Below are 111,812 nucleotides of genomic sequence, written 5' to 3'. Positions count from 1 at the left end.
ACCAGGACAAAGGCAAGCAAAAATGCTTATAAAGGTGTCGCCTAGTGCAACAAACCGCCTTCGCGAAATGAGTAAAAAAGATATAAAAATGGTCACTGCCCTCTGAGATATCATCTAAAAAAAATGGGCAAATCCGGTAGTGAGAACTGTCGTTTCTGTGACAACGGAAAAGAAACGGCAGAACACATTCTATGCAATTGCGTAGCGCTGTTCTGCAAACGACTAAAATTCCTAGAAGAGGTCACCTTCACGCCCTCTGACATAGGAAACAAGTCACCTAGGATGCTAATCAATTACATCAGAAGTATTGGCATCCCAGAGTTTAACTAGATTAAGGTATGCACAAAAGATCTTTATAGGTCGAAGTGCTGAGAGGCTCCATAGCCTTAACGACCTCACATAATCTAATCTAATCTTATCTAAGAGCTCTGAGATGCTATTTGTTTTCGATACTGCAATATGGATTTGAACGCTAGACATTGGAGCAAGAACACATAAATAAGCTAGTCGTTTGAAATATGGTGTTACAGAAGGATGATTAGAATACGAAATAATAAACACAAAAGAAAATAAGAAAGTTACAATATCTGGAACACGTAATGAGGGGACAGCGATATGAAATGCTAAGGCTGATAATAGAGGGAAAGATAAGAGGAGGAAGAAGTATAGGCAGAAGGAGAGTGTCATGTTTGAAAAATTTAAGGGACTAGTTTACAGGCACTTCCATGGCTTCAGAAGAGTAGTAGAGAGAGTAAAGATAGTTATGATGATAGATATCCAAACTCCGATTGGGTGACAGCACATAAAGAAGAAGAAGTAACTTAATCAAGAAAAATAAATGAATGACAAAAGATATCTTGAAATTGAAGGAACGACATCGACTTATTAAATCAAATGAAACAGAGTATAGACATCTACACTGGAGAATTAAAAGGGAGATAATATTAGCCAAAATGGGAAATAAGCCAAAATTTAACTAAAAAATTATTTTATTAACATTTTGACGTCGCATTTGGACGTCGCAACTTTAATAAAATCATTTTTTAGTTAAATTGTGGCTTATTTCCCATTTATAATAGTTAATTACATTCAATAGAAAATTCCACAAGGAAATAGCTGCAGAACAACATTAGCCAAAAAAATCGATTAGTGAAAAGCGCAACGAAATGGAGGATGTGATATCTAGATACGAGTTATTTGATGGACACAAAAAATCAAAAGAAGTAAGCAGCGTATTCAAAAAACGAGTTCCCTCCAAGTACCAAAATACTCCGGTCAACTTACACATCCGAGGTTACAAAAATTACCAGCAAGCTGACAATTGGTAGGATTGTTCTATATACCATTATAAATGAAATCGAAAAAGTCCTCATAAATCCGACTCAAGCTAAAAAATTTACGCGGGGTCAAAGGTCACCAAATATAGTTTTTAGCGATTTTCAGCGAAACGGTAAGCTTTATTATAAAATTATTCCCAACAAACAATGTAGATTAGATAATTATCTATAAAAAATGTCTTATTACTTTTTTTTTCTAATACCCTCCGTTTTTGAGATACAACGACTCAAAAAGTTGTAATCGTCATAATGCGCACACGTTTCCACACCCCCTTTGAAGTAGTGTACTTAGCGCGTTTTTTTAACGTGGTTTCCCCAGTAGGCCTATTCCACGGATCTGTTATGATTCTGTTTAATTTGAAGCTATTGAATAAATGGATATTGGCAAGGGTTAAAAATGATAAAAGTTATAAAAAGCGGTATAAGTTAAAAAAAAAAGGGAAATTTATCCAACTGGTTCATAATTTTCTAATACTTCTGCTTCCTCTTATCCTTGTTCTTCTTCTTCTTCTTCTTCATCTTTTAGTTCTTCTTCTTGTTGTTGTTCTTCTTCTTCTTGTTCATCCTGGGTGCAAGTAAATTGCCCTAATAATGACACATCGCATGGCTCCTCTACAGAATCAAATCAATCCTCAATTGCGGGTGATTCAACATTGGAGCACGACAGTTCGACATTGGAACAAAACAATCCAACCCAGTTCCATCCCGAGTCTTTTGGATCTAGCTGATAACCAAGCCACACTTGAACTTGGTAATATACCCGAAAAAGATGTTGATCAGCAGCCACTGAGGTTGGAGGAAGACAAGATAACTGCACTTGTTTTTTATTTCGAGTATTTTTAAAAAAAATATGCATATCGAAACTTATCTAAGCACGTAGTTTTTTTAGGCGCTCCATACATTCCAAATTGAATAAGACGCATGAGTATTGAGTAAGAAGAATTATTATAAGTTAATACTTTGTCATATCAATTTACTATTTATGTTGGGAATAAGCCGTAAAATTGAAATAATAATTCTTATTATTTTCGCGTTACATTCACTTTGTAAAGATGTTTTTGTTGGTACTGTAATATACATTGCATTCCTCGGTAGACCGCCAGCTGTATAGTAGAAACATTATCATATTTATAATATCTTATATTATTATGTGCAATATGAGTTAGTTGACCGATAGAATATTATGTTTACTTGCATTACAGCTTCAGTGATGTATATAATATACGTGGTGTACTAATACATATTATGACGATTAGAACTCTTTTAACTCTTTGAATCGTTGTATCTCAAAAACGGTGGCTCTTAGGAAAAAAGGTATTCAGACATTTTTTTAGATAATAATTTAATCTACATTTTTTGTTAGGACTAATTTTATGATAAAACTTACCGTTTCGCTGAAAATCGCTAAAGACTATATTTGGTGATCTTTGAACCCGCGTAAATTTTTTAGCTCGGGTCGGATTTATGAGGACATTTTAGATTTAATTTATGATGGTATTTTAAACAATCCTGCCAATTTTCAGCTTGATGGTAATTACTGTAACCTCACTCCTATTTTTGAGTCTAACTAGACCGGTCTAAAATTGTACTGACGCGACGGTCCAGAAATAATGAAACCAGAGCAAGAACACTCTATAAAAATGCTAAAATGAGAACATTTTCGTAGTTTAGAGGATGTATCGACTGAATTCTTGTTCTTCTTCTTCTTTTGGCACCATAACCCTGGATGGGTATTTGCCTGTCTGGCTATATCCTTCTATTCAGATCTCTCATGTGCCCTTCTCCTCCATTGTCATATATTCATGGTTTTCAGGCCGTCTTCCATGTCATCCAACCATCTTGTTCTGGGCCTTCCTTTTTTTCGCCTTCCTATCGGCTTCCATTGTAATATTTTCTGTGTTGTTTTTGTATCTTGTCTCTGAACATGTCCTAGCCATGACAGTCCGTGACTTTTCACAAATCTTACAATACATACCAATACATACATACCTTCATTCAATTAATTTCATTAATTCATTTATCGACTAAATTGCTGAAACTTCCATAAGTTTCAGCCGTTATCCATATGAAGAAATCAAAAGGTAGTGTAAAACTTTATAATGCAATAGATAATACTGCATCGATAAAGTACAGTAGGTATGTAAAGTTATTGCAGATGTTAAAATATAGGAATAGATGATACAGATTGACGAGTCAGTAAGAGTCTGTATTGGAATCAAAATCCATCGTAAAAATTGGAGGTAGCTACACCGACCAAATCTCCATACAACGAGGAGTCAGACGAAGTTGCATTTTGACTTGTAACGGTTTCGAAGACAGCCACGTATCACCCTACTTGTGTGAACTCACCGTTCCCAGTATTAAGCAAGTGTAATGTTTTTTCGTTAAAGAACTGTTGAATTTTACCATCTATGATTGTAATTCTTACGAAATCGAATGTATAACGGTCTGTTTTTCTGCAGAATATGATGTAATTTGTTTTTGAGTGTCGGAGTATCTTGTAAGTTGTAAGTGTCTCAATGTTGTTTACTTGGAGGTTCGCCGAAAAGAGCTTAATTACTTTGGCGACAGTAAAACTATAGAGCAACGGTTCTCAATCTGTGGTACATGTATCACTGGTAGTACATGTACCACCAGTGCCGGATTAACCATTAGGCAAAGTAGGCAGTTGCCTAGGGGCCTCGGCCCAAAAGGGGGCCTCGCGGGGGCCAAACCGAAAAAATGTTGAAAGATTCAAATATCTGGCAATACCATAAAAGTTATGGTGGACGTATAAAGTTACATTACAATGTATACTTTTGTTCACATAGGTATAAAGTATATGCTGTAGGAATACACCGCTAATGAATGCCCTTTGGTAGAAGGAGAAGGACCAGTACTACAGGTGGAAACAAGAATCGAAAGTGAGCAAAAAAACACAAAAAAAATCAAGAGAAAGTAAAGATCCTTAATCAAAATCCAAAACGGAAGCAAAACTAATTTAAACTCAGTTTCACACGGAAATCCATAGCTAGTGAAGCAGCAACCAATGAAAATGCACGTGATGGAATAGAAAAAGCTGAGGGAAACATAGCTTCCCTAACTGAAAAAGATGAAAAAACATGTAACGAGTAACGACAGTTCTATTCCAGTTCAAGAAGTTAAAGAACCAGAAACCGAAACTAAGTTAAAAATTTAAGTTAAAAATAAATTGGGTCCTAAATTCGGAAAACGGCATAGGATTACGGAATACAAAATACAGTAACTAAAGAAGTAAGGACATTTTGAATTGAGATAGGACTTCAGAATGTAAAAACCTTGATGGAAGTGTTTCAGCGCCAAAAAGAAATTTTGAAGGCATTACAAGCTTTTTATAAAATCGTTTTTCATCAGAGGAACAAAAATTAAAAGAAATTGGCTGACGTATTTTCCCTCAAATGGAATATCGTATTTTGGGTTTGTTCAGTCTGTGTACAACTTTTTTTCATCCTCTACTCACCGTTGGGAAGATATGATCAAATGCTTAAATGAAACTCCACTAAGCGATCTCATTCGCCACTTTCTAGCCCTTATAACAACAAGCAGCACATGCCATAAGACCTTTGCCTAAAGGTTAAAACGCTTTCAAATCTGCTCTTCATACTCTTGTTGAAGACCCTAATCAGCAAGCTGAAACAGTTCATGAGACTAAGTATTTGTTGAAAGAAATGTCAGAAAAAGAAACATTCATAATGAATGAGTTTTGGGTAACAATTTTAGAACGCATCAACGCTGTCAGTAAATCATTGCAGAGAGAAGAGATTGAACTTCAAACTGCAGTTCAGCTTCTAAATTCACTTTTGGAGTTCTTAAAATTCCAAAAAGTTAATTTTGCTTATTACGAGCCGAGGGCCTGCGACCTACAATACTCTGAATATTCTCTACTATACTCTAATTACTGAGCTGAGTCGTCGGTTGGCAGTGTACGGGTCAATCAACTCAGCATTTGGTCTTTTGTGTTTTTCAAAAATTGATTGATACTCAAATAAAGGAGTGTGCTTCAAAACTACATGAAAATCAAAACTACATGAAAACTATCCTGATGATATTAAATCTGAACTTGAAAATGAACTAGAACAGTTCAAATATTTTATAGCCCAGCTTTAAACTTGCAGGAAAAATAATTTATTCCTGCTTCACAGTCATTTTGGGTTATTTCACAACAGGCGAACAGATATTTTCAAAAATAAAAATTAATAAAAACGGAGAAACCTAGGTTTCTTAAGGGGCCTCATAGCTTGGGTTACCTAGGGGCCTCAGAATAATCCGGCACTGTGTACCACTGGTGGTACATTTCATTATTTGAGGTGGTACACAAAACGCAAAACAGCCAAAATCAGCACCACTATTTAGTTAATTAGATTACCTAGCTTGATAGGTATTTCAGTTAGGTGGTACCAAAAATAATAAAAAATATTTGGTGGTACATGACTCAAAAATATTGAGAATCGCTGCTATAGAGTATAGAGTGTTTATTTTATAACCGATAAAAGAGATACGAGGTTCTGAGTTTGGTCAACAAGTCGCAGCTGCGATAGTGATGACGTTATGTGCCGTGACAAGGACAGTTGTTTAACACCTTAGCTGCCGCATGGACTTATGGACCATCCACGAATAAGGAAAAGAACAAGGTACTTGCTATATTTTTTTTGAACTTTTACGAAATTTGAATTACGAACTTTTATTTTTTGAAGTCCTTTCAGGACTTTTTTAATAACAACTTTGCTAAAATTTTTATTTGTTTTCAATAAAGGAAGAATTATGTTTAATTATTAGATTTTCTTTACCAATCTCTATCCTTCTTAGAAAGTAACCATGCATGAGAGTAGCTACGGTAAGTACAAATATTTCGAATAGCCGACATTTTTAGTTTTATACTTTTACAGGTAAACATATAATATATTCTCTATTTTATTATGGCGCCCACCGTGCATTTGAGTTTCTATTATATTTAAAGTCTATTAAGAACCCACCTCTTAGGTCTCTGAAACTGAGAGGTACCGAGGCACTCCGAAAAATTACGTAGCACAAAGTACATTTTTATGATAGTTTAATTTGTCGTGCTACAGACTTGCACACATTGGAATAAAATACAGAATAGCAATGACTACGCACAAGGACAATGACTTTCTGAAACTGAAGAAATTTCTTTGTAATAACCATCTCAGTTTAAAATCAGAACAAAAAATAATTCAGTGCTAAATATATGTGCTAACAATATAGTGCTAACTATAAAGTGTTCTATATTTAGTACGTACTGTCGTTAGGACAGAAGTGTGGACAGTAAAAGTATTAAGCATGAACCGAAAGATGGTAGATAAATATAGAGAATTACTAAAAACTGTTAAACACTGGAAAATGTCTTATTTGGGACATATTATTGAAAAGAAATCGATATAGAATGCTACAACAACTAACTCTTAAAGGCAGAATAGAGGATCGGAGAGGCGTAAGAAGAAAACAGGTTTCTTAGTTAAGAAACATTTAGGAATAGACTCAGATACCAAATGCAGGACAAATTATTCTATATGGAGGAATATTCCTTCACAATGGTGATCGTCAACGTCGGATAATTCTGATATGGCACCTGAAGAACATATAATAGGCCAGGGTAATATACCCTGTTCGGGACACTTCAGCAGCCAGGATACTGAAGCGTTTTTTCGACAGGCAATAACTATAGGAACAAATTATAACTATTTCCTGCGTAGGATCTGGCGACCATTTTTATCTATAAACAATTAACTGTCAAAAAATGGCATTTTCCTCTTTTTTTTTCAAATCAACGGAAAACAGTTAAACTTATGATTTTTTTTGTACAAATACCTTCGAGATTATGGAAAAAGTTTTAAAATGACGTATTACAAAGTTTGATATCCTCATTTATTGTTAATATAATTGCGAAAAAAGGTCGGAATTGCAAAAAAAATATTTTCTCAATAACTGTTGTAAAAATTAGTGTACAGCTTTGAAATTTTTGTCAAATGAGGGTTCTTTGGGGCTTAATATGTGATAAAAATTTCAAAGCGATTCATTTAATTGTTTAAATTTTATTCAAATTGTTTATCCCAGGGAACATTTTTTTGCAATAACATAAGTCAGAAAAAATGACCTAGAACCATTCCACAGGTGTCAAATGAAAGAGCATGAGCTACATTTTCAACATGGTTTAAAAAAGTGAATAAAATATGCATTTTTTAGTAATAAATAATTATGCAAAAGTATCGTCAACTTTTCTTTATAAACTTTTTGAATAACTTTTTTCAAAAAAATTTACTTTTTTACCCTGATTTATGTGCACAACTACCAAGTAATGTTATCTATATCATAATTGATAAAAACTTGTAATAAATATGTATAATTTCTTATATAACAAAATAAAAAGTTTATAAGGAAAGACTTACGATATTTTTGCATAATTATTTATTACTAATAAATGAATTTTTTATATACTTTTTTTAAACCAAGTTGAAAATCTATGGCGTTATGGCAAAAGTTGATATGTCCAAATTGCTATTTGTTGGCAAATGATAAAAACAACTTGTCCTGTTAATATTAAATCATTGCAATCGAATATGTGAACCAAATGGTATTAGACAAAAATATATGGACAGCATTATATAAGTTTATACTTTCAAAAAAAAATATCATAGGAGGGGGAAAATCGGAGGTGGAAAAACATATCAACTTTTGCCATCTTTTCTTTTTAATTTGAAAAAACAAGTTTCCTGTTAATATAAAATCGTTACACTCGAATATGTGAACCAAATAGTATTAGACAAAAATATATGAACGGTATTATGTAAATTTTTTACTTTCAAATACAATTTATTACATAGGAGGGGGAAAATCAGAGGGGGAAAACATATCAACTTTTGCCATCTTTTTTTTAATCTTGGTAGGACATATCAAAATAAGGAGATTAATAACAATTACAAAATTATTTGCAAACTTAAGAAAACAAATATGTATTGTATTGGTACATAGTAAGTAAATAGTATAAAAGATAACACTAATTAGTATCAATATTTACAAATTATTCATTTTACTATCACTTGATATCTAACATATCATGTTCTGGCTACTTAAACTTTTCTTAATTTTGACATATCACCTTATGCCACTGCATATAACACCTTAATTTTTCACGTAGGCACATATTTTCTTATGCCACCTTGTTAAACATCCTTTTTAGAGTACATATCAATTGAAAACCAAAAACACGATTTTTTGGACATATTAACTTCTGCCATAACACCACAGAAATATAGCTCATGCTCTCTCATTTGACACCTGTGGAATGGTTCTAACGTCATTTTCTTCTGACTTATGTTATTGCAAAAAAATGCTCTCTGGGATAAACAATTTGAATAAAATTTAAACAATTGAATGAATCGCTTTGGAATTTTTAACACATATTAAGCACCAAATAACCCTTATTTGACAAAAATTTCAAAGCTGTACACCAATTTTTACAACAGTTATTGCGAAAATATTTTTTTTACAATTCCGACCTTTTTCGCAATTATATTAACAATAAATGAGTATATCAAATTTTGTAATACGTCATTTTAAAGCTTTTTCCATAATCTCGAAGATACTTGCACTAAAAAAACCATACGTTTCCCTGTTTTCCATTGATTTGAAAAAAAAACTGAAAAATGCCATTTTTTGACACTTAATTGTTTATAAATAAAAATGGCCGCCAGATCCTAGTCAGAAAATAGTTACAATTTGCTCTCATAGGTATTACCTGTAGAAAAAACGCTTCAGTACCCAACCCTGGCTGTTAAAGTGTCATGGAAAAAACCCTATTACCCTGGACTATAAATATATTTGTTCATTTTTGATTTCCCCATATATTAGTAATATATATACAAGGTAGCTCAACTTCAGTGAGTTATTTATGTTTATTTAGGTAATACTCATCGGCGTTATCGAAATGCCTCCCACTTTTTCAGGTAAATATTTTCATACATTAAATGCCTCCCAGGTACAATCGAAATGCCTCCGGTTTGTTAAACATTTAGGCTGATATTTTGTCTACTTAATCTCTGTATAATGAGACAATGTTGCCAAGCCATAATTTAAATAGGTACTAAAATGTACATAAAATATGGTAACATAAATATTTCACAATATGACATATGTCTTTTTAGAAAAGAAACTTGTTCCGACAATCTAATAGCCAGGCTTTTCTGGGTAATTCCAATTCCGATTCTTATCTCTTCTTAACGATTTTATGAATAGGTACTTTTACCTTAATCTTTTTGTTTGTTTATATTGTACTAAATATGTACTAAATATGTACTAAATATGTACTAATGTAGTAAAAAAACCTGCAAAGTATTTGTGGAAACATAGGGATGTGAAAATACGATAAATGAATCAATATTAGATCATAACCACAAGAAGTTGTCTGCTGAAGTTTACAATAGAAAAGCCGTAAGCAATCCAATAAAAAGAGCAGCCGTGGAAAATCTCAGCGAAAAACCAATAAAGCTCATCTGTAAAGAACTTAAGAAGACAAATATAGAGACATTTACTATCAATGATATCAATAAGGTGAGACAAAATTGATATTATGCTAGAACCACTAATTCTTTAATTAAACTTCACAAAAATATATCTGAATTTCATCAAGCTCTTGATTTATCTTCTATTATTAAAAATAGAAATGAAAATTTTATAATTAAAAATGACAAACATAATCATATTGTGATATTAACATGCTTTTCAAATCTTCGTTGTCTTTCGACTGTTTCCAATTGGTATGTTGACGGAACTTTTGAATACTGTCCTTGTTCTTTCACTCAATTGTTTAGTATACACGGCTTGAAAAATGGACATTATATTCCTCTTGTCTTTTGTTTACTTCAAGATAAAAAGTCGTCTTCATATTATCTCGCCTTTAAATATATCATAGAAGAATGTTTTACAATTAATTGTCCTCTATCCTCTAAAATAACAACTTCAGACTTTGAAATTTCCATTTATAATGGTATTCGTATGGCATTTCCTGAAGCAAATCTTCATGGATGTCGTTTTCATTTGGGACGGGCATGGTATAGAAAGGTTCAAGCACTGGGATTAGCTCCAGAATACCAGAAAAAAGGTGTTAACTCAACCGAAATTACGCATTTTCTTATTTATATTTTTGGTCTTTCATTCTTATATCCTGAAGTTCTTAGCGATTTTTTTGCTATAAATTTGGCAGAAATTAAACCAGTCGATGAAAGAGTCACCCAATTTTGTGATTATCTTGTTGATAATTACTAATTACATATCTGAAAATTCAACATTTCCTCCACATTTTTGGGCTGAGCACTCTTCATCCTTACAAAGAATCACAAACCCATGCGAAAGTGTTCATTCCAAGTATAATTCTTCTTTCTACTGCCCTCTAATTTTATTGATATAATTTTACAATTTCAAATAAATACCTATATTAAAATGAATTCTGTTTCGACACCAAAAAAAATGTTGCCGAAAGTAAAGCAAAAATAAATTTTCTAAATGAAAAAATTTTAGAATTAAGAGAATGTAAAATAAATAGATTAGAATTTGTCAAAGTAGTAGGTATCATATAAATTTATGAAAAATATTTTGTATTTTATATTTCTATACACATTTTGTAATATTTTCCAAATAAGTTTTTTGTGATGTTATTTTTAATAAATCTATAAAATATGTACTTTTTATGTTTTTGTGTTTTCTGTTATAGTTATTAAGGTACCAAGGGTATTATAAGGATAATAACGCTTGAGGTCAATGGTGTATATACCGAGGGCCTTTGGTCCGAGGGATATACGTTGACCGAAAGCGTTATTATCTATAATACCCGCGGTGCCTTCAACGTTTAATGTCCGACTAAATTATTTTTTATATGCAAAAAATTTGAGTGAATTTTGAATTAATTAGTTTTAAAATAAGTACATTTACCAACAATAGTCGTAACGTAATTGTGGTAACCATAGTTTTACTTGGGTTGTTATTTGTCAACTTGACAGTATTTAACTGGCCATTTAAATTTAATGCCCTAGGGCGTTAGGGCGTTGTTTTTAAAAATAACGCCCTAGAGCATTATATCATACTTAACTGACTTCAAAATCATGTCATTATTTGTAAAATAATATACCAGTCGGACATTAAATTATTAATGTCCGACTGGTATATTATTTGACAAATAATGACATTATTGCGAAGTCTATTACGTACGATATAACGCCCAAGGGCGTGTTATTGAAAAATAACGCACTAAGGCCTATTAAATTTAAATAACGAGTTAAATACTGTCAAGTTGACAAATAAAACTCTAAGTAAAACTATAGTTACCACAATTACGTTACGACTATTTCTGGTAAATGTACTTATTTGAAAACTAATTAATTCAAAATGCATGCAAATTTTTTGCATCTAAAGAATAATTTAGTCGGACATTAAACGTTGAAGGCACCACGGGTATTATAACAATAACGCTTTCGGTCAACGTATATACCTCGGGCCGAAGGCCCTCGGTCTATACACCATTGACCTCAAGCGTTATTATCCTTATACTACCCTTGGTACCTTAATAACTACAATAACAAAAAATAATGGTTATTATAAAATATATTATAATGCTTATAAAACTAATTGTATAGTATGTATAAGTAGTTAGTTGAAATTTATAAATATTGCCTAGTGTGAATAATGTTTAATACATAAAGGTGGAAAATTTAATAACAAAATACCAATTTTGCCAAAAATTTAAAAAGGGACGAAGATGTGGCAACGTTTCACCTTCACATAAAGATTAGAAGCAGGTAATTTATTTAAAGCTTAGGAGGCAATTCATATGTGACCATTTTAGCGACAGGTAAGAAACCCTTTTTCGGGAGGCATTTCATATGCGGCCATACTCATTATGCTTTTTATTTTTTTGTAAATCTTTATTGTTATTCCTAAATAAACATTATTATTATTATTATTATTTATTTTCGACGATAATTAATATTTTTCAACGTTTTTTATTTCTATAATTCTTTTTTGTGGTCCAATCTTCCGTATCTATTTAATTTTTCCCTTATTTGCAGCTTCTGTTGGAAGGATTTAGTCATCCCATCTTTTAGCACTATTTTAGATCCGATTAAAATCAAAACCAGTGATTAAACCAGATTATACTCAATTATTTCATCCTCTGTTATGGTTGTAGCTCATTGTTTTAATGTTTTATTTATAGCAATATATTATTTACATTTTATTTTAATATTATAAAATATATTTAATATTCAAGTCAAACTATAAAGAATTTTATACAAAAATATTCGAAACTATTTCCTCTGGAAACTAATGGTTCAGTTTGAAAAAAAGTTAGTGGAGATAATAAATAATAATGAATTCTGGCGTTCAACAAGACTGACTACGGTAGATCCATACTCGAATCCTAGTGGTGCCTTAGGGAAACTCTTGTTAAATTTCTTCCGGAGGAACGAGTGGTGTGGCTAAAACAAAATATTATGTAAATGTTAAGCAAGTTTAGCACAAAACACTGTAGATGTAGATATTTATTTATCTAGTTTATATGATATATTATTCTTCAAATCACATTTTGTTCTCCTAATTCAATAACTACTCAAACTAATGGACAATGAATAAATAGCAATAATCTCAAAGATACTCAGCAACATTATACCATACAACTCTGGAGAAATACCAGCAGAACGGCTTAAGTCTGAGGTTATTTCAATTAAAAAAAAAAATAGGAGCCAAATTGCTAAGAACACCGTACCCGTACGATAAGCCTTAAGAGTCATTTCCTGAAAGTGTTCCTAAAGATAATCCATAAGAGAATTTACAAGCTGTGTGAAAGTCAAATTTCTCCCAACCAGTTCGGGTTCATAAATGCTCTTGATACGAGAAAGGCTTTGTTCTCTATAATTATTCCAGAGATACAGAGACGTCAATTGCGACGTATATGCATATCTGGTTGTTGATTACAAGAAAGCGTTTGAACCAGTAGAGCCCGCCAAAATGATGCAAATAATAAAAAAAGCAGAAATTAGGGGAGAATGGGGGAATGGGAGCCATCGGGTAATGAGAGTCACCCAGTTTTATTTAAATTACGCGCTTTTAAATACTTGCTGACACTGGCGACACGTTACCGACAATGCAGAGATGCAGCGACATCGTTGCAGATGTTTATTCAGTGTTGTTTGAATGTTGTGTGAGCATAGTAGACTTTTTGCAGTAATCGTTATAATACACGTGGTTTACAAAATTCACGGTAAGTTAGTCCCAACATGTTTTTCTTAAAAACTATTTTATGCAAACTAAACTTAACTACCTAAAGAATAATTGCATGTGATTTGTTTTTTTAATCACCTGGTTTTGGTAATTTTTTTCATAGGTTAAAATTTTCTAAACAAAACGGGTAATGGGAACCATTATGAAGACTCATCATATGGGACTCATCGGATTAAGAAAATGTCAGTGATAAAGACCTTTGTGATGATAACTCGGATAATGAAGATGAAACAGATTTATGTTTGATCTGCTATGATTCTGGGAAAAGTGGCAGAACTGTGGTATCGCTGTACAGCTTGTGGTCGATGGGTACATGCAGATTGTTCGGGGGTTGACACAGCTAAAGATTATCTCTGTAACTTTTGTTTAAACAAAATGAGTTAAAAATAATGTATTACTATTTTTGTTACGAAAATTAAAAATTTAATACAGATAAAACTTAAAATAAATTGTGGTTCTTATTACCCGACCTATTGGGGCAATTGGGGCCATTCACTATATTTAGTAATTTCATAATAACTTTAACATAACTAAATAAATTTACGCAATAATAATAGCGAAGGATAATTAACATTTTAAAGTAGCTCTTAGCCTGGATCGATTTTTTATATACCCTAAAATTTATTTTTTATTAAAGAATATAGTTAAGTGGTTCCCATTCCCCCATTCTCCCCTACCAATCAAGGTCAGAAAATATTAAACCTTTTCTGGAATCAGATCGCAAACCTCAGAGTTGAAGCTGAACACACCTAATATATGTGAAAATCATGCGTGGAGTGAGGCAAAGCTATATTTTGTCTCCCCTAATCTTCAATCTCTACTCTGAAAGAATATTTATGGAAGCTTTGCATGAACCTGAAAAACGTATTCTACTGAACGGGTACCAGCTAAACAACATGAGGTACGATCCACTAAAAATTTGGTCATTTTTGATGTTTTGAATTTCCTAAACCTGTTGTCCGATTTAAGTGATTTTCTACCACGCTATAGCCTTATTCATTGACAATATCCCTGTAATAATATTGTTGCTAGACAGTCAAACTATCATTGTATACCGGGTATACGAATCAAACTGTGTTTTTTCTCAAAGTTCGCATCACCATGTGGACTATTCTGGTATTTATAAAATACTGAAATTAAAACCCAACTTTAGCCTCAGGTTTTTTAACATTTTGTCTTTCGATTCATTCGCTTATCTTGGATAATAAAAAAGTTAGGTACTTTAATAACTTGCCATGTTCGTCATCATTCTAAAATATGTGCACAAAACTTTAAGGGGTTATTGTACATGAGAAAATAATGACAATTTTCTTTATAATCATATGTCAGCAAACGCTTCGTTTCCAAGATACGGGATGTTCAATTATTTTACAAACTGATGATTTACTTATTGCTTTAAAACCAGTTGAGATGTGCAAATCAAATTTGGTGGGTTTTAAGATGTAGTTATTGCACATTTTTTGACATACAATTAAGAATTTAATATTCACCAGTGGCGCGCAAACGGGTATTATGACCGATAATATTACCCGTACGCACGCCAATGGTGAATATAAAATTCTTAATTGTATGTCAAAAAATGTGTAATAACTTCGTTTTAAAACCCACCGAATTTTATCTGCATATTTCAACTGGTTTTAAAGCAATAAATAAATCGTCAGTTTGTAAAAAAAAATTGAACATCCCGTATCTCGGAAACGAAGCGTTTGCGGACATATGATTATAAAACAAATTGTCATTATTTTCTTGTCATGTTAAATTACCCCTTAAAGTTTGTCGCACTTATTTAGAAACACCCTGTATTGATAAAGAACATGGCTAGTTGTTAAAGTCCCTAACTTTTTTATTATCCAACATAAGCGAAAGAATCGAAAGACAAAATGTTAAGAAAACCTGAGGCTATAGTTGGGTTTTAATGTCAGTATTTTATAAATGCTAGAATAGTCCACAGGGTGATGCGAACTTTGAGAAAAAAACACAGTTTGATTCGTACACCCGGTATACAATGACAATTTAACTGTGTAGCAACAATATTATTACATAGTAGTGATGTTGATTATAGTTACTTTCGAGTATTCAATACAAATCGTTACTTCTGTATAAAGTAATCATTTACAGTATTCGTTACTTTGATTACTATGATTACTTTTGTTACTTTTGTATTTGAGTACCGGTAATCATATCGAGAACCGTATTTCTCAGTAGTAGGGCAGTCAATGAGGGATTTAGCTCCGAATTCCATCTTACTACATCGATTTACTTGATATTTTCACAGTAAGTAGGGAATAGTTCAAGAAACAAAGTCTACCCTATGCCGATATGCGCTTTTATCTTCGGGGTGGTTCCCACCCCTTCTCGGGGGTGAAAAATGGTTTGGTTAAAATAGCCACGGAAGAGGCTAGATAACCTAATTTGAAGCAAAAACTGTTCTATAATTATTTTTTGAAAACTCAATACTTTTTGAGTTATTCATGGTTGAAAATTGGCCATTTTCATTGAAAAATGACACCTTTTCGGACGGATTTTTGCGAATACCTTAAAAACTATGCATCTTACAAAAAAACTATAAAAATGTTTCTGTAGGTTATAAAAAAACAAAGAGATTCGTTCCTTCACAAATCTTCTAGTTAAAATACAAAGAGGGTTATGGTAGGTAAGAAGTGTTTGTTTTTTTGCTGCATGCTCAAATCGGTGTATTCAACTTGAAATAACAGAGAAATTGTCAATTTTAGATGTATAATGATACTATTAACTTTTGTAGTGCTTGAAAAAACCTTTAAAACGAGAAATACTAAATGTCGAGTACATTCAAACTAAGCGAGATATTCTGCAAACAAGTTGATGACTAATGTATTTTAAGAAGAAATGAGAAGTATATTTAACCCCTCATCCATCAGAATTTAAATACATCGCTTTCCTTCTACAATACTTTTTATTATAGTGTTATTTCTATGTTCAAAAAGTTGGACTGGATTAAAATGAATGGTTTTTGAAAAAAAAATAAGATCAAATTATAGAGCGCATTTTTAAATTTTCTAAAAAATCTTACTTTTCCTCCATGTAACTCGAAAAAGATAAGAGATACGAAAAAAAGATACACAAAAATGTAGGGCTTTTTCATATAAAAATTTCCTTTTTATTTTTCATTACTGTATCTCTTATCATTTTGAAGTTACATGGAGAAAAAGAAGAATTTTACGAAAATTTAAAAATGCTCTCTATAATTTGATCTTTTTTTTTCAAAAACCATTCATTTTAAACCCGTCCAACTTTTTGAACAAAGAAATAACACTATAATAAAAGGTATTGTGGAAGGAAAACGATGCATTTACATTTTGATGGATAGGGGTTAAAATTACTTCTCATTTTTTCTTAAAATACATTAGTTATTAATTTTTTTTTGTAGCATATCTCGCTTAGTTTTAATGTAATGGACCTTTAATATAGCTCATTTTAAAGGTCTTTTCAAGAACTACAAAAGATATAAGTAGCATTATACACCTAAAATCGACCGTTTCTCTGTTATTTCAAGTTGAATACACCAATTTGAGAATGTACCAAAACACAAACTACTTTTAACTACCATATTTTATCTCTTTTTGTATTATAACTAGAAGATTTATGAAGGCAAGTGTCTCTTTGTTTTTTTTATAACCTACAAAAATGTAGAAGACCTACAAATCCTTACGAACAAAATCACGAATCACAGTCAACAATATGGACTCAATGTAAACGTAAATAAGACAAAGCTTATGATCATTAGAAAAAGAAAGGATAAAAAAAGTCAACTCTACATCAACCAAACCCCTGTAGAAAGAGTGACGCAATACAACTATTTAGGCACTATAATAAATGAAAAATTGCCCAAAAACCAAGAGATTAGAGCACACATCGGAAAAGCTAGATCCACCTTCAACAGGATGGGGATCTTCTTTAAGAGCCACAGCCTCTCTCTTGGCAAAAAAATAATGATGCTGCGGTGCTACTTCTTCTCTGTCCTTTTTTATGGTATTTTTACCGTGGAAATCCCGTGAATTGACCGGGTAACAAATGAGGAGGTCCTCAGAAGAATGAAGAAGAAACGAGAGGTACTGATCACCATCAAGTCTCGAAAGTTAGAATACTTCGGACACAATATGTGGAATAAATCCAGATATACTCTCCTACAAGCCATACTGTAAAGAAAAACATTTGGAAAGCGATGTCCAGGAGAAAGAAGAACATCGTGGTTAAAGAACTTCAGAACTTCATTTTAACACCACATCTCTTCGGCTTTTCGCGCTACTTCAAAATAAGATACAGATTGCCATGAGCATCGCTAACATTCGTCACAGATAGACACATCGAGAAGAAGAAGAATTAAATAGCTGCAAATAAAAAGAGACATTAAAAAAAGGAATAAAGGATCGGTTCTGAAACTGTTTTCTTGTGGCATGTTTAAATTTAATATTCAGTAATTTTAACCTGGATATGTTTCTTAATTGACACTTTGTTTTACCAATTTGACAGGTGACTTACTTGGCCCGGATCTTGTAGGCAAATAGTTATGTTTTAACAGGACCGTGCCGTACTATGATGCGGTGACGCAGTCGCATCAGACGGCATCATAAGGGGGCGGCATAATAAGTAAAATCAGAATATATCAAAATAATCGTAAGAATAAGAAAGAGTGTGCAAAACAGAATACCTACTTCGCATGCCAATCTTTAAACTTAGTTTTAAAAGTGAAGAAAGCGTCTGCTTCTTTTCTCTGGTTCTGCAATGCGTTGGGAAGTTCTGAAAAAACATTTTTCACAACTAACTCTAAAACCGTTAAGTGATACTAGATGGTCAATCCGAATAGATGCATTGGGACCTTTAAGATTTCAATTTTGTGAAATATATGATGCCTTATTCGAAATAATAAAAGAAGTCAACAAAAATTTAGAAACTAATGTCAAAACACGAGGATTGCCAAAAAATATTAAAAATTATAAATTTATTAGCGGTGTAGTTCTTTGGTATGATATTTTATTTCATATAAATTCAGTCTCGAAGATGTTGCAATATGTAACTATAAATTTTTCAGATTGTGTAAAAATGTTGTCAGAAACTGTAGAAAAAATAAACAGTTACAGACAATCTGGCTATGACCAAACGAAAATTACTGCTATTGAAATTGCAGAAAATCTTGATGAGTTCCGAATTTGCAACTGAAAATGAAATTCGAACCAGGAGAAAAAAGCGTCAATTTGATTACGAAAAATCTGTGGATGAGCTCTTTCCAGAGGCAATTTAAATTTTTTTTTTCTTCAACCATGTTAAAAATGCAGTTTTTAGCACTCCATACGAGCGTTAAAAATGCTACTTTAAGGCACTAGTGCTTTAAAAAAAAATTTAAGGCACTGCAGTTCGTATTGACCGTATATGCAATTTTGATGTAATGTCAAAAAAATATAAAATTGGAATGTCAGTCAAGTTCAAGTAAAAGTTTTTGTAGATATTGACCTGTAATTACGTTTGTAAAAAAAATATTGTATGATATGCGTGTTAAAAAGTAAATTTTTAAGGCACTCATGTGAATTGCAGAACTCGCTTTCGCTCATTCTGCAAACTTTCACATGCGTACCTTACGGCCGGTTTCACAAGTCGAAGTTAAGTTGTGGTTAAGAGATAACCAGAAGTTACCCCGAAATATGTGTTTCACAATATCAGGTCAACGGCGAAGTTGTGGTTAACCGACAGAATTTTTAATTAGAGCTTGGAGTGATGGTTAAGCTCTTAACCAGAGGTTATCCTAACCTAATTTCGTTTTATTGACAGGACAGAGTGTATACACGTAAATTATTAATTACACATATGAATTTATATGATGTACTTAAATGCGTTTAGCATTTCAGCGGCCAATAATTGATCGATTTTTAAATGATTTGCTTCCTGGGGTAATTATTAATACATACTATAGTCTCTTGCTTGCGACATGTTTTTATATTAACAATTTAATTTTAACAATATTGGCGAAAGACCTTAAAACAAATATTATTCTTAAACAAAACTTAAAATGTATAATGTGCATGTAATATACAGTGTGTGTACTTTAGTTGGCCACGTATGGGAAGCATTTTTAATATTAATTTTACGAAAAAAAGATACTTCAAAAAAGTTTTGCATAGTAATTTTTATGGTCCAAAATCTAAGATGCAACCATCATGTATCAAATTTTATTAATCCCATAGGAGGTATGTTAAAATATATGAATTTTTAAAGCAAGCAAGGTAGCAAGAATCAACATCAAAAATATGATTATGCAAATCAACCACAAGTCTGACTGAATATCCTAACCACACATATACACACATTTATTTTTCCTTAATCTGCAAAATAAACTCCACAACTAAATATAAAATCCTTAAAAAATATATACAACAAATTAATAGTCATAAAGAAATATAACAATTTATTGAATTTACCCTAATAGAAATCAATGGAAACTCATCTGAATGATCAGCTGATTTGATAATTGATAATTCTTCCATAAAAATGTTATTTCTGGTGATCATTGTCCATAATTTCCTACCAACATAAGAAAAATAAAACAAAACTTACGGTCAACTAACCATGATTGAATCTGTGGTTGTGAAACAGCAACTGTCAGTTAGACCAGAGAACAGTTAGACTGTGGGTAAAGGTTAGTTGACCGCTAGGGTTAACCACAGATTGTGAAACCGGCCGTTAAACGTGTACTTTTAACACTTATATCATAAATAACTATTAATCTATATTTTAGTTAGACAGTTCCATTAATTCTTTGATTGATCGATTTTCGCTTCTAGAAATTCATAAATAAAATTTATTAAATTATTTAATAATTTTTTGATGATATTTTTAAATTGAGGGAAATAGATGATAAAAAGAATAAGAATCGGATATAAGTAGAGGCAAATGATCTTCTAGAATAATTGTGTGATATATCCCAAATGATACCATACCCCATGAAATCTTTAGAGGTTTTGAACTATTTGTGCCAAAATAACCTAATTTCTTTATGCCCAAATGTAGTGTCACCAAAGCCGGCGATAAAGAGCCTGGAAGTGAAACACTGCAGGCGGGTGCCTCTGTTTGGGGGACGCCAAAATGAGTTTTTTTTCTGATGTTACACAAAATACTAATTGAAAAAAACCGAATGGCGCCGCTAGTTTTATAGGCGGGCACCTTATACTCTAGAGCCGGTAATGTGTCTTACTAAGAATTTTTCCACCTACCTCTACCGAAAGTATACTTTTCCGGACATGATTGTAGGGAGCAAAGTTGTACTTTTCCTCCCTAGGGAGGAAAATATTTTTGCTCCCTAGGGAGGAAAAGTAAAAGTGACGTCATGGTATTTCATTCATGAAATGTAACTTATTGACGCCCTGTACAATATCTATTTTCTATTACGTAAGTTTCTATACATTTTAACGTTTATTTATAAAACACTCTGTATTTTGCAGAATGGTAAAAAACAGTAAATTGTTATTTTGATTTAACAATGTTTACATTATTAATTTGACTTATATTTGACAGTTGACAGTTATATTGTACGTACTTGTTAGTTTTAGTTCTAATAAATTTTGTTGGTTAGTTACATAAATAAATTAAGTAAAAATGAAAACATGACTTGTTATTTGAGGTAGGTGGAAAAACCATATGTATAACATGGGAGTAAAGTGCCTTTTCCTCCCTTGTTATACAAATAGCTATTATCAACACTCCCAGTCTCGGTAGCTAGTGGGAAAGAAGTTTTTCAAATTAAAAAAGAACTATTTACGAAGCTCCATAAGGCAAACAAAACTAAAAAAATTAGCACTCATTTAAATATAGTCCTCACTAACGGCTCCTTTGGACTACACTACACTACAAAATTAAAGTCAGAAGGGCAAAATTATAATTTTTGTAAATGTTATTTAATGTTAATACATATTTCATTAATTTAAAGTATGTTTTGTTTTTAAAATAAAAGTTTTCGTTCATTGTGTACAGTCGCATTTAATAAAAATAAAAGGTAAGTTTCAATAATATTTAGGAGCGGAATTTCGAAGAATTGCATCATATTGAGAAAATGTACCGCACGGCTCTGTGTTTTAACTCTGTTCAACTCTTTTTTGAAAACGATTTCTAGAGTAAATGTAAGCTGAAACGCCAAAAACAAAATATAAACAGTAAATTATACTACAATAATTTGTGGTTTAATCCCATATAACATATTTAAGCGTAAGACTATCTGATCAACAAACAAATAAATTCTGTATACAGCGAGGAGTATGGCAAGGAGACACCATCTCACCAAAGCTGTTCACAACCCTTTTAGAACACAGTTTTAAGAAGGCAGATCTGAACGAATATGGTATCAACATAAATGGAGAGAAGCTCAGTCATTTGAGATTCGCAGATGACATCGTCCTTATAGCCGATCGTATGGATGATGCAATAATAATGTTGAACAAGTTATATCACGCTTCCTTAGAGGTCGGACTAAAGATTAACATCAACAAGACGCAAATAATGACTAATCTGGTGCTAAATCGTAATATTGTCCTTGATGGAATGAATATTGAGCAGACTGCATCTTATAAGTACTTGGGACATGAAATTCGATTGGGAAGAGATAACCAGACGTGCGAGCTCCCACGTCGCATAGGATTAGCCTGGGCAGCGTTTGGTAAACTGAGCTATGTATTTAAATCGGACTTACCCATATGCCTGAAAAGGAAAATTTTTGACCAGTGTGTATTGCCTGTACTCACTTATGGAGCGGAAACATTAACACTCACAAAAAAGGTAGTGAACAAGATTCGCATAACTCAAAGGGCTATGGAGCGCCAGATGTTGGGTGTCTCCCTGAGGGACCGAATCCCAAACGAAGAAATACGTCGTAGAACAAAAACAGCGGACGCCGTCGAAAGAATCGCGTCGCTCAAGTGGAATTGGGCAGGACACGTCGTCAGATTGTCAGACAACCGATGGACAAAACGTATTGTCGAGTGGAGGCCACGAGAAGAAGCACTACGGAGCAGAGGACGACCACCAACCAGATGGGCTGACGATCTGAAACGTATTGTCGGCAACTGGATGCAAGCCGCACAAAACAGAGAAAGATGGAAAGAGCTGAGGGAGACCTATGTCCAGCAGCCTACGGGTTGATGATGATGATGATGAACATATTTAATGTAAAGGATAAGCTAGTGAGTACGGTATATATCCAAATTAAATATTCAAGACAAATGTAAGTATAGCTTTTATTTTGCACGAAGTGCACTACAAAAAAATGATTACCGCAATCTCTACTAAGGGAACGAGGACATCTGTAGCAGTGGCGCACCTAGGATTTTCCTCTAGGGGGGTTTTACACCTAGAATTTTCCTGTGGGGGGGGGGGTTTACTTGGACACAGAAATTTTTTTGTATAGTTTGTTAAAGACCAGTTACGTTTTCCTACTCTTCTTTATATGCCCTGGGAGGGTTTTAACCCCCAAAACCCCCCCTGGGTGCGCCACTGATCTGTAGAGATGTAAGCAATTAAAGAACAGGCTGCTAATATAAGAACTTATTTTCAGAAGCAGCTAAGATATATATTTTACATCCTACAATTTGCCCAACAATGACACAGCGCCGCTTATAATGAGGGAATAAGAAAATAAAGCATCTTTCAAACAAAAGAAAATCTACATCCGGAGGGATAAACGACAGCGTAAGTAACAGATCAATGAAATTGGCCAGTGCTATGTCAAGATACAACGTCGAAGTATTGGTTGCGTCAGTAGGTAATTATGTTGCCTGAAACACTAATTCCCACCAAAAATATATTGTCAAAATTCCTAGATATCATACTCATACACAAGAAACCATCCCACATCTTATCAGAGATTGCCAGACATTTGTCGTAACTGGTTATAAAGAACGGTACAAATGTCGATATGGATGTCAAGCACAAGGAACCATTAAACATCTTACCGAGAGCTGCCAGGCATTTGTAGTAACTGATTATAAAGAACGGCATAACCAAGTAGAAAAGATTCTCCATTAATAACTAGCTAGCAAACAGGGGCTTCTCCAAACCAACCATCTCCCAAAAACTGCAAGCTTTACTGGAACGGCACTGAGCTCATATAGTAATCAGTGACTCGTACTAAACGGGACCTTACAGTAGCTAACAAATTAACAACAAAAGACTAAGAGAAGGTTCACATTGTTGTTGTATTATGGTTGGGTCAGAAAGACCAGCATATGTGCCTCCTGATGAGAGACTAATAAGTTTCGAACCAGTAGAGGTGCTTGCAGCACTCTCTGATTGAACTAGAATATGATGCGGCTGTAGTTTCGTGTTGCAACGAAATTGAAAATGGTTAGTCATTTTTAAATTAACAACACTTAAATTGATGTGGCTAACAGCATGTGATCTAACAGCAATAATTTACATGTTAAATAGAATGAGGAGATCGCCACGTACAGAGATCTAGAAATGGAAATAAGAAGACAATGGAGAATTGAAAGTGTTCAAACGGTACCAATTATTCTTTCTACTACTGGAGTCATTCCGAAAAACTTCCTAGAGAACATAAAACAACTAGGATTTAAAAAAACCTAATATAGCATACAAAATAACAACAGAGTAACAAAAAATATAGTTTAAATACCTAGATATATAAACTTTAACGAAAAGTATTGATCTTGTTCTTGTATGGACAAATAAAAAGCGCGGTACTATAAAGAATAACAAGAGTCTGTGAGATATTAAGCTATAAAATAATTATATCATCAATCAGCCAATCGCGTCGACTGCTGGACATAGGCCTCCCTCAGTCCTTTTCAGTGTTCTCTACACTGGGCCGCTTCTAGCCAGTTTCCTGCCACTCTTTTTTTATGTCGTCGATCCATCTAGTCGTGGTCATCCTCGTCTTCTTTTTTAGTTTCTAGGCTTCCATTCTATGATTCGTCGTGTCAAAAATAATTATATATCATAAAAGAAAAAGAAAGGAAAAAGGAAAAGAAAAGAATCATCATAGTCCCAAACTACCTCATAAAAAACTCTTAAAAAGTTACAAAGAATTGATAAGGAAAATAATATTTTTTCTTCAAAATTATTATAAAGCTTATAAAGATTTAACACACGATTATGATTTTTTAAATAGATATTAATTTTTATATCTAGTGAATAGAAGCCCTATTGTATGCGGATGACATAGTCCTTATAGCAGATTCCGTGACAAAAATGCAAAAACTCATAAATATATGGACAGAAGAAATAGAGAAATTAAAAATGGAAATAAACATCGAGAAAGGTAAAATAATGGTCATCGGCGAAAAGGAAGAAAATGAAGTAATTATAAAATGCAAAAATACTCAACTGGAAATAGTTACAGCATATGATTATCTTGGAAGTATTATTACCAATGATGGGAAAATAGACCTCGAAATAACAAACAGAACTAAAAAATCAAATAAACTGTACTACGCACTAGCGCCAATTCTGAGGAAAAAAGAATTGTCCCACGAAACAAAAATTAAAATATATAATACGATTGTGATACCGACGATACTGTATACAAGCGAAAATTGGACTTTACAGAAAAAGCATAATAGTAGGATAAATGCAATTGAGATGAGACATTTACGTGCTATAGCCGGAAAGACCAAATGGGATAGAATAAGAAATGAGACAATAAGAGGGATAACTAAACAGGAACCAATAATGAATAAAATAATAAAGAGGCAATTAAACTGGTATGGACATCTGATGAGAATGAAATCTAGTAGACTAGCAAGGAAAATTCACGAAACAAGGAATATTACAAAAAAGAAAAAAGGCAGGCCGAAGAAAAAATGGATACAGCAAATAGTAGAAGCAGGAAAAATCAAACAGAAAACGCTAGAAGAAATGAAACTAATAGCACAGGACCGAAAAGAATGGAAGAGATGGGTGAATATGTAGCTAAATTAAACCCAAATCCGACACCTGAAAGGGTATAAGGAAGGGGAGAAAGAAAGAAAGATATCTAGTGGAGTCAATGTAGATCGAAAACATGCATTGTTTCGGAAAAAATAAAACAAACTTATATTTTTCTAAAATGTTAAAGTTCTACTCACATATTTGGCGGCTAATTGTTTATTAATTATTTAAACAAGAAAAGCTGTTTCGTATAAATAATTTTAAAAATATCGGTGAATTTATCATTTTACTTTGATCGAAAATGTTTCCATTTTGTTTTTGAGTATGCTGAATCCTTATCTGACAATACAGTTTAAAAATGCAAAATGGTGATTCCAAAATGGCCGATTTTTTCTATAACAGCTTAAAAAACAGGTTGCAAAATCCAAATTTTTTTACAAGATATACTATATTTTATATTGACTAATATTGACAATTTAAACTTTAAAATAAATCTGAATCTGAATTATATATTAAAAATTTAAAATTCAATGTGAAAATTGCGAATTCAATGCGAATTTTGAAATGAAAAAAAGTAGAATCTAGTAGAAGTAGAAGTAGAAAAATCGAAGTTTATTCTTAAAAAAAACAAATAAATAATTTTTACAATGGGTAATATTAAAAATTAAAATATAAAATTTTTATGTTGGGCTCATACAAATCATACAGTACCTATGTCTGCGTAACTTGGAACCATATGGGAAGTTTTTCATTAATAATTTTACGAAAAATAGTTATTCTTCATAAAATTCTCTGCTTGATCTAAAACCTAAATTCCATTTGATATCTGATGGTCAGAGCCGTCATATTACCCATATGCGCGGCAATGGTGAATATTAAATTCTTAATTGTACGTCAAAAAATGTGCAATAACTGAGTACGTCTTAAAACCCACCAAATTTCATTAGCATTATCTTAACCGGTTTTAAACCGGAAACGAAGCATTTGCAGACATACGTTTATAAAGCAAACTGTCATTATTTTTTCATGCAGAATTACCCCTCAAAGTTTGCCATACTTATTTAAAAACACCTTATATTGATGACAAACATGACTAGTTGTTAAATTACCTAACTTTTTTATTATCCAACATAAGCGAATGAATTAAACAACAGAATGTTGATAAAACATGAGGCTATAGTTGTATTTTAATTTCAATATTTTACAAATGCTAGGATATTCGACAGGGTGATGCGAACTTTGAGAAAAATACACAGTTTTATTCGTACACCCGGTATGCAATTAAAATTTGCCTGTTCAGCAACAATATTATCACAGCTATATTGTTAAAGAATAAGGCTATAACATATTAAAGAATCAACTAAATCGGACAATAGGTTTAGGAAATTCGAGCCATCAAAAATGACCATTTTTAAGGTGGGCGATTAATTTTGGCCTAGAGTGCTCAGGGGTATGGCCATTAAAAGAACAACAAAAACACTAAAATGGTGGAAATAGTTACAAATCTCAGTATGTGTGAAATTATGAAGTTAAAAATATAATGGGCAAACAGCTTATACGGTTTATTAACTCATTTACTACAATATCAGGAAACAACTATTCATAAAAAAATATCAAAAAAATAAGAATCATAAAAAGTAGAAACAAACTAATCTACAAAATTTCATATGCAAAACCTTATGTAAAAAGTACGTATAAATACCTAAGTGGAAGTGTAGTTACTCACTGTAACCTGTAACAATAATTTCAGATTCCTCACAACCTCTATTTATACTCCAAACTTGTGCGCACATAGACCTGGAGCGATCTGTACAGAATATTTATCACAGTTTTGGTGTGTCCTTATAATATTTCCACCTACTATATCGCGTGTTTTTCTAATTGCTTTAAAAAATCCTTCGTAGGTCATCCATTGTCCCATTACACACCCGAAAAATAATAGAAATATAAGAAGGGTTTTAATTTTTATCATTGTTATCGGGTCTGAACGAGAAACATGACTGTATATGGTTATCTGCAAGTATTATCTAGTCTGACAACGAAATAAAAGCTAAATATTTACTTAAATTGTTCAATATCCTCTTATAGTATATTTACATCTACAGGTACGTATCCGGCCAAAATATAGAAAAATCAATGAACTAAAAATTTATCCATATATAAAAGACTCGTACATACAAAAAGTCCAATGTAAAAACAGATAACAACCTAATAGAAGGACAGGCAGCGCTGAAAAATTTCTTTGAATTTACTAGAGCTAGATTTTTCACAGTTGATTACTGTGAGTGTGTAGAGAAACATACTGCGGTCGGTCAAGCGAAACGTAGAACAGGGGTTACTAAGAGGGTATCAAAGTTGCTTTCCTACGAAGGTAATTATTTCCATTTACTAAGGCTGAAAATCAGTACACACATTCTAAATTAAACAGAAATAAAAGTTATTATAGTCGGTCAGGTGTATGACGGGACAGAGCCGGTCGGTCGGCCCCAATAGTCGATTGAGGAAATGAAGCATTTTGGCTCACAATTTTTTCGTCCAGCATGGATTTACTTGAAATTTTCATAGAAGGTAGGGAATAGTCCAAGAATCATTTTCTATATCATGCTGCTATCATACGCTAAAACCTAGGGGGTGGTTGCCACCCCATCTCGGGGTGGGAATTTTTTATTACATTTTAACCATATAATTCGATGGAAAAAGTGATTCTAAGAAAAAAATGTTTTTTACATTTTCTTCGTAAAACTAATATTTTTCGAGTTATTCGCGCTTGAAAATAACAGTTTTTCGACGAAAAAATCGACTATTTTAGAGGGTTTTTTGAGAATACCTCGAAAAATATGCATTTAATGAAAAAACTGTAGATATCAAAATTGTATCTTTTGGGGACGGGAGCGGTCTCACCACATGGACTAATAAAAAGTTTATTATTTTGGTATAATCAGAACGGAAAGTTTAATAAAACTAACCTACAACAAGGAAACAATATCAGAATTTTTAAAACTGTTATACAATAAGCACACAATAGCAGAAATTTATGTAAGTACTAGGTACTGCATTTTTCATAACTTTTAATAAATACGGTCCTGCTAATGATCGGAAATTGAGTAATATTTTTGAGAATCTCGGGCTATCAGGCGACAGTCAATATAATACCTAATTAGTCATTTTTACAAATTTACAAAAACCCAATAGGTGCTTTATAAAAAAAAATTCAGTCTGAAAATGAACAATCCTGAGTAATAAAGTCAAAGGTACATTTTTCCCCTGTCTTTCTTAAACGATGCTCACTCTCAGAAGTTCTTCTTCTTCTTTTTATATAGACATGTCTGTTTTTTCAATGTGCCTCTAGTAAGTTGTCTTTCCATTGTTTTCGTGGTCTTACCACTGATCGTCTTCTATTATGTAACCGTCTCTCGTTGTATTTACTACTCTATTTGTTGTCATTCGGCTTATGTGGATATTCCATCCTACTCTTCTGTTTCTTACCCAGTTATTAGACCAGGGTATTTAGCACTAAAAACACCCGAATAAATAAATTTTTAAATACAGCACCTAGAGACTTGCAGTTTTTTGCATTATGTTCAGAATGACGTCAGGAAAAAAGTCTACTATTCAAAAATGGGTGGAAATGCATAATTGCTCGGTAAAGTGCATAAAATGCATCCAAAATTGCATAAAGATAAAAATAAAGTCAAAATCAGTATACTAAGGAACAAAATTTATTATTTGGGGTGTTTTTGGGGTCACTGAATATGATTACGCCATCAGAACTGATCCCCGGATCACCTGGTGCCCAAGGTCACGGCAAGAGACGTCATCTTCTGGAGTTTCGATGGTTTTCGGCATTAAATCGATGCAAACGGATAACCCACGAGTTTTAGGGTTCACTAAGTACTAATATACCGTCAGAATTGACCTCCGGAGTACCTGGTGCCCAGGGTCGCTATACTAAGGCACGCCATCTTCTGGAGTTTCGAGGTATTTCGGCACTAAATTGATGTAACTGGACTACTCGGGGGATTTTTGAGGTGGTTAAACACGAAGATGCCATCAGGACAGACCTTAGGATCACCTGGTGCCCAAGGCCACTGTAAGGGACGTCATCTTCTGGAGTTTCGAGGGCTCTCGCTATCAAATTGATGCAAACGGATTACTTACGGATTTTTGAGGTCGCTAAACACGAATATGCCATCAACACCGACTCCCTGTGCACCTGGAGCCCAAGCTCACTGCAAGCGGCGTCCTCTTCTGGAGTTTGAGAGATTTCGGCATTAAATTGATAAAAATGGATTACTCGAGGGGTTTTTGAGTCGTTAAACACGAATAATACGAAGTAAAATTACGAAGACATAAAGTCTTCTTCTTCTAAAGGTGCCTATCTTCTGGAGATGTTGGCGACCACATTGACCCATCTTATTCTATTTACAGCAGCTCGAAATAGATCAGTTGACGTTAGACCAGCCCATTTTCTAAGATTGGCCAGCCAGGATATACGTCTACGTCCAGGGTCTCTCTTGCCCTCATTCTTGCCTTGTAGAATCAACTGTAGTAGTCGGTATTTATCAATACGCATAATGTGACCGAAGTAAGCCAATTTTCTGTTCTTTACGGTGTTAATTATTTATTTGTCTTTTCTTAGCCTCTGGAGAATAGTTATGTAATTTGTGTGGTGTATATATGAGACCCTCAAAATAAGTCGGTAGCACCACATTTCAGACGCCTCTACTCTAACCGTTTTATGGCATCTTGTGTCAGACTCCAGCTTTCAACTCCGTAGAAGAGGACACTATAAAGTCTTACCATCGATTTTTCGAAGGGTTTTCATCTCCGCTGTTTCGAGCAATCTTTTTATGTCAATATTTTTGTGCTTTCTGTGTCAGGTCGTGTTTCTGCTGCAAATGTCATTATTGGTCTGATAACTGTTTGTAAATTCTGCCTTTCATTTCTTTTCCGATATTTTTATTTTTCCACATTGTGTCATTCAGGCACCTGCGGCTCTTTGCTCTATTCACTTTATCTTCCACTTCTGTTCCGAGCTTTCCGTAGCTAGATAGTGTGATGCCTAGATTTTTAAACTCCATCACTTTCTATTATCTGACCTATTATCTATTATATTATCTATCTACCATCTATCTATCTATTATCTGATTCTCAGAAGTTGTTTTATATATATTTCAGAAGCATTTATTTCGAGTATCGGATTAAAAATAAAATTTGTGTTACCCAAAGAGCCATGGAACGCTCAATGTTAGACATTTCTCGTAGGGATTGAATTACAAACAGGGAAATAAGACGAAGGATAGGAGTGACAGATGACACAGAAACAATTATGACCCTAAAGTGGAACTGGGCAGGGCACATAGCTAGAATGTCGGATAACAGATGGACACAGCAAATAATACACTGGAGACCAAGACAAGAAGCATATTGAAGTAGAGGTCGTCCGCCAACCAGATGGTCTGATGACATAAAACGGATCGTCAAAAATTGGATGCAAAAAGCACAAAATAGAAATACATGAAAATACTGAGGGAGACCTATAGCCAGCTGTGGATAGATCCGGGTTGGATGATGATATTTCGGGTTAGAGCTGAATAGGAAAGAGAAAAAGAGGCAGATCCCGAAGATCATGGAGTGATGAAGTGGACGACGCCATGGAAAGACGAGACCTTAGAGAAGGAGATTGGCAAGATACAAAGGACTGGTGATCTTGGCTGTAATAACTTATGAGTCTTCCCATCTTTTTCTACTTGTGGTCTCTAGCACATAACTGGTTTGTGAATGCGCCTTCCCACTCTCGTTTTTCATAAACATCACTTATATTTCATCAACAGAATGTATAATCTACCTACAAGATATTATGATATTATGTTCCCACTTGATAGAAAGAGATAAAAATTATATTTTCTCCTACTCTGTCGATTGAAATCCGAAGTGTACGTAATTTATTTCAAATTTATCTTATCGTGTTCATGTTTTAATGAAATTAGCGCGATTATTTCATTCATATGAGATTATGACCTGTGAAAATACACAAATTAATTCTTTGACAAGTTTGTCAAAACCAAACTTTCAACATAATGGGTTACCACGATGACGATATTGGTTTCCATGACGACGATTCAAAACCATTGTAATGTCTACTGATCTGACTTTGAAATATTATGTCAAAATAATTTTATTGCATCGAATTATCAGTAGTAATTGCACAAGAGCTCTAAAATTCTATATTAATTTCAGAGGTCGAGTGCAATTTGTTGCGATTATTTCATGAATAAAACTGTTCAAAACCAAAATTTTATTGTAATTTATTTATGTAAGTACCATTAAACACACAGTTTTTATAAATATTTGACGATTGAAAGTCATCACTTTTATAATTTTTAAAACATTAATTGTCATTAATGTCACTGAATGTATTTTTTCGTAGCAACGAAGGGCATCTGACGTAATATACTTAACGACGGGAGATTATCAAAAATTATCGATTTAATTCAGATTTCTGTAGCTTTCTATTGGTCAGAATATCCTATGAATGAAATAATCAGTAGTAATTGCACAAGAGCTCTAAAATTATATATTAATTTTAGAGATCGAGTGTAATTTGTTGCGATTATTTCATGAATAAAACTGTTCAAAACCAAAATTTTATTGTAATTTATTTATGTAAGTACAAATTAATACTGTTGATATAAAACACACAGTTGATATAAAATATTTTACGGTTGAAAGTCATCACTCTTATAACTTTTAAAACATTAATGGTTATTAATGTCACTGAATGTATTTTTTCGTAGCAACGAAGGGCATCTGACGTAATATACTTGACGACGGGATATTATCAAAAATTATCACCTTAATTTGCATTTCTTTAGCTTTCTATTGGTCAGAATCTTCTATGAATGAAATAATGGCGCTAATTAAAACATGAACATAATAAAATAAACTTGAAATAAATTAGTAAATAACATCTAAATATTAGTTTATTGCATGTAGTATAATATATTACAATGCCATATTACAAGGTATTTTACTTTCCCGCACGCCGTGCTGGAAAATTTACTTTCACGCACGCCGTGCGGGAAAGTGCAACTTTCGGAAACAAAATGCTTGCGTGAAAGTGGCTCTTTTGGCACGGCCTTAGAAAATAACTATTTCCAAAGCGATAAAGTAATTGCCACAAATTTGCACAGCGAAATGATCACAATGTATTGGGACCGTGCAAGTTCGGCACGCTTCTGGTTTCTACGCTCAGCAACATTATTCGCACTTTTAATTATATTGGCCAATTATATTAATCCTGGTCACTGGATAATTGTCAAGGCCATAGTCCAAAAAAATAATAAGAAGGAAAAATAAGATTCAGGTTATGTTATTAAAACGTAAACAATTGTATGTAGTAAATAAAATTAGTTAAAAATGCAGTACTGCAAGCAAAATACAATTAATTAAATTTATTTACCTTTATATAATAATTGCATATCATATCAATATTGTGGAGCAATATATAATTTTTCTTCTTCAATGACAGTAAGTATAAAATATACGTCAATTGGACAATTTCAATTGACAATATGAATTATTTAAGAAAGTTGCAATATTTCTCCGCTATTCTCGCACGACCGTTTCCCGTATCCACTCCAAGTACTTGCACACCGTGAATAAAGATCTATTGCTTATATGGACCCACAATTAAGTGAGACAAACTAATGTCGAAACAATTGATTCTCAACATATTACAAAATATATCAACATGTATCTCGGAATTGGGGTGACGTAAAATATTATAGATTTAGACGATGAATGCTGATGTTTCTTGATTACAGCTTGTATGGAAGTAAAAAAAGAAATGATTTTGCAGATCCAGTTATGTGAATTATCACCTTCTAAATAAAAATAGTTTTAACAGTTACCAAAATCTTTTACCGCTAATATCAAAATTGACCCCAATTTGTAGGTAATCCTCAAGACCTACAAGCAATGAAATTCTATTTTAAAGTGGGTCAAATAAAATATTTTGACGGCGATCCTCTAATTTGAGTGACTTTGAATTTGAGTGAACAAAAGGGTTGTGTCAATTTTACACCGTCGCGTCGCGCGTCGGTCGGAACCGGAAGTAGTGTTGCCAGGTCCGATTTGTTTTTAATCTAGTCCAGAAAGCCACTGCGCATCCGCTAGGAAAAATATTCTGATTCGGATATTTTGCACAATATTACTCAAAAAGGACTCCTTTTAACAAATTTGCATGTTGCCAGGACCAAAAGGTGGTCAAAAATTTTTTAAATGTTTTTTTTGTTTTTTTCCTAAAATTATTTTTTTTGCATGGAAAAAAGTTTTTTTAAGTTTTTTGGATCATTCCAAACAGAAAAGGTCTTTAGTGACTTTTCTCTAAAAACGATAGTTTTTGACATATAAGCGATTAAAAATTGAAAAATTGCGAAATCGGCCATTTTTAACCCTCAAAAACTATATGAAAAACTGAAAATTTGAATGTTGCCAAGATAGGTAGATATTCTTTAAACATCGATTGATGAAATCCCGAAGAGTTTTTTGGCAATACAATATTCAAAACTCCTTTGTTTTTTAATTGCTAATCAAGCGTGCGCGACACTATTTTCCATCGACGACAGTATGGTGCAAATGAAAGGAATAAATTAGTTATTTCGTAAACCGGCGACTTTAAGAAAAAATCCCGAAACAGGTCGATTTTTATTTTTAAGTTATGATATTGTGGCATATATGGTATACTAGTGACATCATCCATCTGGACGTGATGACGTAATCGATGATTTTTTAAATGAGAATAGGGGTCGTGTGCTAGCTCATTTGAAAGTTATTCAATTCTCTATTCAGTAATATAAATATTTACATAATTATTTATACAGGGTGTCCAAAAAATTTTTATTAAATTAAATTATTTGACAAAAAAAGAAGTAGAAGGACACCCTGTATAAATAATTATGTAAATGTTTACATTACTGAATAGAGAATTGAAGAACCTTTCAAATGAGCTACCACACGACCCCTATTCTCATTTAAAAAAATTATCGATTACGTCATCACCCCCAGACCGATGACGTCACTAGTATACCATATGCCACAATATCATAACTTAAAAATAAAAATCGACCTGTTTCGGGATTTTTCCTTAAAGTCCTCTCGGTGGAAAATAGTGTGGCGCACGCTTGATTAGCAATTAAAAAACAAAGGAGTTTTGAATATTGTATTGCAAAAAACTCTTCGGGATTTCATCAATCGATGTTTAAAGAATATCTACTTACCTTGGCAACATTCAAATTTTTAGTTTTTCACATAGTTTTTGAGGGTTAAAAATGGCCGATTTCGCAATTTTTTAATTTTTAATCGCTTATATGTCAAAAACTATCAATTTTAGAGAAAAGTCACTAAAGACCTTTTCTGTTTGGAATGATCCAAAAAACCTAAAAAAAACTTTTTTCCATGCAAAAAAAAATAATTTTAGGATAAAAACAAAAAAACGTTTAAAAAATGTTTGACCACCTTTTGGTCCTGGCAACATGCATCCTATTTTTTTTATCAAATACTTACTTTTTGAGTTATTTGTAAAAATCGCCTAAAAACATAATTTTTTTTTTGTCGAAAAATAAACATTTTCAATCGTAAATAACTCGAAAAGTATTAACTAAGTTAAAATTCTATAGAACTAAAATTGCTTAGAATTAGTCAATTTATCCATCTCTGGACTTATTTTAAACGCGCAGTTTTTCACCCTCAACTAGGGGTGAGTGTCTCCCCCCAAGTAAAAGCAACCAACGGCACAAGCCGTCCAAATTTTCATGCAATTCGGAGTTGATCCTGAAAATTACACGGTATCAAGGTGTTTCTATAATCTGTATAATTTAATCCTACATAATAATAATAATCAGACGAAATTACAAAAAAAATCGTAGAAAATTATTTATTTTTTATTAAAATTATATTTTTCATTCGATTTTGCCGCTTTTAGGAGTGTCTTGTTTTTATAACATAGTTATAAAATTCACCGCAAGTCATCCTGAAATTGGTTTTAGTGGGTGGAAATCGGGACATTTAGTGTCCCGGTCGCACATACGTAAACTGCAGACGCACAAGGCATGGGCGAACGATTCGGCTTTTTCCGATTAGCGGGTAGTAGAGTGCGCTACACTCTAATACCCGAAAGTTAAGTTAGGACCGAAGGGTTGGGTCTTCCTCCTTTCCGAATTCGTAAAATTCGATATTTGTACATAAAGATAATTAAAAACGTTGATAATACGAATATATACTGTGTTTTATTTACATTTTTTAAACAGGCTTAAATAATTGTAGACGTACATTGGCATCACGATCAATCGTAGTAAACAGCAGACGTATAAAGGCTAAGTACGTCTGCACTCTACTACCCGCTAATCGGAAAAAGCCGAATCGTTCGCCCATGCCTTGTGCATCTGCAGTTTACGTATATGCGTCCCGGTCAGGTACAAATCGGTACGAGTCCATAGATCCTTAAAATCGGGACGCCCCGCGCAAATCGGGACACCTGGTAAGGCTAGTCGGCAGTAATGATTAAAACTATGAATGCAACAAATTTATATTGTTTATTATATTTGTTTGTATGTTTGTCTTCGTTTGTTTCTTTTACAAAAAATTAATTCCCTTATTTTTTCTATTTTATTAATTTTTTATTTAATATTGATTAACAATTTCCGATTTTCTGACTTCGACAAGGTTTGGTTACTATTCCTTAGTAGTAGGTATCGCTACATCGTTTTAAATAAGTTTATCTCACTTTCTATCGTTTAACCTTCGGAGTACGGAGATTATTTGACTTACTTAGATTACGATGATGGGTCAAGCGTGACCCATTCTCATTTTTTTTTTATAAGGATGTTTTAAATAGTCAGTATTATTAAACAGTATCTTTAATTCAACAAAAAACAAACAAAATCCTAAATTATTGTATTTAAATTTTTTAAGATGGTTACCCATGGGCATATACTAGTTCGCTCCAGCGGCCAGATTTTAATACCTTACAGAAAACGGGCATAGGTAAATTAGCTCCGGCTATATATTTGAATACAGTGGAACCTCGATAAGTCGGATTAATCGAGACTGCGGCCGATCCGAGTTATCGAAAATCCGAGTTAGCCGGAGAATATGGTAAAAATTAATAAAACAGGGTATACTTACAGATAAACTCCATTATAATTGCAAAAACATGAAATACATAAAATATGCACAATACATCTAAATTACGTACAGTTGTATACAGTATTGTTTATTTCTTGGTAAAAAACTTAGTCAAAGTGAAAAAATGTTTGTTTTGACTGATGAAAATCGGTTCGGGTTAGCCGGACTTCCGGGTTATCGGAGGCCGACTTATCGGGGTTCCACTGTACGTATACCCGTAAACAGAGACGGCTCCGATTTACGTGTACCTACAAACATATTGAAAATATTCTTCAAAATCCGAAGACCGGGTCAGGACTGACCCGGCATAATAGATGTTACGTAGAGGAAAAACTGCAATTTGCATGTTCACGAATTATATACGAAAAAATATATTGAAACAAATAAGGAGAACTTACGATCAATCGGATTTGTAAAAAAATTATTTCATAAAATATTCAGAATTAACTCAATTTCGGGTCACGCTTGACCCAGTCTTCGTACTCCGAAGGTTAAAATGCATACCCACGTTAAATTATTTCCTATACTTTATAATCTTCATAATATTCTTTTTGTTGACTTCATATTTTACGAAATTTTGACTTTCCCGCTAAACTCTGACACTGGTTCACTCGTTCTAATGCGTCTTTGTAATGTAACCTCTAATGTTTATCGTTACATAAGGCTTACTTGCATTTTGTGATTGTATCATAAATAATATAAACTAATATGACAAGACAAATTATATGTCTGTCTTCTTTAAATATTTGTTTAAAGTAAACTATTTTTGTTTTCACAAGCACGACGACATCGACGAAAATAATTAGGTAGGTACATATTATTATATATTTGAGCTAATAAATAGTACCATCTAATCGCCGGTATTACCAGTAACATCACATAGAATTTATGAAACCTAAGAAACCCACATCTACAAAAACTTTTTAAACACTTAAAAACAAATACACCATATTTTAAACGTATGTTTCAATGCCGTTATTTTACTAATCTACGCATTTAAATGGACATATTGGCTTATTGCATGACATTATTAATGCTTAATGCTTAATTTGCGTACCTAATTAAACTTCATTTTACGGTTTTTTTTTCTAGAAGCCGTCTGTTGTGAACCGGTCATACTGCAGCCACTTGACTATCTATTTGTTTATGAAACCCATTCCAGAATCCTGGAACCCTGTACCAGCTTGTACAGATCCAGTGGGTGGGTGCCATATATATTTGGAGTCACTTCGATGTCTCCTAAAAGGGTTTGCCGCATCCGATCCAATGCCTCACTGTCTCCTGGGGTATACTCTCCCAGTGTAAGTTGTGTTGGCTTCGGATCCAGGCTTTTTTCGTTCGCGGACGGTGCTTTTTGGCACTCCCCCGGCCGGTTCTGGACCCAGGTATTTTGTAGCTGATGCTCTCCTGGCGAGTGCATCAGCTCTTTCATTGCCGTATATGAACTGATGACCTGGAACCCATACCAGTATAACACTGTTATGTTGTGTCAATCTGTCAAGTTCTTGTCGATATTCCCACACCAAACTAGAGTTCACCTTAGGGCTTATAAGAGCCCCAATGGCTGCGTGGCTATCTGTGCATATGTTAAACCGCTGTAGTTCGAAGGCCCTCAGGTCGTTTTCTCTTGCACACTGCAAGATTGCAAAAATCTCTGCCTGAAATAGGGAGGTATACCATATTTTAAACGTATGTTTCAATGCCGTTATTTTACTAATCTACGCATTTAAATGGACATATTGGCTTATTGCATGACATTCTTAATGCTTAATGCTTAATTTGCGTACCTAATTAAACTTCATTTTACGGTTTTTTTTTCTAGAAGCCGTCTGTTGTGAACCGGTCATACTGCAGCCACTTGACTATCTATTTGTTTATGAAACCCATTCCAGAATCCTGGAACCCTGTACCAGCTTGTACAGATCCAGTGGGTGGGTGCCGTATATATTTGGAGTCACTTCGATGTCTCCTAAAAGGGTTTGCCGCATCCGATCCAATGCCTCACTGCCTCCTGGGGTATACTCTCCCAGTGTAAGTTGTGTTGGCTTCGGATCCAGGCTTTTTTCGTTCGCGGACGGTGCTTTTTGGCACTCCCACGGCCGGTTCTGGACCCAGGTATTTTGTAGCTGATGCTCTCCTGGCGAGTGCATCAGCTCTTTCATTGCCGTATATGAACTGATGACCTGGAACCCATACCAGTATAACACTGTTATGTTGTGTCAATCTGTCAAGTTCTTGTCGACATTCCCACACCAAACTAGAGTTCACCTTAGGGCTTATAAGAGCCCCAATGGCTGCGTGGCTATCTGTGAATATGTTAAACCGCTGTAGTTCGAAGGCCCTCAGGTCGTTTTCTCTTGCACACTGCAAGATTGCAAAAATCTCTGCCTGAAATAGGGAGGTATACTCTCCCATTGGAATAGAAATGTTGAAATTTCCACCACTACAGAATATTCCTGCGCCCAAACCTTCTGCAGTTTTAGACCCGTCCGTATACTAGGTGTAACTCTGCAGTCTGGGTCGAGAGTTTCCTCTGTCCCATTCGTCCCGTGGACAAATGTCCACTTGAAAAGGTACCTCTGGCTTGTATATGGATGTCATATAGTCATAAATCATCCATTCGGCATCATTAGTTTCATTTGTTATTCTATAATGTCCTGATTTAACTGGTACGTTGCATAGGTTTTGTCGCAGTCTATAATATCTCATTCTCGCCTCACCTCTTATTGTTATATGTAAAGGAGGGAGATCCAGTAGTGTCTCCATAGCTGCTGTAGGTGTGCCCCTCATAGCCCCGTGATCCCGAGACAAGCAAGTATCTGCACCTTGCTTAATTTGATGATGCATAATGTAATTGTGCGTTTTACCACCATGTTATAAATCCAATGTACCATTTATGGTCTCAAACCCCATATTTCCATGAGTACGTCTGGCTACCATTAACGTAGTTACCGCTCTCTTCGTTATTCTTTCTATCTGCTGCTTCCAAGTAAGTTTAGAGTCTAATATTATCCCGAGATACTTTACTTCACTCACCAGATTTAAATGTAGACCATTTAGACTTAGAGGACCCAATTCCTTCCTCTAAATTCCTCCTTTTAGTAAAGGACATCGCACACATCTTATGGAAAATATAATGTCACTCAAATTCAATAAAATTTATACCAATAGATTCGTTTTAAATTAACGATCAAATCTTATCATTGCGCCAACTCTCTATTTTCAAAAATAAGAGCAGAAATTGATATAAATAAATCTGAAATCAAATGGGTAGGTACATAAGTTAGAGAGAGAAAAAATAATTTAAAATACCCAGATTTTCGGTACTCCATAAATAAGCGGATTAGTTTCACTAATCCGCTTAGGCCCAGCGGGATTTAAGCTGTTATGAATAGCACTCAGAACAATAATGATTGTAAACTAACATTTTATGGACTCCAAAAATGTGATTTCGATAAACTTTAATTACAATTTGCGCCGTAATTAATCATAATTAAGAGTTGGCGCAATGATAAGAATTGATCGTTATATTAAAACGAATCTAATCGTATAAATTTTATTGAATTTGAGTGACATTATATTTTCTATAAGATGTGTGCGATGTCCTTTCATAATTTTTGACATTAGAGGACTGATGTTAAGCCCTACATTTGAAGTCCATTCTGTAACTACGGTCAGAGCCTGTTGCATTCGATCTCTGACTGTACCATTTAATTTTCCGTGGGCTAAGATGACTAGGTCATCCGCATAGCCCAAGACATGATGCCCATGTCGAATCTAGCTATCAGGCCATTCATGACCAGATTTCACGATAGAGGAGATAAAACTCCCCCTGTGGGCAGCCTCTGGCTACCTTCAGTAGCCAGAAGCTGCCCACAAGGCTGCATAGCATGCTGTCTATCCATCTACAGCTTGTTTAGTATATTCCTTTTAGACGGATCGCCCTTGTGATTGCTTCGTAGGAGGTGTTGTCAAATGCTCTCTCAATATCGAGAAACCCAACACCACCTCTTGGTTTTCTAGAACGTATTCCACCCTCTGTACGAGATGGTGCAGTGCCGTTTCTGTGCCTATGGAGCAGTTTTTCTAAAGTCTTCAGTACGAATGACATCAGACTTATTGGCCGCAGAGACTTGGCCCTTTCCTGTCCGATTTTGCCAGCTTTGGGTATAAAAGCCACCCTTATCAGCCTCCATGCTTTTGGTATGTACTCCAGCCCTAAACTAGCCTGCAGTATCTTACACAAATTTTTGAAAAGAAGGTCGTTTCCCTTCTGTAGAAATATTGGGATAAATCCCGTCCGGACGCGGTGAATTATATGACCCGAATGAGTTTACTACCCATTTGATTTTGTTCTAGTTTATAACTTCTTTTGCCACATGCCAGTTTTCCCTAGAACCATAAGTCATGCTATCCAGTCCGGTTTGCCATGTGTCTAGTGGTATAAGTTTTGTTTCAGACTCAGGAAAGTGTACCCTGAAAAGCTCAGGGTGTCTTCGCCATTCTGAGTGTATTCATCTGACTCCTTTTGGAGCGAGGGAATACTTATCTGAGGGTCGTTTGAGAGAACTTTATGGAGCCTTGACATTTCTGAAGTCCCTTCTATCTCTTCACAATGCCTTCTCCACGATACTCTTTTTGCCCTTCTCAGTTCCTTATTGTAGTCAATCAAAGTTTTGCGATAATCCCCCCACTCACCTGACCTATTGGCGAAATTAAATTTTCGTCTAACCTCTGTCCTTTGATTTGCAAGATTATGATTCCACCAGGAAACTTTCCTGTTTGAATTCCTCACTATCTCCGGACAGTTGTCTTCGAACGCTGACATGACAATCTCTTTAAATTGTTCGGCAGCCATGTCTAGTTCCAATGTATGCCTTATCTTCCCGTTAATCCTGACTAAGCAATATTCTAGGTCTCCTTGATATGATTCCCAGTTTGTTTTACGAGGATTACGATAAGTTTCCTTGATAAGCTCATTGCCTGTCATTTCAAAACAAATGTGTCGATGGTCTAAACAGGACACCTCATCTGACACATGCCAGTTTTTCACAGTTCTAGCTCGTTAGTCGTAGCAACTGTTATATCAATCACCTCCTTCCGTCGTGAATTCTCGAAGGTTGGTCTGTTTCCTACGTTTTATATGTCAAATTATGTTGCATTATAAAATGTAGTACTGACTCACTTTTTGTATTGGTGTTTGTACTTCCCTAAGTCAGATGGTGTGCATTCGCATCACAGGCAATGATTAATTGCAGTCCATTTTTCCTGCAATCTCTCACTAGCTGCTCCAATTCCCTTGATGGTGATTGTTCTGGATCATCATATGGAAGGTATGCTGATCCGAAGACTATCTAATTTACACCTCCTCCATCTATGATCTTCAACTTTACCGTTGTTAAATCCCTAGAACCTGGAACAGTGATTCATCAACGGCAGTGTTTTGATGTTTCGTTTAACTATTATGCAAGTCCTCGGGACATCGGCAGATCGGGTATATATAAGCGCTCCACCAATACCCGAAAGACCTCTTATTTTGCCCTTGTAAACCAAGGGCTCTTGTATTAAGGCTACATCGAACCTTTTCATGGTGACAGCATGCTGGAGATTCGCTTGCAGGATTATGATTGGAGCCATCAATGCCTCTGATGGCTTTGAAGGATACCTTTTTAAGTCTGTAATACGCCTATAGGAGACCTCGTCGATCGTGTATACGAGGATTTGCATGTCCTCTCCGACCTTCTGATTTTTCAACAACCAGTCTTCCGTCTTAAGGTCTTTATTTTGCCTCTCTAAACGGGTTCTGACTATTGATTCTTCAGCCTCTTTCTCGGGGATGCGGGCGAGCGATGGTTTAGATAGGATATTTATGTACGGAAAGATACTGCGAATACTGGTGAATCATTTGGATATTAGTCTCATCCATCTCGCACATTACTTAAGGTCGGTACACATATGCGAGCCGAACTGTTTGCGAACGCTATATTCGTATAATTTGTACGGCAGCGGCAGGGCGAACCGCTTGCGAGCTGTTCGTTGATTCTGCTTATGAAATTTGTTTACTTAATTCATTAGAATGTATTCCATCAAGTGGAGAAAATTATGTCGACCAAGTCACCGCCGCCAAAGTTGATTACCATACGAACCATGTTTTATATTATTTTACATCACTCTCACCAGAACTTCTCGCATTATTGGGAATATTCTCCTTAATTACTTCAATAATCTGAGAATTCTTGATGTAAATCCGCGACTTCAAAAAATCCCATTAAAAATATCGGGAACGGTTAAATCGGGTGATCTGGTCGACCAGTGTAAATCACCAAATCGACAGATTAAGTGACAAGCGACCTAGAAATGCTTTCTTTAGAATAACGGTTGACGCTCAATCTGTGTGCGCTGTTGCACCGTCATGTTGGAATCACTCGTTCTCCAGTCCCGATTAATTCAATTAAGAAAGAAAAAATTCAGTAATCTTGGCTCTGTACTTGAGAATTTTATAAAAATTTTCTGTGATAGTTTGACTACGATACGTGTAAAGGTGTGAAACTATCAATAGGTTTCTATTAATTATTTCCTACCTCCACTAGTTTCATTTCTTTTATATCACAACGTATTATGTTTTCCGACTTTTTCGTTATTTTTCCGATTATTAGCGCACTCATCACTGTATTTAGTATACATGAATAGCCTTGCAAACATTATTCACGAAGACGTTCCCGATAAAACAGATGTTAAAGATGCCCTCTGGCACGAAAAAATCTTTAAGTCTAGTTCGCAATTTCGGAATGTCAGACGGTGGATCTGTCTTCCTCCTTCAGCATTCCCCATATGTACGCATTAGATGGCGTTATGGCTGCTGAGTGGCGTTCTCCTAAAATAATCTTGCAGTATTGGAAGAGGCTCCCTGGCCATGTGATAGGTTGCCCCGTCCTGCTAAAACCATTGTTGATTTCAAGCTTAGACCGTTTTCGCGACCTTTTCCGTATGACCGATAAAAATGTTTTCTGCAAAAATGAGAACCATCCTGAAGCACCTAACATTAACACGACATTCACATACGTTATACCGACGATCGGAAACCACTCAACCACTCGACACATACAAATTTGAGGCATACGCATTTCAGTACTGTTTATTTTGCCATATACCGTATATTATTTTGGAAAAAAGACCCTAATCATAAATATGGAATAGCAGTCCTTGTAGATAAAGAAATAAGTAAGTCAATTATCAACTTTATCCTTTACTCACAAAGAACTGTAATGGTCCAGCCGAAGACTAATGCAAAGAAGATGAATATAATTTAAGTTTTTATAAACCCACGAGGAAAAAATTTTCTGTAGTTGGTTGTATACCATTTGTTACAAAAAACCATGAAATCCTTTATAAAAGGTATATTTGTTAAAATCCCTGTACAGGGCTACATCACAAAACAAACATAACTAGTTTTCAATCGGTTGACCGATCATCATCAGTGTTTTCTTGAATTGAACATGCTAACCACCAAAGTAAAAAATATTTAGGTAAAAACCCTTTAAAATTAATCCGTCATAGGAACATACAGGGTGGGGCATTAGTATGACAAAGTCCAATTACTCGTTTGTCGTAAGAGATACGAAAAAAGTTATTTAGGTGAAAGTTGGGGCACTGATAGGACCATAATTTAAAAATATTTTCAAATATACAGGGGCTTGCGTATTAACAGGGTGACACAAACTTATGTTTTTTTAAATGGAACACCCTGTATATTTTTACATTTTTGGATTCTCCTCAATATTTCCATTCTTAAAATATATGGTTTTGTAATATTATACGAGGTAGTTTAAAAGATAATTACGTTTTTTTGTAGCAACATTTACATCCGGTAGAATTGTAGTGATTTGACATCAAATTTTTATTTTACGTTCAAACGATTTTTAATATAGTCTACTATTGTTAAACATTAACAGTGTAGCGAAATGTTAAATTTTAGTATACAGGGTTGGTCGAAACTCGGAATGAGTATTTTCTTAGTTTTCTTAAATGGAACTCCCTGTATTTTAGTATTGTGATGAAATGATATTTTATGGTACTTTTTTATTTCTTAAGCATTCCCTATACCTAAGTGCTTTAATTTGTAAGTTATTCGTGATTCTTTAAGCCAAACATTAATTGCAAGAAAAATTACGTGAAATTTTATTAGGTGGCCGTGAAAATATTCAATCAAAAATAATTTTTCGAAAAAAAATACATCATAATCTGGCCTGATCCTTAATTTATTAATATTGGATGAGATATCCAAATAAATTCGTAGTTAAGATTGTTGGTGCGCAACAATAAAAATATACAATATTCTACCTAGTCGGCTATGACACTAAATTTCCTTAAACATTTGATATTATACTATTTTTATAGTTCCAGTTGCTTTGTTACCATTACTAATATGAATTTTTGTAACGACGCGACGAACTGATTAATAAGATTTTTGTGTTAGTGGAATATAACAAAAATGTGCTACTAGCAATAAGAATTTTTCATCAGAAATTCCCTGATAGACGACAACTAAGAAAACAAACGTTTAAAAATATACTAGAACGGTTTCAACAGACTGGACACTTAGATTATGATACATCTGATCGAACAAAAACTATTGTAAGTGAAGAAAACAGGAATTAAATGTAATCCTTAGTGTCACTGAGGATCTGCATATTAGTACGTACAACCGTTCTTACAATCCAAGTATCTAGTCTGTTGAAACCGTTTTAGTATACTTTCAAAATATTCTCTTTTTGGTTGTCGTCTATAAAGGAATTACTGATGATAAATTTTTATTACAAGTAGCTCATTTTTGTTATACTCTCCTAGCACAAAGCCATTTTAATCAGTTCCTCATTAGAAAAATTAATATTAGTAATGGTTTAAGCAAATTTTGTGTCATAGCCAACTAGGGAGAATTTTGTATGTTTGATTAATATTTTAAGCACCAACAACCTTAACTACGAATGTATTTGGATATCTAATCCAACAGTAATCAATTAAGGATCAGACTAGATTATGTATCTTTTTTCGAAAATTTTTTTTGATTGGATATTTTCACGGCCTCCTAATAAAATTTCATGTAATTTTTGTTGCAATTAATGTTTGGCTTAAAAAATCACGAATAACTTACAAATTAAAGCACTTAGGTATAGGGAATGGTTAAGAAATAAAAAAGTACCATAAAATATCATTTCATTACAATACTAAAATACAGGGTGTTCCATTTAAGAAAACTCAGAAAATACTCATTCCGAGTTTCGACCCACCCTGTATACTAAAATTAAACATTTCGCTATACTGTTAATGATTAACAGTAGTAGACTATATTAAAAATCGTTTGAATATAAATAGAGAATTTGATGTCAAATCACTACAATTCTACAGGGTGTAGATGTTGCTACGAAATTAACAAAAAACGTAATTAACTTTTAAACTACCTCGTATAATATTACAAAACCATACATTTTAAGAAAGGAAACATTGAGGAAAATCAAAAAATGTAAAAATATACAGGGTGTTCCATTTAAAAAAACATAAGTTTGTGTCACCCTGTCAACACGGACACCCCTGTATGTTTGAAAATATTTTTAAATTATGGTACTATGTGTGCCCCAACTTTTACCTAAATAACGTTTTTTCGTATCTCTTACGATAAACGAGTAATTGGACTTTGTCACACTAATGCCCCACCCTGTATATAAATTATGTGAATTTACATATTATGGATGTTTAAAATATCCAATGTTTCACGCTCGAGATACCATTGAGCTAGATTTGACTTGTTTACATCATGGCTGTGTAGAAGCAAGTCTTGCCTCTAAACCAACAACTGCATTAGGCATCCAAATTTAATGGAGGACTTTAATGCTAGGATTGGGAAAGAAAAATTCGATGGATGTATGGAGAATTCGAACTATGCGAGAAAAATAAAAGAGGAGTTGACTTGCAGATTTATATCAAAGTGAACAGCTTATAATAATTCATACATCGATCGTTTAATTATCAGATAGCAGACTTTACATGTGGAAGTAACCTGCATATAGAAAAGATTAAAGAGATGAAGTCAGTGAAGGTATACCCCGGAGTAGTTGTTCTTAGGTCATAGTCTTTAGATAGCAAAAATATAGGTGAATTTTAACAATATAAAAAAGGAAAATAAAATATAAACCAAAGCAACAGGTTAAATAATCTAACCTGTTGGATATAATCTGTAAAATATTAAGGAAATACTACTCACATCAGAATATACCAACAAAAAGTATAGTAACAACAAAAAAAATGCATACATAGTAATAAATGACGTCTAGTGAAGACTGCATTCAGCGCAGAGAGGTTTTTTAGTACTGCAGTAGTTCTGTAGTAGTAGTCAGTAAAGAAGTATATAGTACTACAAAAATTTAATGCACAATTCTTACAAAATATTACAAATTAAACTTAAAACAATCTAACAGATTAAGGGATTCGGCTATTTTTTTATTATTCTAGATTTTTCTTTGGTATTTACATACTTGGGCAAAGTTTTACTCAACCTTTTTGTATACTTATACCGGGTGGAAGAAAAGAAATGTTTCTCTTATGTTAAGTTTGAAACACCCTATAAGGACGACAGGGTACAAATGTGAGTATACATCGAAATAATATTGTAGTATTATGTTATGTGTTGAACATTTTCTTTTGTGAATGTCCCTGATATATTTAGACACAAAGAAAATAGACCCATTTTATTCTTTAACGTGTGTTTTAACTGAAACAAAAGTTTGAGACACCCTATAGGGAGGAAATGATACAAAGGTACATCAAAATTATTTTGTAGTCTCATATGTTGTGAACATTTTTTAGTTTATTGATATCATTAATAAGAACGAAACTAGACGGTTTTACTCTTTAATATGTGTTTTAACTGACGACATGCGATACGTGAGGAGGATATGTCTTATTATACACTAAGATGAAAATATTTCCTATATAGAGTGCGAAATGAACAAAGTGTTCGAAGAAAGAAAATCTGTGCAACGTGCCTTTCGCTATTTAAAGAGCCTCCACGTAGACACCATATCCGTACTTACTCTCAAGGAAATTTCCACCCCAAAACATCACAGAGCCTCCGTTAAACAATCTCGTCTATCTTATGTTGCGCTGTGCATACCACTTACTTAGTCGATAAAAAACTCTTATGTTTCGACCAAAATTATTGTTAACGTTAGCTGCCTTTCTGTTTTTAGAGTTTTGTTAACTGTTTTTTTATTGTTGATTTAGTTTTGTTTCAGTTAAAACACATAATTTTAAAGAATAAAACCGTCTTTTTTCTGTGTTTCTAAAGATAGATATGACGGACATTTAAAAAACAAAATATTCACAAAATATACGCAAAAAAATATCACAAAGACTACAATATGATTTCGACGTATAAACACACGTCCCACACTTATACCTTGTCCTCCTTACAGGGTGTCTCAAACTTAACATAAGATAACTTAACATAAGAAAAACATTTATTTTCCTCCATCCTGTATAAGTTCAAAAAATAAGTTTTATTAAACCTATACCCAACTGTGTAAATACCAAAGAAAAATTTAAAATAATAAAGAAAAATTAGCGGAATCCGTTAACTTGTTCACGAAAAAATCAACTATGAAAATGAGCATAATAATTTTTCCACCTACCTCTACGGAAAGTATACTTTTCCGGACCTGACTGTAGGGAGCAAAGTTGTACTTTTCCTCCCTAGGGAGGAAAATATTTTTACTCACAATCGGTTAGTAATTTATGGATTTCTAACCTTTGAAGTAATCAGGAAGCGACTTATTACTTACTTTAATTTCCCAGCTAGCCGGGAAAGTAATTTCCCGGCTAGCATCTATCACTTTTCTACCTGCAAATGTACATATATGTACCATTTACTGTATAGTTCATAGGTGTTTTCATACCTCTCCCTGCTTTTTTCAGGAATTATTCCTTCAGTAGCTCTCTCTGCAGCTACCCGCAGGCATATACGTAAACTGCAGACGCACAAGGCATGGGCGAACGATTCGGCTTTTTCCGATTAGCGGGTAGTAGAGTGCATACGTACTTAGCCTTTATACGTCTGCTGTTTACTACGATTGATCGTGATGCCAATATACGTCTACAATTATTTAAGCCTGTTTAAAAAATGTAAATAAAACACAGTATATATTCGTATTATCAACGTTTTTAATTACTTATCTTTATGTACAAATATCGAATTTTACGAATTCGGAAATTCGGAAAGGAGGAAGACCCAACACTTCGGTCCTAACTTAACTTTCGGGTATTAGAGTGTAGCGCACTCTACTACCCGCTAATCGGAAAAAGCCGAATCGTTCGCCCATGCCTTGGTAGTTTATTATTGGTAGATTGTGAGTATTAGAAATCCATAAACTACTAACCGATTGTGAGTAAAATAGTATAAAAACCTCGCGGGAACTCATTCTAGCCTCGCGTCTGTAGTTTACCTCGGTGCTTCGCACCTCGGTAAACTACCTTGCCGCTCGGCTGAAATAGAGTACTTTCCCGCTAGGTATGTAATATACTATTCCTCCCTAGGGCGGAAAAGTAAAAGTGACGTCATGGTATTTCATTCATGAAATATAACTTATTGACGCCCTGTACAATACCTATTTTCTATTACGTAAGTATCTATACATTTTAACGTTTATTTAAAAACACTATGTATTTTGCAGAATGGTAAAAAAACAGTAAATTGTTATTCTGATTTAACAATGTTTACATTAATAATTTGACTTATATTTGACAGTTGACACTTATATTGTACCTACTTGTTAATTTTAGTTCTAATAAATTTTGTTGGTTAGTTAGATAAATAAATTAAGTAAAAATGAAAAAATGACTTGTTATTTGAGGAAGGTGGAAAAACCATATGTATAACATGGGAGTAAAGTGCCTTTTCCTCCCTTGAATGATTACTGCCCTCCGCTACGCGTCGGGCAGTAAACTTCATTCTCGGGAGGAAAAGTAGCACTTTCCTCCCTTGTTATACAAATAGCTATTAAGTGATGCATAACTTTTGAAACTATAGGGTGATTGATTAGTGGAGTAAAGCTCAATAGATCCGCTATAGTAATAGATAGCAATAAAAGTTAGTAACAAAAATTGTAGCCAACTTTAAGCTTTAAATTTTAAAATTAATTAGAATGTTACATGGGGTTCGATAACATCGTGGCAGACCAAACTTTTAAATTAAACACCCTATATTTTATCTTATATTCGAAATCTTCTTAACTGCCTTATTACAAAAATATAAAGGTATGTTATGTTATACAGGGTATTTACAAAGTTATAGCCAATTTTCTATGAAAATCATAACAAGGTCAGCTCCCTGTATAAATAAAAAATAAGCACAACGGCAATGATTTAGTGACGCCATATTTTTTTATTTAATGTTAAAATTTTTAAAAATGATTAACATTGCTAATTTTCTTTATATCGAATACAGGGTGAGTCCAAAAGCAAGTACATTATTTTCTCAGTAATTTTAAATTGAACACCCTGTATTTTATATCACTATTGAAAAGTACCATTATCGTGCTTTAATTTGTATACAACATTCCCTATGTCTAAATTTATTAGTTTTCGAGATATCCAGATCACCAAAATTTAATAAACTGGACTGAATTTTTTGGGGTTACGTTAAGAATGAGGGTTATGAAATGCCTCCAACAACAAAGTATGAGATGAAAATAGAATACAAAGTGTATTTCGAAGTGTTAATTTACATGCTTCGTAATGTAAGTAACTCATTCACTCAACTCATTTTGAATACCTGTAGTTAAATATATAAAATATTTTACTAAAATTAGCTTTTTAATTTTTTCAAAAATGTTATATTTTGTGTTCATGTTTTTTTTGTAAAATTTTTTACTGATAAATTTTTTCGTTCTTTATTTGTTACATTGTTACATTTACATACAAAAGTAGTTTTTAATTGTGTTCACAAAATGTTGTATTTCGTGTTTGTGTGTGTTTTTTTTTGTAAAAGTTATAACTAATAAATTATTTTTCTTGCTCTATTTGTTACATTTACATACCAAAGTAGTTTTTAATTGTTTCAAAAATGTTATATGTTGTGGTTGTGTTTTATTTTGTAAAATTTATTACTAATAAATTATTTTTTCTTTAACTTTTCTTTAACTTTTTTAACTTTCTTTATTTGCTACATTGTTACATTGATTAGCGGATTGATAATCAGTAATCTTAATTTATCAGTTTTAAAAAATTCAGTCATGGATTACTTAAAATTTGGAAAGATTTAGACCCCTAATTTATAATTGCTCTAAAAAATGAAAATATCTCGAAAACTAATAAATTTAGACACAGGGAATAATTTACAAAAATTAAAGTACTGTAACGGTACTTTTTGATAATGACATAACATACAGGTTGTTCCATTTAAAATTACTGAGAAAATAATGTACTTGTGTTTTGACTCACCCTGTATTCGATATAAAGAAAATTAGCAATATCAACCATTCATAAAAAATTTCACAATCAACAAAAAAATGTGGCACCAATAAACCATTGCTGTTGTGCTTATTTTTATTTATACAGGGAGCTGAACTTGTTATGACTTTCATCGAAAATTGGTTATAACTTTGTAAATACCCTGTATATCATAACACACTTTTATATTTTTGTAATGGGGAAGTTAAGAATATTTCGAATATAAGATAAAATATAGGGTGTTCCATTTAAAAAAACATAAGTTTGGTCTGCCACGATGTTATAGAATACCCTGTAATATTCTAATTAATTTTAAAATATGAAGGTCAAAGTTGGCTACAATTCTCGTTATTAACTTTTATTGCTATCTTTTACTATAGCGGATCTATTGAGCTTTACCCCACTAATCAATCACCCTGTATGTGTATTAATGATAATATAGTAGTAGGTAATTACGAAGAGAGAAGTAAGAGAGAAATAATAAAACATAATAAATGTCCTACTTACATAAATTAAGGTTCAAATATTTCGTAGCATCTCCCATTTTTGTAAACATAACCTTTTTTACATGACTTAGGGTCTATAATACTCCTTCCTCTTTTAGCGAGGTCAGAATCTACAATTTTATTACTTGAATTGACTTTCTTCTCTGCTAAATTAGCGTTTAGCAGAACTACATTCAAGATTATAAACAATAGAAAAACAGTAGTTAGTTTCGACATGGTAACAGTTTTCTCATGTGGCTACCAATTAACTTAACGAATGTGAATCAAACGGTATTAATAAAAGATAAATTTTATCAGATTAGAGAGTATATTATTGTGTAAAGTAAACATCAGACACATCGTATTAATCTCTTAAGTTAAAAAACAAAAAACACCTTTTAGGGGAGTCAATGGAGTTTTTGCTTACGGAAAAAATCAAACAGAATATATTTTTTTGTAATTTTATTACGAAATGTTTATTAAACAACATTAAAAAGTTTTAATAACATAATTTAATATAATTTTTTAACTAATAATTGATCAAATTAAATAGAGTATCTCAGGCGGTAGGATGTCTGACTTCCATGCAGGTAGGCCGGGGTTCGAATCCCAACGCCGCGCCGACAAGAACAGCTAGACATTTTTAAAATGTCTATTCGCTCCGTGCGTGACCATGGTGGGGATACAGGAAACTATGCCAGCGTCCGTAGCGGCGAAACATGACAATTTTTGCGAATAATGATTGAATAATAATTTTTTTTTCAATAGATATTTCGCGTACCTTATTATTGCCGTTTTAATTTTTATTATTTATATTTATATTTTCATACTGACTTTCTTTACTTCCCCGATCTGGTGGTATATTCATATCGTCATCTATTTCCATTTTGTGTTACACACACACAAAACTAATAGTTCAATAGACCCAGGAATCTTTCCTTGCATAATGAGTTGGAGCAACTTGTATCTCTCTCTACGTGTAATATGTCCGAGATATTCCAATTTTCTGGTTTTGATTGTATTTAAGACTTTCCATTTATTTATTCCTCTTTCTCATATTCATTTTTCTCATTTGTGGCGTGTTCTGTCCATGATACTTTCAGAATTCTTCTATATACCTGAATCTCGAATGATTCCAGTTTTTTCATTGATGCCGCATTCAAGGTCCAAGCTTCCATTCCGTTAAACAGAGTCGATAAAACGTAGGACCTAGCCAAACTTACTCTTAGCTCTAACCTTAGATCTCTTGTGCAGAGCACTTTTCTCATTTTGTTAAAATTCGCTTTAGCCTTTTCTATTCTAATTTTAATCTTCTGGAATTAATCATTTGTGGAGTTGATCATTGTTAGAAGATATGCATATTGGTCTAATCGTTCGACATTGGTTTCGTTTATGAAGAGATTCTCGTTGTTTCTTTGAGTTTTAGATATTCTCATAAATTTTGTCTTCTTGATGTTCATTGTTAGACCATATTCTTGGCTATATACCGCTATTCTGTTAACCATTCTCTGCAGATCTTCAACATTTTCGGCTAAGACGACAGTGTCATCCGCAGATCTAATGTTGTTAACGGGAACTCTGTTAACCTTTATTCCAGCTGTTTCACCCTAAAGTACTTGATCTCTTTCGAGTAGGCATTAAAGAGAACTCACCCCACGTCTAATTTCAATTTCCTCTGACAACTGTTCGTTAACAGGTACTTTTGCTCGCTGCTTATAGTAAAAATTAGATATGATCCTGATGTCATTGTAGTCTATCTTTTTTAATTTTAGGACATTTATTAATTGTTCATGTTGTACTTTATCGAAAGCTTTATTATAGTCAATAAAACAGACATATATATCGTGATTGACATCCAGGCACCTTTGTATTAGGATATTATGAGAAAAGAGCTTGACGCGTTCCTACTTCAGCATACTGGAACTTCAGCACATGGAACATCAAGCTGATGGTGCGGTAATCGGCGCATTCTCTTGCGTTTTTCTTTTTGGGGAGACAAGCAAAGATCGACGTTAACCATTCTTTGGGTAATACGAATACGCCTGAGATATAAATTTGGTCCAATAGTACTTTTGCTTGGCACGAAGGCAATTCCAATAAGCGGGTATCATATCAATGATACTACACATCACATACGTTTCACTTTAGGGACAACTTACAGTTTACATAGGGCAACCAAACATAACCAATTTGTATTGAGAACATCAATATAATTTTTATTAATTCTATAGAAAGCATGTCAGGCCCAGGGCTTTTCCGTTTTTCATTGTGTTTAATGCGTGTGCTATTTCTTCTTTTGTGATAACTGGACCTATTTCTTCTGAAGTAAGCTAACCTTAACAAAATCAACAAAAAGTAACAAAACAAACTACCTACCTATTCATATAACAAAACTAAAGCATGTTTGGGATTTGATAATGCGTTATTTAGGTGGCTCTACTCGAGTTACTTCGAATTCAAAAAAATGAAAAAAATTGCTCGATTGGAAGCCGAGCAAATGCATTTTTTTACTTATACCGATTTTGAACTTTGAGGTTTAACTTTCTTTATATTATATACACCGGTATTTTAGGCGTCAACGCCCTTCCGGTAGGGATCTATGGGGGAGTATCACCGAGCCGCAAGCCCTTATCCCTTGCCGTACTGCTCCCTCATAGGCCGATCAGACACCCGCATATTCCAGTCTAAGCGCCAGATTCATATTTAGAATTTTATACTGACGCGTTAGCCTTTTTTGTTTTTCCGATGACCTGGCTGGGCTTGAACTAGCATACCTCACGGCGAAGTGAAGGTGCTGTCAGTCGCTATAGTCCAGGGAAATAAGGTTTTTTCCATGACACTCGAGCAGCCAGGGTACTGAAGCGTTTTTTCGACAGATAATACCTATAAGAGCAAATTGTAACTGTTTCCTGCGTAGGATCTGGCGGCCATTTTTATTTATAAACAATTAAGTGTCAAAAAATGGCATTTTTCCCTTTTTTTTCAAATCAATGGAAAACAGTGAAAGTTATGGTTTTTTTAGTACAAATATCTTTGAGATTATGAAAAAAGCTTTAAAATGACGTATTACAAAGTTTGATATACTCATTTATTGTTAATATAATTGCGAAAAAAGATCGGAATTGCAAAAAAAATTAATTTCGCAATATCTATTGTAAAAATTAGTGTACAGCTTTGAAATTTTTGTCATATAAGGGTTCTTTGGTGCTTAATATGTGATAAAAATTTCAAAGCGATTCATTCAATTGTTTAAATTTTATTCAAATTGTTTATACCAGAGAGCATTTTTTTACAATAACATAAGTCAGAAAAAAATGACGTTAGAACCATTCCACAGGTGTCAAATGAAAGAGCATGAGCCATATTTTCAACTTGGTTTAAAAAAGCGAATAAAAAATGCATTTATTAGTAATAAATAATTATGCAAAAGTATCGTAAATCTTTCCTTATAAACTTTTTATTTTGTTATATAAGAAATTATATATATTTATTACAATTTTTTATCAATTATGATATAAATAACATTACTTGGTAGTTGTGCACTTAAAACAGGGTAAAAAAGTTAATTTTTTTGAAAAAGTTATTCAAAAAGTTTATAAGGAAAGATTTACGATACTTTTGCACAATTATTTATTACTAATAAATGCATTTTTTATTCGCTTTTTTTAAACCAAGTTGAAAATATAATTCATGCTCTTCCATTTGACACCTGTGGAATGGTTCTAACGTCATTTTTTTCTGACTTATGTTAGTACAAAAAAATGCTCACTGAGATAAACAATTCGAATAAAATTTAAACAATTCAATGAATCGCTTTGAAATTGTTATCACATATTAAGCACCAAAGAACCCTCATTTGACAAAAATTTCAAATCTGTACACTAATTTTTACATCAGTTATTGCGAAAATATTTTTTTTTGCCATTCCGACCTTTTTTCGCAATTATATTAACAATAAATGAGTATATCAAACTTTGTAATATGTCATTTTAACGCTTTTTCCATAATCTCAAAGATATTTGTACTAAAAAAATCATAAGTTTCACTGTTTTCCATTGATTTGAAAAAAAAAGGGAAAAATGCCATTTTTTGACAGTTAATTGTTTATAAATAAAAATGGCCGCCAGATCCTACGCAGGAAATAGTTACAATTTGTTCCTATATGTATTACTTGTCGAAAAAACGCTTCAGTACCCTGGCTGCTCGAGTGTCACGAACAGGGTATATTTTTGTCTTATTACCCTGGCCTATAGTCGCACTGAGCTATCCGATCGACTCAACTTTCTTTAACCTAGTTCTTTCTATATTTTTATACCAAATAATCCCACAATACCGACCATTTTTATTATAATATATGTTATGAATAACTTAAACATATGAAAATTTTTATGGAGAACGAGGACCGAAATAATAAGGTACAATAAGGGTTCACAGATTATCATCATATCGTTTATAACTTCGTCGCAAATACCGATCAACTTTGACCGGTGTATCTCACGAACTACTCTTCGCAATTCAACTTTTTTTCTTTTAAAGAAGCGACCTGCCGAGTATTTAATAAAATAGTTACGGAGATATTATACTTGTTTATCAGCCAAAAAATTCTTTATAACTTTAAAACATTGCTGAAGCCTCCTGAATAATCCGATTTCAATTATGTAAAGTGTATTAAATAGGTAGAGTACCTCTTTATATGTAAAAAAATTGGCACACTTCTAAACGGTCCACTTTTCGTTCTGAAAGTTTTTAAAAATTTCAATTTTTTTAAAAAATTTAGGTTGCAAAATTATTATGCAAAATCTATTAAGAATTTTAATGAAATTTGGTGGACGTTTTAAGTACGTACATTATAAATATTTTCTAAGCGAATTACGAAGGTATTAAGTTGAAAATAAGTGGTTGAAAAATAATGAATAAAAGAAGCTTTACTTTCCCCACTTTTTTTGTATTTATTGCTATTTTGCAGCAAGAGTAATAAATTAAGATATTCTTAACTAGTCGTATATTATAGGAATAGTAGTATATATTATAGTAGTAGTAGTATATAATAGGAAGTATATATAGGAAGTAGTATATAATACTAGTAGTAGTAGTATATAATAGGAATATTGTACAACAAGTGAGAAAAAAGACATATTTCTCACGAGCGCAGAACCCCTCATTTATCAGAATTTAAATACATCGTTTTCCTTCTACAGTACTTTTTATTATAGTGGTATTTCTATGTTCAAAAAGTTGGACTGGTTTAAATTAAATGGTTTTTGGAAAAACCATTCACTACAAAAAAACCACTACAAAAAACTTTTGAAAGATCAAACTATAGAGCGCATTTTTAAATGTTCTTAAAAATCTTCCTTTTTCTCCATGTAACTCGAAAATGATAAGAACCCGAAAAAGAGACCACTCAAAAATGTAGGGTTTTTTAAATAAAAATTTCGTTTTTATTTTTCATTACTGTATCTCTTATCATTTTCAAGTTACATGGAGGAAAAGGAAGTTTTTAAGAAAATTTAAATCGATATAAAAAATCGATATTTGAGAGGGAGCATAAGTCTATTAATATTGTGGAAGTTATCACCTAACTTTTTCTGCAAAAATCCTAATTCCACCTCTCACATCCACCTCAAAACATATCGGCCTGGTCTATTTGTGAAACCGGTTAATATATAATTTTTTTAAAAATGTATAGTAAGTAGTACATTTAATCACGGTTTTTGATCCAAATTTTAAAGGACCGCTTGGATTGATATGAGATTAGGCAGACACATAGCTAACATGTCAAAGAAAAAAAGTGATATTGTGCCGATGTGTACTTTTTACAAGAGTTTAACCCTTCTAAGGGGTGAAAAACATACGTTCAAAATAAGTCCGAAATTCGATAAACTGACTAATTCTAAGCAACTTTTATTCTATAGTTTTTTCACTCAAAAAACATAAGAATACTTTTCGAGTTATTTGCGAATCAGTATATTCATTTTTCAACAAAAAAAAATACGTTTTTAGACACTTTTTCACAAATAACTCAAAAAGTAAGTATTTTATCGAAAAAAACATTCATAGCAAAAATATAACCTGTAAAAAGGTGGAAAAAAACTGTGTAGGTATAAGCTCCCCAGACCTAGTAGAAGCAAAGTTATAGCTAATTAAAAATAGGGTCATATTCGTCAAACTCCAAATAGAATATTTCAACATGAAATAACCAAAAAATAAAACTTAATTTCTGTTTTTTTTTAGTGTCTAGCATCAAATGTAAGTAAGTTACGCTCAAAATAAAATTTGTCCCTTTTGTTTAGGCAAATATGTAGGCTGAAAAGTAAGATATATGCGCATATATTGTATGCATATTATTTCTGTCAAAAATGCATGCATATGCATTTATTTATGTCAAATATGCATGTACATGCATTTATTTAAACAAAATGTGCACTTCATAAACCGTTTAAATATAATAACTTTATAAAATATTAGTTGTAAGCTTGGTATTATAAAATAAAATAAAACTTTTAAGCAATTATTTTAACTAGATCAATATATATATATATATATATATATATATATATATATATATAAAACAAATTATATTATTATATATCTATATATATACATGATTATTTATTTAAAAAACAATATGTGAAGATATGTTTTTCAAAAATTTTCTAACAAAAAGTTATGTCGTCTATCTGTATACATTATGTTTGTATATTATAAAAAAGCACCGAAGTTATAGGAGCGTATTAAAAATTATTTAAAACTTCAGCCTCTACATTTAGTGTTTTATCAAACACCAGACCTAAAACATTTGCAACCTTAGATAGAAATATAAAACCAGTATTTTTATTAATGACTGAATTAAATTTTTTTAAAATGTCTTTGCCAATTTGGCCCACAACAATTTTGCAAGATAGTTCAATTTTTTATTAGTTTAACTGCTTCAATTTTATGTAAGAAAGTTGTGGAACTATTTTATTTTTCAGCAATTCTTTGGAAACTGTTAAGTGGTTCGGAAGAATCGTCAGCTTATTCCATTATTACTGGCTTTTCTTTTAAGGGGGAACTTTCTTACTGGGAACTTAAGTTCTCCATTAACAACAGGTTTTGGTGGAAGGGGAAGATTCGGTAATAATTATTTATGATATAAGCGTTGGTACACGTTTAAGGCACGCATGTGAAAGTTTACACGCAAATGCATATGCACTCTTGCATATTTGCCTGACTCTGCTTATTAGTTTTCTCAGGATTCGAAAAAAAAATGAATACATTTAAAACACATTGAAAATTTTGGCAGGCGCCATTTTGCGCCTTTCCTCTTAAATAAAATTAATCATTGCCCCTTCGTAAGCTGCTTTACTTATGTTAAGTTTATATTATGATCTGTAAGTTTCAACGGTTCAAGGTGCTTACTTTTGAAAAAAATTGGATTTAAAGTAAAATTTTACAAATTTTTAATTTTGAAGAAATGCGTTTTTTCAAAATAACTTATTATTATAAATTATTAATTATACCAAAAATCTCAAAGAGTAAAAAAAGTCGGAGACCTAATACATACACCATTTTTTCACTTTTTTACACCCTATATTTTTGGTAAGAACGTTTTTTCGACAAAATACTTCCAAAGATTTCCGAAAAAAACGTCTAACAACGTGGTCCTTCTGTTGAAAAATATATTCACTCGCAAATAACTGGAAAAGTGAACTCGACTTTTCTAAACTCGATAAAACAAAAGTTGCTTAAAATTAGTCAGGTTATCCACTTCCGGTCGTATTTTGGACGTGTATTTTTCACCCCCAAAAGGGGTGAAATTCACCCCATAGACAAAAGCACACATCGGCACAATATCACTTTTCTTTTTTGACTTGTTAGCTATCTGTATGCCAAATTTCATATAAATCCAAGTAAAGAGGTTTTTTTAAATTTAGAAGTTTTGCAATATTTTACTGTCAACGACGGACTATAGTTAAATTGTTTATGAATAATTACATACATTATAAATGTTATTATTAATTTTCTAATTTAAATAGTCGCAAAATATATATACTTAAGAGTTTTTAAGAAATATTTGTATCTAGGTACCTAGGAACTTTTGTAGATTTAGAAATATTATAGTTCGGTTCGGTCACAGCCAGTTTGAAGGACTCAAAACATCCTCCTGTAGCAGAAAATTGCATCCCCTCTTGACATCCTCCAGGTACGTCCATAAATCGTTTTCCAAATTTTTGTTGTGGAGCTGGTGTTGTGTTGTTAATCTGACAAAGAAAAATGAACACGATTAAACTCCATACAATGCACTTCATTTTCTATAAAAACAAGTCACACAAACACGATGAAGTAAGTTTGATTTTAAAGCAAATGGGGTCAATGTCATAGAGTTATCTCCTTTACAGCAGATTAAAGTTCTTATACGCGGTGTTTATAGGTCGAGAACTACGAGTATGTATGTATTTTGTTGTTTTAGATGGAGGCTTAGACAAAGATAGAAATTGTAGCTAAATAAAAATAAGTTTTAAATAGATTATTATTGGTTCGCTCAACTTGACGGATTTTAACAGATGCAGGCAGGGCCCCCGTAACCGGGCGTGCAACGCGTGCGACGCACTCGGGCGCAACCCCGAAAGTGCGCCAAACCGAATGTTTGGTAAATAATAAATATTATTTCATCGGCAACCGCCACTAAAGTCATTCATTATTGTACTCATTTGCCCTCATTTGCGGCAGTAAAGTAACACTTTATTGTACTGAAAGAAAAATTTTACTTTACCTGCCGCGATTAATCGAGATTGAATGTAAGTGTTCGATGGCAGTAATCGATTATTTATTTGAGTGAAATTAAAATTTATTTACTTTAATTATTAAAAATATTGTACAAAATTTACGACATTGTTAATTAAATTTATGTCAAAAAGTGAAACTGTGTAGTATTTTGTAATTAGGTATATTCATATAAAATAAATCAAAACTTTACCGATTTAGTAATAATTATTCAATATTGATAATTATCGGTTAAAAATCGAAAGTGGCCATCATGCAAAAGTCATCTGTCATTACTGTCATGCAATTTTTATTACGTCTAAAATTTAAAAACGTTCTTAGATTGTAAATTGTAAGTAAGTGTTTAACCTAATATCAAATTGTTAGCGATACAATTTTGTATGCACCACGTCAGTAAAGACTCTTTATCGAACTCGTCTGTTATTCTCCTCGCTCGCTAATATCAGACTCGTTCGATAAAGAGTAACTTTACTGACTTGGTACATAAATAACTGTTAAATGAGATCATTTTTTTTATACAATTTTAATTTTTTTCATGGACTCCTACAGAAATCTCAAAAATCATATATTGTGTTATTACTGAAAAAATAAATAATATCTTATTTTATATTTGGTGTTAATCAATAATTATTACTACTATTATTGTATTTAGAAAAACAGTATAATATCCGAATATCTGCTTTTCAGTAATAATGTTTGCTAAAGTAAAAATAGTTATTTATGAAACAGTTCGTGAAGTATGCTTTTGACGAACGCACGCGATGTTTAGAGCATCGCGACAGCGGTGCGAGTGCTATACATCGCGTAAGTTCGCAAAAAGTACTTCACGCACAGTTTCATACAATATTTTATCTACGACAAACAAATAAAAAAAACTGTAACTCGTCGTCACTGGAAATTATGTCTATTCTAAAATTTTTAGAACTTTGACATTTAAAAATTCTAACTTCTTTCAAACCACAAGACTGTCAAAACTTTTGTTGTAATTTATTGCTCACATGTCATCACCATGACAACGCGAAAGTTAAGGATATGAAAGGGTGCCAAAAACAGTGCGAAAAAGTAAATCCCATTTAAAATACATTGTTAGTTCACTCACACTTTAAATCCTTCACGCACTGCTAGCTATAATGACAGTTTTCAAAAACTAAAAACTGATATATATAATATGAGATAGAGTAGATAAATAATATTTAGGGTATGGTGCATAATTTCCAAATATTATTTAATAATTATGGACTGTACCCCACATTCAAGTCATACAAAGCAAATAAGCCTAATTTTGCGTTATGTTGTATTAAACAATAATTCTAAAAAAAGTTCAAATATAAAAGAGTCTTTAGCTTCTCACCTAATATTTGACACTACAAGGGAAGGGTTATTTAATTTGGTAGTTGAACTATTACAAAATTTAAATATAAAAGACATGAGAGGTCAAGGGTATGATAACGGTGCCAATGTGCGTGTATAATATGGGTAGGAGAATCCTCGAGTTTTTTTGTCCCACGGGCTGCACATATAGTTTGAAAGTAGTGAATGGTGCTGCTATAGTGTCAAATAAAATAGTAAACTTATTTAATATAGTACATACAAGAACTTTACGTATTTTTTTCTTTCTCCACAAAAAGATGGGATATGATAAAACTACATGTTTCTGAGTAAAATCTAAAATCCCTAAATGATCAAAGATGGTCTAGTAGGGTAGAAGCTATAAAGCGATTCAAATTTCATATAATTAAAATTGGTGAGAATCTTACAAATATAGCAAATAATGATATCTTTAACATGGAAATTAGACAGTATTAGAACAGTCCTAAAGTCATAAGTACGTTAAATAGCAGATTTGACATGATGTTTGGTTATGATCATGTTTTTGGTTTTTAGTGATATTTTTACATTAAGTGACGATGATATAATGTGCAGTAGAAGTCTGTCATTGACCACACATCTAAGAGTATTGGAGTGCTATGTTTGGTCCGTTTTGTTCTATGGATGTGAAACTTGGACAACAAAAGTGAAGAATCTCAACAAATTGGAAGCGTTCGAGTTGTGCTGTTACCGTCGCATGCTCAGAATCCAGTGGACAGAACACATGTCCAACGAACGTGTGCTGGAGACCATGTACAAAGAGCAAGAATTGATCAACGTCATAAAAATGAGAAAGTTTCAATACTTCGGTCATATAATGAGAGGACCTAAATATCTCTTACTCCGGCTGATCATTCAGTGCAAAATCGAAGGAAAACGCTGGGTTGGAAGAAAACAACTGTCCTGGCTGCGTAACATTAGACAATGGACAGGTCGAACCGTTTCATATAAGGAAATGTCTCATATAACTGCCGACCGAGAAACATTTCATCAGCTTGTTAATACAGTCGAACCCGTTTATTAGAGTACCGGTTATAGGAATATCCCGGTTTATGGAATATAAATTCGAGGTCCCGAAACGTTTCCATTTACTCCTTAATAAATTTATCCGTTTATTGGAATACGTATTCATAAAACAATACCGCTTATTAGAATAATATTTCAGGTCAACGAATAAATTTTTACCTATAATTTCGAACTTCCTAAAAATTTAAATTATGTCTTGTATTATAATTTCTCGCCAAGGGTTTCGAAGGCCTGTAGTGTTCTTTTATTTGTATTATTTGGGTTTCTCAGGTAGGTAATAAATATTTTATTGCGTTGTAATGAGTACCAATTCAATCGTTTAGCGACAAATTCAGTCGTAAAATAATTTTCTTTTTCTAGAAACTATACATATTGCTACCCAGTTGCCTGTAATAAAAATTTTAAGAAACAGTCCGCCTATCCTAATAGCTTGTAAAGTTATAACACGTTTTCGGGATGGCCAAACCATTGAATATTTTTCTAATTTTTATAATTCGGAGCAACAAATGTGACTAGTATTTTATGTAACAAAAAAACAAGCTACAATTATAATAATAATAATAATAATGTTTATTAATTTCACAGTACAAGAATTAAATACATACATTTTAACTTTATATTCTACGTTTTACATTATTACATTCTCTTTTTAATTTTACATGTTAATCCTGGAAAATAAAGAAACATTTACTCACTACCGTTAAAACCTATTGGTCGAACACGGGGATAGTGTGTGACAATGTTTAGTTATTGAATATAGTATGTGTATACTAAATGCCAAGGTACAAACATTATATTATCTTACATGTATTTATTTATTTTCTTTTATTTTTTTATATTATAAATAAAGGAACTGGGTAAATTTAACAAACCACTGTATTGCAAACATTCTTTTTTTTATCATTTTTTTTATCATTTTTTTTTTATTTTTTTTAATTTCATTCACTTGTTAAGTCAATCAAATAACTTATGTACAATATTACGATCAAGGTTCAATACATACTTTTTGAATATAGATTTTACCATACTTAATGAATTAAGAGTATTAATATATATCTTGTATATGTTCGGCAAGTGACTAAATACTTTTGGAGCAAGATACATGGCAGATATCTGTCCTATGGATTTTTTAATATTTCCCAATTGTACGTGTTGGTTGGTTTTAGTGCGAGTCTCATAGTGATGAGGTAATGTATGCAGGATATGTTTATGGTTGTATGTGTATAATACCAGGGAATACATATAAAGTTGCCTCGTATCCATTACGTTAGTATCACAGAATAATAAATGAGACGGGTATGTCATTTTTGTGTTAATTATTATTTTCAATATTTTTTTTTGTAAGATGTCAACTTTCTTTAACTAAGTTTTTTGTACACCGCCCCACCCAAGTATTCCATATCTAATTCTAGATTCAACTAGTGCATAATATAATATTTTTAAATATTTTACATCTATTTTAGATTTGAGAAATTTGAACTTTGGAACCAAGGCTCTCAAACACTTTGTTATTTGATCTATGTGGGCATCCCACCTTAAATGAGAGTCGATTTTTACTCCAAGATATTTTATATTGTTACTTGATTTTATAATTATATTTCCTTTCGTGTTTTTAATTGTTATAGCACTATAAGGAGGTAGTGATACTTTGTAACTGCAAAACGGAACAAAAAAGGTTTTTTCATAATTAATTGTTAAACCTTTATAATTAAACCATTTTATTAGTTTGTGCATATCTACTTTAATTTTATCCCTTAAATGTTCCCAACTGTCTGCGCTATATAAAATTGCAGTGTCATCGGCAAAACTGATTATCTTTCCCTCAGTATTAAGGTTATATAAATCGTTGACGTGGATATTGAATAATAGTGGCCCTAATACTGTACCTTGAGGCACCCCGCATCTTAGGTGAAGTTTGTTACTATTGATATTATTTATCCTAACAATTTGTTGTCTATGGTCCAAGTAAGATTTCAGTAGATTATAAGCAGTGCCGCGTATTCCACTATTTTCTAGTGCCTCTAGTAGTTTTGGATGGTTTACAGTATCGAAAGCTTTTGCGAGATCTAGAAACACACAAGCAGTAGGTTGGCTATTGTCAATTCGATTATATATTTCATTGGTGAGTTCTATAATTGCGTCGTTTGTTGAAAAACCTTCACGGAATCCAAACTGAGAAGACGATAATATGTTGTGTTTATCAAGAAAAGATGTTAATCTGATTTTAAGACATTTTTCAAAGATTTTTGTTAAAGTAGTGATTAATGAAATTGGTCTGTAGTTTGACAAACTTAGTTTATCTCCTTTCTTGTGTATAGGAATTACTACCGTTTCTTTAAATTTGTCTGGGCATTCACCATTTTTAAATATTAAATTTATTAGATCCATCAACGGATTGGTGATTTGTTTATCTATAGTTCTTATTGTTTCTGTTCTAATGTTGTCAATACCGGGTGATTTGTTCGTTTTAAGTGTTTTAATAATTCCCTCAATTTCGCTTTCCGAGACCGGTCTTAAATACATAGAATGCATCACGTTGTTATATTTAGGGAGATACGATGTCGGTGGTATTATTTTTTTAGCATAAGATTCTCCAATTTCTGTAAAATAACGAGCAAAAGAATTAGAGATAGCTCCACCATCTGTTAAAGTAGTTCCTTCTTGTGTAATTATTTCTGTAATATTTTTTTCAGTTTCTTTACCTGTCAAATTTTTAACAATATTCCACAAGTTTTTGGAAACATTCTTGTTTTTTTCAATTTCATTTCTAAAGTAATTTTTCTTAGCATTTTTTATTAATATTATCAATTTATTCAATTATCTTTCAAGACTAAATAAGTAATTTCCTTATTAAGTCTATTATGTATTTTAATGCGAAAATATTTATATAATCTATATATTGCCTACATTTTATATTAATTTCTGTATACATCCACATAATACATTCACCGGCAGAGAAAACGGGCACCCCAAAAAATGGGTCATTTTTAATGTCTTGTATTTCCTAAACCTGATGTCCGATTTAAGTAATTTTTTTAATATGTTATAGCCTTATTCTTTATCAATATCGCTGTAATAATACTGTTGCTAGACAGGTACATTGTCATTGTATACAGGGTGTACGAATCAAACTGTTTTTTTCTCAAACTTTGGAACACCCTGTGGAATGTTCTAGCTTTTATAAAATACTAAAATTAAAACCCAACTATAGCCACAGATTTTCTTAACATTCTGTTTTTTTATTCATTCGCTTATGTTGGATAATAAAAAAGTTAGGCACTTTAACAACTACCCCTGTTTTTCGTCAATACAGGGTGTTTTTCAATAAGTACGGCAAGCTTTAAGGGGTAATTCAGCATGATAAAATAATGACAGTTTGCTTTATAAACTTATGCCCGCAAATACTTCGTTTCTGAGATAGGGGGTGTTGAAATTGTTCTTACAAACTGACGATTTATTTATTGCTCTAAAACGGTTTGTGATATGCAAATGAAATTTGGTAGATTTTAAGAGCTAGTTATTGCGCATTTTTTTGGCATACAATTGAGAATTTTATATTCACCATTGGCGTGCATACGGGATATATCTAAAATATTTATACACGTATGCACGCCAATGGTGAATATAAAATTCTTAATTGTATGCCAAAAAAATGCGCAATAACTACCTCTTAAAATCTAACAAATTTCATTTGCATATCACAAACCGTTTTAGAGAAATAAGTAAATCGTCAGTTTGTAAGAACAATTTCAACACCCCCTATCTCGGAAACGAAGCATTTGCGGGCATACGTTTATAAAGCAAACTGTCATTATTTTATCATGCAGAATTACCCCTTAAAGTTTACCGTACTTATTTAAAAACACCCTGTATTAACGAAAAACAGGTATAGTTGTTAAAGTGCTTAACTTTTTTATTATCCAACATAAGCGAATTAATCAAAAAACAGGATGTTAAGAAAACCTGAGGCTATAGTTTGGTTATAATTTCAGTATTTTATAAAAGCTAGAACATTCCACAGGGTGTTCCAAAGTTTGAGAAAAAAACACAGTTTGATTCGTACACCCTGTATACAATGACAATGTACCTGTCTAGCAACAATATTATTACAGCGATATTGATAAAGAATAAGGCTATAACATATTAAAAAATTACTTAAATCGGACATCAGGTTTAGGAAATACAAGACATTAAAAATGACCCATTTTTTGGGGTGCCCGTTTTCTCTGCCGGTGAGTGTATAATGTAATTTGGTTTTTTAATAAATACGTTACGCTATTGTATTATAAATAAAAAGACCTAAAACCATATACATAATATACATATTAACATAGTATGTACTATTATTACGTATATTCGGTACACCTATTACGGCTAGCCACCAATGATCGGTTATTAGAATATCCCGGTTATCAGAATATTTTTGCTTGGCACGAAGGCTATTCCAATAAGCGGGTTCGACTGTACGACGATAGCCAACGTTTGAAAACAAGCACGGCACAGGCACACAAAGAAGAAGAAGAAGAAGACGACGATGATATTATTTTAAAATAACTGTCTTGCTCTTCAATTAAAGCTAACTGATCAAGAAGTAAAATCTGTACTTACTATAGAAAACTCTTAATAATCAATATATATTTGAAAATATTTAATTACATCTCTACCAAATATCGCTATTTCATTAAGAATCCTCCTCACTTCGTCACCAACTGTGTCACCAACTGTGTCACCAACTGTGTCACCAACTGTGTCCCTTGCTTCTGGTGGTGAGAGATCATTTTCAAAATTAAAGTTATTAAAAATTATTTCTAATAGGTATAGGAAAGATTATCTGGTTTGGCAATATTAGCTATATAGCAAGAGCTCGTCAATAAAATTGACTTTGAAGATAATATAAAGGAAGGTGCTCCAGTCAAATCTAGAAAAACACACATTTGATTAAATTTAGATTTAACGTATCTCTTTCTAGATTTAAGAGCGTAGGCGCAAAATTTCGGACCAATGGTTTTAAATGTCGTCATTTTTTCGAATCCTGAGAAAACTAATAAATATTTTTGAATTTGAAAGTGCATTAGAATCAACAAAAAGTTTTTTAATGAGATATTTAAAATTAAAATTAACACTAAATTTTCTCTTTTTTTACCCCTGTAACTTATTACATTAAACATTAGAGAAGTTTTCAGGGACTTTTTGCCCACAGTAATATATTTAATATCTTTTATATAATGTAATCATAATCTTTATAGGCTATTGATTATGCTCAAAATACGAGAGCTAAAAGGAACTACAACGTTAACGGGGTCTCTGAGACTCGATGTATTTTGTATGAGTATGTTTTATGTCGGTCTCTGAGACTGGATGTTAGCTTTAATCTTCAGAAAACCTATGTTAGTTGAGGAAGATTAAATAATTTTTGAACCACTGCTTTTTAGGAAAAGCCAAAAAATACATCAAATAATAATTAAAGGGGGAGACATTATGCCATATTTAAGCTTGCTGGGAAATGCACCCCTCACCCCCCGTACCATCCCTTAAATTTTTTTAAAATACTACCACCTTTTTTTATTTGATATTTAGATTTTACTCGTGATACTGATTTCAAAAATGTATAACACATGATACTTATAGTGACTGGTTTATGAGAAAAATAAATACAAAAGCAAGAAAACTGGATAGAAAAAAAATTATTTTTTTAACAATTTTATTATTACAAGCATTTAGAATGAACATTTCACTCCCAAAAATCTATAGGTACAATAATATATTGTTCAAAATTCCTGCCATTTATTCTTTATATATAGTATTGTATGAAGGTGAATGGCAGTCATCTTGAACAATTTTATTGTAAAAATTTTTGGTAGTGAAATGTTAATTCTAAATGTTCGTGTTATAATTATTAAAAAAATATTCTTTTAAATCCAGTGTTCTTGCTTTTGTATTTTTTTTTCATAAACTAATCACTATAAGCATCATGTGTTATACATTTTTGAAATCAGTACAACGAGGATAATCCAAATATCAAATAAAAAAGGTGGTAGTCATTTAAAAAAAAAATTTAAGGGACGGTACGGGGTGTGAGCAGCTTTCGCTGCTCATTTGATTAATAACTATGTTATTAGATGATGCTAATTCAGAGTAATGAGGTATATTCACATCACATACAACAAAGTGAACAAAGTAATCGAGCTCTACCTTTGTTTGTGGTTGTAGGGTCACGTTTCTTAATGCTTCACAAATAGGAGGAGAGTTCTTATGTATCCAAAAAGGCTTAGTTATGTCGTATTCGTTTAACTTGTATATGCTACTAATGAATGGTGAATTTTTTTTTAGTGATTTAATAATCATTTTTTCAGCTAAAAATGATCTTCTCAGTTCTAATGGAGGTTCGATTGCTTCAGATCATAATGGTTCAACTGGTGTAGATTTCATTGCTCCCAGACATATTCTAAGTGCTTTGTTTTGTATAATGTCCAGCTTACGTAGATTGGTTTTATTGGCCGTTCCATAAAGTGTACAACCATAATCAATTATTGACCTTATGTAAGCTCTATAGAAAATTAGTGCTGTTTGAGGTTCTGCTCCCCACCAAGTTCGCATGATGGATTTTAGGAAGTTTAGTCCTTTGTTACATTTTATCTCTATTTGTTTAATGTATGGTTTCCAGGTCAGTTTTCTGTCTAATATAATTCCTAAGTATTTGGCATTGGTATCCACTGAAAATTCTATTTTATTTATTTTAATTTTCTGCATTGGTTTCACATTATGCCTGGTGAAGATAACGACTTTGGATTTTTCAGCGGAGATTTGTAGTCCTAAATCATTTATGGATCTTAAAAAGAGTTCTGTGCTGGAGTTTAAACGATTGATGCATTCATCGAGGTGTTTGCTACGTGTATAAATAACAAAATCATCGGCATATTGTATCATAGTTGCTGTAGATATGGAGGAGTGTAAATTAGTGGTATATATATTGAAGAGTAGTGGCGCAAGAACAGATCCTTGTGGCAACCCTAAATTTGCCGTTTGGTATTTCACTGGACAGCCATCACATCCTCTGAGTCCTACTTGCCTGTTTATATACAATTTGCATATGGTGTTAGCAACTTCTTGAGGTATTTGTAATTGTATCATTTTTTCCCGTAGAATGAACCAGTTGACATTGTCATACGCACCTTTAACATCTAGAAATATCGTGCCATTGTAATCATTTTCAGTTAAACATATTTGTATGTCTGTAGGTCTGTATGTCAGTAGGTTTTTAATTATTCTTTCAAAAATCTTGAGTATACATGCATGGCATAAGTGCAATAGGTCTATATGAATCGCATAAGTGGGGGTTTTTGTTTGGTTTTTGTATGGGTATTACAATAGTCTTTTTCCATTCTTCTTTACATTCCCCATTAATCCAGATGTCATTTAGGATTTTGATTAGGAACATCTTGGCATTGTTTGGTAGTTGGAATATCATAGGATATCTAATATCATCATAACCAGGTGATGTATTCTTTCTATTTTTTATGTTGTAGTTTAATTCTGGCAGACTGATAGGTTCACAGAAGATTTTATGATTGGTATTATTTTGTTCTTGTTTTGTAAAAATGTGTGATGTATCATTCAAGGCATTAGCTGGCGAAATTTTATCTGGAAATTGTTCTTGCCATTCATAATTCCCCGATGTATTATCTTCCCCAGATCTTCTATTCATTTTTCTGGCCTGTGTCCATATATTTGTCAATTGTGTATTTTTATTTAAGTTTTCACACCAGTGCTGCCAATATAATTTGGCTTTATATTTTAAAAACTTCTTGGTTTTTGAATTTTCGTTTTTACATTTCATATAGTTTTCCATGGTGCTTTGTTGCTTATATGTTTTGAGCATTTGTTTTCTTTTTTTAATAGCATCTTCGCAGCTTTGATCCCACCATGGTGGAAGAGAGGTTTTTTTGCTCATTTTAAAAGGTTGGTAGATGGGTATGGAGGCATTGGCTGCCTTATTTATCTCTTCAACTAATAAGTTATACTTATGTTCTACGTTGTTGTTATTTTTAGTATGTTGTGAGAAGTATGTATCCGCAATTTCTTGATATAAGCTCCAATCTGCTTTATTTAGGTTCCATTTTGTTTTAGGTTGTATTATGATGTCTTTACTTTCCATTCCTTTATTAATGTCTATAATAATTGGAAAATGGTCTGAGCCCAGTACATCAGGAAAAGTTTCCCATGCACAATTAATTGCTATATCTGGAGTTACAAAAGTTAAATCCACGACTGAATTATTCCCATTATTTGTAAACCTTGTGGTGGCTCCGGTATTTAAAAGTACTAATTCTGTGTTGTCCTAAGCGGTTATTATTTGCGTGCCTTTGCTGTTATTTTTGTAAGATCCCCATGTTTGATGATGCGTATTAAAATATCCTCCAAAAATGCTATTAGACGTGGTACAGTTAAGAATTGCCTCCCAGTTTGCAACTGTTGTTCGTATATCTGGTGGGCAATATATCGAGAAACATGTTAGTGCTATTTCACTGTTGTCCAATATCTGTATTCCACACATCAAAATATTGTTATTAAAATTTTTTGTAATTGAAATTTCTTCAAAAAAAAATACATTTCTGACAAGACTTGCCACACCAGCATAACCATCATGGCGATCTTTACGTATAATTTTATAGCCTTTGAAATTATATTGTTTATTAAGTTTAAACCATGTCTCTGAAATTAAGGCAATATCAATGAAATTTTCATTTAAGCATTTAACTAAACTCAATTTATTAGCTGCAGCCGATTGCGCATTCCATTGTAAAATCTTTGTCTTATTTTTTATTTTATTGGCCATTATTTAAATTTATTATATTTATAGTATATTATTCAACGAGCATGTAATGATGGCTATTACTCACGATGATGAAGTTTGCGACACGAGCCGTAGGCGAGTGTCGTAATTCATCAGAGTGAGTAATAGCCATTACATGCGAGTAGAATACTATACTTTTTCTACGACCTTTTTTTTCATTTTAATTGGTAAAAAATGTAATTATCAACTACTCGAGATTTAAATTAGAATAATTTACTAGAATACCTACATGCTATTTTCCCCTAGTACGTGACTGAATAATTGGTTGCCTACTATTACCAAATTATTATTTATTGTAAAAATACAACTAGAAATAGTCAATACTTATAAGTTCTATTCGTTTCCGAAAAATTATAAGCTTAAATTTGTACCTACTGTCAATTAATCTAATAAATAGGAAGTGGCTGTTGTCGGTGGACGTATTTCAATAGTTATAAATGTATATTTACATTTAACTATATATAGTATAATAATATAACTATACATAATATGTTATAACATATTTAACACAATATAACTTGAAAAATAAACATAATATTAGATATAAATTCCAATTAACATAAACAAATTGAGCTAATGTCACTGTCACTAAAATAAATGATAAACGTCAAAATTTTTAGTAAACAAGATATAAACAAAAAAATATACTGACATTGTTACAGTTAAAATTCCTTTAAAAGTATTTGAAGTTAATTATTGATATAAATTATAATAATTATTGTATTAAATAAACAACTTTAAGTAATTTTATTTGCAGTTTATATACGATTAATATTAAAAGTGGCATGCGTCACTTGAATCTAACTTCAGCCCGTGAGTAGGTAATGACCCGTGAGTAACTTCAGCCCGTGAGTAATGAATTATTACTCACGGGTACAGTAATGGGTGCTATTATCTATGAAAAAATAGCGAATAATGAGCATGTTATTAAACGATCGTATAGTATTTTTACTACAAAAGCGATATTACGTAGGTCAAAATTTTTGACGTAAGAGAACTGTCAAAACATGAGAATGTGACTTTTCATTATTGCCATGTTTATTATAAACATGCCATGGCAATAATGAAAAGTCACATTCTAATGTTTTGACAGTTCTCTTACGTCAAAAATGTTGACCTACGTAATATCGCTTTTGTAGTAAAAACACTATAGAAAAATAATTTTATCATATATGTATGCTCTATCTAATCTTTCTAAATCGTTAAAAGAATCAAACTCTTTGAGTACACTTTTTAAAAAATTGAAAAACATATTAATAAATTCATCTGTGTTAGGATCAGGATCGGAACTGTGTAAAACATTTGGTGGCAGAGGGTTTTTTGGACCAAACTAAAAAGGGAACATTTCTTCAGCTAAAGGAGATTGGGCTTTCCTCTTTTTATATTGAGAAGAAGTTTCAGGTTGACTTGGTATTACTTTTTGTGTTTGTTGTTGGATACTGGATGTGAATGGTTTGGAAATATTATGTATGACATTGTTTTGCCTTGGAAGAGGTGGAAAACTTTCATTATTTATCGTACCTAATGCTTCAAACATATTCGCTGTAGTAACAGCAGATGTATAAGATCTTTTAAGACTGTCCTTTGCTTCCAAAAAAGTTAAACTGTTTTCTGCCATGTGTCTTTTAATTTCGTTTTGTTCTTTAAATTTTGGACACTGTTTGGATATGGATTTGTGCTCAAAGTTTTTACAGTGTATACAATAACTGTCTTGCGGGTCTCTACAGTTATGATCATCGTTTTTCTCTTGTGAGCAGTTAATACATCTCGTTTTTGTACTGTTGCAATTACGAGAAATGTGTCCATGATGCAAGCACCGGAAGCATTGGACAACTCTATGCACATACGGTTCTACGGAACAGGCCACGCTGTTTATATATACATATCTAGGTAAAACGTTGCCTTCAAAAGTAAGTAATACCATTTTTGTAGGTACATATGCTTTTTCTTCGTTTATATCAACTTTCCTTTTGAGTCGAGTGACTTGTGTTACTGATATATTGGATATTATATTTTCGAAAAGATATTCATCACTGAAAGCAGTATCTACGTTTCTTATAATTGTTTTTTTTTGTAGCAGGTTATTTGGAATGTATGCTTTTAGTTGTTCCTCTTTTAAATTCCCATTATTAACTAGACAATTTGCATCTTTGGGGCTTTTAAGTTGTACTCTTACCCTATTTTTCCCTACTCGGTCAATGCTAAGAATATTTTTAATTCCTAATTTTTTATGAAAAAGGTGACCTACATGCATGGGGTGAATTTTTCCAATCTGCTCCGCATTTATTTTCTCAATGAATACATATACCATTATCTGTATAGAGATACCCTTTTTGTAGATTGAACAGCTTGATTTCTTTTTCTGGATCTTTGGTCTTTTCGCGTTCTTCCTCCTGGTCCATGTTTTGGGTTCCTCCTTTATCAGGGGGAGAGTTTTCACCTATTATTGTAAACTCCCACCATAAAAACACAAAACAAAAACAATAAACACTTCACAACACTGGGTTTTTTATTAATTTAGCCCGGTATGAAATTAGTTTGTTATTAATTGTCACAAAAAACTTGTCTTTATCACTATTTAAGCACCTGTAATTATACGTGTACTCGGTATGAATGATCGTACGAGACTGGATATAAGTGTTAAAAGTATAAATTTAAGGCACGCATGTGAAGGTTTTCAGAATGAGCGAAGCGAATTCTGCAATTCACATGAGACTTTTTCAAATTGCGCAAATTTTACTATTAATATTAATGTTAATGAATGAAATATAAATATTTTGACGTTTGCTTTCAAAATTTGACATTTTACTTTTAACTGCAGTGCCTTAAAAATTTTAAAGCACCCAGTGCTTTAACATGACATTTTTAAGGCTCCTATGGAGTGCTAAAAATTGCATTTTTAACACGTTGGTAGAAAAAATGATTTATGTAATTTATTTAACTCAAAATACATTTTACTGATACATATAATATAAAATAGAAAAAAATGTTTATTTAACACATAAACATTGCTTTTTGCTTAAATTAAATGTTGAAATTACCAAGAGGCAGGTGGGAGACTTTTTGACATTTAATTTAAGCGGACGGCAATTATTTATGAAATAAACTTTTTTTTTATATTTCCTGACAGTACTAAAATGTATGAGTTAAGTAAATTACATACATTCTTAAAGTAAAAGATGGTTTTGCTTGTTTTCGATTCAGAGAGATGCACAATCGCTGGACAGCTGTTTCCACCATTTCAGGCTTTATCAATAGCGATAGCGTGCACTCCTCTGAATCGAAAAACAGCTCGACCATCAATTTAAGGGGAATTTCAAAGATCATTGAAATTCCCATTGGGATGCGGTCCAGCGACATCTCTTAACAAATTGAAAATTCTCAGATGCAGAATCCACTACTTTAATAAAATTAAAATGGTAAATAGTTATTTAACTCTGAAACTTTTTGTGTTGAAAGTTCTTTCTGGTACATCCTTAATCTGCGACTTTCACAATTTATAAGACCGCAGACGACGAATATAGAAAACAAAAAGGATTCCTTGCAATCACATTCCGTTTTCATTCGTCTAGGAAAAGAACAGAAAGAAACTTCAGACAGAATGCACACTCTGTTAATAAAGCCTGAAATGGTGGAAACAGATGTTTGGCGATTGTGCATCCCTCTGAATCGAAAACAAGAAAAACCATCTTTTTCTTTTCTATCTTTACTCAGATTTGAGTACTAGGAAGTTTATTTCTGTCCTTTTCCTAGACGAATGAAAACGGAATATGATTGCAAGGAGTCCTTTTTGTTTCCATATTCGTCGTCTGCGGTCTTATAAATTGTAAATGTCGCTGATTAAGGATGTACCAGAAAGAACTTTCAACACAAAAAGTTTCAGATTTAAATAACTATTTACCATTTTAATTTTATTAAAGTTATGAATTCTGCATCTGAGACTTTTCCATTTGTACATACATTCTTCTTTTTGCTCAATTAATTTAATTCAAAAATAATTTTTTTGTAAACTCCGTATAAAAAATGGTATTAATGTTTATATTACTGAATAGCGAATTGAATAATCTTTCAAATGAGCTACCACATGACCCCTATTCCTATTTACAAAAATAATCAATTACGTCATTACGCCCAGATGGATGACGTCACTATTATGTCATATAATATGTCAAAAAATCATAAATTAAAAATAAAAATCGAGTTATCTCGGAATTTTTTTCCAAAGTGACCAATTCTCGAAAAAATGAATTTATTCCACATTTTTTAACCTCTCTATATATCCTGTAGTAAATTATTAAACAACCAAGGATCACTTGATGAGAGATTTTTATCAATATTCTTGATTATTTTTTAGTCTGGATTTGGGTTCTGTGTTGAGTTCTGTGAAGATTAGTTCTGGTGTCATCATAGCTGAGTTCATCATAAAGATATATTCCTTAAGTAGATATAGTCCCAGTAGTGTTTGTGTGGCTATCCAATACATAATACGGCCTCCAAGAATTGTTTGCTTTGTTCTAATGCTGGTCATAAAGGCTACCGCCGAAATGTATAATTCCAGCAGAGCTGGAGGCCTCTATCGAAGCCGTTCCTGTACTATTCAATGCTCCTGTTATATTTAGAAGTGCTTGTCTTTGTAGGTTGGTAGGACAGGTCTTACAAGATTGCAAAGCCGTATTTTTCCACCAAATACTGAACCATAAGTAATTGTCAGTCGTATCACTGATGTATATAACCAACAACTTACCTTAGGTTTCAACCCCCAGATCTTAGCTACAACCGATCTGCAGTTCCAGAAGAGTCGCTTAGCCCTGTTGGTTATATTGTTAATATGAGTGTTCCAATAAGGTTTGGAATCCAGGTTACTCCTAGATAATTGACCTCATTGGTCCTTTCCAGTTCCTCTCCGTACAACAGCTTAAAAACCTACGCCAATGGTTTGGAAAAATTAGCACTGAACTATTTCGTGCGGCTGTAAATAAAACAATGATTGATGCTGGGCAACATGAGAGGCAACGATCGACAAGCGGTGTCGGCACCTTAAGAAGAAGAAGAAGTTCCTCCCCAAATAATTTCAGCTCATTCAGTCCAGCAAGCGTCCTCTTGTTCGTGAAGGCTACTAATTTAGTTTTGGAAGGGTTTACGGAGAGGTTCTCTTTCAAACACCAGTTCTCTATGTAATGAACCCTGGACCCAGGCCAAAAAACGATCGACTATCGACGTCTATATACAGAAGATGGCAAGGAGTACCCATACATTTAAGTATCTTAACAGCGAATAGTAGATAATTACAGGGTAATTGAAAGAAATAATCTTATCCCAGAGACTATACATTACATTATTGGAAGCGAATGAAGTATCATAATCAAGAGGTAGTTTTAGATCAAGTCTCTAATAAAATACTTGCGCAGATTCCTGTGATTACCATACAAGAAACTCAACCTGGCAATATCCAGCAAGACAAGTAGCCTAGTAAGTAAAATGTCATGCTGTACAAGAGTTTAATGGAACAAATCCACTCAGCAGACCACCTCTACCAGAAATAAACACTTCTAAGTGTCTAAGTGCGCCTTTACATATTGTGAACACTGCAGTTCTTTCCAATTATGTCGTAGAAGCACATACATTAAAATATTTACATATTTTGAAGTACTGAGCAGCAACAGCAGTTAATAATGTTATGTAGATCTTGGAAAAATGACCACTAAGGAGAATTAAATTATTTCGTAGGGATCTTGGACACATTACGGAATAGATTCAAGGCGTGAAAAGTAGGAAAGTAATCAAGAGAGCTAAATAACCAAAGCTGAGTACCTACTAGAAGACATTTACAACATGATTCAGAAAACAACATAGACGAACAATGCCTGAATAAATTAATACAAAAATTTTCCATTTATTCAGATCTCCTAAGGAGATACACAGTTAGTAACAAACCGAAAATGCAACAATACACTTTTTAAGCATTATATGAAGGCGTTTTATATGAAACTAAATTCCACTACAGAAAGTGAAAACAAATCGTACCCAATCCAAAAACAAATTTATGAATTTTGGAGAAATCCACTTTCAACGCCAGCTGCTCTTTTAACGACGCACAACTTTACATAATAAAATAATACTCCCTACAAACCCTTCACCACTGAAGAAGTCTCAAATATAACCAAATAGATTCATAAATGAAAATCTCTTGGACCACATGAAGTTCAGAACATTTTGCTAAAGAAGTTTTGGAGTGTTCATGAGTTTTATCAATATTACTTGTGAGGGCGAATTAAAGATGAAATCAGTGGTCCAATACCATCGGTCGAACATTTCAACGATAAAGTGACGGGTGAACGTTTCCCTAGATGTATAACAACAAGAAGACACCAGGACAAAGAAGTTCATGGCTGAAGAACTTACGTGATTGTTAAGGTTTTGATATAAGCAGGTTCTTTTGGGTGACAATGAATAAAATTAAGATAGCTATGATGGTAACCAACATTTTAATATTTACACATTTAGAAGAAGAAGACACTTAAAGAATTAGATTGTAATTATAATGTGATGATCATATTAAAATATCAAACAATATTTAACAAAACATTCATTTATATTATTTTTAAATTGTGTACAATAGTTTCGATCATAAATATAAGAAGTATTTTATTTTAGTAACATTGTTATCAAGACTGTTTTATACTTGTTTAAAGAGAGTATCTAAAACCACTTATTAATAGGATCCGGATTTTCACTTTCTGTAGTAGTAGTTGGGGCTTCTGTGGTCCCTATAGTAGTAGTCTCAGATTCATCTGATTCGGGACTATCAGAAACTTGCTCCCCGTTTACAAAATGTAAGTTGACAACCTTTTGACCATCGGTAGGATGTAAAACAAAAGTTTTATTAAATGAGTATACCTTGGATGTCGTTTTGTAAGTTTCGATCGACTTTGGGACGTCAGTTTCATTGGTCTGCTTAGAATTTGTCGTCACGGTATAATGAGGACGTCCTGATCCACTTCCTACCACACGTCTTTCATACGATACAATTATGGGTCTAGCATTTAGTCGTTGCATCACTCTTCTAAAATCTTGAGGATTAAGATCAATGATTTCCGTTTTAACATTGGCAAATGAATTAGGTTGTTCTGTCTTTACGGCCACAGGCTGTGGTTCAGTGTTATTTTTTGCATTCCCTATTTGCTGAGGTAAAACCAGAGATTGTGGTAACTGTTGTAATGCAATTTGTTGTAATTGTTCTGAAGTAAATTGTGGTTGATCAGGAACTGAAAAATTCGTAGGAATAGTTATAATATATAAATTAACGAAATATTTTAGAAATAATGAATAAAGTGAAGAAAGTATATTAAAGTGTGTAAATATATTTAATTTCCAGCTAAGCGCTTTCGACATATATGTCATCTTCAGAACTAATGGTCAACGTATAAAAAAAGTACCACTACTTCGAGTTGTATGCGTGTGCATCGTATTAAGAGAGTTGGTCTGTTGCGCAACTCCGAATGATGAAAGATTATTTGAGTTATAAGTAAAAAGTGTAAAACAGTAAAAACAACCACTTAGACGTTACAAACCTATAAAATTTGGTCATGGTAAGGTATCACCCAACCATTTTTAAGTGATGCGAGCAGTTGACTCAAAGAGTCATCTCAAAGAGTCACTTAAAAATGGTTGGGAGATACCTTACCATGACCAAATTTTATATGTTTGTAACATCTAAGTGGTTGTTTTTATTGTTTTACAATTTTTAATTTAACTCAAATAATCTTTCATCATTCGGAGTTGCACAATAGACCAACTTTCTTAATACGATGTACACACATACAACTCAACGTAGTGGTACTTTTTTATATGTTGACCATTAGCTCTGAAGATGACATTATATATGTCGAAATTAAATATATTTACACACTTTATTATACTTTTTTCACGTTCTTCATTCATTCAAGTGTATACAAAATTTATCAGTCTTTCAATTACTTTAGAAATATAAAATATATAGGGTGGAAGGCATTTATGGAATAAAATGATTTCTGTCCTTGTTTTAAAAAATTGTAAAAAACCTCGATTTTTATATATAAATGTGCGTTTTTAAGATATAAATTTGAATGTACAGGGTGATGCATGCAAGTCTAGCATAGTTAATTTGAACTTGAACTTTGAGATTCCATTATCTCCAACTTGATTTTTGATTGAAATTTTGGTTTTTGGCATTTCTCACTCGTAATATCGATAGTTTATATTACTATAATATATGTTATGAGTCTTTCAAAGATATGAAAATTTGTGTGGAGAAAGAGGGCGGAAATAAAAAGGTGATGGTTCAAAAATTACCATCCTACTGTTTATATTTTCGCCGTACATGCCTGTTAAGTTTGACCGGTTTTATCTCAGGAACCACTCATCGTAATTAAACGTTTTTTCTTTTAAAAGGAGCGTCCTTCCGCGTTATTTTCAATAGCATTTTCATAATTTAATTTAATTTAAATAAAGCATAGCTATTCTTATGCATCATAATTATTGTGGTTGTTATAGCGACCGTAAATTTTTAATTAACAATTTAATTGTTACTAAACTTTTCATTCAATTTCCATCTTCTTTTGGAAATATAATGTATATCAAAAGAGCTTTTATATCACCAAGATATTTAATTATTGATAAATAATTACTTAGGTACTCAAAATTTTAGATGAAAATTAAAGATTTTGTTGGAAAAACCCGCATTTTCCGAGGAAAATTTTCGTCTAAATAAATCGGAAAAAACATGTCTTTATGTAGAATTTAATTATGGTGAATTTTTATTTGAGTGTTTTTGGTGTAAAGTTAAAATCTTTAGAGCTATAGAGCAAAAATTGAAAAAAAATACAATTTTCGGGCGCCATCTTGTTTATAAAAAAGTAGCACACTATCTGCGGACTTTGCATAGAATATAGAATCAGAAGATTCGATTCCAGCAATAAAATTGCTGGTAAATAACTTTTCCCAAAAATAGCCTATTCTCCGATAATCTGCCCAGACATCCCTACTCTACATGACCCATCACATTTGTATGGCGTAGACATTCTCGTTGATAACAAAATTAATCTAACAGTTAGTAATAAACTTTACTCCAATTCCAGACACTCTCGCAATTCTGAAACTTAATTCGAAGACTGTTCCAATAAACAAAATACAGGTCTATGAGCCAACAGCCGATCAAGATGAGGAGGAAATTGAAATATTCTATAATCACCTTAATAGCTCTCTAAAATTAACAAAAAACGTGAGATAACATTCATCCTAGGATAATCCTAGATAATTTTAACGCCAAAATAGGCAAAGGTGGTGTGGCACCATGGATTGGTGAGTTTGGATTGGGCATTAGAAATGAACGTAAAGATAGACTCTCAGAATATCGCCAAAGTGAAGATCTGGTTATTGTAAATACCTCATTTAATCTACCAAAACGTACATGGAAATCGCCAGCAGGTCGAGAATCACACATCGTTAGTAACAAATAGACTTTGTTTTGATAAGAAATAGGTTTAAAAATTCAATAAACTATTATAGTCGAAATGGAAACAAAAGTTAAAAGCAGAAAGCTTAGAAAAGAATTCGCTGTAACAATATTAAAAGATACTCAGATAGAACAAGGAATTAAACAGAAAATCAATGACAATCTTAAACCAGTCAAATAAAAAAATACAAAGTCTAAAAACGTTAATGCAAATTAGAGAGATATTTAACAAGCTCTAACAGAAGCGGGAGAAGAATTACGGTGACCAACACCAAAGAAAAGGCATATGTGGATGACAGAAGAAATACTCATGAATGGAAGAAGAAAATATAAGACCAAAAACATTACAAAATTCAAATCCTTAAACAGCAGGATTTTAAAAGACATAATAACGGCAAAAGAAAGATCGTTAACTGAACAGTATCACGAAATAGAGGAATTAGTCCAGAGAAATAAGATTTTTCTCGTGACACATCCCCCTCCAGGCCGAAACCAAATTTTTTGAGTAGTATGGACATCTATAATAATAGCCTATATGTTTCCTGCAACCGATTTTGATGATATACATAGTTATAAATAAATAAAAATCAAAAAAAGGTAAATTTTCGCTTTTTTCGTCTATTACCAAAAAGTTAAGCATTTTAAACAACTTTGAGCGTAAGAAACTCATAAATCGTATAAAATACTTCAATATGGCGTTCGCTGAATATGTCTATCCTTATTGGTTGCTTAGAAAATTGCAAAATAAATCATAAATTTTGAGTTTTTATAAATATTCATAAAATATTATGTAGGTGCTTATTATCATGTATATTATGTATGTTGTGGTGCTTAAATCATGCCCTAAATTTGAAAGCAATTGGTCAAATATTTTAAAAGTTATTTAATTTGTTTATCCCAAATTCATTTTTTTGCAACACTATAAGTCAGAAAATTATGAGGTTACAGTAATGCTTTGGACAGTTTATGAAAGAAGAACATTCATACTATTAACTTAATTAAAAAAAAATGACAAAAAGTAATTTTAAACAGTGTAAAATTATTTTGCAAAAACATGTCCATTTTTGGCTTACTTAAAAACAATTAGAATAACTTTTTAACCGTTACCCGTAGAAAAATTATTTTTTATATTTAGTAAGACTGAATTTTTTTACACATTTAGAAACAAAACAATTGTCCTAGGAGAATTAGGGACGAAGTTAGCCCCCCTTTTTTTAATTCGCATGTTCTTATAAAATAATTATTGTTTGTCATTTTTTTTAATAAATTAATAGTGTACATTTTCTTCTTTCATAAACTGTCCAAAGCATTACTGAAACTTCATCATTTTCTGGCTTATAGTGTTGCAAAAAATATTAATTTGGGATAAACAAATTAAATAACTTTTAAAACATTTGACCAATTGCTTTAAAATTTAGGGTATGCTTTAAGCACCAGAAGTCTCAGCATTATGTGTAATAAGAAGGTTCTAAGTTAATTTTTACATAAGTTATGAATATTTATACAAACTCAAAATTTATGATTTATTTGGCAATTTTCTAAGCAACCAATAAGGATAGACATATTCAGCGAACGCCATATATTTATGAGTTTCTTATTCTTAAAGTTGTTTAGAATGCTTAACTTTTTGGTAATAGAGGAAAAAGCGAAAATTTACCGTTTTTGATTTTCATTTGTTTATAACTATGTATATCATCAAAATCGGCTGCAGAAAACATATAGGTTATTATTATAGATATCCATACTACTCAAAAAATTTAGTTTCGGCCTGGAGGGGATTGTGTCACCAACAGGATATTTTTTCCTTATTTTTCTGAACTAAATATGAAAAGAAATGTGATAGTTTCAATATGTATCGCAAAGTGTAGGGAATGACGTCACTAATGGATGTTAGCGATCACATTTTCCATTAACTCGCTGTTTCTTGCAATGTGTATCAGAGATTGTATATCGTTAATCCATGTCCATTGCCTTATGTTTCGGAGCCAGTGCATTTTCTTGCGTCCTATTCCTCTCTTGCCTTCAATTTTACCCTCGATTATAAGTTGAAGGAACCGGTATTTTTCGTTTCGCATGATGTGACGCAGATACGCCGTTTTCCTTTTCTTGATGTTTTCGAGTTCGCGTTCTTGGTTGATTCTTTTAAGGCCATCTATTGTGACTTTCGTCGTCCATGGTATCTTTAGGATACGGCGATAAAGCCACATTTCGAAGCCTTCTAGTCTGTTTATAGCCCTCGTTTAGAGTGTCCAGCCCTCTATGTCACGTAGTATTTAGTAAACCTTAGTCTCAATGTAAGATCGAACTGTGAACAGGTCAGTACTTTCCTGAATTTTACGAAAGCTTGTCGAGCTTGCTCAATGAGACATTGTACTTCCCTGTCCGATGCCCAGTCTTCAATAAGCCAAGTTCCCAGGTATTTAAATTTGTTAACTCTTTCAATGGACTTGGTATTCAGTGTTATGGTGGAGTTTTCAAATGCATCCAAGTTTCTGGAGATGATCATGAATTTGGTCTTTTTGGTATTAATCTCTAATCCCATTCGCTTACTGTATTCTCCGATTATAGTGACAAGTTGTTGATGATCAGCTATGTTGTCACAAATTAAGACAGCATCTTCAGCATATCTTATGTTGTTGATCAATACTCCATTCACTTTGATTCCCATCTCTGCATCTTCCAAAGACTCTTGAAATATGGCTTCCGAATAAATGTTAAATAAAAGAGGGGAAAGCACACATCCCTGTCGAACACCCCTTCTGATGACGTCGGAAAACAAAATAATATACATGTTATAAAAGACTAGAACGGTAACATTCTCACTGAAGTATGTACCCTTTCAGACTAAGACACTGGCAGTGGCGTACTGAGCATGGTTCCGCAGGTTCCGCGGAACCAGGGCCCGGGCACCGCAGGGGTCCGCTCTAAGGCGCTTTTTGCTTCTTTTGTTTATAATTTGATGGGGACATTTATAATTATTTAATTTGTATTTATTTATAACTGTATCATATATTATGTAATTTAAAAATCTATTTTGTTGATATAAATTATTTCATTCCAATGTTCATTTTTTAAAAGCTGTTTTAGTTTTCCGATATTAAGGTTTTTAATCATGACTGGAGATTTAGATGTAGAACATTTTTGAGTTACATTATTTATTTATAAAAATGGCTGGCGCAAATTGATTAGTTATGTCAGTATGAAAAACGATAGGATTAATATTAACTTACTGTTTTAATAGTCAATTGTTTTTTAAAAAAGTTTCTAACATCAAAAGTAAGTAAGTTACGATCAAAATAATGTTGGTATCTTTCTTAGTTGGTAAATAAAATCGTGAAAATCACCTTCTAATTAGCATCCGAAATTAAATTAATCGTTACCGCTTCACAAATTACTTTCCTTATGTATTCTTATAAGATATGTAAAATTAATTGATTCAAAGTGCTTATTTTTGAAAAGACTGTAGTTAAATGGGCTTAAACGAGTCACCAATCACGATTGTATGCAAATTTTAAACAGCCATATCTTATATAATCAATGTTTGTCTTCAGGAAAACAAAAAGTCTAAAATATTCACAATAGTAAAAACTATATTTTTTTACTAGTTGAGATTTTTGGTATCACCAATACTTTTTAAGTTATTTTGAAAAAAAAATTTTAAATTTAAAAAAAAATTAAATTTAATATCATTTTTTTTTCAAAAATGAACACTTTGAACCGATAAAACTTACAGATCATATAAACAATACGTACCTAAGTCAAGTAACTTGTGAAGCGGTAACGATTAATTTCATTTGAGATGCTAATTATGGGGTGATTTTTACCTCATTTTTTTTTCAAAAAGAAAAAGATCAACTTTATTTTGAGCGTTACATAATTAATATTGATGATACATACCTACAAAAATAAAGCTTTTTTAAAAACTGTAAAGAAGCTGTGATGGGTTTTTCGAACAGAGCTTATTCATTTTTTTTGGTTATTTGACGTTGAAATATTCAAATTTGAATTTGACGAATAAGAACTTACAACTCCTCCTGGAACTACAGACTTCTTATGTACACAATTTTTTCACGTTTTTATAAGATATATTTTTACTAAGAACATTTTTTTTTTTCGATAAAACACTTACTTTTTGAGTTATTTGCGAAAAACCGTCTCAAAACGTGTTTTTTTTGTTGTTGAAAAATGAAGATATTCACTCACAAATAACTCGAAAAGTATTAACTTGGTGAAAAAACTCTATGGAACTAAAGTTGCTTAGAATTAGTCAGTTTATCCAATTCTGAACTTATCTTGAAGGTATGTTTTTCACTCCCGAGAAGTGGTGAAACTCACCCTAGGGCAAAAGCACACATCGGCACAATAGGTATCACTTTTTTTTGTTTGACATGTATGTGTATGTGTACGTGTATATCAACTTTCATCTTAATCCGAGCCGTTCTTTAAAATTTACTGCAAAAACCGTGAGTAAATGGACAATAAATTAGCTTGAGTTTGTATAAAATGATATATTTTATGATATAGGATAAGTAATTTATATTTAATGTTTATTAAACACTCTTGATATACAATGTGTGTTTTTATTGGGCGGGCGGGCCCGCATCCCAACTGGAACCAGGGCCCGCTGATCTATCGGTACGCCACTGGACACTGGTGTCTGACACCATACATGATATAGTTCGTTGAAATCAGGTGGTTAAGTAGCTTTTAAGAATATAAAAATATGTAGGGTGTTCCATTAACAATAAAGCTTATGGACTATGCTAGGCTTGCGTGAATCATCCTGTACATTCAAATTTATGTTTAAGAAGCGCACATTTATATATAAAAATATACGGGTCTCAGCGTTTTTGAAACATATTTTAAACAAGGACTTTGTTTGATTTGCGTGTATAGATATAATGCTATGTGGAAATGCGATCAATGATTGTCCCCGTTTAGGATTTAGTCCTCTTCAGGGTTTGTAGTGAATGTATAGTGTTGGCAGCAAAAGCAAACAGTCCGAAAAACACACTGGGGCAAGCGCCGTGTCCTGGTGTTTTTGGATCCTGGGTTATGCCGGACGGTGGTGTCCAGAAGGCTAAGAAGTCAACAGAGAAGAAAGTTTGATGGATTGTTCATTCCATAGGTGCCTTCCGCCCTATAGCGAAGCCGTCTTCCAAGAAACTTTAGGAGAGTGTAAGGATGGGATGATCATAAATGGTGATAATCTAAATAATATAATATAAGGTAAAAGCTCTAAATAATATAAGATTTGTCGATGACACTGCCATATTCACTTCAACTCTACAAAGTCTGAAAAATATACGGGAACAGCTTGACGAAAAGTATACTAAATATGGTATTAAATTGAACTTAAAGAAAACAATGTTCATAGTCATTACAAAACATTCAAAAGACAACGAAACACTCAAAATTAATAATATCCAGATAGAAAGTGTAGATAAATACAAATATCTAGGAACATTGGTTAGTCAAAAGACAGAACAACACAAGAGATTAAAGGTTGTATAGAAATAGCAAGGGCAAAATTTGTGAAAATTGAATAAAAGGGTTTGCTCACTAAGGAGAGCAATGGGTTGTATCCTCGCTCCAATCCTTGCTCCCTGGTATCTATATTCGTGAATTCTCGCATTTAAAATAAATACATTATTTTAAATGCGAGAATTCACGAATATAACGAATATAAATACCAGGGAGCAAGGATCGGAGCGAGGATACAATACATTGCTCTCCGTAGTGAGCACAACTTTTTAGTCTTTGATCTCAGTAGAGAAAAATAAATCTAGCTACAGCGTAGTGGACACACCATTTCTAATATGTTGCTAGAGACACTTTAAACTATTTGATCGACTAATTAGAGTGACCTTCTCTATAGAGAGAGAGAGTGATATTTCGCAGAACGAAACTGCGTAGGTACCATATATGAAAAAATTAAATGGGATAAAAATATGACATTATTAATAGAATTGACTGAAATGCATCCCGAATTGTAGAATGTTTCATTGAAGGACTACAGAAATAGAGATTTAAAAGCAAAATTTACAAAAGAAATTGCTCGGTACTTTTGAGATTAAAATTGGAAGGAAATGGCACATTTTAAGGTGTCAATTCATTTCTGAAATTCGAAAAATAAACAGATACATACATCCACTTCCTACACTACACTTTATACAGTGTACATGTTACAGTTCAAGTTGATTATCCAGTTGGAGTTGACTCCAACTCGTTGGAGTCAACTCTAACGGCTGGTTTCAGTAAAAGTTGATTATAAATATAAAATGAAGATTTATATTCAACATTTACTAGTAAAAGTAGACTCCAACTAGGAAAAGTATACTCTTCCCAATGCCATTTAGTAAAAGTTGATTCTGATTCACACAAACAGCCGATTCTAGAAATTAAATGTTACTGAATATGTTCAAATTAGTCTAGGCTGTATCGTGGCCCCCGTTAGGTAAATTACTCCGATTCGAATTTTTTACTCAAACTTACTCAAAAAGAGGTCCTTATAACAAATCTACTGGGTGCCAGGCAGTATCTTGATCGATAAATTGTTTAAACAATTTTTTTTTGACAAATTCAAAAAAATACTTTTTTCACTTCGAACAATTTTTTTTAGATCATTTTTGCCTTTCGGACAGTTCCGGCGCCAATTACATCTTTAATCCTGTTTCAAGTAACTAGTGTCGATGCACACTAGCCCAGGGGGACCGACTGCTTAACGTGCTCTTCGACTTTCACAATAATTATCTTTAACCGAGTTATTAAACCTTGAAAATGGTTATTTTGGCGTTTATCAAATTTTAAATCGCTAATAACTCGACAACAGTCAATTTTAGAGAAAAAAAGGCCCAACGGATTTAAAAAAAAATTTGTACGAAGTGAAAAAATTACACACACCGGCAAAATTAGCCGAACACCTTAAAAATGGGACATGTTTGATGTCTCGAATCTCCTAAACCTATTGTCTGATTTGAGTGATTCTTTTAGTAAGTTATAGCCTTATTAGTTAAGAATATCGGTCTAATAATATTGTTGCTAGACAGGTACATGTCATTTTATACCGGGTGTTACAATCATACTGTGTTTTTTCTTAAAGTTCGGAACACCCTGTGGACTATTCTAGTACATATAATATTTTAAAATTAAAATTCGATTGTAGACTTAGGCTTTCTTAACATTTTCTTTTTTGATTCATTTGCTTATGTTGGAAAATAAAAAAGTTATGTGCTTTAACAACTATCCATGTTTTTTATCAATAAATCCTCATAGTAGGGGAGGAAAGTATGCTAGATTTGCAGTTTGTAAAGATGTCTTCTATTTAAGATTTTAAAGTAACCTCCCAGCCCACCTCCGTCGGGGTCGTGTTTGGTGCCATTTGGTAGATTTTTGAAAAATATTGAATAAGTGTATTTTGCAGTTTTACGATCTAATGTTCATTTTGCGAAATATCGCAGGGTTCGTATTTAAAATTTTTTAATTTACCCCCTCCCCTCTCCGTGGGGTGTCACGAACCTCCACGAAGGTGGGGTGGGGGATTTAATTTAAAATCCTAAATAGGAGCCCCCAAATTTTATTGCAGATTTGGATTCTTTACGTAAAAATAAGCAACTTTTATTCGACACATTTTTTCTAATTATGGATAGATAGCGCTATAATCGGAGAAAAACGATTGTTTCAAATGGAAAATTAAATTAAAAAATGAAAAGTCGCCCACTTTATGGAAAATTTAACTTAACCTTTTTCTGGTTTTAGCACATACTCTTCACAATCCAATAGGTTCCCATAAAGATCGAGTAACTGCAAATTTAGTATACTTTCCTCCCCTACTATGAGGATTTATTGATGAAAAACATGGATAGTTGTTAACGCACATAACTTTTTTATTATCTCACATAAGTAAATGAATCAAAAAGAAAAATGTTAAGAAAGCCTAAATCTACAACCGAGTATTAATTTTATTATTTTACATGTGCTAGAATATTCCACAGGGTGTTCCAAACTTTAAGAAAAAAACACAGCATGATTTGTACACCCGGTATAAAATGATATTTACCTGTCTAGCAACAATATTATTACAACGATATTCTTAAATAATAAGGCTATAACATACTAAAAGAATCACTCAAATCGGATCAGTGGTTTAGGAAACTCGAGACATCAAACATGTCCCATTTTTAAGGTGTTCGGCTAATTTTGCCGGTGTGTGTGTATTTTGCGAATTTGTTTAAAATCATTGTTTATCGGCAAACGTCACTAAAATCATTCATTATTGTACTCATTTGCCCTCATTTTCGGCAGTAAAGTAACACTTTGTTGTATTGAAAGAAGAATGTTACTTTATTTGAGTGAAATTAAAATTTATGTACTTTAATTATTAAAAATATTGTACAAAATTTATCTTATTATTAATAAAATTTATGTCAAAAAGTAAAATTCTGTAGTGTTTCGCAATTTTATTCACACACAATAAATCAAAACTTTACAGATTTAGTAATTAGGTAGGTATATATTGATAACTATCGATTAAACATCAAAACCGGCCATCATGCAAAAGTCATCTGTCATTACTGTCATACGAATTTTTTATTCCGTCTAAAATTAAAAAAATTTCCTCAAAGTTGTAAGTAAGTGTTAATGTTTTTTATGATTGACGATACAATTTTGTACGCACCACCTCAATACTCTTTATCGAACGCGTCTGTTCCTCTGCTCGTAATATCAGACTCGTTCGATAAAGAGTGACTTTACTGACTGACTTTACTGAAATTGGTTAACAATTTTTCGACCGCGGTACCGCGTGACACCCTGTGCAAAGTTTGAGCAAAAAATCGAATCAGAATAATTTACCTAACGGGGGCGACGTTACAGACTATACTAATAAGTAGTTGAAACGGTCAAAACAAAGAAACGCACACTCATCAAAAATGCACTTGGGATTCTCGTATAATCAACATTTACTGAATCGATCCAGGAAGAGTCGACTCCAACTAGTAAAAGTTGATTTAAATTTTTAAAATCAACTTTTACTGCTCGTTTCAGTTGGAGTTGACTCCAACTAGTTGGAGTCAACTCTAACTGAGAATCAACTTGAACTGTAACATACACACCAAATTATGGAAGTCTATCTTAACTTAATCTCGGACAACTCCAGATAGATAGAGACTAAAATCGTTGTAGTATACAGTTTATTAGATTTATCAGCTAGCGTCTCTACAATCTAGCTAGATTTTAGTCTACAGTGTACATTCACCTTTAGGATAAGGTTATTGCACTGCTACATTTTTACAACTTTGCTCTATGGATCTGAGGCCTGGACATTGAAGCAATTAGAGATTAAGAAATTGGAAGCTTTTGAGCGTTGGTGTTATCGAAGAATGCTACGAATATAAGAATATAATACTCTGGTCAACTTACACATCCGAGGTTACAAAAATTACCATCAAGCTGAAAATTGGCAAGATTGTTCAAAATACCATCATCATAAATGAAATCTAAAAAGTCCTCATAAATCCGACTCGAGCAAAAAAATTTACGCGGAGTCAAAAGTCACCAAATATAGTTTTTAGCGATTTTCAGCGAAACGGTAAGTTTTATCATAAAATTAGCTCTAACAAAAATTGTATATTAGAAAAAATGTCTTATTACTTTTTTTCCTAAGACCCACCTTTTTTGAGATACAACGATTCAAAAAGTTGTAATCGTCATACTATGCGCACACGTTTCCACACCACCTTTGAGGTAGTGTAATACTTAGCGCGTTTTTTACCGTGGTTTCCCCAGTAAGCCTATTCCACATATCTGTCATGATTCTGTTTAATTTGAAGCTATTGAATAATTAATTGATATTGGCAAGGGTTAAAAATGATAAAAGTTATAAAAAGCGGTATAAATTTAAAAAAAAAGGGAAATTTATCCAACTGGTTCATAATTTTCTAATACTTCTTCCTCTTCTCATTGTTCTTCTTTTTCACCTTCTAGTTCTTCTCCTTCTTCTTGTTCTTCTTCTTCTTGTTTATCCTGGGTGCAAGTAAATTGCCCCAATAATGACACATCGCATGGCTCCTCAATAGAATCAAATGAATCCTCAACTGTTAGTGATTCAACATTGGAGCACGACCGGTTTTGATAATTAGTGCATGCAACCGAACAAAACAGTCAAATTTTTTTGTAACCACATTTAGCGCTACATCCCTTTTTACAGTTGCAAAAAATTGTGTTCAGGAGTTTTTTCGGCGCAGGTGGGAGTAAAGTTTGAATTGGTTCTAATGAACTGTCGACTAATTTCCATCCCCAGTCTTTTGGATCTAGCTGATAACGAAGCCACACTTGAACTTAGTAATATACCCGAAAAAGATGTTGATGAGCAGCCGCTGAGGTTGGAGGAAGACAAGAAACATGCCTATCGAAAGTTATCTAAGCACGTAGTTTTTTAGGCGCTCCATACATAGAGAGAAGAAAGCTAATTCCGTTGGAAATAACTTCTTGGGGAGTTAAATTAGTTTTTTAAAAACTTCACTCCATATATACGGTTACAGATTTCTGCTCTTTAAGAAATTCTAAAAATTCATCAGCTCTTTCAGTACTTGCATTGATTAATATTTTTATACCACGCCACGTTCAATGGCAACAATTTCGCCTTCACTTAAAATTTTAGCACAAATAAAAGAATATTCTGACATTTTGTTATATAAAAATGAAAATAACACAAAATAGGTTAAAAAATATAGGTTTAACACGTATTTTCACTCCGAAGTAGTACTCAAGACTAATTAATACCTTGAGGGTGTCATCTACCTGAAGGATTTCGCCACCCAGGAAGATTACGGTGTAATTTGCATAATAGTAAACAAACTAAATTTGCATAAAGTTTATTGTATATTGAAATGTTTATTAGTACTACAATAAACATTGTGTCTAGAAAGTTGGCTTTCATTATGTTCAAACCCTTCTGAGAAAAGAATACGTAGAGTGATTAGATTAGCCGACGTACCGATAAAACGTGTTTATTCCGACAAAACCCATATTTACAAATTGAATAAGACGCATAAGTAAGAAGAATTATTATAAGTTTATACTTTGTCATATCAATTTACTACTTTTATTGGGAATAAGTAGTAAAATTGAAATAATAATTCTTATTATTTTCACGTTACATTCACTTTGTAAAGATTTTTTTGTTGGCACTCTAATAAAACAGCTTATACGTTGCATCCCTCGGTAGACCGCAAGCTGTAGAGAAGATATCTTATATTATTATGAGTTTTATAAATATAAGTTAAGTTCATCGATAGAATATTATGTTTACTCGTATTACAGCTTCAGTGATGTATACAGGGTGAGGCAGATAAAGGGCCTATTAGAAATATCTCGAGAACTAAAGGTAAGAAAATCATGAAAATTGGAATACAGGGGTTTTGAGGTGTGAACTATTTAATGAAAATATTTTGGTCTTTTTGCTACTTCCGGTTATACCGGAAGTTGATTGTAACTTCGTTTTTTTTAAAGGGACACCCTGTATGTTTTTACATTTTTGGATTCTCCTCGATTTCTTCTTCATTAAAATATAAGGTTTTGTAATATTATACAAGGTAGGTTAAAAGATAATTACGTTTTCTTATTAATTTCGTAGCAATATTCGCACCCTGTAGGATTGTATTAGTTTGACATAATAAACTCTATTTATGTTCAAATGATTGTTAATATAGTCTACTACTGTTAGAAATTACTGGTATGGTTAAATTTTTCATTTTAGTACACAGGGTTGGTCGAAACTCGGAATGAGTATTTTCTGAGCTTTCTTAAATAGAGCATCCTATATTTTAGTATTATAATGAAATGATATTTCATGGTACTTTTTACTTCTTAAGCATTCCCTATACTGCTTTAGTTTGTGAGTTATTGGTGATTCAAGCCAAACATTAATTGCAACACAAAATATGTGAAATTGTATTAGGTTGGCCGTGAAAATATTCAATCACAAATATTTTTTTGGAAATAAATACATATTAATCTAGACTGATACTTAAAATTGCCAATAATGGTTGAGCTATCAAAATACCATCGAAATTAAGACTGTTGGTACGATTAACAATTAAGCACAAATTAAAGCAGTTAGGTATAGGGAATGCTTAAGAAATAAAAAAGTATCATGAAATATCATTTTATTACAATACTAAAATATAGGGTGTTCCATTTAAGAAAACTCAGAAAATACTCATTCCGAGTTTCGGCCCACCCTGTATACTAAAATTAAAAATTTAGCTATAATAATAATTGTTAAGAATAGTAGATTATATTAAAAAAATTTTAAACATAAATAGAGTTTATTATGTCAAACTAATACAATCCTACAGGGTGTAAATATTGCTACGAAATTAGTAAAAAAACGTAACTATCTTTTAACCTACCCTGTATAATGTTACAAAACCTTATATTTTAAGAAAGAAGAAATCGAGGAGAATCCAAAAATGTAAAAATATACAGGGTGTCCCATATAAAAAAACAAGTTATAAGCAACTTCCGGTATAACCGGAAGTACCAAATAGATGAAAATATTTTCATTCCATAGATCAGTCTTCAAAATCCCCTTATTCCAATTTTCATAATTCAGTTGCCTTTAATTCTCGAGATATTTCTAATAGGCCCTTTATCTGCCTCACCCTATATACGTGGTGTACTAATACATATTATGACGATTAGAACTCTTTCAACTCTTTGAATCGTTGTACTATCTCAAAAACGGTGGCTCTTAGGAAAAAAAGTATTAAGATATTTTTTATAGATAATTATCTAATCTACATTTTTTGGTAAAATAGTATATTGTACAACAAGAGAGAAAAAAGGCATATTTCTCACGAGCGCAGAAGTTTGTTGGCACGAGCCGAGGCACGAGGCGAGTGCCGCAAATCAAGCGAGAGAGAAATATGTAATTTTCTCTCGTGTTGTACACTGTACTTTTTCTATGTATGCGTTTTTGTCAAGAGTTCAAACTTTAAAATTAAATAATTTAGGTGCTTTTAGGTATATTATATGCCTGAATTGAAATAAAATACATATATACAAATAGGTATTTAATATTCTTAATATTTATATACTTTATTTATTTTAAATTATAATTCACAGTTGAACAGTCTTAAAAGGTAATTTTTGATAAGTTTTGCCAAGTTTAAACACATTTTGTTTGACAAAAATAATTGTGTTTGTATTGTGCATGTTACCATGGAAATGGCGATCATATGTATGTAAACCGGCGGTGAACCCGTGAGAAAAAATATTTCTCACTGCAATGGCCTACTTTTCTCACTGCCTGAGGAATTGTTCATTTTGAATGTATGTAAGTAGTGAGAGAAGTTGCACATTGTATAGCATCCATAGAAAAACTAATTTTATTTTATGATAAAACTTACCGTTTCGCTGAAAATCGCTAAAAACCATATTTGGTGACCTTTGACCCCGCGTAAATTTTTTAGCTCGGGTCGGATTTATGAGGACTTTTTAGATTTCATTTATGACGGTATTTTGAACAATCCTGCCAATTTTCAGCTTGATGGTAATTATTGTAACCTCACTCCTATTTTTGAGTCCAACTAGACCGGTCTATAATGCGGGTAGAGAAAATTAGCAATATTGAAATCCTTGATATGGTTAATAAGAGGGAAGGAATTATACAGAAAATTAAGAGGCGGAAGATTGAATATTTCGGTCATATATTAAGAGGTCCTCGTTATAGTTTGTTGCGATTGATTATAGAGGGTAAAATAGAAGGTAAAAAAGATGTAGGAAGAAGACGAACCTCCTGGTTACGAAATCTAATGGAATGGTTTAGTCTGAGCCCTACCTAACCAACTTTTTAGAACTGCTGTAAGTAAAATACGAATTGCCAAGTTGATATTCAACCTTCGATAGAAGATGGAACCTTAAGAAGATAATTGAAACAAACTAAATAACACTGGAGGGCAGTGCGGAAACAACTGAAGACATCTTTTATGAAAGGTATATATTGCTGCCAAACGATTTTTCTTAAGAAAAATCGAATACATCCGACTTATAGAGAGCATACAACGAAACCTCTATATTTATAAACTTCTCTAAGTTTGTACCCATTATATTATAAGCTTCAAGGCAAGCATGGGAATGGCAAGTGAAGATAAACGTGTATGGAACAGAAATGTGAATATTGGTAACATAATTGGTCAATCCTAAGAAGGGCGACACATCCAAATGTGAAAATTGGAGACCGATCATCCTTCTATGCAAAACAAGCAAAATAGTGACCCGAATCATGCTTGAAAGAATGAAGAAGGAATTTGATAGAATTTGAAGGAAGTTATAAGAGAAAACCAAGCTAAATTCCGGGCACGAAGATCCTGCATTGACCACATTTGTACGATGAGAACGATTATAGAGCAATCATTAGTGTGACAGAATAAGTTATATGTGAACTTTATAGATTTCGAGAAAGGGTTTGATCGTGTAGATCCCAAAGCCTTATGGAAATTACTAGAAAAATACGGAATGCCTCCCAGGTGTATCAGAATTGTAAAACTGTTTTACGAAGAGTCCACAGCACGCATAGTCCACGAAGGGAAGTTAACAGAACAAATAGATATTTGTACACGAGTAAGGCAAGGCTGTGTGCTCTCTCCGACCTTATTCCTGATAGTACCTATTCGACTGGATCATGTCTAAGGCTACTAGTAATAAGACTGGAAGCAGATAGAATGTTTTTAACCAACTTGAGGACTTGGAATTTGCAGATGATATATGCCTTTTAACAGAAAAAGACAACACATGCAACGCAAAACTGAAAAAGTAGCAGAGACAGAGAAGAAGGTTGGACTTAACATAAATATCAGAAAATAAATACACCAAGAGAAATGGGAATATCACTGGAAGGCTCGTAATTAGAAACGGTAGAGAAATTTAACTACTTGGGCAGTATTTTGAACAACAAAGGAGGGGCGGAGGAGGACGTAAAACGGAGAATGGGAATAGCTCAAAACGCATTCAATATGCTAAGGAAAATTCAATAGCAATGTGAAGACTGTGCTGCTATATGGAGCAGAAACTTGGAAAGTGTCAAGAAAATGTACCGGACAGATGCAGGGGTTCATAAACAAATGCCTAAGGAAGATTTTTAATATTTACTAGCCAAACTGAATATCAAACCAAGAGTTATGGACAATAACTAACCAGGAACCTATATCTAAGACAATCTGCAAAAGGAAATGGAGTTGGATGGGGCACACACTAAGAAGACCTACTACAGACTTAGCGAGGCAAGCCCTAGAATACACACCACATGGCAAGAGAAGACCAGGTAGACCCGTAGAAACGTGGAAAAGAAGTGTGGACAAAGAAATTATTGCTATTGGGAAAACGTGGGCACAAATAAAGATTAGTGCAAAGGATAGGACAGAATGGAGGCAGACAGTTGACGCCCCATGCTCCACATGGAGCGAAGAGGAATAAGTAAGTAAGTAATTGTATTACGCAATATCACGTATTTTGTTAATGGAAAAAACCTTTATTTGCATCGTAGATCAAGTTTCAACTAATTTTGTATACTAACCTGCATATTGATAAGGATATGGATAATATACTCCTTGGCCATTAGTTGGATAAACATTGGATAAGCCATTAGTTGGATAAACTGGCTGTTGTTGGCTCACCGGATAATAAGTCTGTTCCTGAGGTGCCTGAAGGTAGTAAGGAACTTGTTGTTGTAAAAGCTGATTGTAATTAGGTTCCACATTTTGAAGGGAATAATCTGGCAATGCGTATTGGTACTGTTGCAGTTGTGAATTTACGCAGATAAATGTTACAGTTACTAAAAAAAGGAGAATAGAGACTCCCATCTTATTGCTGACTAAGGAATATCAGATATGTGATTAGTTTTGTTTTATTAATGAAATCAGTGACCCAAAAAGGTGACAGAAATGATAAGTAGTTTCTTGATATTATACCAGTATGATGATTTTAAAATTTATTTTAATACATGGTTTATTGATTATTTCTGTGCGGAAAGAATTGTCGTCCGATAGAGATAGCCTTGCTTCAATTTTCAATTAACACAAAACTAAATAAGATAAGACAGTGTCACGATTAAGTTAGTTTTAACAGTATTTTTCGTACCCAATATACGTTCATATTTTTCTTCGTATGTTACGATAACTTTGTTATTTGCAATGTTTATCACATTAACTATATGTTCCACCTTAAACATCTTTTTATCATTATTATCACAATTGTTTAAGAATTATGACCCTTTTTAGATTATGCCCTTTTTCTCTAATAGAATGTTGTAGATATAAATATTAATCTTTTTTATAAGATGCTGCTAATTTGATTCTCTCTTTTTTACTTGTATATGAGTTTGTGTTTGTAATAAACATTTATAGTAGGTCTGGATCCCGCGTATGAAAAAAAAGTTGATTAATAGCAACCTGAAAATTTTTCAATAGCTTAAGGGTGTCTAGTCGGACAAACTTTGATGTATGGCAACTGGAACAGGAGAAGTTTTAATTGTGGAACAGGTTAAAAATTTGGAACGTAAGACTACGAAGACGTCCCATGTGTTTTATCGGACAGAATTTCCAATTAATTTGTTACCCTTTCATTAAACTGTCCTGCAAAAATCAGACTGCTATTTATCACCAACTGGACATTTTAATGAGTTTAACACGTAGAACATGTCAAATGACAGGAAATATGACAGGTGACAAATAGCAGTCTGCTTTTTGCATGAGAGTTTAATGAAAGGGTAACAAATCAATTGGAAGTTCTGTCCGACAAAATACATTGGACGTTTTCGTGGTCTGACGTTCCAAATTTTTAACCTGTTCCACAATTAAAACTTCCCCTGTTCCAATGTTCCCATACATCAAAGTTTGTCCGACTAGACACTCTTAAGCTATTAACAAATTTTCAGCTTGCTATTAATCAACTTTTTTTTCATACGCGGGATCCAGACCTATAGTACGAGATCCGAATAGGAGGTCAAAATGTACCCATCTACTTGCCGGATGAAACATTTTTTTTTATTAAATTTCATACATAGACAAATATATCTAGCATGGGTTGCCTATCAAAATCGTGGCATAGCTATCATTAAGGGGGGCCGAATGGGTTGAAAGCAATATTCCAAACACATTTTTTTTTTGAAAGTATGGTAGAATTATTTTATTTTTAAATTAAATAGACATATTCAGTACAATTCATAGATTTCTTAAGACAACGATCAAGGAAAAATACTGAAAAATAGGCTAACGGTGGCAAATTCTTAAAAGACACCTCAAAATATATTGAATTTTGCGGTGGACATCAGAACTCATCATTGAATAATGGTAAACCAAAAATTCGAAAAAAAATTCTTAGCTTATGAGTTTTTCGAGGTAACGCTGTCAAGTTTTTTTAGTTTTATCTAATTTTGACTTTTTGATATCACTCAGAAATCTAAACAAAGAAATTTTTTGCAGAAAAGGGTGAAAATCAACATCTTTATTATTGTTAAACAAAAAATAATCATAAAACAAAAATATCTTGACAGCGTTACCTCGAGGAATGTCTAAAGAAAATATATACAAAATTCCAGGTGAGTTGGTCAAGTAGTTTTTGAGTTACAATGTCTACAGCCTGAAAAAAGCACTTTTGAAAAAAACGCGTTTAAAGTATTGTCAACTTTTATTTTCAATTTATTTTTTGTCTATCAAATGGTAAAGTGATGCACACCGAAATATGTTTTTAAATTTCGGAGTAATTTACAAAAGAAAATAACAACAGCTGTTGACCGTTTCTCATTACGCTCAAGTGCGTTGGCACGAACTTGCTATAAAACGAGTCGAAGGTAGGGAGGTGGGAGTGTTAAATAGCCCTAGCTCGACTCGATTTGCAGCAGGTTCGCGCCAGCACGCTTGAACGTAGTGAACAACGGTCAACAGCTGTTTTTATTTTCTTTTGTAAATTACTTCGCGATTCAAAAAGATATTCCGGTGTGCATCATTTTACGATTTAAAAGACAAAAAGAAATTGAAAATAAAAGTTGACAATACTTTAAACGCGTTTTCCTCAAAATTCCTTTTTTCAAAGGCTGTAGACATTGTAACTCAAAAACTACTTGACCAACCTACCTGGAATTTTGTATATATTTTCTTTAGACATTCCTTGAGGTAAAACTGTCAATTTTTTGTTGTATGCTTATTTTTTGTTTAACAAAAATAATAAGTATGTTAATTTTCACCCTTTTTTACAAAAAAAAATTCGTTTTGACTTCTGAGTGGTATCAAAAAGTCAAAATTAGATAAAACTAAAAAGCTTGAGAGCGTTACCTCGAGAAACTCATAAGCAAATAAAATCTTTTTGAATTTTTTGTTTACCATGATTCAATGATGAGTTCTGATGTCCACCGCAAAATTCATTATATTTTGAAGTGTATTTTAAAAGTTTGCCACCGTTGGCTTATTTTTCAGTATTTTTCCTTGAGTAATCTATGAATTGTACTGAATATGCCTATTTAATTTAAAAATAAAATAATTCTACCATACTTACGAAAAAAATGTGTTTGAAATATTGATTTGAACTCCTTCGGCCCCTCCTTAAGGATAGCTATGACACGATTTTGATAGGCAACCCATGCTAGAAATATTTGTCTATGTATGAAATTTAATAAAAAAAATGTTTCATTCGGCAAGCAGATGGGTATATTTTGACCTCCTATTCGGATCTTAGACTATCAGTCTATATTTGTACGCATATTATAAACGTGCATATGCACCTTAAGATGCATAAGCATCTTAGGCTTAAGTTATGCCTTGTACTAATTATTTGTTATTTAGTTTTTTATTCCTACCTACTACTAAGGATTGTGCAAAAGAAACATGAATCAATGATAAACGCGATCGAGATGAAATAAACGAGAAGAATAGCTGGAGTTATGAATTTTGAAAGATTTAGAAATGAAAATATAAGGAGAGAGCTGGAGCAAGAACTGATAATGAAGAAGATCGAAAACAAACAATTGAACTTGTTTGGCCACATAGCCTTGGAAACACAATGTGGAGTTCGAATCGGGGGGAAACTGTTAACATCAGATATGCAGACGACACCGCGATCATGGCTGAAAGTATCGAAGATCTCCAATTCCTTATAGATCGAGTCACTAAAGAATGCTCCAATAACTGAGCATAAATACAACAAAGACAAAGTTACAGTTGAGTCCGCGAATCTTTACCCGTGCGTCATCATTTAAAGCATACGAAATAAGTCGATGATAAGTCGGAAATTGAAATTTACTAAACGCAACAGCAAGTGACAGTTAGCGACTTGCTGCTGCGTTTAGTAAATTTCAATTTCCGACCTATCATCGACTTATTTCGTATGCTTTAAATGATGACGCACGGGTAAAGATTCGCGGACTCAACTGTATTTGGGGTTAGCAAACAAGACGTCGGCCCTATGCCACTAATTGTCAGTAATGAACTAATAACAAAAGTTAACCATAGAAATACCCAGAATGTTAAATAAACGAGACACTAAATGCGGATGAGGAAACTAATACTCGTATAGAAATTGCAAGAGAAGCATTTATGAAACTTAGATCTATTATGAGCAACTCTCAGCTGAATTTACAACTAAGAATCGAGTTCCTAAAATGTTATGTGTATCCTGTATTAATATATGGATGTGAAACCTGTATCATGAAGAGAAAACTTGAATATCTCGGTCATATAATAAGAGGTAGCAGATACAGGATGCTGCACTTAAAAATCAACGGAAAGATCGACGGAAAAAGAGGAATTGGTAGGATGAAATATTCATGGCTCCGAAACCTTCGTCAATGGACTGGCTTATCAGCAGTTCAATTGTTACATACCGCACAAGATCGAGAACGATATCGGCAAATTGTCATGGAAGCTACCCACGACTAAAATTTGGGCACGGTACTTAAAAAAGAGGCCACATAAAGCGAATGGAGCAAAAAGACTAACAAAGAAGGTACATGAAGCCAAATTGGGAAACAAAAGAAAAACGGGAAGACCGAGGAAGACATGGATGTATCAAATCCATGATATAGGTGAAAAGAGAGACCTGAATATAAGTAATATGAAGAACCTGGCCACCAATAGAAGTGCATGGAAGAAATGGATAAGAGGCGGAACCCTACATCCGACGCCATGAAGGGCACTAAGAAAGTGAAATGAAGTAATGAAAGTAATGAGTAATGAGACCTTATATTCAATAAACCAGTGAAATATCGACGATATTAAAAGGATATATTTTATATTATCATTATTTTGCAAGCGAATACTCGTGCTAGAACCAATATTTTCATTTTAGTTCTTACTGGCAAAACTAAGTACAATCACATCAAATCTCCACACTCGTGTGAAGAAGGGATTATTTAGGATGGAAACTATGTACATACCTACCTATATATTTTCCATTAAACGTAGTGGTAGGGTAGCCCAAGCGGGGATTTTTGAAGTTACTCGAGCGCGTCAGATTATTATTTGGTGAGAAACCTGGTACCCTGCAGATGTACCTCTACCATATATTGGGTCTTAACACAGGGAAGTCCGTTAAGGGGGCCCGAAAAAAATCTATTCTTAAAAATACTCGAAATTGTCAGATTATGATAAGGTAAGTACATGCAAAAGAGTGTATATTTCAAAAATTGGACGATTTTCGCAAAGTTTCACAAAAAAAAAAACGAATATTTCGCGAAATGAATATCAGATAGAAAAACTAAAAAAGACGTCTTCAATATTTTTCAAAAATCTATCGAATGGTACTAAACATGACACCACACGGAGAGGGGTGGGGGCTAAATTTAAAATTTTAAATACAATTTCCGCGATATTTCGCAAAATGAACATCAAATCGAAAAACTGCAAAATACACTTTCAAAATATTTTTGAAAAATCTATCGAATAGTAGCAAACACGACCCCCACGAAGGTGGGGTGGGGGTTACTTTAATATCTTAAAAGGGACCCCCAAATTTTTATTTCAGATTTGGATTCTTTACTTAAAAATAAGCAACTTTTATTCGAGACATTTTTTCGAATTATGAATAGATGGGGCCATAAACGGAAAAAACGATTGTTGGAAATGGAAAATTTAATTAAAAAATGGAAAGTCCCCACTAAAATGGAAAACTTAACTTAACTTTTTTTGGTTTTAGGACCTAATCTTCACAACGCAATAGGTCCTCATAACGCTCGAGTGACTGCAAATTTAGCGTACTTTGCTCCCCTACCATAGGAAAAAGAATGCAACAGATATTAGATAAAAATGTCATTTTTACGATACAAGCAACATGTTATATACATGAGGATACAGTAGAGATTCACAAAGTCCCAAATTTAGTTGTCATTGTCTTCTCTTTCAATATAATATGATTGTTTCTATGACTCCATATAAATATATTTTTGATCATATCAATATTAATCTAATCCATCTTCTGCGACTTTTTTCTTCTATTTACTCCAGGAAAACTACCTTCAGATATCTCCAGACGTTCCATATCTTCCTTAAAGCATATTCTCTCTGACATCGATATGTGCATTAGGACCTATAGTTTCAATAATGTATTAGTCTTCAATTTTATTCTTTGTATTATATCATTGAACTGAGCATCCTTATCTATGACTGAAATCTGTAATATGGTGAATATTTTTTCTTTTAAGGGGAACGGAGCAAAATGCAAAATTTTGACGCATGTCAAAATTTTCAATGTGATTTAAATATATTCATTTTTTTCGAATCCTAAGAAAACTAATAGGTAAGTATTTTTGAAAATTTTAAACGCAGATTTAAAGACTACTTTATTACCGAGGGCCGAAAGTCCCTTAGAATAAATAAAAGGTTTCTTTTGAATGAAATATTTGCAATTAAAAATAACTCTAAAGTTACTCTTTTATTTTCATCCCTGTAACTCATTAAAATAAACAATATAGAAGTTTTCAGGGACTTTCGGCCCTCGGTAATAATGTATTCTTTAATTCTGCGTTTAAATTTTTCAAAAATATTTATTAGCTTTCTCAGGATTCGAAAAAAATGAATCCATTTAGTTGAACAAATGAACACATTGAAAATTTTGACATGCGTCAAAATTTTGCATTTTGCTCCGTTCCCAAGCTGCCTAAAATTCAGTGTCACACACAAACCATACATACTCATAGACGTTTCACGACCATGTTAATCTTTCGGATCGAATTAACGCCATCTCTTGATTGGAATGGGAACTAAATTGACAAATTTTAGTTACGTGGGAATTCCAAATTATAAATTTTGCGGGATTTTTGATGAAATTTCGCAGGAAATTAAAACAACGGAAAGACAATTCAATGTTTTATTCAATATTTTACTGAAAACTTCAAATATTCCAATTTGTTTTCAAAATGCTAAACACTACTGTCATGTGTCACGTGAAAGCGAAAGCACTGATGTGTAATATTGAGTTGAATGAAAATTTTTGAAAGAATCTTATAGGATGATTGTTTGGATAAATATTACCTTATCCCTAATAGCACAAGGACGTCCAATGGACGTCCATTGGACGTCCTTCACGGACTTTAGGGACGTCCATTGGACGTCCGTTTTCGTCCGAGGAACGTCCTTTATACGTCCTATTTTGGTCCAAATGTCGCGCTACCGAACGTCCATTGGACGTCCATCTAAGGTCCGAGGGGACGTATATTGGACCTTAATCGGACGTAATTTGGACCTTGATCGGACGTCCTAGGGGACGTAAATTGGACCTTAATCGGACGTAAATTGGACTTTAATCGGACATAAATTGGACCTTAATCGGACGTAAATTGGACCTTAATCGGACGTAAATTGGACCTAAATCGGACGTAAATTGGACCTTAATAGGACGTAAATTGGGCCTTAATGGGACGTAAATGGGACCTTAATCGGACGTAAATTGGACCTTAACCGGACGTAAATTGTACTTTAATAGGATGTAAATTGGACCTTAATCGGACGTAAATGGGACCTTAATCGGACGTAAATTGGACCTTAATCGGACGTAAATTGGACCTTAATCGGACCTTAATAGGACGTAAATTGGACCTTAATCGGACGTAAAGGGGACCTTAATCGGACGTAAATTGGACCTTAATCGGAAGTAAATTGGACCTTAACCGGACGTTCTAGGGGACGTGAATTGGACCTTAACAGGACGTCCAATTTTGGTCCAAATGCCACGTTGCCAAACGCCCAATGGAGGTCCACTTAACATCCGAAGGGACGTTCGGTGGACGTCAATTGGGCCTTCATAGGACGTCCCAGTTTGGTCCAATGTCTTGCTGCCGAACATCCATCTAATGTCGTGGGAAATAAAAAATATATTTTTTAAGGAACTTATATTACATCTTATATTAAATTACAATTATTGGATATTACATTATTTACATTAAATTACAATACACTTCTCCAAGAAATTAACGCACCACCTTAAATATGGGGTATTTTTGATGTCTCGTATTTCCTAAACCTGTTGTTTCATCTAAGTGATTTTTTTATAATATTATAGCCTAGGCTATAGGTTACCTCCTTAAGCTTGTCATGCACAGGGAGCTATGCTGTAATATATGTACATTATATCATATCGCTCTCTATAGTAATGAGTGAGCCTGCAGACAGAGAACAAATGGTTCCATATGTGCAGGCTCACTCATTACTATAGAGTGCGATGTGATATAATATATATTACAGTATAGCTCCCCGTGCATGACAAGCATAAGGAGGTACTTAACCTATAGCCTAGGGCCTAGGCTAGAATATTATAAAAAAATCACTTAGATGCAACAACAGGTTTAGGAAATTCGAGACATCAAAAATGCCCAATTTTTAAGGTGGTGCGTAATCGGCTGTATATACAGGGTGTAACAAAAATACACGTCATAAATTAAATCACATATTCTGGGACCAAAAATAGTTTGAATGAACCTAACTTACCTTAGTACAAATATGCACATAAAAAAAGTTACAGCCCTTTGAAATTACAAAATGAAAATCGATTTTTTCGATTATATCGAAAACTATTAGCGATTTTTTATTGAAAATGGACATGTGGCAGTATTATGGCAGGAATATCTTAAAGAAAAATTATGGTGAAATTTGTGCACCCCATAAAAATTTTATGGGGGTTTTGATCCCTTAGATCCTCCCAAACTTTTGTGTATGTTCCAATTCAATTTTATTATTGTGGTACCATTAGTTAAATTCAATATTTTTGTTTCTTAGTATTTTTCAGATAAGGCCGTTTTTATCGAGTTGCGACTTCTTTTTTAACATGTCTACATAAAAATTTTATGGGGGTTTTGTTCCTTTAAACCCCCCAAATGTTTGTGTATGTTCCAATTAAACTATTACTGAGGTACCATTAGTTAAACAGAATGTTTTTAAAACTTTTTTGCCTCTTTGTATTTTTTCGATAAGGCACATTTTATCGAGATCTGGCTTCTTTTTTCTGGCTTCTTTAAAATGTAAAGCATAAATAAGTCTGCATATTATTACCAAGTCTCCACAATCATACTTAACCATATACAAATATGTGGTGGATTTGACAAATATTCAAAATATTTCGATAAAAATTGAAAGAGGCAAAAAAGTTTTTAAAACGTTGTGTTTAAATGGTACTACAATAATAATTAAATTGAAACGTGCACAAAAGTTTGGGGGGGTTTAAAGGAACAAAACCCCCATACAATTTTTATGGGGTGTCCAAATTTTACTATAGTTTTTTCGTAAGATACTGCTGCCATAATAATGCCACATGTCCATTTTCAATAAAAAATCTCTAATAGTTTTCGATATGTTGGAAAAAATCACTTCATCTTGTAACTTCAAATGAATGATAAAGGCACAGAGACTTAGATGGCGAGGTCACATTGAAAGGATGCCAAACACGAGGACTCCAAAAATGGTACTAAACTACACTACAGCTTCAAGAAAGAGAAGAGGAAGGCCGAAAAATAGATGGAAGCAAGAGGTCGAAAAAGATTTGGAAAGAATGGTGCTACAGGGTCAGAAAAGAAAAATGAATAACAGGAAGGAATGGAGAAAAATCACATATCAAGCCAGAGAAGATCTCAGTACATAAAGAAAAGTGAAAATGAAGAAAAAAAACAAACTTTTCAAGCCATGGGCCTCTAAGACCCTTGGTGCTATTATATATATATATATATATATATATATATATATATATATATATATATATATAACTTCAAAGGGCTGTAACTTTTCTTGTGTGCACATTTGTACTAAGGTAAGTTAGGTCCAATCAAACTATTTTTGGTCCCAGAATATGTGATTAAATTTATGACCTGTATTTTTGTTACACCCTGTATATATCTACATACTTCGTCTAATTTACTAACTGTTGCGCGTCATCCGCGTCGTAGCCTGTGAGGTTGCATGATACCAACACGAAATATTTAGGCGGTAGGTGTGTTCTTTTTTAGAATCACTTTGCCGAGTACACTGGAATTACAGCCACTAGACATATTTTATTATATACGCGTAGAAATAATATTTGAAGATTTCTATTAATGTTAACCTAAAGAAATACACAATAATATGTTTCATTTAATTTGTATAAATGGATTATAAAGCGTTTTTATGAAGCAGATTTGTTCGGATCACACTGTAACTGTAATCGAACGAAGGTGACATTTTAGAATAAATTGGTAACATTTATTTGACAGTTACGGTGATGACACTTCATATTTGTTTATATTCTTTACTATAAGTATCTGTTTTATTTATTATATTTACTGTTTTTATTATTTACTTTACTATAAAAAGATCCTCTACTATAAAAATATAAATTTCACCTAATTTTATAACGACTTGGAATAATCGAGGTATCTGACAACTTTTTTAGTTGTTATTGTAGACATACTTATACAAAGAAACCTACCGGCTTTTTGCCAAGAGTTCGGAGCCGTTTTTTAATTATTAACAATGCAGTGAAAAAACTCTTGCACTGCAAATCTTAAAAGATTATAACTTAATTCTTGTTCTCTATTTCTTAAGTTTTTACTTATTTACATTGAATATTAATTTGTTTTGTTGTATAATACACGTTTACAATAATTATGTGACATATTTGATTTAAAATGGATTCAGGATCTTTTTATACTTTGGCAACTATGTCAACTTAGATCTCTGGCGTAGATAATGACGTGCAACAGTAAGTAAATTAGATGGACTGTAGGTTATATTTGGTTCTTGGGACATCAAAGTATATTTTTTAGACATTCTTAGTCACTGATGTGACATACCTCCGATTTGTTTTTTCATGAGTTTTGTAAGAGAGACTAAAAACTTTTTTTATAGTCACCTCCTGTTTTCATATATTTTTTGACATGTTTTGTAGTAAATTCAACTATCTATTTACTACAAAACATGTCAAAATTTACATGTGAAAGCAGATGATCCTAAAAATGGTTTTTCGTCTCCTACAAAATTCATGAAAAAGCAGATAGGAGAATTATTGTACATTACAATTCTCTGATGTTTGGGAAAAAGGGCTTAAGTCAGAATTGCACATCGATAATGTTTTGATGATTTCTACAGTACTGTAGTAGATTCTACTGTACATACAGTTTACATCTACAACAGTTTTTTTCTGGTCCAGAAATCATCAAAACATTATCAATGTGCAATTCTGACTTAAGTCCTTTTTGCCAAACATAAAAAAACAATCTGGTCATAACTGACCAATGAGCAATTTTAATTTAACCTAAATTACTACTGTTTCTTAAAATGAAGAGCTTACCCCATAGCGTCTCTTATCTAATCTAACAAGATCGTGCACTATTCTAACATACAAAGGCACAGCACACAAGCACTATGCTCCGTTTTTCACTATCACCTATCACTCAAACTAGTTCAAAAGGATTTGTCCTCTTCAATCTTCTAGTTTGCCCAGTAGTATCGAGGAGCTGGATTTCCTCGATATTCTTGAACTGATGAAGTTGATGCTCGTGACCCTGCTATCTTCTTGATATTTGTTGATAACGTAATAACTTATTATGCATGAACAATGTGGACTTTCTTCCAACTAGCCAATACACTTTTTATATCTCTCTTTTGCCTTTCATAGCCACAAGGCTATACATTTCCTTCTTGGTTTTTTTTTGTAGGCCACTTTCAGCTGATTCTAAAAAAAATTAAAATGAAGGGTAATTTTTCTATTCTTTACAATTAAAAATCAAAAGAAATAGGTACCTATTTACAGGTAATAATATGCATGTATAAATGATTCGTTTCATAAAGAATAAAGAAAATTGAAAACGGATTTTATAATACTTACAAAATTGTTTAAACAAGAGATCTAGCCAGAGCCCAGAGCAAAAACTAGCAGACAGTACAGCAAAAAAGCCACTAATTTCCATTTCCCACACCCCCTTATCGATGCATTTTTTTCCAATCAAAATTTTTACTTTACTAAATTTTTAGGTTATCGGTTATGTTATGAAAATGAAATGTGATGACCAATGACAATGACCACGAGACCCTACATAGATACTCGCGCGGCAAATTTGAAAATGAACGCAAATTGAACAGTACAATAAATGGCCTCTCTTAAAATCTTGTAATGGAAAATTTTACCCCTCCAGGAAGACATTGTACTATGTTCATAGAAGGCGCGTTCCAAGTGACATGAAAACCGTCCTTCGTACTGCCCTCGTCATGCGCATTATAAAAAATGCGTTCCAAGCGAACATGAACGATGATTGGTATCGTACACCGTGTTGTTCCAAGCGATCCATGTACCGCTTCGAAATCGGTAACTGAACGGCCCTTTTGATACATGCCTTCAAGCAGAAACTATTTGTACTGACTTGCGCAGTTAGGATTGTTTTCATTTTTACTGGTCACTGCTATGAGATCAGCTGATGATTCAATAATAGAATAATCCACAATTTACGTTATTAGTACCTGTGAATCTTGATTTCCGTTTAAATAATTATTAATTCTTTTTTTTTTCAAATTAATCTTATAAAAATGGATAATTTATTATTTTCTTTTTTCATAGAAGACAACGATTTAATGTCAGATATCGATCCTGGGGAAGGTTTTGAAGCTGAAGTGATGTTTAATGAACATGTTAAGTCCACTTTACATCAACAATAAATTGAACAAGAAATTGACAAAGTTATTTAAGGTCAAATTTGGCTTATACAAAACACAATTCTACATCCAATTTTGCCGTGAATAAAAAGAAAATTGACAAAATAAAACATATCCAATTGTTCTATTTCATCAAATTATTTCACTTTCTTTTACAAACCATACATTTTGTACTCGTCAAATTTGGTATTGAATAACTTTGTCAATTTCTTATTCAATTTATTGTTGATGTAAAGTGGACATTAGAAATATTAATTTCTAACCATCTAGCAAACTACTATTATAGTGGTACAGTGGTACTCGCACTGAAAATGGCTCAGGCGCAACTCGAACTTGAAATGGTACACGAATTCGTTCCAAGAGGGTTATGTGGTTATGTACCGGTAATCGGATCGAGATCGAAAGAAAACCGTTCAAGGGCGATTCTGCGCATTAAAACAGTCCAATCGATTTCGTGGCGGTTCAAGGGATCGTACAAATGTGTCGTCTTGGAACGAACCTAGAATATCTTGTGGTAACTTTCCACCCATAATTTAATCAGATAGATGTTCACGGAATAGAACGGTAGTACCTACATTCCTGGAATGTTTTGTGTTGTTAGGATTAAACTTTTATTTTATTTATTCTTGAATATTTCCTATTGTTAAACATTGTAACCAATAATTTACAAATAAGATTTTCATTACATTACATAAAATCAAAAACATTTTTTGGATATTAAACTATATACCTACTTAGTTTGTTTATAATTGTAATAATTGTATATACAATTTTGAATTAAGATTTAATCTTTTCGATTTAAACTACAGTAAAACCTGTCAGTAACGGCCACTAAAAATGAAAAAGCTATTGGCCGATATAGAAAGGTGACCGGTATTGCCAGTTTTTGTAGTCTAGATATAATTGGTTTGGGGAATATTTAAACTGGCCGTTAGTACAGGTGGCCGATTTTATCAGGTGGCCAGTAACACAAGTTTTACTGTATATCTAGACTACAAAAACTGGCAATAAAGACCACCTTTCTATATCGGCCAATAGTTCTTTCATTTTAGTGGCCGTTACTGACAGGTTTGACTGTATTTCATTAACGTAAAGTTAACGCGTAAGTTAATATTTTATTGAATTATTTTGCTATTTGATCCCGTAATTGGTATAATGTGTCCAATATAATATATACGCGTTCATAAAACGTCCGTATTTCGTCCAGTATGGACGTCCAAAGGACGTTCAACGTCGGACGTCCAAAGGACGTCCATATTTATTCCTTCCGAAGGACGTCCAAAATGGGACGTCCAAAGGATGTCCGTTTATAGTCCATGGACGTAAGGACCAAAAATGGACCTATTTTGGACGTCCAAAGGACGTCGTGTGCTATTAGGGATATAATCTTTTACAAACTTCCAAAAATATATAGGCCCGAAATGTTGATGACACACTTGTCTATTAAAATAAACTGTTTCGGGATCTATTATATTGTTTTTTTAAACGTGGAGAAACACAACACGGGATGATCAATGTAAACTAAAAATTCTACTCATTAAAACGGAGAGAAGGTTAATACAATTGATTAAAATTGTGATTAATCTAATTAAAAACGTAACACCACTATAATAAAATAATTAAGCCACAAACTGTAAAATTAAAAGTAAATAACAAATTAATTTAATTGTCAACTGTCAGTTGTAAATATGACAAGAGAATTGACTGACAGCGACATCTCTGGATTGGAATGGTAACTAATTTGCTGTCTTGACCACAAACCATACATACTCATAGACGTTTCACGACCATGTTAATCTTTCGGATCGAATTAACGCCATCTCTTGATTGGAATGGGAACTAAATTGACAAATTTTAGTTACGTGAGAATTTCAAATTATAAATTTTGCGGGATTTTTGATGAAATTTCGCAGGAAATTAAAACAACAGAAAGACAATTCAATGTTTTATTCCATATTTTACTTAAAACTTCAAATATTCCAATTTCTTTTCAAAATGCTAAACACTACTGCTATGTGTCACGTGAAAGCACTGATGTGTATCGAGTTAAATGAAAATTTTTGAAAGAATCTTGTGTTTAGATAAATATTACCTTATAATCTTTTACAAACTTCCAAAAATATATAGGTCCGAAATGTTGATGACACACTTGTCTATTGGAATTAACTGTTTCAGGATCCATTATATTGTTTTTTAATGTGGAGAAACACAACTTGGGATAATCAATGTAAACTAAAAATTCTACTCATAAAAACGGAGAAGAGGTTAATACACTTGATTAAAATTGTGATTAAATCTAATTAAAAACGTAACACCACTATAATAAAATAATTAAGCCACAAACTGTAAAATAAAAAGTAAATAACAAATTAATTTAATTGTCAACTGTCAGTTGTTAAATATGACAAGAGAATTGACTGACAGCGACATCTC

The 111,812-nt window shown here is 32.8% G+C and overlaps 1 protein-coding gene across 2 annotated transcripts; it reads right to left on the bottom strand.

Moving 5' to 3' along the window:
- Positions 1 to 12,537: 12,537 nt before the first annotated feature.
- On the bottom strand, positions 12,538 to 97,123 carry LOC126881012 (uncharacterized). Of its 2 annotated transcripts, XM_050645075.1 has the most exons (4): positions 96,800 to 97,123; positions 78,627 to 78,994; positions 59,786 to 59,958; positions 12,538 to 12,838 (listed from the first exon to the last, which is right to left on the bottom strand). In XM_050645075.1, the coding sequence occupies exons 1-4, from the start codon at positions 97,083 to 97,085 to the stop codon at positions 12,781 to 12,783; spliced, it is 885 nt and encodes a 294-aa protein (XP_050501032.1). In that variant the 5' UTR covers positions 97,086 to 97,123; the 3' UTR covers positions 12,538 to 12,780. The 2 variants fall into 2 exon arrangements, with proteins under 2 accessions (XP_050501032.1, XP_050501033.1); XM_050645076.1 differs by lacking the exon at positions 59,786 to 59,958 and having other exon boundaries at positions 96,800 to 97,121.
- Positions 97,124 to 111,812: the final 14,689 nt, after the last annotated feature.

The sequence above is a fragment of the Diabrotica virgifera genome, chromosome 1 (assembly GCF_917563875.1).
Source record: "Diabrotica virgifera virgifera chromosome 1, PGI_DIABVI_V3a".
NCBI lineage: Eukaryota > Metazoa > Arthropoda > Insecta > Coleoptera > Chrysomelidae > Diabrotica > Diabrotica virgifera.
Note: the sequence above shows the minus strand (reverse complement) of the source record. Positions and strands in the feature narration are given on the sequence as shown.

Coding starts and splice junctions, on each gene's coding strand:
- LOC126881012 (XM_050645075.1), bottom strand. CDS start 97,085: ATGGGAGTCTCTATTCTCCTTTTTTTAGTAACTGTAACATTTATCTGC. Junction 78,995..96,799: donor ATATCCTTATCAATATGCAG/GTTAGTATACAA, acceptor CGAATTTTTCAG/TTCCTGATCAACCACAATTT. Junction 59,959..78,626: donor CTTACAAAACGACATCCAAG/GTATACTCATTT, acceptor TTTCTTTGTCAG/ATTAACAACACAACACCAGC.